Source organism: Scomber japonicus, chromosome 18 (assembly GCF_027409825.1).
Source record: "Scomber japonicus isolate fScoJap1 chromosome 18, fScoJap1.pri, whole genome shotgun sequence".
Taxonomy (NCBI): Eukaryota; Metazoa; Chordata; class Actinopteri; order Scombriformes; family Scombridae; genus Scomber; species Scomber japonicus.
In genome coordinates, this window is record NC_070595.1 from 22,156,803 (window position 1) to 22,296,319 (window position 139,517).

Below are 139,517 nucleotides of genomic sequence, written 5' to 3' on the forward strand. Positions count from 1 at the left end.
ATACATCTCTTGTTCCAGCTTTCTAAATGTGGAACAAAACAAGACATTTTAGGTGGTATTGTGTGCTTTGAGAAATGGTGATCAACATTTTTCACCATTTTATAGACCAAAGGACTAATCTACATAATTAGCTGCAACCATAGTAACCCATGCTGCATGGCTAATCTTCTCGTCCTGCTGGTCAACAGACTACAGACCAATACATTTATTTCATTGCTGACAGGATTTCTGAGTGTAGATAGTGTGCAGCAGCTTTTTAAGTATACTACTAACTTTCAATAAGTTATAAATGCAAAATTTAGACAAACTACTTTTCTTCTTCTCCACTCTGGAAACAGTTTCACATTACTTTCAGTTATTTTATGCGTATCACGTGCAATAGTAGTAACTAGTGAAAGTAAAAACACATTCAGCATTCAGGAACATGTGGTTTGCACGATACAAGTTTCAGTTTTTTCACAGATGAAAAATACTTCAACATTTCCCTCTATATCTACATTTTCTCGTTAAGTAAGCTTCAGTAGCCTTTTATCGAAATTCACATCTGCAAATTCAAGGGTGAAGTATCTTGTACTTTCAGTCCATCGGTACTCTGCATTTTTTGTGGTGTATATCTCAGAGTTGCAGGGTTGTTATGAAACTGTCTGCATATGGCTTCACACTTCCTCCACAAACCTGTTTTTCCACTCGTCTTGCTTCTGTCTCAGACCATGGCTGATTACTGCCTTTATTTTCAATAAGAGATGGTTATTTGGAATTTCCATAGAGTCAGAGTGTAATTGAACTCACATTTCCACATGGTTCAATAATAACTCAGGTGAATCATCTCCTGTCAAGCCAAGTTAATGATATGTTGAGGCCATTAAGCAATAGGGCTACAAATATTACTCAACATACGTGTCTGCTTCTGTGATTAGAGCTCATTGTTGTTGACTCTCTCATGTGACCTCTCACTAAACAACCAACATCTCTGCAGGGGCCTTCGTCATCTGCTGGACGCCCGGCCTCGTGACGCTCTTACTGGATGGGCTGCTGGGTAAAGCCAGCCACGCCAACACCTACGAGAAGTACTGCTTGGTGATAGCCGAGTGCAACTCGATGGTCAATCCCATCATCTACTCCCTGAGAGATGATGAGATGCGGCGGACGTTCAAGTGGATCCTGTGCTGCATATGTCGGAGATGTGGCAGACAGCAGAGAGAGCCCTCACCTGTTAAGATCGACTCACCAGTACCAGAGGTACACTCTGATTTTAAATGTTCTGGTTGATGTGGCAGGTATTTGACGAGGCAGTGCAGGATACAACTTGTCATTATCACAATACCCGTCAGTTACTGTTTGTACCCTTTCATCTTGATTAACAAGAAAAAATATGCAGTTCTGATTCCAGATTACTGCTTGCAACATGCTCCCGCACATATTCCCGCAGTTTTGGTTTCTCACATTCCCTGTCAGTCAGGCAGGTTTATCACTGATGACAGATCAGGAATACTTTTTGTTTTTTTGGTATCTGGCACAAGAAGGAACCAGGAGTGGTGTTCTTCTTGATTTCTGTTTCATTTCATTAATCCTGGAGTTGCCCTGACAGGAATCCATGGCCACCATTCACACTACTTTTCATGTAAAAGTGGCTGAAGAGATATAGAAAGTGATTTTTATTTCATTGTCATTGGTAGAAAATGAGGCTGTAACTGGATTATTTTACAAATGTTCCCTTGTATCCTCTCACATTTCATAAATTATGCTTTTTTTCCCCCCCACAGGAAACTCTTTCTTGTATCCTGAAGTCAGAAGAAAAGGTTGTCCGTAAGCCTCAGGATACAAACGATAAAGAAGACAGTTGGGCAGTGCCAGGGGTGGTATGATGGTTGTTGGCCTCTGACTTTCACAACTGCTTTTTATTGTTAACTAAGCAGGACATGTTAATGTGTGTTAATATTGCTGAACATCATCAACCATCTGCCAAACTACCTCCCCTCCACATTTGCATTTGTAAACTGGATTTAAAACCATATAAAGATGTATGTATTGAGAAAAAAAAAATTGATCCATGTTGGATTATTTCTCAGAATAATGTTTTCCTGCTGAAAGTGTTCTGTATCAAGTTTAATAGAAGATTCACATATTAATCATCAGATGGTGCAATCTCTCCTTTTATTACATTTGACTATCACAAGAGCGTTTGTGACAAATTATAAAATGAAACACTCCTAAAATCTGAAATCAAATACTGAAAAATCACACTAAATCATTTTTATTAATTTTCTAATAAGAACACTACAATTTGTCATATTCTTCCTTTTTGTTTTACTCTTTCTAGAACAATTCTAAAGTTGAGGTATAAAAGGAGTTCATACAGACTCACAAGTCTGAAAACAGTGGGGGTTATATACAAGAGAAATGGAAAGACAGAGGTAGAGAGAGGGGTAAATACAAGGGAAAGAGGGGAGATACAAATATACTAATAAAAACAAAGAAATCAAAAAGGTTTACGAAGCCATTTGATGCTGTGGAAGTCATTTAGTCACTTATGATAAAAGCACATCCTGTGTTTTAGAATTGCAGCTCAGGGTCGACATTACAGATCGAATTTTTTTTAAGGCATGAAAGTATTTGCTGTAGAGTGGGTGACAGCAAAAACTTACACCACAACCCCCTAATGTGAAGCGTGCCTTCCTCCCCGCAGGTCTTCCGTTTTATATTTATATAAGTGTGAGTTTCAACTTTCAAATCTCGACAAAATGCAGAGCTTGCATATTTTAACAGTTTCTGCTTTCAAAATGATCTCTTAAATTCATTTGAAGAGTTCACTGGGATTAAATTACCACAAATAAACATCATATGGGACTGATGAATTTGAAAAAGAGCTTGAATTTAACATAAATGTCCTGATGGAGCAATTTGAGCAAGATTTAAAACAATTGGGGAAAATATTTAGGGAGTGACTGAAAAATGTAGAAACTGAGGTGGGTAAAAAGATGAGAAGGGGTTCCATAAATCAACACAGTGAAATATGCTGAGTAATGTATAACAAAGTCCGTTAGAAATCCTCAATTAATACAGTTTTCTTTCCACAGCACCAAATGTTCCACCTGTAAACCTACATTTCCACCCGGTTATGTAACAAAAGACCTAAATAATATTCAAAGTTGATACAGAGTTATTGTGAATCCTGTGAAACAAAAAGGCCAAATAAAACTGGTATCTCAACCAAACATCAAAATTTATAAAAGAAGAAAAAAAAAAAAAAATACTGAAACATTACACAAACTGTACAGTGACATCCATTACAACAGGTAGAAAAGGGGGGAGGGGCATGATAATTTGGTGTGGCGATAACATTATTCATAAAATACAGTCGTATGAACTGCGATGAGTAACAAAACAAGTAATTAAATGTGGGATATCACATGTGACCAGCTTACAAGCTCAAGTTTTGTTCTGTAACATATGGTTCAACAAAGTCTTGACTGACACGTAAATCTTCATAAGGCTTTACCTTACTATCAAAATGCTTTGTTATTAACATAACAGTTAATGTATAAAATAGTTCCAAAGAAGGAAAATCCCCAAAAAACATTGTAGGTTTGTCTTAAACACATTTTAAGAGTTTTACTACACCCAGTGCTGCCTCTTTTTTTGGTAACAGAGGAGAGAGAGAAGCCCTTGCCCAATTGGCTATAGAACTAAAAACAAAAGTCGTGGGTTTTTTTTCTTACCAGAAGGTATTAAAAGGATGGGTAAAGGGAGGGGGGAGGGAGGGAGGGAGGGGGGCATACGTCCTCATGAAAACAGGTGCTCAACTGCACACAATCAAATTACAGGTGCGATGTGACAGTCCTCACTCCACCCACCCTCCCATAAAGCCCCACAACAAAAATACCCCCCCCCCCAAAAGAAAAAAAAAATTAAATCAACTTGAGGCATGACAACACCACACAGAGAGACACAGATACAAATATAATTCCCTCCTCTCCTCAAACTGAAAAGGTGGCTGTGCACCGACTTTAGAGAGAGACACAGAGTAGCATTATTACATTGCTGAACGTGGTATTTTTGGTTTTTGGTACAACAGAAGGTTGTAGTGTGTTGCCTCGGGCTCACAAGCTTTAATGTTTCAAGATGGTGAGGAGATCTCAGTTGAACCCCACCGAGTGTGTCATCCGCTGGTGGAAGCACCCAGTCTCTATAATGCTTACAAAGGTCAGAGGGGCACCAGCCAGTTTGACTAAGACATCCCAAGAACACTGTACACACGCCCACACAGAGACACACACATCATAGCAATACATGATGCACTTTTTCCTTTTTGGTCTGACTGTAATAATTATACCCTTTTTATTTTTTTTTATTTTTATTTTTTTGTTAATAAAAACAAAGCTAAAAACTTGGAAGGTTAAATGAAAAACAATAATATCACGCCTAGAAGTCCTACATGCATGGAAGACAGTCACGTTTTTTTCTAAATTCATGTCACGTTTGTCCCAACAACACATCAATGCCCCACAATTCTTTCCACCCTTCTCCTAACGTCATTTAGATGCTTTATTGAGCTAATTTTTGGTGGTGGCTGGTGCATTCTTGGTGAAACAGCATTAGAAAATAGCCTACAATCAAATAAACTAGTGGACAGAAAGCAAGAAGTTAAATCTACAAGCCATCTACCAACACCCTCTATTGGTTAGCAACAAAAAGGGCTATTAGTTACATCCACGCAACCAAAGATATTCTCCTCTCTCTGCCCTTTCTTCCTCTTCTCACCAGCCCTATTAGCACCTGTCCTGCCTGGTTTAGAACAGTGATCCCCTTAACTACCCTTTCACAGGTAGAGACACCCATAACAAGGATGCTAACTTTTGTGCTTGACACATCTTTTATGTCAACTCACTATGAAAACGACTGAAAAGTTGCGAGGTGTGTGTGTGTGTGCGTGTGTGTGTTGTGGAAGGGAGGGGTGGGGGCGGAGGGGGGGGAGGAGGGGGCTGCGTGCATGCACATGTGTGCATTTCTCATTTCACTTTGAAATCTCCAACAGAATGAAACATCAAGCTATAAAGGACTGGAAGATACAACAGTGTCTTGTGTTGAGCTGGCAGAGGGTGATCTCAGAGGAACAGATGTGTTGACAACTACTGGGGCAGCACTTTGGTACGAGCAAGGTGAGCGGAGCTCCCTGGTGATCCGTATCAACAGTTTGGCTGTCAAATGCCAAGGCTTCAAGAGATACAGGCAATCACACACAGTTTTCCAAAGCAAAGGGTCGAGTGCAGAGGTCAACAGCACGTGGACAAGCTGTGTGAGTACTGTGTGAAGTTAACGTGCATATACACATAATGTACAGACATCATCTACACAGCTGGGTCAGTGGTTTTCAAAAAGTCCTTGATAGTAAAGATGTTTCCTATCTGTCTCAGCATCAGTAAGCTCCATCTCTCTTTTATTCTGAGTTACGGAGCTTCTAAGCGTTGAAGTGGAGCTGTGGGGTGGAGGAGGAATTCCTCCTAACTACTGTTCGGCTGTCCTGTGTTCCAGCACAGTGTGTGTGTTTATGAAATGTGAGGGCAGCCTTGCGTGGCTGTTAAGTCGCGTGACGAGGGAATAGTGAAAATGGGGACAGAGGATGGTAGTCAGAGAAGACCACAATGGGAATGAAGAGATGGCGGGGGAGAGCCACCGGATCAGTTGGAGGTGTCGGAGTGGACGCTGCCAGGAGGACCGGGAGGGGAGGTGACCGAGGGGGGGTTGGTGGTGTCCTGCCAGCTGTTAGCCTGCAAACAGTCATAGAGAGAGAGGGTATCCTGCATGAAAAGGGAGTTTTAGAATTAAATGATAGCGCTTCAAACGAGATATCCTTCTTATCCTTCCAAACTCATTATCAGACAATAACATCTGTTGGATTATTGTTATATTCCAGTGAGTTCTTATTTGGTGATTTTCAGGTAAGATATATCAGCATGTTGAGGATAAAACCAGTCTGAATATGAGCGGAGAACACACTGTGCAGATATCCTAACTAACTGGGGGTAAGTCAGTAGCTACACCATAAAAAAGGGGATTTTAGCTGGTACTCACATCCAGGCGATGAGGGGTGTAGAGGCCACTACCTGACAGCTCCTCATAGCCGCCCGTCAGGTGTGTAGCACGGTGCAGGGTATCCACCTGTTGAAGACAAACACACCCACGACATTCAGCACAAACGTCAGTAAAACATTCAGACAGCTAAACCAGTCATTACGCTGCCACATACTGGGTGCAAACTAAACCACAGGCTGAAGTGCAGAGCGAGGGCGAACCACAGACCTTTACTGCATGCTTAAGAGTCATCTCACGTTACTCATATCCGTTTCCTTTCTTTTTGTGCTCAAGTATAATCTGCCATATGCATTTACAGTTGTTGTCTTTTAGGTCAGAGCAACCACTAAATATTATAGCTCACCCATCAACTTAATGACTCTCCATTAAACTACTTCTGCCCTCATTCCCAAGTAATGAAAAACTGCAACTGAAGCCAAAAGCCAATCTTATGCCTTTGTCATTTGTCTCACTGACTTTAGTCTATTATTAAATTATTAGACTATGTACCACTTAAACAGCAGAGATCTGTGGTTGCCTCCAGAGCAACAACAACCGTCTACGAACAAACAACAATCACGGGGACAGTTGAGTTTTAGGAAATCTCTATTTTGTCTACGAAGGAGAGGGGATGAACACATGGAGAGATGGGACGGAGGGATGTTTGGAAGCAGGGAAAAAAAACAAAAAGGCGTCGGTTGAAGGATTGGAGGTGCAGGACGACCTAGAGGTATCCATAAAACAGCGGGGTTGCCGGTTCAATCCCCTGCACAGACAGGTGGCTATATTCCAGCTGTAAGCCGACAATTACGTCTTGAGGAGGGCACTGAAGACCCAGTAATGTTCTATATTTAGGATAACCCTGTGCTCTATTAAGGACTATATGCACAAGTTACTATAGAGGGATATGCAATAATACAAATTTAAACAGCCTTTAAGACACTGGGGTGATATTTTCCCCAGAGCTCCCCTGTATGGAGCACAGGAGGGTCACCTTGTGTGTGTTTGTGTTGGGGAGGGAGTTGGGAGTTGTTGGGGTCAAAGGTAAAGCCAGGACAGGATCTGAGGAGAGGTCGAGGACAAAAGGAGCTAGGCTAAAAAGGTAGTTATCCCGGGATGCTAGGTGGCTGGGTTGATGGCATTGAGGTCAACTCTGCAGCTGTCCTCAGTGCATACCTGCGGCTGTAGAGAGGGGGCGATGTTGAGACCCTCCCCGTTGAGCAAACGCAGGCCAAGGTAGGCGTCGCCTGTGTGAGACAAACTGTATGACCCTGGTGACCCTGTAGGCAATATATATAGCCAATAGCCAATCAGGTCCACAGCACAGTGCCTTGGGTCAAAAAAGGTTGCCAATGGTCATGTACACTGACAGAGGTAGGTAGGTTCCTATCTAATAACTAGCTTCAATATGAGGGTCACTGTTCTCAGCCAGCTAATTCTTAATAGTCATCTTTATGGTATATTGATATGAACATTACAACTAGAGACACAAACAGCTAAAATGTGTACCAGCTAATATACATTTTACCGATGCAAAAACATTGAGCTAAAAGTAATCCAGATTTCTTTGGCTGGGTAGATGGTTATTGGTTTTCTAAAAAACATTACGAGAACTGAATGTGTCTGACATTTCAGTTCCCAAAAGTTGTTGCTGTTTGTCGGCCGCTGTAGGCACAGGTGGAACTCAGCGGTCAGACAGTAGCATAAGGAGTAACCCTAACCCTAGCTTCCATGAGGCTACGATACGCTTCTAACTAAATGGTGTTCAGAGTGCTTGATAGTGACGAGAAGCACTTCTCTTGAAAGAAGGATTCATTGCTCATGTTTAACTTCACTTTAACCACATTTGAATACCTAACCACTTCTTTTATAAGGAAGATAAAAACAAACCAAAAAACAGCTCACACAACAGGAAACCCTTACTGAAAAACGGGAAACGGAAACCTAAATGTTCCCCTTTGACAAACCATTGTCCCAGCTGTATTTTTGCTTTAATACTTTCTAGAGACAATGTTTAAAGTCAAAAGGATTGTGATTATTTACCATTTTATGTTCTTTTGTTCAACTTTGACTTATAATTCCTCATTGAATGGAGAGTTTACAGCAGTTTCCCCCACTCCATCTACTTGTATTTGTTGAAAGCCAGACAGTCGGATATTTGTCACTTTTTAAAATCAGACTCATAATTTTGCAGTGACACATGAGATAACTGCAGCAATGCCACTGTTTTTTCTTATAAATTTGATTGATAGCAAATGACAAATCTCTCTCTCTCTCTCTGAGACAAACCTGTCCCACCTTAAAGTTTGGACTCTTGGAAAAGACTTTAACAACCTGGCTGTCCAATGTAGTCATCATTCATTTGGAGTATATGTCGGCCTTCAGAGGGGAATTGACTAAATGAATCAAAATATCTGAATGATTACCTACCTGGTCCATTCAGCCTCCTTAGCAAATAGGGCTCACTATATTATGTATTATGAACTATGTGCTATGTGTGTTGAGTAACTGTTTGAAAATAAGACAATGTGCTTCACAGATAGATGCAAAGATCTAAGTAAGATACACAAAACCCAAATAAACAAGCAGATAAATAAAATAATGGGAATGATTTGTAGAAATAAAATATGAGATATGACAGGAAGCACTCAAAGCAGACATTAAGTCAGTCTTGCTGACTGATATCAACAAGCATCAGAACAGTCCCAAGTGGTATTAAAGTGTTTTGAAAAAACAGCATGTTAGAAAAGCACCCGACAGAAGAAAAGGCACAAAAGATGCAAATCTCGGCAGCCCACACTGCACAATACTCAGCTTTGAAATGACAGAAAACCAAACAATCACCACATTTAAGAAAATTAAAATGTAAAATCAAATGCTTTCATGGGACATAATGGACATTTAGAGAAACACTGTTGAAAATACTGCATGTCCACATTTTGTAATAGGTACTTTCCTTCATTATAAGATTTAGAGTCCCTTATTTGATATCATAATTAAAAAGGACAGCTTATGCAACCATAATGTAAATGTGAGCAAATCCCCTGACAAAACCAGCTGTTTTCCAGAAGTACAAAATGAGAAAACATTCTGTTGAGGTCTCAAATTATACACAGATATGTTGTGCACTGCACTGGCTGATGGAAACAAATTTGTACCAATTTGTTAATACAAAATATATACAATAATAGAAAATTTCATAGAACACAGTGTGAAAGCTGGATGAAAGCCCTTTTCTTGTGCAGTGTGGGTTTTCCTAATAACTATCACATCAGTACACTGTACAGTCATTGTGTTATTCAGCTCAGTAAGAACCAAACTGTATGTAGTGGCAGTGTTTAGGGGCAGATGAGATGGAGCACATGGTACCTGAGTTTGGCGTTGCCGGAGAGTTAGCCTGGCTAGCCTGCGCCGACACATTGGCAGCATCCACCGCTGTTTTAACTGCGTAGAGGTTCGCTTCCTCCTGGAACTTACCAATGTTCTTCTTGTAACGTATTCTCTTGTTGCCAAACCAATTAGAGACCTGAGGGACAGATGGATGTCAGATATTTGAATGTTGGATTGCATTCATTCTTTTTTTATGTTAAACTGAAACAGACTTCCACACAAACAACTACAGTGTGCTATTGTAAAGCTCTCCTGGATAAGAGCAGTTTTAGTGCCACTTACCTGAGACACAGTGATCCCACACTTTTTGGCCAGCTCCTCCTTTGCTTCCTCACTTGGGTAAGGGTTAGACAGGTGGGAGTAAAAATACTCGTTCAGCACCTCCGTAGCTTGCTTGTTGAAGTTGCGTCTCTTGCGTCTAACACACAGATAGAAGAGATATGACCATGAACACGCTTGGAATGAACATCTGATACGACAGCATCAATGACACACACACAAACACACACACACAGACCTGGCATCGAGGAAGCGTGAGCGCAGGATCATGACGGCCTCGCAGGTGCTCTGTTTGAGCTGCATCTGAATGGAGCTGAACTTGCGGTGGATGATGGCCACCATGCGCTCAATCTCCTTGGGAGAGATGGGCCGTGTGCGAGACTGCTCTCTCAGCAGGTTCATTACATGGTTGGTGAACTCACTGCATGCCTGGACAAGGGAGAGAGAGAAAGGAGTTGAATACTATTGTAGAAAAAATACACCAAGTACAGTTTCTATCCAGTGTTTTTATGTCGATGTAAAGTAATCCACAGCTTTTTGACTGCTGATCAATAACTCTTGCTTTCTATCTAAGAGGAATTTAGTAATATTAGCTTATTTTGTTTGCTAATTACAGCTGCATGTCAACCATAAAACAGTTGTGGTTCTCATATCGGTATCAGTGGTCAGCCTGGTGGCACGAAGAGTGTACAGAGCAAAACACCAAAAGAAAAGAATGCAGGCTTGATACGAGATGTCCATCAATGTGGTTGTGGAGAGAACATCATGTTAGATCTGCAAATGTCTGTTCCTACTAATTATGGACATTATTTGTGTCTCATAACATATATCTCAATGTCAGAATAAATAATCATGCTTTGTAAGCAAGCCATCATTCATTAGATCTTCAGTATCCTTCTCCATTGCTTTTGTTTTAAATGATCATTTTGGCAGTTAAAGTTCAACAGTGAAGCTTTTAGAGTACACAACAATAGTGAGGAAAACCCAGATTTTAATTTTCAGTCCAATTAGACTACAGCAGATGATTTCACAGATTATGTGCTGACTGGTTAAAGCTAGATCTGGCAGTCTTTATTTGAATGATACCTTTCTCTCTGCTGCCTTAGCCATGTGGTTGCCAACCAACCAACAAACAAACAAACACTTCACTGTCTACGCTACCTATCACTATCTCCAAACATAGAAACACGTCTTGTACTGTTGCATTGGTAAATTACATCATCTGTATTACATTTGAACAATTAGTCATCTTATACAGATATGGCCAAAATTGTTAGTAGTCTCGAATTTTATTGATAATACACCATTATCAATGCATCATTGCTTTGCAGTGGAACAAAATTATTGGTACCCTTTAGAAGTTGTAAGAAATAACTGATTTGTAGTAATACTTTAAGCAAACTATTCTGTTTCAATATAGTGTTTTCAATCCTATAAATCGCTCATGCAGCCAGTTTAAAAAGGAGAAAACTACTCTCTGCTGTTTTGTGTGTGCATCACAACATGGATAACAGAAGGAAAACTAGAGTGGTCTACAGGGATCAGAAAAAAGTTAATAGCCAAGTATGTTTAAGGTTACAAGACCATCTTCAAAGGGCTTGATGTTCCTGTGACAACTGCTGCCAATATTACTAAGAAGTTTAAGGCCTACTGTAGCTAACCTCTCAGGACACGGTCGCAAAAGGAAAATTGGCACGATAATGAACAGAAGGATTGCTTGAATGGTTCAGAAAGAACTGAGTACAGATCCGAGCTGATCTTCAAGTTCAAAGTACAAAGTTTTAAGTTGCACCATCCAATGCTGTCTGAATGAAAATGGCTCCATGGTCCACTTCTAAGAGGGAGACACAAAAAAACGACTGGACTTTGCCACAATGCAAGCCGCAGTCCTTCTGGGAGAATGGGTTTTGGACAGATGAAACAAAATTGGAGCTTTTTGGTAAAAAAACAAGTAAAATGAAGTAATAATGAAGCCTTCAAAGCAAAGACCATCATGTCTACTGTGACACATGGAGGAGGTTCAGTCAGTGATGTTTTGGGGTTGCTCTACTGCCTTAGGCACTGGGTGCCTTGAATCTGTGCAGGGTACAATGAAAATGGAAGACTAACAAGACCTTTTGGAATTAAATATACAGCCCCATGTTAGAAAGCTGTGTATAGTTGCAGGCCATCCGTCTTCTAGTAGAATAATGACCCCAAACATACATACAAAACACACTCAAGAGCAGATGATAAGAAAACATTGAACTGTTCTGAGGTGCCCTGCTATGAGTCCTGATCTGAATCCCATTGAACATCTGTGGAAAGAGCTGAAACTTGCAGTCGGGAGATGCCACCCCTCAAACCTGAGAGATTTACAGCATCAAGACGAGTGGGTCAAGCTACCAGTGGAGAAGTATAGAAACTTTATTCTGAAAGTGCTTGACTGCAGTCATTGCCTCCAGAAGCTGTGCTACAAAATATTAAGTTAAGGGTACAAAGATTTTTGGCCATGCCATTTTCATTTTTTTAAGTTAAAGTTTTTGAGTTTCAGTTACTTCTGTGAATTTCAATTTAACACAAAGAACATTGAGGATTTTTTTTTTGTTTTTTAAAAAGGTGGAAGGGCATTTTCAGCCACATCTCTATTTCCTTTTATTTAACACATGTCTGTAACCCTAACCAACTAACCTAAATGTATATCTACAACATATTAATATATGCGGATAAAAGCCTATGATGCATTTAAGTCAGTTTGTTCATACCTGCTCATACTTCTCCAGCTCAGAGTGATATATCTGGCGGATTTGGGCGAGCTTCGCTCTGTAGTCGGAGTGTTCGATGCTGCTGTCGGTGGGCGAGCCCCCTGCTGCTGCTGCAGCTGCAGCAGCTGCAGCCGATCCTCCACCTTTCTCTGGTCCTGACACACCCTCTGCTAGCAGCATGTTGTCCAACCTCATGATCTGGGGATCTGGGGGGTCCTCCTCCTGTACACCTCGTATACTCAGCACTGGACAGAAGAGAAGAGAGAAAGCAAAAGAGTTAGACAGGAAAGGTGCAGTATTACCCGTTTTAGAAAAATCCTCATTCCTTTTTACAGGGTGCACAAGGCAGTACACATCATTTCCATTTACCAAGTCAAAAACATGTTGGTTAAAAAGTTTTTGAAAAGTAACAGACCACACATTTCCCCTTGAAGTAGAGGGCTAACACTGCAGGTTCTAGGGGTGCATAGGAAGACGCTTTAACACTGCTAAAAGTCAAAGAAGTGCAGCCCTGTCAAACCCGGTCAAGTTTCTCCCCTGAGTCATTGCTATGAGTGCCTGGCTGAATTCTCAATGAGCCTGAACTTCCTCTAAATCAACAGCAGAGGGCAGTGTGGTCCCTTGGTGGCAGGCTGCCAGAGATAAAGGCATGAGGCATGGAACCAGTAATGGGAGTGCATGTGCTGTCACTATGAGCCCCAGTGGCCATAAGTATAGTTATCAGTCGCTGCTCTCCACCACTGTATTATACCAGGACCTCTGTCAGCCTGCAGCCATGCTCTCATCTCTCTTTCACACTCACACACACACACACAGTTACTGAAAAGTTTGTCATACAGACAACTATCCTTTCTTCAGAGCCTCAAGCATTTAATACTTCACTACATTTTCTCTTCATTCAACTTCAGAAAGTAAGAAGAAACTTGTTATCTTGAGCACATTATTTACTAATTGTTTGTTTATTCTGTAAGTGGTAATAATGAAATATGAAACCACAAAACACCACATGGTAATTAAAGTACCAATATATTTTTAATTAAAGTAATTGTACAGGAACCATTTACTTGTATTGCATTTTTTTCTTTTTGATGCTAACTTTAAACAAGGCTAAACTGCAACATGTTAGGCTGGAATAATTAGTTGTAGTTTTAAAAAGGAAAAAACCCAAACACTGGTTCCAGTTTCTTAAATATGACATTTTCCAGCTGTTCTGTTTATTCCACTGTAAACTAAATATCTTTGGGGTTTGGGCTATTAGTCACACTAAGATGTCACTTTGGGGCTTTGAAGAGCTGTGATGGGCTTTTTAAAAACATTTTGTAGACTAAACAATTAATCCATTCATTTAGAAATTAATAATAATGACCATTGGTTGTAGCCCTAAAGTAATGTTCCTAGAATTATATTGCCAAGCTTTAAGTGTTTGTAATAGTAAAATGAATGCATTTAGTGTGTATCTGTTGTAAGGGAGTTTGTAAACTAATATGGAGACTAATGAGCAAAAATGTTCAAATGTGTCATATAGCACATACAAGTACAGTAGAACATCCATATTTATGTTGATCTTTATAACCGGGGACTCAATTAACGAGGTAAAAGCCAAATTAAATGGTGGTGAAACCAGACATTATGGTGAAGGAGACAGACACTGACAATATGGATGACAAGATTAATCCCAGTGGAAACTGGGTGGCGTTAGGCGCTTGTCCTCCTTAAGGATTACGCTAGTTAGTCAAAGCTTGTCATCAAAGGTTAGGGGAGGGCATGAACTCACTCATTCAGTGCTTCTCTCACAACTGTAACAATCTCAAGTCTTTATGTGGATGTCAAAGTTTCACCATCGAGAGTTATGCTGAAAAACAAGTTTTCAGCCACGGGGCAGTCAGCGCTAACAAATGAGTGAGGGTGTACTGTGTACGGCTAACAGATGTGAAAGAAATGAGGACAAAAACAGTTTTGCTTAAAAGTTTCCAAGTGCCACGGAGCAGAGGAGCTTTTGCTTCTTTTTTTTTAAACTTCATTTGATAAATGAGTCTGTTCCACCATTTAAGGCCTCTTGTAGCAAAGCGTCCAACTCCCCCCCCCCCCTCCTCTTCTTCTTTTTTTTCTTGTTCCTTCTTGCCTGTTTCTTTCCCTCTGCTTAGGTCTCTTCTCTTTCCAAGGCACATTCCTGCTCTGCTGCTCCCCCATCTTAGGGCTCAGGAATGCAGCAGACCCAGCCGCCTGAACTAATGACCCTGATTCGCCCATCTTTTTCCCTCCTCTTTTTCTTTCCTTTCAGTCATTCACAAACAATTTCTTCACTTCGCCAGATAACCTACACCTAATTTAGCAACCTAGAGCCAGAACTATTTATTGTGTATCTGTTGTACTTCTGGGATCTACACGGTCATCTGGAAACTTTGTCTGCCATTTGACGGTGGTTAGAGATTTGTGTGTGCTAAAAGTTTGCACCGACCCACCAAAGACAGTTTTAAATGTCTGTTGTGGTCTGTGAGGTTGATCTTCACTGCCCATTCACAGAGAAGCACCACTGACCTACAGTAAAGAGGGCAAACTGTGGCTCTTGAAGCGTCTCACCGCTTCCACCACCCCCTCCCTTTTGCCCCCACCTCATTATGGCCCCCAGCTGTAGCCTAATGCCCCTACATTCCCCTAATTACTCCAATTAAGCTGTGATTACCCACAATTGCACTCATACACAGTCTAGTGGTCTAGTGGTATTACAGCAGCTGTTAAGATGAGTTAAGATACTGTACAGAAAAAGACTGGAGGACATGGATGCAGGTTATAAAAAAAAAAAAAAAAAAGGGGGGAAAAAGAAAAAAAATGGGGGTCTGAATGTCTTCTACTCACCATCCAACCATGAATCCCCTGAAAATTACAAATAACTCTGGCTGCTTAGCTCTACAAAATCTAAGCAGCGTCTCCTTTTGATCAGCTCCTGACATCACCGGTAGGCTGTTTCAGTTACTGAGAGACTAAGAACTCCAAGTGCTGTAAGTAATGATACTTAAATTCCTCTTTTTTTTTTTTTTCCTCCTCCCCTCAATAGGACGACAGCTTAAGGCCCACAGCCTGCATCCACGGCTCTTGGAAATCACACCATTATGCACACGTTACCACCCTAGCCGGGCTGTGTGGCATTGAGAGACGAAGCGAGCAACACATACTATGAAATATTCAGGGTATCCAGCTGGGCTTTCACTGCATACATAATCATTCTCATTTCTGCACCGCCAATGTGGAAGCGGTGTGCTGTGCAGACACAACACACAATATATGAAGTGGTGCAGGTAAAGGGTGAACAACCTAACCAATAGCATAGTGCTGTACATTAACTGTAATGCCTTCCACACACATAGGGATAGATAAGACTTAAACGCAGTCAGTATATCATTGCTCAGCTCACAGCACAAGCTTTATCCTTGTCTGTCTTTTCCCTCGCTAGCATCCCCTTTTTCACTCTGCCCCCCCCCCCCCCCCCCCCCACCCCCCAACACACATCCCCTCCCCCCTCTCCCTTTCAGCGCACCACCCACCCCCCCACCGCCCCCCCCCCATCCCCTCCCTCTGTTCTCCATTTCAGTCGAGTTCTCCATGTGAGCCGCAATCCCTCATGCTGTCAGCCCCCCCTCTCCCTCTCTCTGTAGACAGACAGGATTAGCATTTTAATTGCATCAGCTCCCTTGGGTATTCTCAGCCTTTCACTGGGAGAGAGCAAGGGAGCGGGAGAGGGAGAGAAGGATAGAGAAGGGAGAAAGAAAGAAAAAAAAAAGGGGGGGGGGGAAAGGTAAGGAGGGAGAGAGGATAGAAGGAGAACCAAGGAGAATTGAAAAAAGGAGTCACAGGAGAAGATATGTGTGCGAGAGAGAGGAGGAGACAGAGAGCAAGGGAGAGAGAGAGAGCGAAAGAGGGGAGAAGAGAGAGAGAGACAGAGAGAGAGGCTACAGAAATATACAGAATCCAGAGTACAGACATGCCAGAGAGTGAGCGAGCCAGAAAGAGAAAAGATAGGACTGTGAAAACATCAGTTTTTCCTTTCATTACAGACAGAGAATTCAGATAAAGAGAATGGGCCAGAGAAAGACGGTTTCCACAATGAAAAATATGCTACATGAATATGCAAATTTACCTCACAAAAAAAAAACTGCAAAAACAAATCTCAACTGCAGCTCTGGAGATGTGATGGGTAAAGAAGTATGGGATATAAAATAGCATCTGGGCAACACGAACACAACTAGAGGAACATATATACATTTTATTAAAGTACTCTTCCACTGTTTTAACACAGATTTTAAAACACTTAAAACAAATGAAACCTGTTAAAATGCATGCGTAATGTGTGTGTGTGTGTGTATCTATATTAGTAAATCTGAGCGTGAGCCTTGTTGACAGTAGCAGTTTCTTTGCAATATCATATGTTGTAACAATTGATTAATGTCAACTTTTACAAACAAGTTCCTCAGCGCCTACAGCATTTTGATTTACTATGCCATTTTGGAAGAATACGGGTTGCTCAAAAAAAAAAAAAAAAAAAGGGCTTTGGGTGAATAAAATGTTGCCTTGGGCTAGGTGTTGAGTCTGACATTAAAACTAAAGAGGCAGCATTAAAAATGAATAGTTTCCCTGATGGGCTTTTTGCCAAATGGATTTTGGGAAAAGGTGTATTTGAACTGCGAATTCAACCTAAAAAGTGTGTACCCCATTTTTTTTTTTTTTAAATCAAAAGGTGTTTTATATGTGTGTGTGAGGGTGGGTGTGGAGTACAGTCAACTTAATTAGCCCAATCCATATGTCCATTCCTACTTTAAGCAGCTCACGCTAATCAGCATCTGTTTGGGTAGTTCACCGGAGTCCTGTTGCACGCAGCCCCCCCCATTCACACACTCACACACACCAACACACACCAACACACACACACACACACGAGAGGTAAGCATTCAGAGTAAACACAGTGTGGTCTGATTACGGTGTGAATTGGAGAACTCACACCTTTGGCAAACACAACACTTCAGTCCAACACATCATTAATCAGCCCTTAATTAACTAAAGAGAGAGAATTGGACACCAGAGCGATGATTACGTGTAACCCCCCCCCCCCCCCAACCCACCCCACCCCCCTCGAATGGTCATACACAAACACAGTGTCACACACACAAAAAAAACACACACAAATCACTAATGAGGGATAGATCAATTTGTGTTGTCACTTAATCTGCACGAATTTAAGGAGATAGAGGACCTTCTCAGCCTTTTATCTATCATTTGTTTACAGAGTTTTGGCAAATTACTGACTGCATTTGTCCAGACAGCAATTGTGATCTTGAATCTACAAATACTGACAATGCTAAATTACAAAAAAAATAGTTAGTAATCGCAAAAGTAACTGAATTAAAAAGAACCCACAGGATTCACATTATAAGCATCCGCAATCAGTAAACTGGTGCATATGTGGTTTGACTAATTTAACACTTAAACAACTACTGGCCCTCACATATACATTACAAATATATAGTTTAATGATAAGTGAAAATAAAAAATGTGTGAACCAAGTCACTTAAAATAAAAAAAATACTAATTACAATCAATTATCCCCTAAAATAAGGTTGACAGGATATTACAAATAAATTCATTTGTGTGTTTGCACTGATAAAATGGACATGTGACAAAAAAGACCCTAACCCTGTATAGTGTGAGCAGACAAACATTTCAGTAGTAGTACACATTTATATTTTTGTAATGTTTTTGAGAAATCTGTATGCTCTGTTTGCTCCTGAGGATGATAACCAGATCTGGAGTCACAGTGAGTCTACTGCTATGTTCTCACTATCTGTGTTCCAACAAAAATCTGAGAAAATTTAATTTATGGCAAACTGTTGGCCTAACCACTAACAGGCCACACATTAATAAATACTGTACGTGACTGAGCAATATTAACATTTTTAATAAGCAACAAACAACATTAAAAAAAAGGAAGTAGACCAAACACTGCTGCGTACATTTGACTCAATCTCTAACATCCAGTCCAACACAATCCTGCGCACATGGAAATATGAAGGCATGGAAGAAAGAATTTCAAATGTCACGAGAGGAAGAGGAGGATGACAAAGAGCACCTAAGCAGGAGGCTTGTTATAGCACTGCTAGGATCTTCCCCCAGTCAACTCTCATCAGGCCAGCTGCCTCCTGTGCTCATTAGCACAGACTCTTAAGGAGCTCCTAAAGACTTTGTGAAAAATGAACGCTCATTTGAGAGGTCGTTAATTTGCACTGTTATGCAAATTAGGTGGCAATTAAGCGATAGATCAGAAGAGCAGTGCCCATTTATAACAAGTGAACAAGCATTATGACACAGTCAGATGGTGCCAGAGAGAGCTGAGGCTACACAGTTATTCTGCACAGGTCTGATTTACCAGCTTAGTGAGGAATAAAATCACTGTGCCAATAATATGTAGGTCTGCTCAGGATAACAACTTACCACTGGTCTTACAGGAGGGTATCCTAATTGGCGTTGCTAACCTGTACATACATACTGTAAATGAGTGCATATACTATATGTATATATATACAAATTGATGGAAACACAAACTAATCATCCTCCCAGAAAATAACCGTCTTCTGGATTAGCCAGCATCAATCCATCCAGACTAATGAAGAGCGCCACAACCTTAAAGCGAGCATGGGCTTCCCAGCATATGTAATAACCCCATACATACTGCTAATCTTGGGTGGCTAGTACATCCCACCCCCCACCCTTCACCAGCCCTGATGTTTCCATCTCTCCCCTGCATTTATGACACGGTGTGAAATATACAAACATACTGTCTGGGACAGCAATGTGCACTACTGCAGAGGGGTGGAAGGCTCCCATCAATTGTAATTAATCCTTAATTAGTCAGGATTAGGAGCTGGGCTCAAACACTCTCCCACCCCACCGCCACCAAACTAATGCAATCCAGCTGAGACCACATTTACATATCTTTAATTAAAGAGACCTTCCTTTAAGAGCAAAGCCTAAAAGCAGTGTGAGAGGCATAGACGTGCTGAGAGGGAGGGCAGATGAAATGAAGAGGTAGGAGTCCACCCTGTTGGTGATGTTGGACCAATAATGATCAGCAGCTCAACACTTCCTGGTTACTTTTTGTTGAGCATAAATGGACAGGTATTTGTGGATCGGAAGTAAGCTGTAAATACATGTTTTACAGTTTCAAGGTTTTTTTTCCTGTCATATCAGTCACCCATAAATTCTCTCTGTCACTAGAACATGAGTGCCCAAGTTTTATCTGCTGCCCTTTATTATTTAGTGAGTAACAACGAAATCTGGAGTAAATTAATTTAAATGTCATTTGCTGGTTAGCTTCACCTTTCTCTCTCTCTCTCCCTCTCTCTCTCTCTCTCAAACTCCATCAACATGTCAGGTGAGAAAGGAAGACAGAAGATCATACCCTGAACCAAATTATACAACGTTTCTGTACTATGCATGTTTAATAACTTTGTCTTATAATGCCCCCTACTGTGTTTTTAAACTCCTCTTCTACTGTTCTGGTAAAAAGGTATACATTTAAATCAGTTAATACTGTTGTAATGTTTGTCAACTATTAAAAAGAGAGAGTGAGAGAGATAGTGTGTGAGTTATTATTAGGACTCATTGCATAATACTGTCATATATGTGTATGTCAGCCAACCAGAAAGTGAAGTACAGAAATGCCAGAGTGTCATTATTCTATAGTTTGTCCACCAGAGAGTAGTGACAAGCTTATTTCTCAACTGTAACTGGTTATTTATTGTAAAAAAAAAAAAAGACAAATTTAAGAAACCTTGTCAAAAAACATTATGCAATGAGTTGAGTAAAGGACATAAATATTGACTGATGTGTCATTTTCTGATTTAAAAAAAATCATTAATATCAATAATGGTATTGGCCATAAACATACTGTATTGATTGGGCTATAATTAGGCGGGTGACGGCTGTTTTTTTTGTTCTTTTTGTTACTAAGTGAGATGGGTGTTATTGCTGTTGTATACATAAGAGTAACTCAGGCGCTTGTTAAATGTTAAATGGCCATCAGATTAATGTAAAAGGGAGTGTATTGTCTAAAAAGAGGCTTGTGATCCTGCTACAAATACTGAGTGACCAAACCGCCAAATCACTACCCTTGTTGAATCATGGCCAAAAAAAAAAAAAAAAAAAAAAATCACACTGCAGCAGATCTTAAAAGGTGAACTATTCCACTGAGCTTTTCTCATCGTACAAGACATCCCAGACAGCAGTTCCCCTTGTCAATATACAAGAAGCCCAGTTCCTACAGGAATAATAACACATGGGGAAAATCAGCTGGCCCACACACCATTAGGCCTAGGCTGAAGGTTGGGGTGCTCTGCCTCCCCAGTTTGAGTTTGGCAAGGGGTGGGGGGGTGTAGGGTGGAGACTGGGGGGGCGGTTGGCTGTCAGGGCCAGGGGTCTGTGTGATATTAGCCGTCTGCCAATCTGGCTTGGGGAATGGACACCGAGTAATTACTCCTGCTCTTACTGCCTCATCAATCTCCTTGTATCACTCCTGCAGCCCCCCCCCCCTCCCTCCTCCACCCCCCTCACCATCACCATTCCGCCCCCCCCCCCCCCACACACACACACACACACACTATCTTTTTTCATTCTCTTCTGCAAAAGGAGCAGGGGAGAGAAAAAAAACGATTGAGTGGCAGGAATTGAGTGGCAGGAGCAAAATACAACAGAGATTCCTGAAAAGCCAATGAGATAATCCTGCACCACTGCATACCCAGTGTAAACATAAAAAACTGACTCTTTTTAATAAAAATAATAATGAAGGGAAGTGAGAAACTTGGTCAAATTAGACCTCAGTGTAGAGTTAAACTGAAACCATGGGTTTGGTAGCTTCACACAGTTAATGCTACTGCTTTTACTTTGAAAAGAAAAAAAAAAAAAAAAAAAAAAAAAGGTTTCTGTATGTTTCCCTTCATAAAAACATAACATCCCACGGGTTCCCAACAATAACATTTTATAGCTCTCTTCCAAATTGGGCTCTTTTGAAAACTAATAATAATTAAGTTGCTTTAATGAGGCATGTGATTCAATAACATTCATGCACTCGACTGTCAAAGTTGGTGGAATACAAACATCTAAGTCAATCATGTGATGCTGAAAAGGATTTTTTTTTTTTTCCTCCCCTCCAAACTAAAATTGAGTTTTACCAACTGGATAATCTCTGATGTGTGATGTTTTGCTGTCAACTTTCATGCATGGCCTCCAAGATAAAAAAGATTTCTAAAGGCTCCAAGTGTCTATTCTGGCTGTGAATAAACACATAGCAACTAGGAGTGACTTAACAGTGTTTTGCTTTGGTGTTTTTACAACTAAAAGCATGCTGTAATTCAATTAACATGTAATTGGTTGGCCATTTGGTTGCTGAAATGTTATGGTAATGCATGCAAAACAACTTGAGTGCTGTGAATTTAGTTTGGTCACTGTCTGAAAAGGGCGTGTGGTAGGCTACAGGCTAACAGGAAATAATACAAGGATCCATTTAGATAAACCTGCCACTACCAAACACAAAAGGGTTGCTCTAGTGTGGGTGTGTTGCTACAGGTTACAGGCAGAAGATAAAATATGAATCACTCTAAAGGCTGCACACTGCTTTACACTTCTGTGAGGTTGGATTGTACTACTCTGGAAAGTTTACAAAGCATCCATCATTTTTTTCCCCCTTAATTATATCAGCTAAATTTAAATGATTAATTATGACAATGTAAAATAAAGAGAACATTTTTTGTGTTAATTGATAAGACATCATAACCAAACAGGAAGTTTGTTTTTCTACCTTTTGTGACCAGAAATAGCACTGAAAAACAAAACCAGAGGGTGAGTTCATTGAGTCTGCTAAATCTCACCATTCATCCATCTTGTCAAAATATTAATAGGATGTGATGATAGGTTGTCATCCAGCCGCTTTGCCAACATACTAGGTAAGCACAGCTGGTTCTTGGCATGAGCTCCCGACTGAGATTTTGGCGCTTCTAGGCTTTTAATAAATATTTTTAAAAGTGAGACACTTCTTTTCAGTATAGTAAGACATCAAAGTCAAATTAAAAACATTACGGGACTGATCTTATTCTTATCCCAACAATTACCTCATTATACCAACAATGAGGCCAGTAAGAAAATGTAAAGAGAGAAGAAGCAGGCCACTGGCAAAGGCAGGCAGCTCATAAACAGTTCCCAAAACACATTGTTAGGACGCTGGCACAACTGGGCACCGAGCAGAGCAGGTTAACATCACAATGGATGGACTTTTTGTGGGGCAGCAACTAACGATTATTTCTTCTTCTTTACCCTATGAAAAGTGCACAAAGCTGTGAAAAATGTGATGGGGGGGGGGGGGGGGGTGTCTTCAAATGTCTTGTTTTTGTCTCTTATGTCTTGAAATGATAAATACTGAAAATACAAAAAATAAATAAAAGCCAGAGCTTGGAACCAGCAAATATTTGCACATTTTTGCTTGATAAAATTAATGAAACAATTAATTGATCATTAAAATTGTTGCAGATTACTTGTCTGTTGACCAATTCATCAAATAATCGTTAGTTCCACCTTTTTGTTAAACTCACACTGTAGCTGCTGGCCCACATGTACGGTGACTGACACATTGACTTTTGATAAAAAGGAGACACAGGGACGGCATTTCCACGGTGTGTGTGAAAAGGCATAAGACACAAATGTTCCTGAATGTAGCAGCATGTGTGAATAGTGAAAATTACTAGCACTGCCTCAAAGATTATCCCAGCAATTTACTGGGAACTATGTGTGAAATAAGCTTAAGACTGAAATGGCAACACTTGTGGATGCCAACCACCATAAAACTCAACAGAAGCAGAAGATGGGATGAGGTCAGATGTCTCTCAATAATTTCTGGAAAAATGGCAAGCGAGGAGCTCTTTTTGTCCGGTGTCCGACCATTCTTAAAAAAAAAAAAAAAAAGAAGCTTCCTTTCAAACAAGAGAACTTGTTTTGCTCATTAAATCACATGTTAAAGTATTCGCAAGGTGACTGTAAACAAGTTGCAGATTCAAATACATCATCAGCAGGGTCTTGTGAGGAGTTCAGCCCCTCCATCATAATGTTACTGTTTTCACTGACAACACCACCATACCGGCATTTTCCCTGAAATGTTACTAGCTCTAAGGGTGAGAAATTGGCTTTAGAGTTTTATAATATTGATCCCTGCTCCCATTCACACATGATCCCATGCAGGAAATGTTCCTGAGCATTCCAGGGATGGAACGCATGTGTGAAAGGAGCTTTAGGCAGGTAGGATACTAGCCAGTTTGCCACTATTTCTACACAGCCAACTAGTGGCATTATCCCACAGGGTTCCAGACAGCTTATCTAGATGAGTGGTAAGTGTTGGGGTGTGAACTCACCCATGTGGGGGGAGGAGGAAGAAAAAGAAGAGAGGAACTCATAATATACTTTGCTGTCTCTGAGGTACAAAACGGCATATTGTAGCTTTAATTCCACTTGAAAGACCATTTTCATTTTTATTTAAAACCTGTCCAAAAATAAACAACTGGGAATGTTCAAGCTTGACAAAAAGAAAAAAAGGGGGGACTTGAGCTTGGTGACAGAACAGAGTGAGTGACAGATTCATTGTTGTCATGTGCGAGCATAAGGAACGCATAAAAGTAAAAGAGAAACACCTCAAACATGCCCAAACTAAATGAAAAACTTCTGAGAGTAACTGCAGTGGCTTGCGAGAGATTTTGGCATAAGCTGTCCCATTGCACCAAGAGCTATTTTTACAGCAAATACCCATGAGAGCAAGAGAGAACAGAACTGAGTTGAAGCAAACCACTGGCTCTCAACTTTGATCATTTCCCGCCTCTCTGAGTGCTTTAATTTCTTTTTTGGAGAGTATCTTTAATAAAGTATTAACAAGAATCAAATTTCACGCAGATGGAGGTCATGTTTAATGTGAGAGCTCAGGACAACGCAGGCACTGTTGTAAAAGTAAAATAAGAGGGGGGTGGAGGGGCTGTTTTGGGGAGGTGACGATGGAAGAAAAAAAAAAAAAGGAGAGGGGGGGGGGGGGCACTGGCATTTGCGCAGAACATTTCCTTTACAATGAAAACAATCTAACCAACTGCAGCACTCAGAGGAATTCACCTCCCATCCCCCACACCCCACCTCCCCCTCCTCCACCACCACCATTACATTACCATATCAAAGCCCCGAGTTCAGAGCAAGTCTTCTCTTTCAAGAATGGGAGCGAGGCAGAGCGAGGGAGAGAGAGAGAGAGAGAGAGAGAGAGAGGGAGGCAGAGGGGGAGAGGACAAGACCGAAGCAGTAGGAGTAGACCCAAGACCGAGTTCGCTTTCATCCCTGTTCAGTGTGTGTGTGTGCGCGTACGTGTGCGAGAGAGAGAGACTGAGTGTGTATGTGGGTGTGCTGACACAAGTGTATGTTTGTTAGTGAAAAAGAAAAAGACTGCAGAAAATCTGTGGAGATACTAGAGGACTACTGATTGGGTCTTCCACAAGCTGCACTGAAGAGAAGTCAATTCACATTCCAGGGGCACATAATGGGGCCTGCAGGGGGTCTGATGGAGAAGCAGAGAAATGCCAAAGCAGGTATACACAGTGCAGTTAGGAGGGCACTACAAGGCAGATGGCCAGCAGAGTACAGGCGAAGCTGAAGATCTCTATATCTCATGGCTGGCACATTCACTTCAGGCATGAATGTATTGTTAAACCACCTCCACGCCTTGTCTGTTTTTCTGCTCAGCTTACTGTATGAGCACTCGCAGACCCTTCGCTCCCTCTCTCTCTCTCCCCCCCCTCTCTCTCTAGTTTGCTGGGAGACTAAATGTGAAAATCAAAGTGTATGGCATTAGGGTAAATAAGACCACTGGTTGCCTGGGAAACAGTGTACCCTGCCCCACTCACTCAAGCCTAGCCTTTACTTTTCTCCAATCACTGGAGAGCAATAATACATTATTGACAGAGGGCCACAACAGGCAGCAGTGCAGCATTTTCAAATTGTATTTGAACAAGAGAGGGTTTTTCTGTTAAAAAGATACACAAGGCGAGTGAGAGAGCGCATAGAAAGAGAAGAAGGGAAAGAGACTGGCAGAGGGAGAGGATTCAAAAACCCGCCCCATTCACAGTACCATAACCATCAATCTGCCATCCATCCCAGGCCTCCTCCTTTGAACCACACTAGAATCTGTCAGAAAGCTGACTTGAATAGCTAACAAGATGGGAATAAGCAGCTTGTTTACTTTGAATAATATTATGAATAAGAGATATTTACGTAAGCCATAATTTCCATCAGTGTGTTTTTTGAAATCCAGCGTTATTTGTTAAGACAGAATCTGAATTGTCTCTTGTTCATGTTGCTTTGCATGAAGGTACTGAATTTATATGCATAACAATTCATTACTGATATATAATAACCCCACACTGTGTAGTGTAGATGTGTTAACAGTGTGGGAGAAAAGAGCATCTCTTTGTACTGAAATGCAAAACATTTTGACTTTAAAGCAATAACCCTTGTGGAGTTTTTCCATATAAGCCTGCTGTCAACTAGCTGTGCATGAACTTACTGTTGGGATTAAGTTAGATTTTTTTTGATCTAATTATTTGAATATGGTAATTTGTAGTAGTGGCAGAGGTAGTTGTAGCAGTAGGTCGTTATTTCTCTGCCTCAATATAGTAATTGCTGCTGTGGAATTCATCCAACTGTCAGGGCTTGCAGGTTTTGCACCATCCATACATTTTGTCACAATACTGTTATATTGTTGACCAGAATTCAAAAATGTTAAAATAAGCTGAATATATTTCTGCATTTGGATACTCCAGGTTAGAAAGGAAGACACAACTGCAATCGTATTAATAGGAATAGGTACTTTAAGTGTGGGTAAATGAGTGGTTCGTATGTTCAGCAGCAAGTTCTGCTGCCGACTCAAATTTCAAAGGGCACAGACCCACTAAGATCAGTTTCAGCTGGTCAGTATGAAGGCTGCACAGAGGCCAAAAATAGGTTAAGTTTCAATATATTACTAGGCCAAAATAACAAATAGTAATGCATATTTAGAATGAGCTTGAACCAAAGCAATCAGTTCTACAACAAATACAATCAATATTCAATCAATGGAGTTCTTTGTGAGGTCAATAAAAGAATGACTTCGTGCCAGAGAAACAATTACTGGAGAAAAAGGTGCACTATATCTCAAGACTAGGCTCCAACCTGTGCATAGTGGAGAATACAAAGAAACTGAGTGAAGTAGAAACTCACCCGTCTTCTCTTTGATCTCACAGAGAACGCTGAAGAGGGCTGGCTTCATTCTGTGACAGTTCAGGGCATGCTTCCTGTAAGAGAGAAGAGGGAATAAGAGGGGGAGAGAGAGAGCGAGGAGGATTACGATAAACAGACCTCCATCTCAAGTCGTTCCATGTACTCCCCCATAAAAAAAACAGGTAGTAGGAGCTGTATGTGTTATACGTACAGCATTTCAAGAGTGTGAAGCAACCCAGCAGGTCAGAGTCATGTTGTTTAAAAAGACACTTTTAATAGGCAAATGCCTTTTTCGTCAATTCAGAAACATCCCTGATGCGTCAATCTGAACTAAGAAGAGTAATGTTGTCATTTGGATGCTTTGCACTGTGGGACAGGTAATGATGCCAAACCTCAAGGTCATCATTACTGAGCACCAGATTCCACAGTTAATACACAGTAATCTAATTTCTACCTCTTTCAGAAATACTTGTTCCATCCAAGTAGATGGCGAGTTGATAGTGAGGATTAGGGTTAAGCTGCAATTTTAATTTAATCAGAGACATTATCTTTATTGCCAGGCTAATAGCAATTAAAAAGGAGAAAAGGCTAAACTTCTACATTTGACAGTAATCAAATCACAACACCTTGGCAACAAAATGTCCTGCTAATACACATCCATGAAGCCATACAGCTTACTTTTAAGACTGCAATCTTGTACAGAATCCTAATACGACTCTGAATGACGTGACTCTATTGTGTATACTGTTAACTACTGTACTGACGGTGCACCCTCATTACATAAGACAGAGGGAGCACATTTGTACATATGGTATGGCACATATGGTACTGCATTTCAAAAGTAAGTCATTTTTTTCCCACATTGAAAAACATGTGAAAGGCGCACACATAACAAAAGACATGTAACTAAGCATGCAATACATGATGCTACCCCTGTGTAGTTGAAAATGTCAGAGGTGGCGATCAACTCTCTGGTAACTGTGTGGCCATAGTTTGCAGTGCTGTTGTAATACTGCATTATCTGTCATTTTGTGCACCCTCTGTATTTTTAATGACCTTTAGATAAAAATAAAAACACAAGCAGATGGGTTTTTTTTTTTTTTACAAATCACAACAGGCATCATTTATATAACATGTTTCAGTGGTGACAACTTTAATATGTAATTCAAGAAGAAGTGCAACATAGGGTTAATATTTATGTGACACCAAAACAAAACCAGCATGAGGCCTCTGTTTCTGATGAGCATGAATTGGAGAAGATGACACGAAACAAACCTGAAGATCGCCTCTCAAATAAAGCATTCCTCTTTCCAAAAAAACATAACCAACAGCACATTGAAAAACAACCACAGATGAACATGATTTGGCTACACCTGACCTCAACACCAATTCCAGTTGTGAATGTCCACTACAGTATTAATGAAGGGACTATGGGGACTAGCAAATAGTACGCCTGAAGTATTATGCCACGAAAGGCTGCCTCTCTGTGAGAATACTGAGGCAGTATGATGTAAGGAGTTATGTGTCTGGCATTAAATGTACCATTTTGTCCACCAATTCTGTCACTGCTGGATTTGAGTTGGGGGGAGGGCTGCCTTCAGCATGGACGGTATGAGCAGGAGGGGGAGAAGGAGGTGCTCATGCGGTCCTGTACTGACCTGTGCTGGAAGTTGAGTGGCAGGCCACCCCCTGCCATGCCCCCCCCTGCTCTCCCTCCCTCTGTGGGGTCGTCTGATCCACCCCAATGCGCCGGCGAATCCTCTGGCCAGCATCTAAACATATGGCGACAGAGTGAGAGGATGAGGGCGGATGGTGTGCAGGAAGTGTACTCTGCAACACCGAGTTCTTGCGCGGCCCTGACCACTCCCCATCCCAACACACTGCCACCCTGCACAACAAGGGCGTCACGCTCACATGTGAGCCACCTCACACATTAATTTGTAGATCATGACTGAGGGAATGACTGATGTGTGCTTGACAAACTTGATCGCAGTAAGATATGATGTTGATAAGGACTGTACATTTCATGTCATACGAACTGCTGTATATTAGCAAATAAATCTGTAACAACAGGCTGCGTGTAGCCCTGACGTCTGGTTATGTTTTGGCCTTTTTTTTCCTCCCTGAAGTGAAGACGAGAGGCAAATCTGCTAACAGCCGCACAGTTAGTGCAAGCTAGTCTACCAGCTAAACAAACGCCTGCTATTCAGTGGATGAATATTTTATCATCAGAAACAGCACCTCTGTCTCAGTGCCTTGAACCTCCACCAGTGTTTCATGAGCAGGCCCATGTTAATGCTCAGCAGCTTCTTGCCAACATCAAATACCATTCAGTAGCTTTATAGTTGTGGACAGTTTTTGTATTCTATTTTTCCTTCTTAGGAAAACTCTGCAAAGGTGAACTCAAACTTAACAACAGCCTGTTGATGAATGGTGAAGCCAATGCAGCATAGGACACTGTTGGTTTAACATTTTAATGTGTTAGTATGCTGAACCTGATGATTGTTCTCATGCCATTATTGATTGTGTAGCACATGACAGCCTCAAGGATATGAGCTGTACATGCCACACAATTAGCATCAAGTGCTCTGAAGTACAGTAGGCTGCATTCTTCTACATATTAATCCTGCACACATATGGCATAAAGAGGACATGCTCTGTGGGAGTTCAGATCAATAATAGCATAGAGCAAGGACACCTCTGGCACTTCCGAAGCAGCCACACCTTTAATTAGTTTTTTCCCCCCTTTTTCAGAATAGCTTGTTAACATCTAATAATAGGCCTGCAACATGATTTGTGACACTATAAATGCCCCTTTAAATTATTCTAAATCATAAACACGAATCAAGAGGTCAAGGGAGAAAAAAAAACACTGGGAGAAGAAAGATTTTTGGACTACAAGAAATATTCCAAAGCAAAAAAATATCTGCAGTTGTCCGTGAAATAAGGCCTGATTAAGTCCTCAAACTTGCACTGAAAAAAAAAGGTAATATCCCAGTGTAGGCTGGCGGTATAGCATCATCCCTCCCCCTCACCACCATCTCATTAATAGAAACTCGATTTGCGGACAGCTGCACTCGCGTACACATTATAGGAGAATTGATTGCACCCAGCACACAATGAAAAGGATGAACACCAGGGAGGGAGGGAGTGAAAGAGGAGTGAATTAATTAAGAGAACCAGGTGGTCAAATGTTGGGTGGAAAATCACTAGCTAATGACACATCACACTGTGGCCACAGTCTTTGCAGTGGAAGGTTTTCTATTGTTGAAATACTGACGCTTCATCTGAAACTGACCTTATGCTCCTTTAAGCCACATGGCAAATGAGTGCGGGGCCACTCGCTCACTGCGGTGCATACTCCCCCTTTTCAATAATGATATGTAGAAATACCTCAAACTCAAGCATTAAGTGGCGACTCCTATGAATGAATGATTGCTGTCATCACAAAACAGCCCTGGACTGATACGCGGGGCAATTGAGTAGTCCCTTCCGTAATTTATCCACTCATTTGCATTTCAGTGACTAACGTTATCGACACTGCTTTGATATAGAGCGGTATCTCAGATACATTTTGTATAATTAGGCAAATCTAATTCAGCCTGGTCTGACATTAGAAATAAAAAGGAAAGCTTTGGCAACAGGACCACAAGACGTGATTTTACTCAGATTGGCTCTGACTAGAAGAAAAAAAAACATCCACTTGGCAAACATCTGAATAGTTTGGAAAATGTGTTTAAAACAGGCATTTGCGTTACTAACTTTATAAAAAATAGTCCTGTACACCAATGAGAAGATATAGCTAACTAGTCTCTTGAAATTAATGTAAGATGTGGTGGTGGTTGTTTTTTTTCTTCTTCTCTAAATGCAAAAGGTTAGTGAAAGGCCTGAAAATATAACTCCTGCTGTAAGCCTGATGAAACAAATGTGTTAAAACCAGAGGAGTACAGCTAAAGTGTTGAGCAAGTAGGTCTGCATATATTTTACACGGCTAACCATTGTCACATTCACAGTACAAGGAGTTAAAACTTCACTGTAATTCAACACTTCATTGTTAAGACAATTAAGATCATCTCCGTATTTAAAACCCCGAGTGAGTGTTTACCAAGTAGTTGGCAGTAACACACAAAGAGCCTCCTCTCTTTTCTTTACAACAGCACTGTAATGTGGGTGTTCAAGTTGTTTTTTTGTAACTAAACGTACTGATTTACTGAGCTAATTACCATGTAACGTGAAGTTACATTATAATGTTGCAAAATACGCCTTATCTAACATGATCGTTTCACGGTAAAAGGTTCAAAAAAACAAGCTGGAGTCCATAAGCAGAAAAAATAAGACACACACAGCGTACTTTAGCTTAGCCATCATCTGTGGAAAATGGCTCTTCGCCTCTCTTACCTGGCCTGTGCTTCGTCCAGGCTTTCGTCGGTGATGGCCATTATTTGCTGTAGGATATCCCCTATGTCTTGTTGAGGCTGACCGAGGGACTGCTGTTTCCTGACCGAGTCTGGGTCTCCTACATCGGCTTGTTGTAGTCCACCGAGTCCGGTGAGACCCGTCATCATCCTGGTCTGGTCATCCATACTTTCAAAGAAAACTCGCCGTTTTCCTTACTCGAAGAATACACACAAATAGCTAGCCAGTTAGCTAGCCAAGCAAACTACTCTCTACGACAAAATCATACAACACTTCGTCTTATATATCCCGACAGCGACGATTAAGTTGAGAGCTGTTGTCATTAAAAAAATAAAGGGAAAGCAGATCGCACAAACACGCTTTACATTCGCTTGTTTTTCCCCCCTCTCTTGTACTTCAAGTCAATAAACGCGGCCAGGCTAATGTTAGCTAAGCACCGAGTGAAAAGCAGCTAGGTTTAGTAGCTGTAGCCCAGCAGAGAAGCAGCAGGGACACACATGCATAGACTGTGGGAGCTTGCCAACAGCGCCTCGCACATTTTTGGAGAAGAGGAGGAAAAAAAATGTTTAAAAAAATAAAAATAAAATAAAAATAACAATAAATAAAACACTCTTGACGTCAAAAAATGTTTCTTAAAAATAAAAAATCGCCTATTATTAAAAGAAATAAGACGCTGACACCTTGACTGAGGTGGTTTCGGACCGTCTAGCTCCAATCAGAGATCTGCGACCAAAACAGACGACGGGTTGCATTGTTGTTGATGTCGCGGGAGGATGTGGGATGTTATAGGCTGCGAGAGCGAGGGTGCGTAGCGTTGACCATTGAACTCATAGCACCGCACGACGAGAGCATGCGGGTGTGTTAATCAGCTAGACTATTATAGAAAAAACAAATAAACAGATACGTCTCTGTATTAGCCGATCTAATGTAGTCAAGTGTGTATAAAAATATCATCATCATGCTTATAACATTTTATCCCTCTCTCCAGGTGATACCACTTCTACAGATGGATAGCCCCTTACGTCATCAGCATTTCTTGTCCTATCATAATTGGTTAATTGGGTTTCTTATTAATAGCTATAAGGTTTAGAAAACTATTTGAAGTGATAGCTTTTAAAAGACGTGGGATGCTGTGCTCTTACAAGGACAGTAAAAAAAAAAGTCAGTTGTGAACATACCAACTTCAATTCACCCTCCATATCTCTAACTAATTCATATTGTGTATAGCCCAATGTATCTTTGTCTGTTCTGCTATGTGTAGATGTATATATTTTTTAAATGGTTAACTGTACATATATAGTAACTATATATCACCATCAGACTGTATTGTGGACAATGCTTTTACTCACTTTTTGTATTAATGACTGAATGTTATTTATAGTTCATCATATTATGTTAATTTTAATATTATTTCTTTGTCTGTTTCCACTTTTATATTGTGCTTGGCTAAGTTGTTGAACTGCCCGGGGACAACACAGGAAAACTATCCTCTTGGCCAGTGGTGGGGAGTAACTAGTCACATGTAATGGTGTAATTTAATTACAAAATAAATGTAACTGTAATCCATTACAGTTGCTGAGTAAAAGTGTGTAATACAGTACAGTTACTCATGAAAATGTTTCATGATTACAAAGGGGGTTAGATCTGAAGTCAGACCTTTAAGATTTTGCTCAGGGGGAGGGTTTTTTCCTCATTTTTAAAATATTTATTATGTTACCGAATATATATATTGCTGTTTTTAATTCTTTGAAATCAATGTTTTAATATATTTTGTAAATAAACCAGGACATGGACCTTATTTGGAACACACATGGGCTTAAATGGTGTCACAGTACCAATAAAGTTCATGCCCCACTTTTGACATTTTTCATAAGATATCTTTATTTTATATTCTAAATCTACTCAAACTAATAAATACATTTTCAAATGAGAGATAAATCTTGCTTTATAAGAAATTATCTCCCTTATATGTCATGTCAGTATCCATGAAAAACACCTGAACTTAGATTTCGGTGGACTTAGTGGGTACACTTACCCTAACAGTTGAAAACATTTGTTAGGAAATGAGAAAAGTAATGCAAATGTAATAAGTTACATTACTTTGATTAAGTAATTGAAATACTAACATTACTTATTACATTTAAATAGAGTAACTAGTGATCTGTAACCTATTACATTTCCAGTAACCTTCCCAACCCTGATAAAATATGTTTGTGACACAGCGTCCTGCACTTTATCCCTCCAGGTGACACAACTCTCACAGTATAGGACTTCAACAGATGGAAAGCCTCTTACGTCATCAGCATTTCTTGTCCTATCTTAATTGGTTAAACCCTAATTTTCTTGTTTATGTAAGGTTAGAAATTGCCTTCCAAACAGAGTGAGTGCCGTACAAAACTTTGAAGTGAATACTTTTAAAATACAGGGTTGGTGTGCTCTTCAACGAGGACAGTAAAAGTCTGTAAATATACCAACTTCACTTCACCTCCATATCTTATATTGTGTATACTGTATCTTTGTCTGTTCTGCAATGTGTAGATGTATATATTTTTTAAATCGTTAACTATACATATCCTGTTAATACACACATAGTGTATTTATGTACTTGGTATTCATGCTCATATTTATATTCTGCTTTTTTTGCACACACATTGTTTTTATGTCAATATGCATCCACACAGCCTTCATACTTCTATTTATATTCTGTTTTTTTGCACACGCATAGTTTTTACTATGTCAATATGCAAGCACATACACCCCCCTACACAGAAATGTAAATGACTGTCCCTTTCTTACACTAGTTTGATTGTGTTTATGTTTATTGTACTGTGTCTGTTGACATCTGGACCACACTGAAATCCTTGTACTTGCTACTTGGAGAATAAATCTGGTTCTGATTTTTATCTGAGCTCATGACGAGTTAGCTGTAAACATTATAAAACATAGCTAATTGTGAAATAATAACTAATGTGTTGGAGCCAAAAGGCTTGCAGACAAGAAGAGACCACTTCAAGCCTCTGTGATTGCACAGACTTTCTTAAAACATGTTTTTGAACAACAGCAGGATTAAATTATACTACTCACTTTTAAATATACATTTACCTTGCTATGTCACTGCTGTTTATACTGCTGTGTAGTACCCTGTGTACTGGTACACTCAGCCTTCTTGCTACTGATGCTATGACTCTCTCTTTCTTTAAAAATGTATACTTTTAATGATAGTATTCATTGTTATTAGCTGGTATTTTCTATATGTATCCTTGTGCAATTTTAATGTGTTGTTTCTTGTTTTCATCTTATTGCACTGGGACGCGAGCAATCTTAATTTCATTCCTTTGCATGTACGTGTCGGAATGATGATAAAATGAAATGTGTAAACCACAGTAATCTACCCCTGCTCATAAGTGTGTTGAATAGAGAAAAAAAAGAATATTGAAAGGAGCACTGAACTGCTTTTTGCAAGTCACTTCATAAGTTGTGCCCTAATGTGAATGTGATAGCCATCTGTGTGGGTAAAATTTGTAAATTCCAAGTGCAATATACAATCTCAAAGCAAAACAGTCCAACCTAAGAATATCATTCTGTCCTAAAACCCCTCGATGAATGAAACATCCCATCAGTTTTCAGTATGAAAATGTTGACAGCACAGATTGAAAACAAGTGTCCTTGTTTTTTGCAAACTGGGCAATTCTGCTGTAGTTTATCACTCAGATCAGAGAGACAGCTTTCCAAGACGAATGGCTGGCTGAATGGATGTGGAGGAGAGCTGCAGCAAGCCTTGCTGTACTGAGAAGAGATGATGGGTGTGCATGAGGTAGTAGGACCAAACTGGCAGTGGTTTATGCTGACTCTCCACACATCCATCTACTACAATCTGTAGCTAATCAATCTAAAGTTAGAGACAACTAGAATAGAAAATACAGTAAACCTAAACAGTAATTGTTCTTTGCATGTGCATATAGTACAAGTCACAATTCAGGTTTCTTAGTACTAGTTTCAGCCATTGTAAAGAGAGTAATTACTAATACAAACAAACTTACAATCCTTTACACTTCACGGTTTAAATGATATATATATATATACACATATGTAATAACAAAAGATACCCTCCCTTTCTTTTATTTAAATAATATTCTACAAACAAGAAACCAGGAGAACCTGGTCACACCCAAGCACCTTTATCCAAATTTGCAAACCAAACACTTGAAAAATAACTTCAAACATGCCATTTACTGTGGTCACTGAGGTTGTTTTAAGTAGGTTTTATCATACAGTTTTAAGTGAAAGCTGCAGGGGTTAACTATCTAATCCCAAAGTAATTGTCACTGTTAAGAGAAGCCTTCCTCAAAAGTAAAATGGCAATGACAGTGGCTTTGTAAACTTCTTTGTGTTTTATTGTTGGTGATTCATTTAAGGATCATTTCTGTGAAACTTCTATTCATTTGGATGCTAAGGCTGCCCTCCTCTCACCCCACAAGCATCAAGCCTCATTTTCATCTAAATAAGAATCGATCTCTCCTGCTGTGCACCATCCTCCCTTACTCACAACTCTCACGGTCACAACCCCACTTGTCTTCTCTTTGCTTGTCCCTTATGCTCTCCAATCACTCCCTTGAATACAACCCTAAGGAAATTTCTCCATACTCCATGTTGGAGATCATAACAGCAGATCACATAAAGCCATTCACACTCATTTTCTGTTGACAGTGAAAGTGGTTTCTTTTTGCTGTAATCATCAAATAAATTAGGTGGCAACATTAATGAGTGAATGGTTCCAGGAGATAGGAGTGATAGCGGACAAAGCTTTGACTGACTGGTACAATGTCAAAGCTTCGTTCTGCATCAGTGACCCAGCCAAATGCAAGAGATGGGGGTGAGTCACTGTGGGGGGAGGGGCCTCCTCCTGAATGGTCAGGGGACACTGATGAAGTGAAATAGATGCAGCACCAAAAAGAGCATAAACGTGACTGAGGATGAGCACAGAAAAGGAAAGCTCATAAACTAAAGACTACAGGCAAAGTAAAGAGCACGATCCTCCTGGAGTCAAACTGTTTTATGGTTAGCATGTATCTTAATCTTTATATTTAGACATTTCATGTTGTAGAAGTCCATTTGAAAGAACAAGTGGTAATTCATGCAAAACTACATTGTCACTTTTGATTAGTTTTAAATTACACCTAACATGTTTACAGGGTTCTAATATTTTTTAGGACATTTATGAAGACAATACTAATCACACTCAAAGATATAATTTCAAATGTCATAACATCACATTTTAAACAATCTATTTTATAAAAACAAAATCACTTTTGTTTTCCAACAGTCAATATATTTGAATGCGTAAGGACAACAGATCACTTTGTACAGATTATTAGTTTCCAAAAGGCATATTTTATTTTTTTCTTAAATGAAGACTGACCATTTACCTTGTTTTGCAAGATGTTGGCAGCTATCAAATGTTTCTCTTGACAGTTTCAGTATACACAGCTGAGAATGCTTTTAATTAAGGCATAACAGAAAAATCCACTCCTGTCATTCACTAAGCATGTTACAATTTTATATAAACAGCCACTGCCGCCTGCTGGTTAAAAGCATGAATTACCTCAACTAGCTCTAATATGAGTCCTGCTGCTGCGGATCAAAAGAGAAGAAACTAGTACACATATATGAGCTTCATATACAAGTCATAAAAAAAACATGGTCCAGTAGAGGGTTGGTTGCTCGCTCTTGCCTCCAGCCAGAATGACTATGTAGTTGCAGATGATAGAGGTGCAGCCATTAAGTTCCTGATGGGGTCAGGTGAAAGAGTCTGGAATCCCGCCTCTGCAGCTGGTGGGAAAAAAAGTAACAAAAATGAATTTAGACTGTAAATCATTGGTTACAAGACCAAAATAATTTCATACAAAAGGATTACAAATAAAGAAAATCATTACCCAATCGGCCACTGGTCTTTTTCACCAATAACTGTGACTGCTCCTTGATAGACAGAAGTTCTCTGACCATCTTACATTGATGGTCCATCTACAGATAAAAAGATCAAGCACACACATACACAAATCAGATTTACAATGTTTTTGAAAAGGTCAGGTATCTTCATATTTAAGGAATAGTTTAATCCTCCTGAAATCTTGAAATTAAACTTAAGTATTTTTTTCTGTAGCATTAAATATTCATGAATAAATAATCAACAATAAAAGTTATAGTTAGAAAATGAATTCTTATTTATCCAGAGTCCCACACTCAATAACTCTGCGGTTTGATCAGATATGATAAGCATATAGCTCCACAACTGTCATCACATTTGAAACCCTGCAGCTTTTTCAACTAAGCCACACAAAGGCCAAAAACACATCTGTTCCAACTACAGGAGATAATTGTTCTTGTTGTAACTTATTATCATAGTAATAAGATTATAAACAGGGTTTCAGGACCTTTAATCTATGCAAGATTTGTTGGTATTTCATCACTCTCACAGCCAAATAGTTCTTCCTCTATTGTTTTTTTTTTGCTAGCTTTAATGTTTTACCATACAGATGGCATATTAGAACATTTGATTTTATTTTTAGTAGTAATATAAAAATGTAATTTCAAACGTACAATCATCTCCATAGTGTGAAGCATGGGCTGTTGTCTACTTAGGACAGCGCAGTAATCAGGTTTGCTCTGGATGAATTGGTACTGTGAGGACTGGGCCACAGATGTAGGGTCTAATGATACACCTCTCTCTTGGCCCTGCTCAACTTTGCTGTAACAAATAGAGAACACATTGTTGGCACAACTTTGAGAAGACAATATAAACACACTTTGTATTCCTCAATGACGGCAAACATTTTCACCTTTCCAATTCTTCTGCCTTACTCTGGTGTTTGTTCAGTAGTGCTTCCCAAGCCTCACATTCAGCCTGAAGCCTAAAACACAGCACAGATTAGTAAAGGAGCCTTGTGTGGTGAATCACACTATGTTTGCATGAACACTCTGTGCCTGGTAACTAATCTTTGAAAATAAAACTTGATAAGTTATATTAGAAAATAGCAATATACCTGTTGGTGGCTTTCTGGATTTTTTCCACAGCTCTCTGCGCTTCGGGATCACTAGAACTGACATCAAATAACATAGGTAGAAATGCAGTTTTAAATACAAATACAAAATAACAATAAATATAAGCCCAACAGAGTGTAAAATAAATCAAACAGCTTTCAATACCTAGCCACACTGGCAGGAAGTTGATGACTCTGTGGTTCACTGCGTATGCTTTTGGCCAAACAACCCCACTCCTTCTGCATGTGCTCAACTACACCAAAGAAGAGAGTACAGAGATTACTAAAATAAATATTTATATGACAGACATTTAGCTGAAATAAAAAAGCTCTCTGAAATATGTACAAAATTAAGCAGTGCAAACACTAACCTTGTTTTTTAAAAGACTCCAGTGACGAATTTGGTACCGACTGGATCAAATTTTGAGTTCTTTCTATTGCCAGCTTGAGACAAAGCAGAGAGGTGATTAGACATAGATCCATTAGAAATTTGAGTTATGACCATTGTCAATTAAGTGCATGTGGCCCTATAGACTACTGTAACCACTAACCTCACAGCTAAATCATTATGGCTACATCATTATGTTTTGTTAAGCACCAACTAGTTCATCATTCAATTCCCTTTCCAATGAAATTCAGCTAAGTGAAAAAAGAAATTTATCACAGCCAATCACACTTAGATGAAAGCAACTTATAAGCAGATTGCTACTTTTTTCACATCTTCTGTTAAGTTTATCCCAGTGAAGTTAATACTATACACTCACCGGCCACTTCATTAGGTACATCCGTGCAATCTAATGCAATCCAATGCAACAGCTCCATAAATGAAGCAAAAATATTTCCAGTTTTTGCTGATATTGGTGATAATTACTGAGGCCGTACCTGGTGCTGGTGGTGCTGTACTATGGTGCATTATATTCATTGGTGTTCCTAATACTGTATCCACTCCATTAAAATACTTGAGGGGGGCAAAATATTAGGAGGTTGCACAGGTGTACCTAATGAAGTGGCTGGTGAGTGTAAACATGATCTTTTGAACTCACCTTCATCGCAGCCTCCATCAATTTTTCCAGCCTCTCTTGCTGTGACAAGGATGTACTTATGCTCCTGCACAAAACTACACAAAACACACAAATATAGATATTTAAACAGATGAAAACAAATGCTCATTTAGTGTATTTGTACCTACTACAAATGGGTGAGAAAGCCATACTCTCAACTCACCCTGATATGGGTTTGGGAGGGCAGGGAGACTGCGTCGGGTTAAAGTAGCTCTCCTCCAGGATTTCCTCCTTGCAGTGGGGCTACCAGGTGGACTTGTTGGTCCCTCCGTGGTTTCTGTCTGCATTTCTTGTTTGTCTGTCTCTGGGTGTCCATCTCCTGTCTCCGGTGCCTGTGTGGTGGTGGGTGACTGGACGTCGGTGCGGGGAGATTTGTGCGGAGGGGCTGAGTCGGGGCTTGTGGATGAGCATCTTTTGGGTGTCTGATTCACCGAGTTCACCTTGTAATACACACACAGATTACCCAAAAGAGCTAACTAAGCAGCAGTGACTCGTTTGCAATGATTAGCAAGCTGTTAGCTCATGGATGTAGGTAGGATTAGCTGGGCTGCTGTTTTCCAGCTAATGTCAAGTTTGCATGTCAGTAAAAATGTCTTACCTCATTCTGAGTATCAGCAACAGCCACATTTCCGCAACTGCAAGATATATATTTTTTAATTAGCTTCTTCATAACTTAACTTTAGACACAGAGAAAACATGTAAGTTTCGTTGTTGTTCGCTGACAACATTAGACGTATAAGCACAGAGGCTCAATTTGCTTTAAGCGAAATTCAGACAAAAAAAAACAACAATTTAGATTAAAAAAGCGTTCATGTATTTTCTCAACATTGTCGTCTCGCTTGTAACAACGGTTGGAAAAAAGATAAGATACAAACCCATTTTGTTCAGTCTCCGGTTGTTTTTCCGCCATTTTTTCTTTCAAATAGTTTTCTTCACCCGCGTTCAACAAGCCACACCCCTTTACGGAACAATGCATTATGGGAAATGTAGTGTGACGGCAATTTAAGCTCCATTTACATTGTCCAAAACCCCCCACAATTATTACATTTGATTACTTTATGATTTTCTAACAAATGTTTTCAACTATTGGGGTAAGTGTACCAATTAAGTCCACAAAAATCTAAGTTAAGGTGTTTTTCATGGATACTGACATGATTTATAAGCGAGATAATTCCTTATAAAGGAAGATTTATCTCTCATTTGAAAATGTATTCATTAGTTCATGTAGATTTTAAAATAAAGCTATTTTATGAAAAAAGTCAAAAGTCTGGCATGGGCTTAATTTGTACTGTGACACCATATAAGCCCATGTGTGCTCACAATAAGCCCACCACATGATTTATTTAAAACATAAAAATAAAAAAAAACATGTTTTAAAATAATTTTCAAACAAAATACAGTATATGTATTCAGTAACATGTTTTATATTTAAAAATGAGGAAAAACCCTCCTCCTGAGCAAAATCTTGAAGGTCTGACTTCAGATGTAACCCCCTTTATAATCATCAACATTTTTATAAGTAACTGTAATTTAACTAAACATTTTTTTCTTAGTAACAGATTGCAGTTACATTTATTTTGTAATTAAATAACATAATGCCGTTTCAAATTACTCCCTAATACTGATTTTGACCAAAGTCAAAGCTCATGGTTGTTGAGTGCCTACAAAAGTTTTCCTCGAGTTTAATCTTTTACACTTTGTGAAAGCAGTATGATGCTGAGGAATAGGACATTGAAATCCACTAGAAACAATAATTTAGTAATTGAGTACTTTATGATACTGAATGAGCTGTAATAACACGTTTCTGTAAAGACGTGACCTTTGATGGTAGAGGATCCCCCTGGATCAAGTTAAGACCCAGTGTTGACCTATAAGTTCAAAGGGGCACCTGGGGCCCTGACCGTCTTTGTTCTTATTAGTTGGATTTCTGGTATCTAGCAAAATATTGCTCTAATGCCTTGGCCTCCAGAAGTCAAGAGCTTGTGCTCAATAGCTTTGACCCTTTTATGGCATTTCCCAAGCACTGGTTATTTGTGTTTGTTATATATATATATATTTTTTTTTTTGTTGGCAATAAAGCAGTGGTATCTGACAAAAACATAACTGAGTAAAACTCATTCACGTCTTTAACTAGTTTTCATTTATACATAACCCTTATCTAGTCATAGTTTACAAACACCTGAGCTTTTCATGAAACCACACTCACCTATAATGATATGTGTCATTTTCTCATTTCTTGTGTTTCTATCATTTCAGTTTATGGGCTGACCTTTTACACATCGATACACTCATTATCTCCAATTTAACAGCCTCATAAAAGAGATGTATTGGAAATTGCATAGTTTATAGTAAAGTAAATGGACATAATACCACATTAATAAGTACATTTTTACAATTGCCTCTTAGATGGAAATACAGGTTTCTGCGTATCCAGATGCCTGCTTTTTGCTATTCTGATTTTGTATGTTTGTTTTAATGTTGTTTAAATGGTCAATCTGGTCATGTGCATTGTCCTTGTTAAAATAATGACAGGGCATGTTTCATTTTGGCCTGTGTCATGCACCTGATGAGACAAAAGGTTTCATTGGATACATTTCTTCAAATATTTTACCCCATCGCTCCTTACTTACCGATTTCTGTAAACATAATAATTCATGCTCAGCGTTTCCATGTGCAGACACATCAGTACTTGTAAGATGACAAAACACTTGACAGACTTCATGATTTGTATTTGTAAGTCTTTTTATAAGTCTGTTAGAGATGTTTTTCACTTTTTACAAAATCAAGGAGAGGAATCAAAAAAACCAAAACACTTTGCAATTCTCTTGGAGAATGCCTCTTTTGTGTGCCTGTATGTTTCACTCTGGCTGGCACACAGTCTTGCACTCCACTCAATACTGCTGTCTTCATGGCCTTGTATAGCAGCGGGGAGGGAGGGAGGGGAGGGAGGGAGGGGAGGGAGGGAGGGTGGGGAAGGGAGGGAGGTCGGTGAACAAAAGGACTTAAGTGTAGAAAAAGGGAAGAACTTATGAAGATAACAGGAAAAAGAATTCAAACACAGAGCAGAAACAGAGATAGGTAGGAAGGGGCAGAGTAAGACGAGGGAAGGGATACACGGAGTGTACAGTACTGCACGCCATGACTGTCTCAGCTGTCTTGTGCTTGTCACAACAGCTTTAATTCTCTTCATTCTCCAATGTCTTCTCTCCCTTTACAGTTTGGTTGATAAGGGAAGCGGTCACTGTTGGCACTGAGCTCAAGAAGGCAGCCTGAGAGTTCCTTTGCCGAGCAGGAACTGCAGGACACGGTCCACCAGCAGAGCGATGACAAAGTCCACCACCAGAACCTGGGCAATGATTAATTTGAACTGCAAGGAAGTAAATAGGAAGCAGGTTACCTCATTGGGTACAGCATTGTTACAAGGCTATAGCAGCAAAACAATATATTGTAAAATAAGTCAAAAGACTCATTATGTCTGCTCACCTCAGTTGGAATATCTACAAGGGCAAACTGTTCGTTGAATTCTGGTGAGGAACCAGTAAGAAGTCCCACAATCGCTAAACCAGACAGAGCGATACTCCATAATAGTGGTCGATTCTCGCTGAGAGACTCCATGAAAGGATGACCCTATTCAACACAACAAGAAATGTATTGAGTACATAAAATGTAAGAATAATATATATTTACTTGGTCAATACTCAACTAGCCACTACATTATTGATCATCAAATAGTCTATTATACTGTAGAGAATACAGGAACAAATAACAACAGCAATGAGAACAAGTACCTTGTAGTTAATGGCAAAGGTGGCCATCTGCATGGCCATTGACATTATATACACGGTGCTGTTGATTAAGCTGGGTTCAAACTCTTTGTATAGGTCTACAAATCGATCCTCCCTGCAGAGAAAGGACAAAAGAAATGTCAAGTTTTATTTTGTAAAAACAGAGCTGCTGTTCACTTGTTTCCTCTCTTTGCGTGTCTTACCTGGGAGGACTTCTGCTCTGTGCCTCTCTGTAAAGGAACACCAGACTACAGAAGTGAACAGCAAACTGCAGCAGCACAGTCAACACCGTATAGAGATTGAAGATGTTTGGTAAGGGCCGCTCTCTAGACAACGTTTTCAGTGGCTGCATAAACAGGAGGAAAAAAAATATTAATTTGATTTATATCATATACAATAAACATGTGTCAGTTAAGATGAACTTGGCTAAATCACATGCATGCAGTATCTGTATATCCTTATATAAATTCTCACCTTTGACCTAGAGATGAAGAGGAAGCATCCGGCCAGCAGCAGGCCCTGCAGGGTTGCTTGGAAATCACTGAATTTGACCCCCTCGAGGTAGAGTACAGACTGGCTGTAGGCCAGCACCAGGGCGTTGAGAGCAAGGATCTTAAACATCTGTAGTGTTGTCACCAGAGTACAGCGGCCTTGCTTTATTACATGACAGACTGTGGAAAAAGATTACGTGACAAGTTTCAGATGTTGGGGGCAGTTTTATGTTTGAATCTTTGCCAACTGTGTCAAAGGCTGAAATAACAAACGTGTTACTCACTGCACTGTATGGAGGAGAGTTTGGAGGTGAAGGGGGCAGCGATGGAGGCATCACCCAGTTTTACTATTTGTACCTGGTCCTCTTCAAGTTCCCGTAAGACTTGACTGATCCTCTCCTGTTAAAGAACACACCCTGATATTTAGACTAGAGCACTGCAAGTTTATTATTATTTATTATCAAAGGCAAGTGTAATCTCCTTTTTTTTTACCTACAATTCGGACTGCATGCCTAGAATCAGAATGCAGGCGCTTGTACTTTCAGTAAATTACAAAGACACACACCTTTTGTGCCGCAAGCTGCTCTTCTCTCTGAGCCATCACTCTTTGTCTGGCTGCCCTGGAGCTTATTTTCCCTCCTGAACTGACAGGTGGTGAAGGTCTGGATTCTGTTATGGGGGCTTCCTTCTCTCTCCCCCGTTTCTTTCTTTCAGGCATGCGCTCAGGGGCGTTGGCTAACAGTGCAACACCTGAGGAAAAACAAAATTGTCATACCTAAATCATACAGTATAGTGAGACATAGAAATGTAGTCATGTGATTAGCAAATCTTACCTATGTGGGCATGCTTGAGAGCTCCAACATCATTTGTACCATCACCACACATCAGTGTCACATAACCCAGCCCCTTAAGACTGGTGATGACAAATTCCTGAAACACAGTAGACAAACAGCTTTATAATTCCAAAACACTGTTAAAGTCCTTTTTTATACACCATCAATCTGTCATACTAAAAATAATGATTCCCTACATTTCCCAAAATGCCCCTGAACAACCCCAAAGACATACACTTAAATGTTTCCAGTTCCCATTAGGAAAAAATGAGTAATGTCCCTTACTTAAAATAAATATTTTAGGTTGCAATTGTATTACAATCTTCTTCCTTAATTCTACTTCCCTTATGAAGTATCTGAATGTATTATTGGTGAACTTCGCTACAAAATCCAAATGACCAATAAAGCATTTTCTGCAATATAAGTCCATTATAGGTATTGTTTAAAACATCTACATAATGTCATGTTGTCTATGTATGGACAACAGCTGTAGTGAAAATACACACCACTACACATCGAATGGGACCCAGAAATATGTTTCTAATGTTTTCTTTTTTAGCAGTGTTTTATAGTGGGCTTTTTCTTAAAAAGTGACCTACCTTCTGCTTTGGACTGACACGGGCAAACACTACAATGTGAGGCAAGAGGGTGTGGAGTAGCCGAGGATCACAGCACAGTCTTGCCAGCCCCTCCCCTGTTACACACAGGTCAAACTGATGCACGAATGAGGAAACAGAGGGAGGGGGCAGTGGTACCTGCACAGTACCATCAATGGATTCCCACTGCCACGTACCTGGAAAAAAAAAAAAAACATCAGTCGTACATAATTTTGCACTATATGTGTAAGTCCTTGATCATATTACCTACTGCAAATATATCACTACAAAAATCCTTGTGCTGTTTCGCTCAAATTTTAATATTGACACTGTTAAATCAAGTAATAATTGTGATTCTGTAAATTGATGACGTACCCTGATTGGGGCCTGGCTGCAATATAAGTGTGTGCTCTTTCTGGATGAAGTGGAGCTCTCTTGCTACATGGCATGCTGTTAGAGGGTTGTCGCCTGTGATCATCACCACCTGACAGCAGAAGAAGAGGAATCATCAATCTTAAATATCAAGCAGTTTCAGTTTGTGTGTGTGTGTATGTGTGCATTAGCAGCTTATTTACATGATGAGATGCTTCCTGGATCTCTTTGATGACAGCCTTGCTGTCACTCTTGAGGGGGCAGGATACAACCATGAATCCGGCGAAAGTCAAGTCGCATTCCAGAGTATTGCGACTCATCTCCCGGACCTGTGTGACACAACAACATCCATATCAGTTTCAAGTAAAATCTATTCTCATCAATTTAAAGAAATCTATTCAGAGAGATCAGACCATCTCTGACAGTTTTGAGTAAAATTAATTAAGCACCTGTTGATGACTGAGGTGTCCCATCTCTTTGTAACCCAATGCCAGTACTCTAGCCCCTTCTCGTGACATTTCCTTGTGGACTTCATCATAATTCGCCGGACACTCTGAAAACTACAATCACAGCCACGTTAGAACAAAGGGTATGAAGGCATGTATTGGATAAACCATGGCTGAGTATGTATTGAGGATGTTATACATATGTACCATTTCTCTGAGTGTCTCTGGTGCTCCTTTGACTGTTGATATGTAGCAGAGTTCAGTGGATCCCAATTTCTCATAGGAGGCCAGGACTGACATCCTCTTCAGAGCGCTCGCAAAGTGGAAACGCTGGTGGATCTTAAGTCCCTGGGTTTTGATGCCACGTGCGAATACCTTTTCATCTGATCAAAGACATAAGAGTCAGTGAGGCACACACAGATATGCCTTGTGACATTAAGAGCAAAGGTATTCAAATGGATAATCATCTTTTTCTTTTTTTAAGTGAGACCACTAACATGTCATTTACTGTGTAACATATACAGTTATAATGAGGAAATATTTCCCTGCCATTGATGACAAGCATTACTTTAAGGTGCACTGGTTGCATTAGACAAAAAAGCAAAACAGCTTTGGTGCAACCACAATGACTGAACTGCAATCAGAAAAACATGCACATTTGAGAGGGACATGTGACGATGGCGCCCAACACATCAATGAGTGTGTTCTCTCACACACAGCTGCCACTGATTTGAACTTTACTTTTCATGAAGGTAATTTCCTTGTACCTTTAGTGAGGGTCCAGTCAGCAGCAGTTAGCATGGCCTTCTCCAGTGGATCTCCGACCAGCTGTCCATCATCCAGAGTGACCAGTGAGTGACAGGTGGCCACCACCCGATGTGTCTCAACTGGGATCTCAGACACCGGCATCACCTCCTTCCCCTCTCTGTCATTAATGCAAATGTCAGTTGACATTCTCCACATGAAGTGCATGAAAATTGTAACTAACTTAAAATTTGTACATCACAAATTAGGCTGGATTGGTATCCACTAAGAATGGAGGACAGTGTTTACCTGAGGCCTGCTACTCCCCGTACCACCAGACTGTCACTAGTCAGTGTTCCCGTTTTGTCAAAACAGCAAACCTCCACTTTCCCTGCAAATGGTATCCTAAAGGGCTCTGTACAGAATACATCTGAGCAAGAGGAGGAAAAGAAGACTCAAATGAATCACCGCTGTTGCAAGGTTATGTTATAGGTTGCTTCATGCAGCTCTCTACAGATATGCAGAACAGAAACACACAGAGACTTACAAAGTTTAGCTAGAGCGATAAGAGATGTGTTAACTGCCAGAGAAAGCTCTATGGGGAGTTCTGGTGGAACCACTGAGGTGAGGATAAGCGTACACTCCAGAAACAGCTTGTAGCGGTTCCTGCTGACATCCTTGGTCCCTGAGGGAGTAAGAAGAAGAAGTAAGAACAAAGATAGTCCTAATTAGATATTACTTATGCCCTCACCTCCAGCTATTAGCTGTCACTTTGACTATGATTATGTCTATGTTAGATTACAGTTACATCAGAATGTGTCCACCCTGTGCTCCTCACCTTCTACCCACACATAGACGGCTGCAGCGATTGCAAACACAAGGAGGAAGAGGATGAAGATGAATGTCTCTAGGTTGTTTGCTGTCACTCTCTTCACACCAAAGAGGATGGTCCGCAATAGTTTACCCTGGAAGCAAGTTTGTCCACACAGTAAGCAGACATTCACAGCTGGTTCATGTCCTTCAGTGACGTGATGTCTGATTCAAATATAGAAATATAGCTAAATATAAAATAAAGACACACTACAGCAGTTCCTCACCTGAGAGGTGTAGAATCCTGTTCTCAGCACATAGGCCACACAGCCGTTGTCTACAGCTGCACACAACATAAAGGAAATAATGAGCTGGCAACTCGTTTTAAAAAGATGGAAGACAGACCTACTGTTGAATTACTGATTCACCAAAATATGTTGTTGTTAACACATAAATCATAAGAGGAATATTCACTTACGTTTGAGTCCAGCGCTGGCCTTTAAAGGAGGGCTATGTTGGACCACTTTCGTCCCGCCAGAGATGATGTGGAGTCGAGAATCTGTCTGAAGATCCAGGATCCTCTCTGGGTCCAAGTCCTCCACTGGCTCCTACATACCCCATAATATCAGCAGTTATTATGATTACTATGTTATTATTATGACACGTAACACATTTGTAATTATAGTTATCATGACCCCACAATAAGCGCATTGCCAGTTACAATAATTGCAGTTTGCACTCAAAAGTCTTTGCCCTCAGCATTGGTGTTATTATATATGTAAGTTTGCTTCTAACCTTCATCTGAGGCACTGACTCTCCGGTCAGCATGGCCTCATCCACAATGCATCGGCCCCTGAGTAGCAGCACATCACAGGGTACCAAGTTGTCCTGAGGCGAACGTCCTGTGAAGTGGAGAATACACATGTGAAACACCCACAGCATCACGTAGTGTCGAGAGAAGTAATAAAATGTTGACAGGGCACTTACCTATTGAGACGATGTCACCAGGGACAAGATCATCACTTGATATTGGTCTCCACTTGCGGTTACGGTACACCTGTCAGAAAATACACTCAATTTAAGTGCGATACTTTAAAAGACGTGAGAAATATACTGTCGATAGAGTTTTTGTGGTGCAAAAGAAAATGTTTGTTTATCATTTGTGTCAAAGCTTACCTGGATCATGTAGGGCTTGTTCCCCATGCGGCGGATCTCAGACATATTCCTCATTTGCTGCTGAACCAGGGAGGCCTCAAATGCCACCAGCATGAACAGTGTAAAAACACTATAGTACCAGTACTCATCCAAACACCACAGCCCCACACAGAACACCTGTTGAATGGCAGAGGACAGCTGACTTCACATGTGTAGGTCAACAATTGAATCATCAAAGTATTCATCACTATGTTATGACCCACAAGGAGGGTATGATGGTGAATTTATCGCTTCTGGGCATCAACCTTTGGGCAGTGGATTTGTAGCCCCCAGCCAACCACAACGCACAGGGTGTATGTTTGGGACTCTGTGTGTCATGGATGAATAAAGAGCAGCAGGTCTGTGTGTCTGCTTGTGTCTGAATTGAATGTATCTGATTCATGGATTTGTTCTCAACAATGCTGCTCAGTCTCTTCATTCACTCTCTAGCTTTCTCAACGACGGCTGCTATCTCTCACTTACTTGTTGTTGTAATTTTTACAATTACACATGTGAAATTATACAGAAACTTTCCCTAGCTTACATACCTGGAAAACAAAAAAGGGAGCTGTGGCCCTCTCTTTAAATAGCTCGAGGAAATCTGGCACCATCATCTCAGCACGGTTGGTGCCGTAGCGCTTTTCTGCCGCTCTGAGTTCAGTCTCCTCCTGGTAGCCACGCCAAGACTGAAAGTGGCCCATTGGGTGGTTGATGGGAAATGCTATTGGAAGGAAACATTTCTTTTCTTTGTGGTCAAAGGTGTAGCAAATCTTTTGAAACTCAAAAGATAAAATCCCCTCTCCATTTTCATCCTGTTGATCAGTAGAAGAGAAAGAGAGAAAATGTAAATGCCAGCCTTCATTCAAGAAAGGTGTAGTAGTATTTTCTAAGATGTCTTGAATGTTACTCACTGAGACATCCTGGAGCATGCTCAGAAAAAAAAAGAACTCACTTGGTCCCTCTGTAGTGCTACGAGCTCAGCAGATCCGTTATTGGGGGTGGGTATAACCTTCGCCAGCGTAGCCTTGTTTGGATCTGGTTCCTGTGTATACAAATGAACAGGTGACAAACTCACACACTATGGCACGTCACTGTTATTTTTGGTAGAGCTGTGTGCCTCTGCAGCTTAGCTTATCTTATATCAGACATATAACCCTGACATACAGTTGCTTGATCAATATGAAAATCAAGCTCAGTCATAGCGTTTTTATTTGACCATTGAAACTTCATGTAAGCTTGATGAGATGAGAGTGTCATACAGGTTTTTAAACCTCTGTGGCAAAATGAAAACATAGCATATCCAATCTTTGATAAAAGTGTTATAAAAATACATGTATCCAGGATATTAGGTCCACAAGTCCCAGATAATCTTTATACATGGTATGTAACAGTAACACAACTTGTATTATTGTTTTTATTATTAATGGTTGCACACTGCATATACTCACCGGCTACTTTATTAGGTACACCTGTGTAATCGTATTCAATCCAATACAAAAGCTCTGCTATAAATTAAACTTTAAGTATATACATTTTCAGTTTTTGTTAACATTATCCAAAAAAGCAACTGAAAATGTATAGGCTTCTTAAATGCTGAATTTATAGCAGAGCTGTTGTATTGGATTGAATTAGATTGCACAGGTGTAGGCTACCTAATGAAGTTGCCGGTGAGTGCATACTGTTTATTCCAGCATTTTATACATTTAATCTCATCCTCATTCATTTCAAATCTAATCTGTAACTTGTATGTTGTAAATTCCTTGTATGTGCAAACCTACTCAGCAATAAACCAAATTCTGACACATTTTCTGAACTAAAACGAAAATAAAAATGTGGAAATGAAAGCTCTGTCAGTGCAATGGTTACACACACACATCCCTCAATGCAATTAAATGGTGTTGTTGGAGGTCTCACACCTCACACCTGTCCTTCTGTGGTGGCTTTAAGCAAGACATAAACACCTGGATTCACGCTGATCCTGGCCTTTGACCTCTACCTACAAGGATGCTGATCTAAATAGGGACTCAGTCATGCACATCAGTACACTTCAGTTGTGTTATTGTTGTTATAACTCATGTTTACCTTGGAACAAGTGAGCCAACAGTGCGCATGGACAGACCAATAACCGGAGAGCGCCGTGAGGACGTGCGCGATCCCGATAGCTGCCAGAGCCAGGAGGCCTGCCTCCGGGTACTCCGAGGCTCCGTACACCCCTAACCACACGTACAGCCAGCCGGGGTAGAGGACAGCTAGGAACGGGAGGACAGTGCCGTGCAGCAGCCGAGGCCTCCGCCTGTACAGCGTCACCGAGCTCACCAGCTCGTCGCCGGTGCCGCTGTCATGCTGGTTGTGGTTCACAGAGGGGGCCATTTGCGTCTCATCCGGTCCATACATCCCGTCTGCAGCCACTCTCCCCTCTTTCTTGGCGTCGTTCATTTTACTTTGCTCGCCCCTCTGCCCCCCGCTATCATCTACCGCCACCCCGTCGTGCTGTAGTCGGTAAAAATAACGATTCAACACACGGAGCGGGTCTCGGTGAAGCCTCCACAGCCCGTTTACTGAATCGTTAGTTCTCTGACCGTTGCTTCCGCATACGTAAACACGCAAAGACACGTAACGCTCTCTCAGTACAGCGCGGCTAAACGTGGAAAATCAAAAAGTAATAATCTTTTACACACGTATATTGCGTTTTTTAGGTTAAACGTCACACTACTTCTCTATAAGAAAGTTTATCTGATCAAATATAAACGTCATTTGTTCTTCAATGCTGTAATTATGTGATTAAGCTGCTATCTCTTTAATAGCTGTGTCGTCATTGTAGGGGCGTGACCAAAGCGTATGATTGACGCAAGCCTTAACCAATAAAATTATAGTACTGTTTCATAATTTCCTATCAGATGTTAAAAGGGTGTGTGCGGCAGTGGATGCAGAACAGACATGGCACCACATGTACCAGTGCTCGTACTATAACCTTGATTGATCAGCTTCATCGTGTGAGACGAACCTTAAAGAGCAACATGTAAGACATTTAAATACCGCACATTTCAACACATTCTCTGTAATCAATGGATTAGATTAGATTAATGCTGCAAATAAAGGCGTTTGCTATTTGAATCATGTATGAATGCTGAATAAATCTACGAAGTTTAATTTGCTTTTTTGCTGCTCGTGAAGTTTATAAAGCTGACGATGGGTTGTTGGACATATACACTCACTGGCCTCTATTATACAGTTTGTATTTGTTGGTATTGTCAGGAAGGTGATAATTCTGCTTTGTGTTTAATATTGAGGTCATAGTGGGTGATGGTGATGTATTAGGGTGAATTATATTGAATGGTGTTCCTAATATTGTGTCTACTCCATTATATTATATTATGGAACACCAGTCAATATAATGCAACCCAGCACCACCACTTACTACGACCTCAGTAATACAAGTAAAGTAGAATTATGACCTTTTTATGACAATTTTAACAAAAACTGAAAATGTTTAAACTACAATAAAGTAGAATTTATGGAAGAAGTTTTGCAGTGGATTTAAGTAGATTACACAGGTCTACCTAATGAAATGGGCTATATATATATATATATATATATATATATATATATATATATATATAATATATATATATATATATATATATATTATATATATATATATATATATATATATATATATATATATTATATATATATATATATATATATATATATATGTGTGTATGTGTATGTATGTATGTATGTATGTATGACAGTGCTTGCATCTGTTACCTCTCAGGCAGGCTGCTATGGACATCACGGCAAAGTACTGCCACAAAGAAATGGAAGCTTATGGTTCATGCGTGGCCTCCAACCCATCAACATGGCAGCACAAGTGTTATGAACTGAAGATGAAGGTTGCACAATGCACATCATCACAGTAAGGCTGCAACATGCTTGTGCACTCACTCATATGTGACCCTGTATACCCTCACACCCACATTGAAAGATAATTGGGTGGCAAAAAATGCATATTTGTATGTAACTCCTACGTTTGTTTTGATAGCCCAGTGATCCAGAAGATCAGACAGGACTGTTCTAAGGAGTTTGTGGAGTTTGAGCGCTGTCTCAGGGAAAACCAGGAGCAACCTTCCTCCTGCTCACCACATGTGGCTCGCTTTCTGGGCTGTGCAGAGACAGTAGACCTCAGTGAAGTGGGTAAGTCCTGGCTGGAATTAGCTGTACACAACTCAAAGTCTCGTATAAACAGCTGAAAATGGAAGTGAGTAAAACACAAGAGATAAGAATGTGAACAGTGTGCAGGATATTAGCTTCTTGCTTGTCTCTTGAAGAAGCAGAGGTGTATTTTAATCACATCGCATGGTTTGTGCATGCTGGAAGATTTCAGACATGCAGTGGTAAAATTTCGCACCAATAACCCTAATTTGGTTATTATGTCAGCAAAATGGTACCAATACTGCACCATTTTACATGGTATCACATTAATGGTCAACATAACAATATTTTCCATTTCTTTTTTCAGCTGCGAATCCAGTACCTCAGCCGTCGTAGCACTCCTGCATCTTCCATCACCTTCAGATTACATTTGTCTCCACAGCAGCACAGATGGGTTTATAATGCGTTCCTGCCATGTTATGTACAGTACAGTACAGTGACTCTTATGTCAGCTCTAATATAAGCAATGAATGCAGTATCACTGTGAGTTAGCCAGGTTGTCTATTTAATTAATGTATTATTCTTTTACCTTTCATGTAAGTGTAAATGTGAAAATGACATTAATACTTTCCTGTAAGCACAGGATATTTGTACCAGTCTTTTTTGAATTATTTAATTAAAAATGACATCAGAACTGTATTACTCATTTGGTGCAGTCATCCTCTGTTGTTTTCTGTTGTTCATATAGTACTACTCCCATCCTTTTCATCCCTGAGTCAGAGTCAAATATTAAACTGGAATGTTTCGCTCCCACACAAACTCTCCTGACTACTCAGTGACTGAGAAATGAGAAATAGGGAGTCTGGGAAGAAAGGCGAAGGAGGAGGCTGTCCACCTCTAATCAGTGGGACAACTGAGAGAGACGGCGGGAGGGTGTTGAGTTATGAGCCCTGTGACCACCAAGCAGAACAGACATTTTCTGGTTGAATTATTAAAACTTTGAAGGGGGTAATAGAGGGGAAAAGGAATCCTTCCTTTCAAGTGTAATATATTCTATTTACACCAGATGAGGAAGTGATCAGTGCATCATCATTTATCATATTTAGCACAAATGAGGCAGGCATACTTCAAAGATGAAACCGCAGATTGTATTGAAGATACGGCAACATTACATTCAAAGCACATCACCTGGCAGTCACTGAACATAAATGTAAGATAGAAACTCGCCTAATACCACACAAATAAGTTACATTCACAAAAATATCACTGTAAAAATACGATGAGTCAGTAATCAGAGTCAAAACAAATTGCCATGAAAGAATGTCACAAGCTGTAGCCGACCACTGGCACCTAAATGAAACAAGTATCATCCTAATCCTATTTTTATTCTGCACCACGTTGTGAGATTGATCCTGATGCTTTCTGCAAGACTTGCTGTCAAACTGGAGGCTATTTATTTAAACCTACTTTGTGACACATAAATATCATGCTACAGTTTAAATATTTGCTGATTATCACAGAAGAAGGTACAAAATATCTACCTAGCGACATCTAATTTGAGATGTTTGAGAAAGAAATTTTTACAGAAAGTGACTACAACAATTAATTGTAACACAGTCATACTCACATTTACATTTGGAGCACATCATAATGTGCCCAGTGTCCTAAGTGTTGGGCAATATAGATCCATTGGTTGTTGTTTGCTGTTAGTGCTGCTTCTTGGTGATTACATTATAAAAGAAAAGGGAAAGCTAAAGCAGTAATCCTTTGTACAACCCTGTTTCCGTATAAGGCTCTTCTTATGACCCTGTAGTGTTGTCTAAAAAATGTGATTACTCTTTTGGTCCGCATTATACCTGTCATGCATTGCATTACTAAAAACTAAGTATGTAGTAATAATATCATTCTATGTGAAGGTTCACTTCAAATTTGTCTTCCCAGTCAACGTTCTTGAAATCATTGGGCAAGTTAAAATGTAATCCTATCCAGTACAATATCCTGAGTTACGGCTCAGGTTACATAAACATACACACTAACCTGAGAGCAAAATTGTACTCCAATCCATATACAGTATTGTATACGCTGCAGTCTTTCACACACAATAACTAAGCACTGTTCCTGTCAAAAGTGTTATGTAATATACTCATTTAATTTAGATCCTCAGCTGCTCATAAGATGTGCCAAGGCTCCTAGCACGTAACTTGATTGATGAATTCACTTTCAACAACCAATTATCAGCTGTAATTCATGATATACATATCAATATGTGTCTTTTGTTTTGTTTTTTTTGTTTAAAAGTGCCATGTAACTCATTCATTTCATTGAACATTACATAAATACAACAGGAGAAACTTAAGTCCTTTTACATATCTTGGACATTTACAGTGTCTGTATTTCCAGCATGTGATTCTTATCTAAGAAAGATGATGGGAACATTATGCTAATCTGCTGCAAAGTGGTATTATTTGTATGATTGACTTGTGATGATTTTTGTCTGTGATAAGGGGGTGTTTGGGTGTAGGCTGTTTCATGGAGAGTGGTCCCACAGGCATGTTGATGGACAGACTCCATTAGCTGCATCTCTGAGGTGAGAGGTGGGAGAGGAGGGGGAGGGTGAGAGTTTATAAGGGTCAGGAGGTGAAGTAGGAGTTCTGCATGGAGTAGAGACGGTCAATGGGGTTTCCCACTCGCCCTGGCAGGAGGCCACCTTCCCCTGTTGCTAGGAGGCAGTCGCCAAGGTGACCAAGGCTTCCATCGCTGTCTAGGTCATGAAACACTGTCTCTGAGTCTGCAATGAAAAAGAGTGAGAGCGTGCACAGCTGAAGTGGAGGGGTCTTTACTTAGTACACTCTACCAACCTCTACCAAACAGACAGTGAGTCAGCCCCATAATTTAATCTCAGCCTTTTCCTTACATCCCTACATCTGTTTTACAATTGGAAACAAGCAAAAGTAATTGTAATTCAATCTTCCCAGCACCTAATGCAGAATAATCCAACTGTTCTGAGTTGAAAATGCACAAGTTTTGGCTCTCACTGCACATTTTCCAAGGAAATAATGAAGAAAATATTGAGTATTGAGTGCAATTGTTTGACTATAGTGTACAAAGCCCCATTAAACTCAGTGGTTTGGCAGAAGGCTCAAACTTGAATACACAGGCTAACTTCCCATGACCTTGATTTGCAGTTTCCCCCTTTATGAGCATTAAGAGATGTTCGCAACATTTTTATTATGAAGTGACTGTTTCCTTTAAGCTTGCAGCTTTGACCTTCTGTCTTACCATAAGAGTGGATCTGCTCGTTGCTCAGCTGAGGCGGTGTAAGCCCATGTCGAAAAGGCTCCCCACCATAGATGTTGGGATCCAGAGTGAGTAGTTGCTGCCGTGGCAGCGAGGGATATCCCAGGATCCCATCCATGCCATGGGTACTAGAGCCATCTGTGTGGAGATGTGAATCACTTTAGACATACCATTTTGTAATCTGTTCTTCTAAAAGCTGCCAATTCTTCTTCTTTAATCCTTCATTTGTGTTGAAGTTCTTACCCTCACTGTCATCGTTGCTCTGGCGGCCCCCTCTACTTGGTCCTCTCCTGGTCCCTCCAAGCTGTTCTTGCTCCTGCTGCTGCTGCTGCTGTTGCTGTTGTCGCCGAGCTATCTTCTTCATCTGAGGCATAACAAGATATGAAAGTCAGTATGAAATTTCTCTGTGTTTTATCTGTGAGATTGAACATATCTTCAAGAAGTATGTGAAGTCTAACCTTGGCCCTCTGGTTTTGAAACCACACCTGCACGACTCGCACTGTCAGCCCAGTCTCAGCAGCCAGTGTCTCTCTCACCTACAGGTTAGAGTTTGATTTTTTTTTTTTAATGACCTTTATGTATCAAACATGGGTATATACTACTAGACCAACAAAGAACAATGAACTTTGTAAGGCAAGGGAGTATTTCCTGGCAGGCATTCCTATGGACAAGATCCACCCACCTTACGGCAAGGCTTAGCAGACACTTCAAAGGAGGCCTTGAACGCACGGCGCTGCTGTGTAGTCAAGATAGTGCGTGGTCGTTTTGAGCGCTTGTGCTCCTTGCCTTCGTCACCACCCTTCCCCCCACCAGAGCCCCCTCCACCGTCCTCATCCTCACTTTTCACTGAGCAAGGTAAGCAGACAAGAACAGCCAGAAGAGCCCATATGAGAAAGTACATCTAAATTCTGGGCAACAGAAGAGGAAGTATTTAACACTCATGTGGCTTCAGTTCAGTAAGTAGTGAAGCGCTGAAGAAGTAAAACATTTTCAGTATTGTGCCAGTGTGATTAAGGTTGATGAATGCATGAATGTAAAAGAAAGAAAGAAAAAACAACAACTTTTGAACTCAGGTCTAGTCAGTATGTAACAAACACACTACTTTACCTGATTCAGTTGGTGTGGGACTGATGGCAGCGAGCATTTCCCTCTCCTTCTCATAGTCCATGCGACAGAGCAGCTGGCCTTCTTTCAGCACAAACTCATCACCTCTCTGGAGCCGGCGTTCACACTCACAGCAGCTGAAGCAGCCCAGGTGGTACACCTGGCCTAGCACACGCATGATCAGTTCTGAACGTCCAATCACCTGCAGACAGGCGCTGCACTTCCTTACAAACAGCCTGGAGGTGCACAGAGAGACAGGTGGGCTTATTTGTGAGAGACACCTACATAAACTGTAAAACACGGCAATGATGGGAGTCAAGGAGTGCAACTATAAAGAAGGTAAGGTAATTAAAGATGGAGGCACAAACCATGAGCGCAGACACGTTTACCCTCAGCTCCAATGATTGTGGAGATTAGCATAGTCTCTTAATTAAAGGTCGTATAAACATTACCCAATTCACAGAGCAACAAGGTGAACATCTGCTGAGAGGAAGTAACAGTAGTCTACATTTTTACATTGTATTCTCTTTTCTCCCTCATGTCAGTAGGTGGCAGTAGTTAGCTTATGATAAGAGAGCTGCCTGTTGTGAGTCTTTCCCTTTTAATTCCATATGTGTTGAGATCTGTTTGATGGAGTGAACACCAGTCTATCCATATCCCACCCGCAATCTTAAAGCACTGATTTAGCATTATGAATAAAGCTTAATGCAAAGTCTTTCTCAGGTCCATTGCTTTTCCCCATGACCACTTTCCTCCTTTTGTCCCTCCGTCTCTCCTCCTGTGAGATCTTATAACCCTTCAGTTTCTCTTTCTGCCTTTACCGTCACTTCACATCCCTATTTTCATTCACAGACTCTAAGTCTCTACCATTAAATTCCTCTCAAATCCCTGCTCTCGCACTTGGTTTCCTCCCCCTCCCTCCCCAGCACTTTCTGCCAGCATTCCCAGTTCTCCCTCACGCCCTCCCAGCCTGCCTCCCCAGTTCACTGAAACTAATAAAGACAGGATTAATTAGATTGTTGTTTAAACAGTGCGATGGCCAGACAGACGCTGTAAACTCATAACCAGGGATTGGGGATAGCATGGGGTTAATCTCTCTCCTCTCACTTATGCACACTAAAACACACATAGACACACAAACATAGAAACTCTCTCTCACACACACATACACACATATAGACATACATGCACGCACACATGCAGGCATACACGCACAGACATTTGCACACACCCACACATCAAGTATCAGTATACCTAGTCTGATACTGGCTAGTTACCAATGTTCACCATACCAGAACCCATCATCATACTGGTGGCGCAACACACCTACAAGTATGCAGTATAGTTAAGTAGTATAGATAAATTGGATCATCAGAGTATCACTTCAACAGGAATATTCGCTAGGTAGTCAGAGCATATGGAAGAGAAAGATCTGTGGATAGAAATACAATATGGCACCAGAACAAAAACACAAAACCTGAAGAAGGAGAGAGGGAACATGGGAGGGGAGAGAACAGGGGGAGGAAGGGATGAAGACAGAAGTGTTGTCGCTCCCTGACTGAGTGATAGGAAGGTGTTGCTGCCCAAATCTGGAGTGTAAAGAAGGAGCCAGGTCTGCACATTAGAGCTCCTAATCTGTGATTCTGTCCCAAACGCAGCTGCTACGGCTAATCTTTCTCAATCCATCTGCCAAACGCTCCCCAAACTCCCCAAATGACAGTGTCGCTAACTTAACTTCATAACGCAAACACCAGTGTGCCTATAAGCAGCACTACATAGGTCTATTGTGACAGGCCCTTGTGTTCAAGCACATGTCGCTCAACCCATTTTCTTATAGTAATATTGCATAGCATTTTCAAGAGTCTTCCTCTGTAAACATTTCTTCAAGTATCCACATGTCAATCATGATATCTGGCATCTAACATGTATTTCATTTAAGACGACAATCCTCACACTTGCAGCCTCACCCTCCATCCAAATACACACTTCAACACCAAGTGTTTCCTTTCACTGGCTGTGAACAAAATACAACAGAATTGTCATAGGATTGCTTGACATAAGAGTGATGATGTTGGTGGTTAAGTCCCACAGTCCCTAATCGGGGTGTACACAGCACGGTAGGAATTTACTCAACATGGCAAATGAAGGCAACTTGGGGCAACTGCCACAGAGGGGGGTCTGTAAGTAGATCAGTCTAATCCCTCTAATAGAAGTATCATTCACACTGGCCCTGACCAGGGTGTAGCCTTCAATAAATCACTATGGACATAATGGTTAAAGAGAAGCCACATGAATGAGGCAGACCAAATTTATCTGGTCAAACACACCATTGCTCTCAGTATTCATGTTACAGAAGTTATAACTATCCCAGTATATCTAAATACATAATATTTGCACAATTACCCCAAAGAAATATCATATGCAGAGATGTTTGGATAATGATAATTTCTCATCAAGTTCAGTTTGTATAAGAGGCCATGGGTCTAAAACACAGATGTTCTTCCAAGTTCCAGTCGCCACTTGTAAATGAAAGAAGAAGCTTGTGTTTTTGATTATATTTTATGTTTGGTAAAAATACAGAACAAGGAAGACAACAATCAGTTTTATTACATTATGGCATGACCACAAAATATGTTTTTTTCACTAATACAGCAGCCATAATTTTGCTTGCATCAGGAATTCGTGGAGGAAAAGATTTTTGCATTACATTGACCTTTCTATTGCATTTAAATTTCCACAATTAAAAAAAGTAGAAATGAAATTAGAACCTAAACATTTGAAGTGTGAAGAAAAAGCCAAGCTGTGTACAAAGAAATTTTGAAGATGACTTAACTCTGGATCTACAAGGCTTTTTTATAATGACATGATGGAAGTAACAGTCGGTATGTGATACATACAGCATTATGATGAATTGACATGTAAGTGCAGACAGAAGTTAAGTTAGGCCTGAAGACAAAATCTTAGGGCCCTTGGCCGTGAGCTACTTCACGTTCATTGCCTGTGGATTTTGGAGGGGTTACGGGGCACGGCTAATTCCAAGCTCACTGATTATGAGATCAAATGTATACAAGCAGAAAAAGGTGATGTATTGTAAGTGGGGTGGTTAAAATCATTTCTTGCTTGCAGTATTTTATATCCTAGGCATACAAACAGAATAACAGAATCTTCATCATCTCCTTAAGCTGTGTCATGTGGCATTGTTTTGCCTGTGAGCTCTGACAAGCACGACATTGTCTGGACTGCAACACAATCATTTCATAAATATGAATGTGTCTCAGAGCGATTACAGTTGTTGTGCTTGCTTTTATAATTGATGAATATTTATGCAGGTACGTGTTTGCTTATACTGACTCTAGATTTCAATCTTCTCCCTTCATCAAGCTCAAATTTGAGCTTGGTCCTGCAACCAGAGCTTTCCAATTTTGATTACTTCCCCAAGATGCATTTCTCTCTTGAAACATGTAATATGCTGGGATATTCATGGTCTAACTTGTGATTGCCACATAGGTTATGTGTCCAGGATGACCATAATGTATATCATGCAAATGGGTGTTTACCCCTGCCCTGAGAATGAAAGTATATTCAAAGAACCATGTAATGGATGCAAAAACAGCCAATGATATGCAACAATCTTACTTTTAAGTTGTATTGTGTTTAGTATCCATTTCTCAGATGTGTGTGTAAGGGTGTGTGCATGAGTGTGTGCGCACTTTCAGCGGATATTGCTCTGTGAAGCAAAATGGCTCAGAGCCAAGGTTCAGTAATCACATCATCTCCTTTTATTAAATCTCCCTGCACTGCTTCTGTGTTATTAAAATCTCCCAGCATTCCCCACGATACTTGCTACCCCTGCCACCGCTCACTCACACACAGACACACACAGACACACACACACACACACACACACACACACACACACACACACACATATATATATAAATACATATATATAGTGCAGTCACACACATATGCACATGTGGGTATATATATAGTCACATAAACACAAATACGCACAGTTTGTGTAAACACAGATAAGGTGCCCGGGTACAAACATCAATAAAACACTGACAGATGCTGTCATTTGCGTGCCATATCATGCATCAATAAACTATACATCATAAACAGTCCTGCTCCCCAAAATTAGTAAATACCATGTAATCATTGTTATCTAATGTTCATAAGGGCCTTCATTGTATGGAACACATCTTCAGAGGCATTTCTGCACAAACCATCAGCCGATCTCACAGTTATACAGTTACATGTCATGACTCTCACTGTAAATGGTTCACACTGGTAATAACACCAGCTCTACATGAGAGCAGCACTGAAGCCTGAAATATTTAAAACTAAATTTAAAGTACCTGTGTAAAGTAACATTTAAAAGGCTGCATGATGTGCAATGTCTGCATGATATGTGTCTGTGGGTGTGTGCGATGTACACCTGATGCTACCAAGAATGAATGCTATGTGTGAGGATATAGCCTAGATGTGTGTTTGTGTGTGCATGAGGGAGTGGGTGTGTGTGTGTGTGTGTTAGTTTAGATAATCCCCAGGCCACCAGAACGCAATATCCTGTCTGCCCGTTTCTCATTTCCTGTCTGTCTCTGGCGGAGCGGGAAGCAGTGGGGAGGGGAAGACGGGGGACAGCGGGACCCGTTGCCCCAGAAACAGGAGATACAGCCGGTCGATTTGAGAAAAGTCTACGCCGATCTCCCTATCTCTCCCTCTCTAGTGCGACCCCCTATTCTCTCTCTCTCTCTCTCTCTCTCTCCCTCTTTTTTCCCTCTTCCTCTCTGCTTTTATTATCTCAGATTTAATAAAGCCAAGGCGAGCAGCTTGTTCTGCCATGAAACATTTATTAGCTGTCTGTTATAAAATTGTTGTGGGGGAGGAAAGATGATGGGGTCTCATCTCACATTATGCAAAAACAGTGGCAATATCACCCCCCCCCCTCCAACCCCCCCCCCCCCCCCCCCCCCCCACCACACACACACACACACCTAGACGAACCTCAACCCCCCCAACCCCGGGGCTGTTCCCTCCCTAAAACTCTTGGGCACCTTATCCTTACCTTCTTTATCCCATCTCTAGCACTTTCTCTATCACTGAGATTTTCCCCTGATGTTCTTTCATTTATACCTTGAAATCTTACTGTTCTTCAACAGCACACCATCACAACACAACACTCCCACATCCCCACTTTTCTTTCCTCTGGCACACCTCCACACATCATCTGTTGAGCTAATGTATGACTCCTGGGTAAGGGAGGAGTGTTAGAACATTTCAGAACTGCATTGGGATTTATGTATATAGCACAATCCTGAGCTGTCAGTGCAGCCATGGTTCACCTAAACTCACACTGAGCTAGGGCTGCAACTTATGATTATTATCATTATCAATTAATCTTTTTCCCAATTAATTGATTACTTGGTTGGTCCAGTGTCAGAAAATGGTGACAACTGTCAGTCAATGTTTCCCAGTGCCTACGATGTCCTCAGATGTCTTGTCCCAACAAACAATCCACAAATCTAAGATATTTAGTTAAATATCATACAGGACTAAAAAAACAAACAAACAAACAAAACCCAGAAATATTCACATTGGAGAATCTCTAATCATTTGGAAATGTACTTTTAAAAATTGAATAAAAAATGAATTGAATATAAAATAATTGGTGCAGTTCTACACTGAAACACAAACTTTACTTTTACTTGTTGACTCATTATATAGGCAGAAATGTTATTTCAAGATAGGCTTACTAAAATTAATTTAGAAATAAAAGAAAAAAACATGTTTTCTTACTTATCACTGATGGTTTCTTCTTGCTACGCATATGGTAAATAGATCTCAGTTTCTCAGATTTCTGCTGCCATCCCAATGATATTGTGTCTCAGGACACATTGCTGCTAATTTAAATTAAAAAGTTATGTAATTTGTAAATGTACTTTTTCATTGCTGTGAGCATCACAAACAAAATTACACTTGCCTACGCCTCCTGTACAATCACACAGGCAAATAAAACCTGCAAGAGACACCAGTAACTATAAATACTATAAGTTCTTGTTTTAAGTTTCATTTCAAAAGCTGACATACCTTTTAAATCAATGGTAGCATCAGTATCCAGACTTACTGCATTAAAGATAATTTGTATGACATTCATTCGTCACTCAGAGTTTAGGTGCTAGCTGACAGGGACGAGAGCTTGTTGTCCCTCTGATGTGTCATTGCGTAATTCTTTCTAACAGTATTTCCCTACAGCCCAGTGTCAGGCCTGTCATCACAGGACAGCCAGAGAACGCCGGGTAATTAGCACTGTACCCAATCAGCCTCCCCCTCTCCCCCTCCTCCTCCCATTCCCATCCCGAGACACAAAGAGGCACTGAGGGTGGTGGTAGTGTTGGGGGGGTGGGGGTGGGCGATTAAGAGAAAACAAGGGATAATCGGGGAGATAAACTGTTTGGTGTCATCGCTGCTATCAATCTCAACGAAAAGGAAATGAGGTTTGGAATAGAGAAATATTATTACAAAGCAGACAGTGATGAATGAGGTAACGGATAGAGAGACAGCGAGAGGGATGGTGGGTAAGGTGGGGGTATGGAGGGGAAAAGGATGCATGTATCTATCCTTGGTCTCAGTGTTTTAGAGCAGTAAGACTCAGAAGTTATCTCACATAAATGCACAGTAACCTGATGAGAGACTATGCCAGGATGTTGCTGTTAGACTCACATAAAGCCACTCAGTCAGCAGAGGGAGATTCCATAACTATGGCGGCAGGGTCTCCCTCTCTCTCCGTATGGAGAGACCGAGTTTGTAAACCTAGATGTAGTCTTCATGCCCTCCACCCCACAGAGTGAGGTATTAAAGCCAAGGTTTAGTGAATATCCACCCCGGTGACCTGTTTTTCACACTGCTGAAGCTGCCTTTATGGAGCTTACAAGGGAGCTTGCAGGCTCCGCACAGCCAGGCTACCCTTCATTCTGTCTGGGCTCAGCACTATTGACCAGGGAACACTGGCCTTATACTGCTCAGTTTGGCAAGGAACCATAATGTTGACCCAGTGTGTGAAAGACTACGACTATGTGTAAAAAGTGCATGTAGAGTACTGAAGGTTGTAGAAATTACTCATGCATGTCCATCTGCTAATCAGCCGCTTATGTTTTCAAGCAGAATGATATTTAATAATCTAAACTTTTTTATTTAAAATAAATGTTTTTAATTTACAGTTTAATACTTGTGCTTGGTGCTTTGCTTTTGATTGCTTTGTCTAAAAATCGTAAATTTCCTCCATGGTTAATTTAAACATTAACAACACTGTTGCTCATTAATACCCGGCTAATGTTGCTGGTTCATTAAATATTTTCCATCCACACTCTTATTATTCTGCCCGGCTTGTTGTTAAGAGTGATGCATTGTCCTTAAAAACATACTGATGGCACTTCAGAGTGTAGAGAGAGGTCTTGCCTCAAAATTATTCTAAAGCTTCTTGCTGAACATCTGGTCCATTACATGATCAAGTTCCAGAGAATTTCTTGAGAATTCAAAACAAAAATAAATCCACAAGATGCACTTGAGTTTATGGCGTCTAAATCCCCTCATTTCCATAACAGATTGAGACAAAAAACTCAAGACTGGCGGCATACCTCCTGTTTTTATATGGATAATGCATGACTTGATATTAGCAGAATAGTAGTATAGATATGAGAGAGAGATGATCAATTATTAATTACTTGAAGACTAAAAAAATCACAGCAGTCCATTTAAAGTATATTTAAAGCAACATTTTCTTCAAAATCTTGAAACATCCAAAATCTTAAATGTACTTAAGCCCCAAGGCTATATAGCTCAGATAACTAAAGGTGGGGGATGGGTCACATTTAAAAATTAGATTAGGTTTCTCATTTTAAGTGATGCTTTTCTTTTTATCCCCGCCTTTACAGAATATATTAGATCTAAAAGAAGTCTGCGATTTTTATCCTCCTAAACACATCTTGCATTTATTTTCTAATTCAGGATTATCTTTGGAGATGGAAAACTACAGAAAAGGACTTTGAACAGATGAGCAGAGTAGCTGCACTGTAAAATTAGTACAGTGTGGCCTTTAGCTCATACTGAGGGAGAGTCAGGGAGGAGAGGTCTGCCTGTCTGTGTGTGCTGGGTGATGTAATCAAAGCAAGGGATAAATTAAAAAATATTTGGACAAGCCACAGATACCACATGGGGGAGACGTGGAAAATAACTCGACATGAGTTAGAAAAGCCTAGAAGATGCTATTTTACCATCCATGTATACATTTCATCTACACATGCATACAAATACAAAAGTAATTTGATTAATTGAATACCTGGAAAATATAAATCTGTGTAAATTGGCACCATGCAGTTTATCTACCTCTGCCTCTTTCAACCAACTAAAATGGCACCAGGCTTCAAGTAGATAATAGATACACAAATGGCCCTGAAATTCTTATGCATGAATTAAATTCTTTGACTTGGTTATCTGTTACAATGCACACACCTGCTCTAGATGAGGGAGGAGTGTGTAGTGTAAGGCGCTGATGGACAGACTGCAGGGAAAACAGGGAGACATTGTTGCTGATCCGCTGAAGGTCACAAGCAGTACAGTGTGCCAAGTCTGGCATCGACTCACACAACAAGGCAACTATCCATATGCAATGTATAGGGGACTAAATCAACACCACAGTGAATGAGCCTCTGACTATTAATTTGGATCTGCAATGACGGTCATTACACGAGGAGAGCAAATACGCTTTTTCATTCCATCATCGAAAATGAACCGGGTGTTTCATTTATGATAAGCTATTGCCTCAATGATTACCACTCATTTTTTTCAGATAAACGTCACAATGGGACTTTCAGCAAGCCTCTGTGTGTTTGTGTGTGTGTCTGTCTGTGTGTGTGCGTGTGTGTGTGTGTGTGTGTGCATGCTCATGTGTCTTTCACTCTCTCTCTCCTCCAGATGTCAGGTACAGTGGGAGCTGCTGGATGCCGTCTGACACTTTTCAAAACAATGATAACAAGCTGCAGGCTCGTCCTTCAGCCTTCTACTCCTGGAGCTCCCACTGCAGGCATACCTGCTGACTACCACACACTCAACACACACACACCCAAACACACACATGATACAGCCTAAAAAATGACCACAGAGGTGAATCATCAAACAATGTTGTATGTGTAATGTTTTGTATGCTGTATAATGCATTACTATTAACCATGAAATAGCAGTATTAAGTGTTAGATTGTGAGTATAGACACAATTGGAATGGTCTTATGAATGAATTTATGAGTGGACAAACACATTTTAAAACAATCAACTACAAACAGCTGTCACTGACAAAAAATCTTGTTACAAATCTCAGAGAGGGAAAGGGGCTCCCAGGTGTCTCCATATGAGCCGCAATGTTCAATGAACCATTTGAAACTGACAACTCTATATATTCTATATGTTACAAAACTTAATTTAAGCAGTGTCACACTCACATTGAGTCAAATCTTCACATCCAATATTGATGTTTGGTGTTGAGAAATAAAACTATTTATATTAAGGAAAAGAGTTTCCACAAAAACCTCTTATTTGTTATGATGAACTTTTGGGGTTGACCTTGAATTGAAAGCATTTATTAAGTTACACTGAAAGCATTTTTTGGTTACATATGGGGGGTCAGGGAATGTGGGGGAGATTGACGTCAGCTGTAACTTTTATTTTAAATTATCTCAAGATTTCACTAAACATCTGTAAAGCTCGTATTCAGTACTTTTGAATTTGCAACTATGTTAATCTTCATCGCAAAACTTAGCAATGCTACAACTGATTCATATGAAAGTCATTTGTAGCATTGCAAAAAAAACTTGACACCTATTAATTTGCTCATTAACTGTCAATGTTGATTCAGTCTGAATAATATTGCACACTGCATAAATAAGGTGTCATCAGAAGTGGTTTAGTCTAGATTTTTACTAATTTATGCTCTTAGTAAGATAAACAAGCACAATTTTTGACATGTTTATTCATCAGTTTATCACATATTAAACCTCTAACTCTGACTTCCTAATTTTCTATTAAGTACTTTCTTTGACAAAGTCTTAATTGATTGACAAAGAAGGAAGTGGGTTCAGCGTATAACGTGTGTCACAGTTGACTGCAAAGTATCAGCTATGACAAATCACACATCCCCCTATACACCCCCTGACCACATTAGTATACAATGTTGAAAATGTCATATCAATTTCAAATTACTGTCATAAAAATTTGCCAGCTAACCAAAAAACACAGAGAGGATGAAGATGACTGCATTATGAGGCGCGCCTTGAAAACACAACTTAGTCTTTAAAATCTATGTGTGACTGATTGCTTCTTCTTGGCTTGAAAATGAAGTGTGAGGAGTGATGTCAGGAAATTATGGTTTTACAGCTGGAACAGCACCAATCCTGACACTGTTAATTGTGGATTGATTAGTTATAGTTATTAGTTATATTAGTCAAATGATCCAGAAGAGGTGGATGGGAAGGGAAGAAGGGGATTTGTTGAGGTCTACAGATTTATAGTTAAAAAAAAAAAAAAAAAGTTTTATTTTTTTCTCATGAGTTTGTAAATGGATTTGTGTTCATGTAGAAGTTGTGAATCAGGGTTAATTATCTTGTAGTATTATCTTTGGCTTGTATATGCTTATCAGTATGTTGTTGTATGTATGTATATATATATATATTTATGTATGGTTATAACTCAGTACATATATGTATCTCTTCTGTATTTGGATACATTTATACTGTATACTGCTAAAGTTGATCACACAAAAAAGATTGATTTGGGAAGTAAATGCATTTAACACATAAGGAAATATTCTGTGTGTTTTTTTTATTCCACTGCATTTATCTGATGGTTGTAGTTACTTTACAAAATGAAGATTTTAGAGATAATCCAAGACTGTGTCAGTGAGGGTGGACAAAAATCATGCGTGACTAAAATGATTGAACTTTTTGCAGATCGATGGTGCAGACATGCTTTCTTTTAAATTACTGGTACATTTTGATCAACCTATAGACGAGATTTAACTGATTTGAGAACAGAGTAAGTCTTCTTTGATTACATTATTCTATTATTTTAAGAGCAATTGAGTGCTTCTTCCATCGCTGCCCTGCTCTCATTGGAAGAACAACAAACAATGATTCGGACTTCAGTGTGTGTGTATGTGTGTGTATGTGTGTGTGTGTGTGTGTGTGTGTGTGTGTGTGTGTGTATTTTGCTCTTACTTCTCATAGTCGAGCTTGCAGTAGAGCAGGCGGTCCCTGCAGTAACAGGTCCCGGTGAGCGCGCTCAAACACACGGTGCACTTGACGCAGGTCTCGTGCCAGGAGCGCTCGTTCACGCGCAGCAGGAAGCGGTCGGCGATGGGAGAGTCGCACCCCGCACACACTTCACCCCCTCCCGTGTACTCCGGACCTGGAGGGGAGCAGGGCCCAAGCCAAGGTAATTAAAAGTACAAGGGGTCATGAGTCCAAGTCCCAGCGATGCAGCCCCCTTTCCCAAAATACAATTATGACTGAGTCTTTATTCCCCTTCACTGGTGTAAAAATACTGGGGGAGCACTATTCATTACTTTTCTTCAATATTTTTTCAGTATTTGGCACAGAACTGTTCCCTTCAACATGGCGGAAAAATGAAAGGCATCGTAACAGCACAATCTGCTGGGTGTTCAGTAAGTATAAATCCTCTTTTAGATACTTTAAATAAATTAGAAATGTTCTTGGAATATAAGCATAAATGTACTTTTGTGGAGCGTAAAGAGAGCATTGACAATTATTATTATTTTTTTTTATCATACTGACTTGAAAAACGTCTTACAACTATTATAATGTTGTTTTAAATCTTCTTCTTTAATATAATTCATCTTTACGTTATGTTTATTTATGTTGTGGTTTTATTTTCTTGTATGGTGTCTCTAACATTCAAATAATATTTTCTAGGTTGCTAATTTTGTCACAGACCAACGTGATTGTGTATTGCTGTAGGGATTCATTTATTTTATAATATTTAGCGAGGTTACAGTGCTGATCTACTCATATGATATTTCTTCTTCATAGTATAATATTAGCGCTCTTGTTTGATTTGTAGTTATTTTTTCTTCTTTTGGTGTCCTGATATTTCTGCACAGGTAGGTATAGGCTATAGAAAGGCCCACATTTTTGATGGAGAGTTTATTTCCTCTGAGGCCTCGTGCAACAAATAGTGCGTTTCACTCACCAAAAGGCGTTGAGGATGGAGGCTGCTGCAGACAGGACTGCTGGCTCTCCTCCGTTTTCATCCCTTCTCTCCTTCCCTCAGTGTGGCCGCTACACAGAGAAACAATTCAAATGTGTTTCTGTCAAAGAAATCAGATGAACCACTGCAGCATTTGAACATGAGGAAATGTATAAGACAAAGTAAATATTGATACACAGGAAGAGGAAGAGGAAGACCAGTCACATTTCTGCAACATTTAAAATTATAACAATATAGATAGCCTACAAAACTAGACTGAATTTTCTCTCTCTCTCTCTCTCTCTCTCTCTCTCTCTCTCTCTCTCTCTCTCTCTCTCTCTCTCTCTCTCTCTCTCTCTCTCTCTCTCTCTCTCTCACACACACACACACACAGTTTGGACTTAATTAATTCAAGTTCATAAAAGCAGAAATCACAAGGATAAAAAAGAAAAACGACGCACATCTGAGAATTTAATGCAAATCCAAATTAAAGGTATTATATATGATCATCAAACATCAATTACGCCAATTATTTAAACTTTGATTTAGGTTCAAATTAGGCTACAGTAATTGACAACAAATCTAATCAGCTAATATTTTACTTATTTTATGTCTGACCTTAAATATCTCTCACATAGTAGAATGAATAAATAACTAACTAAATAAACACACGTTTTTAAGTAAATGATATAAAAATGCCCCAAATGACTTAGGCCTATTTTCTCATACAAACAGATATTTATATATATTTGTGATCATTTCAGTGTATTTTTAAACATTTTTGTGTTGGAATAAATATGAAAATATATACATATGTCTTCTAAGAATTGCATTGAGTAATTGAATTATATTAATTAGTTGTTCTGATTTGTACGATTGTTCCATTGGAGTAAAACAAGTTATGATGGAAGAAGCATAAAAAGACGTTTACAGAATTTTAGATCATACAAAATGAATTTTAAAGATGGACAAATGCAGAGAAAAATAAAAAAGGAAATGAGAAAATGTTCACGAATAATCTTTTTTTTTTTTTTTTGGTTGCAAGCATCTTAAATTGTGTAGATTGTTTACAGTTGCCTTTAGATAATGTGGCATTTTAGGCTCTCCATATTAATATTATAATATTTATAGCTTATATTCCAATTAGATGTTAAATTTGATTTAGATTTTTTTTATTATGATATTGAAGGAGATGTGAAGAGGATACTCTAATTTTTACAATAGCTTTTTACTACAGAGAGGCCTGCACGGTGATTTGTAGTAAATATAAATAGGTTATTGAATATTGGCGCACAGCTACAGAAAATGAAGTAATGAAATAAAACAAATGAATTATGTAAATACAACTAATCTGATTTGGTGTTTTGCCTAACTGCAGGCTGAATACATTACGGACACATTTGTGTAATGCATCGATAATTACATGTTGATACTAACAGCCTGACACTCACACAATGAATACAAAAATAGTTTTATTTATGTATTTATTTATTTTTTTAAATCATTAACTTTCCCACTGTTCACCTGGAGCTACAATTGGGCTAAAGAAATATCATTGTTTCATTAAATGAAGATCAATATTGTTTAATGATTGACGTTTAATGACGTTGATGCCAAAACACAGCGCAAAGGTAAAACATGGACATTCAGGGAAGAAGATCTTTCTTAATATAGTCCAGTTAAAAGCTTAGTTCAAAAACCTGTTAAATGACTAGGATTTCCCAGGATTGTGTTTGAAAAGTATGAAAAGAAGCCCCAAACAACAAAATCATGACAAACTTGAGTACCTCACTGTTTGGATGTCATTACTTCACTTATAAAACAGCTGTAACCTATTGATAATTAGTTAGTTTTTATTATTATTATCATTATTATTATTATTATTATTTATTTATTTATTTATTTTTTAATTATTATTATCCACGGTAAGCAGATGCTTATCCTCCACCCAAAGCAATATATTTAATAGTGAACCACCGACTCAAACCTGACCTGTTAGAAATTGGCTCTATATGATCTTTCTAGTTGGATGAACATAACAAGTCAAAGACCATAACTTATCAGATAGCAAGGTCACTGTGACTCCATGGTTTTACCTGCGCATTTCTAACTAAACGTGCCAAATAACATTAGAGCTAACTAGGTGCCACTGTAGGAATAAGAAACACAATTCAAGAAGAAAGAATCATTCATTTTCATGCAGAAAAATAATATTTGGAAATAATGTATCTGACAACCTGTTCCTGAGTTGCGGAGTCTTACCTTGAGGTGAAACACACTCCTCCTGAAATCTCGGTTGGCAACATTAAAAACTGGAGAAACTTTCGGATAGCAAAACGAACAGAGGCGTTTTTGCAGACTTGTTCACCTGTACCTCACAGTCCGGCGCGCATGTTGCCTACGGTAAAAATCCAAATACCATGATGACCCAAAACTATTGTCTATTGTCTCCTCCTGTTTTCACCGCCAGCCGTGTGTGCGCTCTGACTTGTTTTGTGCGTAAAAAGGCGCAGAGGGAGGAGATGGACAGACAGAGAGGGAGGGAGAAGGTGCGGGAGATGATGAGGGGAAGATGAGCGATGATGCAGCCTATTGATAATTCAGATGAGGATGATTTTTTTTTTTGCATTCGTGTTCGAGGTTAGACGGAGACTTTAATGGCGCAGTTCATATGTGAAAGGACATGGGGTGAGACATTGTTTACTTGGAGTTCGGCCTACATGGGCATTATTATCTTATTATATGCGTAAATTGCCTGATTCTGGAGCGATATTATCAAAAGAACAAAGGCAAATGAATATGTTAGCAGCTGCATTCAACATAACTCCATCTTGACACTAGGCAATGCTGTCTCGATGTATTTGCCATCACACTGCAAACCAACACAAGTCTAAAGATAAGTAGAAGTAGAAAGAAGTGGGTGCAGAAAAGGTGACATCTCAAAACACAGTTCTTGTAATTAGAAATAAATGGTTTATTGCCCTTTTACTTTTGTGTCTGGCATATTTTCCCATAACAGTGAGAGAAGATCGCCCCCTTGTGTTAAAATAGGAAAAGTGCAAGAAAAAAAATTAACATAACTATGACACCAATTAAGGCATATCTTTGTTTTTCCATGTACTACAAAATCTTATATTCATTACAGTTTGTTTACAACAAAAACTGCAGTCTTGAAACACCAGCTCTCACATTCTTATACACTAAAAATATCATACAGATAAATAGGCTACAATGACCTCTCTTGTCTGATCTGAGTGATAGCTGGATGATCAACAGGGCAAAATTTACATGAAACTTAGTGGTAATAAAGCTGTGGCATCCTAGTAAGAATCAAGTCTGAACTTTTGAACTGCATTTCCTTACAGAGTGACTCAAATGTTGTATGTGTTGTTTGTGAAGTGAATCTTTATCAAACTACTTCTTTTTAAAGACAAATTTTGTGTTGCAGGTGAAATGCAAAAATGTATTAGCATTTCATCATGGATTCTTGATAGTAGGAGTCCTTACAGTCAGTCAATAATATGAATTATTTTACATCCTCCACTCTGAGTCTTGATTGTCGGCCGATCTCTATTGCCTCATACGAAGAGCTGCTCATCCTTCCCTGACTGGCTGCGTTTAAGCTTCAGACCAGACAGGATCTTCTGGGCAGGTGAGGTCAGTTTGTGCTCAATAGGAAGTGACTTTGGTGACTGGCACAGAGCCCTACTGTGGCCAGCACCCTGTCTGTTATTGGATTGTTTTATGTTCACATCAGAATGACACCAAACCACCGCCTCCTGTGAGAACTCCTGTGTTGTACCAGAGGGTGTCGCAGTTGCAATTGATGTAACTGCTGAATCAAGTCCCAGCATGTACTGCGCAACCTTGGCAGGGCTTAGTGGGAGGTCCACTTTATTCTCTGCCACAGTGATGGCCTGATGTGGCTGGCAGGTGTTCTCACAGGAGACGTCTAAGTTTTGTGAAAGTCTCTGTGCTCCTGACTCTGGAGAGGAGCTGCGGCTGCTGTCTGCACTCCCCGGATGGCTCCGCGCTAAGGCTGCAGGCTGTCTGGCTGCCCGACCTAGGTTGGAGAGTCGGGTTCCTTGGTTATGGCGATAATATTTCACAGGCTGTCTGGTGAAGCGATAGTGTGGCTGGGTCACCAAAACAGAGTCTGGTTTCCTCACCGGCTCACCCTGAATATTACTTGATTCCCCTCTCATAGCCAGGACTGGGGCAGAAGAGGGAGAACAAGTGTGTGAATCATAAAAGTAATACAAATACAGGTTATTGATTAAAATAAACTCCTCTTTTCCGGTGGTTTAAGCAAAATGTGCAGACTGGAACAACATCCTACACTGTGTTGAAAGTGATTAATAGAAGTTTAAAACTGTTCCTCTGTAATGCCTTTGAGATTGATACATTCATGCAGCTGGCTGAAATTAGAAACTTTGAAGCTGTGTGCTGTTGTAGCCTCAGAGGGAAGAGCAAGAGTAAAGCAAAGGAAATGGATAAGAAATGATACCAAGATAGCAAAAAAAACCCCAACTTACATCATTGTGATGCATCGTCACCATGTAACCAAGATTCAAAAGTAAAGGAAATTATGATAATCTTTATCAGTGAGTAATTCAATTGACTGAACCCTAAACAACGGCTGAGTGATCTGACTCTGACTTACCCTGTTTTACAGATGATCACATCAGCAAAATAGACAAAAAAAGGAAGTCCTATATCTTAAAATAACTAGAGGAAATGTATAATGACAGAAGAAAATCGGAACTACGACATACCCTTGAGACACTCTGCACCCACATTATCTGGTGTTCAGGATACTGAGTTATACTGGCATGAACCACCTGTCTATGAGACCATTTTGCATGTCTTCTACCGACACAATCTCATATAGGATTAATTAAAACATGTCAGAGGTACAAGCTGCAACTATAATTTTTAACTCATTAACAACAACATCTATAAACCATATGAGACATCACTGCTGTTGATTATCTCTATCATTATGTACACATTTTCATCAGGAGTAACTATCTATCACTCTACCACTACATACCGCCTACCTGCTCTCTCATTGGCTTCAGGACTGAGCTGGTCCACTGCTTCATTGGATGAAGACTTGTCAGATATATAACCCTCGCTTGACTCTCTCTTGATTGTTCGAGTCTGTTGGAATGATACAAGTTGAGTGGTGGATTTCAGATCATGTCTAAACCTGAAATACTACAGCACTTCAGTATATGATACATTAATTAATACTGGGAAGGCCATGTATCACTACTTGGGATGATTCTGACCATTTCACAATAGCTAGCTAAAAATGTCAAATTGCAGGAGATTTTAAACTGTGAGATAACTACCATTATTGTATTAACTCTCCTTCATAGCCCTGAAGGACAGGTACTTTTGTGCTTTTGGTAAACTCTACTTTGATTTTAAGCATCAGCAGTGAAACATCTACATAGGAAAGCTTGGAAGAAGGTCAGAGTTCATGCAAGCAGAGCAGTGGAAAATCAGCAGGTGTACAGCATGTTAATCCTGACAGAATAAAGGTGAAGTTAAGGTGCCAGGTACTAAGGCTCTTAAAACAACAGTTAAATTAATCAGGAAGAGTAGCTAAGGTGCACATGTACTGTCATACATGTGCCAAACTACTGTTACTGATCCTTTCTAATCTCAAGCAGCAGTCATATGAAGGATACCATTCAAAACCCTTGAAATTAGTTAACAATCTAGCTGTGTTGGGGTTGAATGTTTTGTCACCTAAGAACTTACTGTTAGAGACTGTGGACGCTCTTTGGAGGGGGTTTCATGTTCAGGGCCAGAATTAGTCTCCCCATCCAGAGGGCAGGAGGCTCTGGGAGGGGTTTCTGGAAGAGGGGCATTGGGGACTGGTGGAGGGGGTGTACTGGGTCTCTGCAGCAGACAAAAAATCTTGTCATAGTGTGCGATGAGGAACTGCACAAGTAGAGCCTGGTAGCTGTTCTCTAGCAGAGCAATCATTGATACGTCTGTAGACACTAGAGGGCGCAAGAGTGTTGGGCCAAACACAATGCCCAAATTGCTGGGGGACATCTTGTTCTCTTCGTTCAATGAAACCCTGTGAAGACAAAAATAGATAAATTCATTGACAGCTTGGGCAAGGTGTGATATAGAAGCCAAAGGGAAGTTCATGTAATGGTGGAGAGTACTCAGTCTGTAACTCAGCTGCATGCTCACTTTTGCAGGTGACACATCATGTACTTCAAAGTGTTATAGCAATATGGAGGGAGTTTGTGTAGTATCCCTTGCAGGTCGTGAACGATTTCCATTATGTCGTTAGTGTCTGGTGCTGTCTCCCTGTCATTCAGGTGTTGAATGGCCTTTCCCATCATGATGAAATCACTATACAGGTCAAAGGTTAAAAGGGGCTCTGGAAGCTGGCAGAGATAAAAGCGGGGTCAGAGAGAAAAGATCTTTAATCTGAAACCTTCTCTTCTATTCATAATAATATAATAATCCTATAATTCAGTTAAGGTCATTTGGTTCCTGTACCTCCTTGAAGAAGTGTTTAATGATAGAGGTGATGTCATGTGGTGAGTGATCGGAGAGGTCCACCTGCTCCTTTTGTGTCTCAAAGGCCTGACAGAGCTTCTGGATGCGAGGCTTGGAACCACTCACACGATACACCCCCTCAGAGGAAAACAAAAACAGGAAATAGTTATTAAATCAAACTTATTAGACTTAACAATCTTTTATCTATATTTCAGTCAATGGGTTTGTAAGTAGTACTTGAACAGAGAGGGCGCGGCTCTCTATCTCAGATGTGCAGTGTAACACCACAAAGGGCACCAGGTCTTGCTTGTCACGTAGTAGCAGAGACAGATCAACTCCGAACATAGTCCCCTTTCTGTTCTCACACTCTAGCTGACACACCTCCAGACACTTCCTGTGCAAAGCCAGCCCGCACTAAAATGGGACAGAAACAGGACATGAACAGTCTTTCTTAAACCACTCATGCTCTTCTGTTCTTCTTAAAACGTCATGTTACAATACAGTATATGTCTCCCATACCTCCTCACATTCAACCCCATTAACAACAATGTAGTTTTCACACTGCTTGCATTTGCCCATTTTGCTCTTCATCTTCCTGAGTCGGTGTGTCAGTACAGCAAAATTGCGCACTTTGACTGGCTGACTATCAAAGTAATCTGCAGGGAGAGGATAGATTCATGAAGTTTAATGCACACGGTTGGGCAAGGTTAAGAAAGGTTGCAAAATGTATACAGGGGCATAAAAAGGAAGTAACAAACCTGATTCTGATGCCAGGTCACGTTCGTCCAGGTCGTCTGATGACACTGTCAAAGTGGATGAGGTTTTGGGCAGCCTCCTCTGAGTGTGAGCTTCAATTATGCGTCCCCACAGAACAGAAACATACAAAATTAAGTGGCACACTTTAATCTTTGTAGGATTTCCAATGAATGTGAAGGAAAAGTTGCAGTAACAAATGTTAGATTCTAACCTACCAGGACTAGATAGAGACTCCAAACTGCCTCCAAAACTGTCATTGTCACCATATCCTGTTTTCCCTAAAGTGCATCAAAACACATTAGAAAGAGCAATACAACCATCTTTTGATATGATTATATTGTTGTCATGGGGAGTTCTTACTGCCATCACTGGATGATTTGCTTGGACTGTCATCTGTCATAGATGAGGCATCATACACAAAGCTGTGAGGGTTGCTGGTTTTTCGTTTCCTTTGAAATCCAGGATTGGGACAAACATTTTAGTGAAGTTGTATATTTACTGGACATTCACTGGGTATTCATATAGTTACTAGCCTTGAACAGGCACATTATTTTAAAGAGCTGTGTACCCTTTGGCTTGAGAGAAATACTCCTGGAAGGCGAAGACTTGGGGAGGCTGCTCGGGGCGGCGTCTGCTGAGAACGTAGAGCAGGTAGGACTCGCCTGGCTCTAGAGACCTGCATGTCATCTCCAGGTTGTGATAGCCGAGGGGGACAGGCTCTGTCTGCTGCCGCTGGTAGTAAAACATGTTGACTGTGGCCTGATGCACAGAGGAGAGAGTATCAACACACAGTAAGATGAGTGTCATATACAATATCAGAATACTGCACAGCTGATTTCCTGTTAACGCCCCTATCGTTGCTATAAGTGTTAATCGTATCACAAAGGATATGTACAAAATGCTGTTTTTAATGTAGTAAAAATGATTGTGATGAACTTATGAGAGCAATTCTTTTAATTTATTCAATTATTGATGGAAAAGTGTCAAACCATAAAAAACGTATTTTATTGAATCATATACTGGAATTCATCAATATGTGTAAATATTTTGTTATAAACATAAGTTGACATGTTTTAGTAATTGTAATTTCCCTCTCTGAAAAAGGCAATAGCTGTTAGTCAGATAGTTGGACCTGGTAACTAAAATAAATGCATGATGTTACTACCATACATTTTAGATTTATACCACAACCCAGTTTGACCATGTATGCTTCAAGACAGCTGCACTTAACAATTTGTCTAGATATATAGTACCAGTTAGAAGTTTTCATTTAAGGGAATGGGAAGGTGTATTCAAAGTTTTGACATATGTTTAGTTCCTTGATCATACCAACCTCCTTCAGCACTGTGTCTCCCTGACAGATGAGCTTCCGAATGTGAGAAATAATCCTCTCTTTGACCTTCACTAACTCCTCCCAGTGAGTGGTGGCGTCACTTGCACTCTGTCTGTACTGAAGTTCTGCCTCAATCATCTGGAGGAAACAGGTTCATTATTGTTATTTTATTATACTGTGAAACATCATAAAGACACTATGAAACAATATTTTTCAGCTCTTTCACTAGATCAATATAAGGAAAATCACATGTACTGCAATAGGTAATGGCAGATCTTTTAAAATCAGAATCTTTTCTGGATTTTGTGAACATACAACAAGTAATGCAAAAGTGGCTATAGGTGGCAGATCAGCTCTCTCAAAGTTATTTACCAGTTTTAAATCACAACTCAGATCACGACTGAAATAAAACCACTTATATGATCACCAATTGCTTTATTCCATCAAGCATGGGTCAAGGAAGGAAAACAGACAGTACTGCCTCAATACCTAATCCACTAAAACACAGTAAAACTGTGAAAAAATGAATGAAAAAAAGCACCTTAGTGTGGGCTTCATCCTTGGACTTCTTCCTCTTATCCAGTGTTTTGATTCCAGCTATGTCATCGACAGCTTTAGCTGTGACAGCTTTAGCTTTCTCGAGCTCATCACAGCGCTGGAAGTATTGATGGCGAGCCTTTTTAAAAGCTACCACTGCCTCATTCTGAAAACACACAAGTGAGATACATAGGGTGTAAACATCATGGGTGACTTTGTTTTACCGTGTGCCATAAGTGGTCTTAACATAGATTCAACTAGATCTTGTATCAAATAGGTCAAAAGAGAAATATTACTATGTCATACAGTAATATATTTAGCATTAAATCCTCATTCAAGTATCCAGTCAATTACAGTATCTCAAATCTGAGAAAATAGCCTTTGACAGTGCAATAAACTGAGCTTGGCTACAGTCCTAAACAAGAATCCTAATTCACTTACCATCTTCCTTTGTTCCCTTGCCCACTGGTCCTTGAATTCTCTGCGCCACTTGTCAATCTCGTTTTTCTTGGCAGTCAAAGACTTTGGGACAGAAACACTGGATTAAACATGAGGCTACATACTAATGTCCACAAGACAGAGAAGATTTGCTAAAACTTAAAAAAAAATGTTTGTATGTGTGGGTGAACCGTACTTGGTAACAGCGATGTTGCATCATTTCATAAATCTTTTTTGAATTCAAACTGTTCTTGACGTCTTGCTCTAGCGCCATGGTGTAGAGGTACTGCAGGGGCATCATTTCCTACAGCGGGGAAAGAACAGCTTTTTCTATAGTAAATACAGCTGAGAGAGGTAAACTGTTATGAACACAACTCTACTGTAAGAATCAATAACACACATAGTAATAACGAGCTGTACCTGCTGCGTCATATTGGCTTTCGCTCCTTCAGCTGTCTTCATCACATTTTTGGCGAATTCTTGTTCTATCAACAAAAATCCAGATTCAGTCATTTTTCTTCATCGTATGATTATTCACAACTTGCTGTACATCAAGACAAGACAAACAAAGCATCACAGAAAATCAGTTTGACTGTGAGATTAAACTGGGATCTTAATACTGATAATTGTTGGCATTGAGTCCTGTTAATATGATATATACAATACCTGGAGCTCCATTTTGGATCAAATGGGTGATACAGACTCTACATCCCTTCAGATAATCCTGCCCATTTCTAAAAAGCTCATCAAACCTCCAGGAGCTCAGGTATGACTGGACTGTCAGTCAGATTGAGACCTTTGTAGTGAAACTCATCTGTTTGGAATTGCATTGCGTTGCTATGCATTTTGCAGCAACTGTTCACAGGAAATGACCTCAGATGTTTTCATCTTCAGTGCGTTTTGTCTAAATTTGGGAAATGGTTGGTAGATAATCTATTAGACTGCTATTTTCCAACTTGATACTAGGAGTACTGGACAGTGGCTCTTGAACTGCTTTGCTCCTTTGAAAAACTGACTGCGCACTATTGTTGCTAGTGTTTTTTGCTGCTCAGTGTCAACTTTGCGGCTGGTCTCCACCCAGATTTACTCATTTGTTGCTATTTCCTAACACTGCTCTTAACACAGATGACACAGACTTTCCTGTTGCCTGCTACCAACAAACTTGCGTGCTTGGCATCCCAGTCAGGGCACTGGGCACCTGTGCAGGCTGATACCAGGATAATCACTGTCTATATACTCCAAAGGCACCCTGTCTCCCCCTTTTTACCCTGCTCTAGCTTGCTAATCTGCCCTCTAATCCTTTCTCTGTACGCGTGTGTGCAATGTGTAGCTCACTGGGGTAACTGCACCATCCACAGACATCCTCACAATAAAAAAATATAGACAATTCATGTTATGGCAGGTTACAACATTGTGCTCCACCACTGGTCAACCCTCAAAACATGTACTAGTTCTTTGTTGATGGATGCAATAGGGCGGGACCTGAAGTCAGATGATCTTGTTACAAATTGTGTACTGTAGTCATGTGTATGTGCCTTACTTAATACATGTGTACCATGTCTGTATGCCTAATTACAGTTCCAAATTCACAAATCCTCATTCACAAATTCGCAACTAACATCTGGTCTAACTATTTAAGACACGTCATGTAAAGACAGCACATTTGCATTTTTTAATCCTCCCATCTATTTCTGGATTCTGTGCAGTCTACCTTTAAATGAATCAACAAAACAAGCACAGATTTCTTGATAAAGACACTACAGATGAAAATAGGGATGTCGTACTTCTATTTCCTTTTTTCAGCTGCATTTGCACTTACCCAAGTTAATTCTCTTCTCCATCCAGCCCAGGAGGTCTTTCGAGTAACGGCACCACATCTTGGCGTAGTGCAGCGCTGTCTCCACTCCATCCTCGCAGCGACAGAGGGCCAGGTCTGCATCCTGGGCTGAGAGGGAGTACATCAGTATCACTATAGGCTCCACACACTAGGAGCTACACCCTGGGATCACAGTGTGTCCATTGCGCTACACCCCATAGTTCTCCTCCAGGATTCAAACAGCCTCCAGCCTCAAAGAAACACCTATCTACTCTGGAGTGGAAATCCCCTCCTCCTGAACTTTATCAGACAAGATAATGAAGATCAAAAATCAAACAATACTTTTAAAAAGGTATGCACAAACCCAAAACAGGAAGTAGTGACTGCATATGGCAAGTAATATGCTCCTCAGAATAAATGCCCTGCAGTTTCCAGCAAATCTCTCAACACTGTTCTTATCACTTGCATGTGCGGATAATGAATATATACTAGAGTATATACTATGGTTGGCTGGACCAAAAAATCATCATTCAATAAATCTACCAGTTCACACAAATGGGGATGTGACCTGAGAGACATGGGTTTCAATGAATCACAAACAGATTTAGCTATCTAGCTTCCCTCCTCCCCTCTTCCTCTCTTTCCACATGGCCCCTCCCTCTCACACCTGCTCACTTCTAGTCCGCTAGAATGAGACAAGAAGTGCAATGAGAGTCTCTAACACCACTCAGTGCCATGGTGCAGTATCAGAAACCGCCATGTCACAGCTCTATTGTGGTCAGGCAGGGCGTTGATATGACAACCGCTCTGGTTCTTCCTCTGTGACTCACCCCAACTCACGGTGGATGATGTATGCATGACAATCACATGGTCTCTCAAATGCTCTCCATGCCGCTTTCTCTTTTCCTCTTTTTCTCTGAACTCCACTTCCAGCACAAACTTTGCGAATTAATGTCACAATTTAAACATGTTAAAACAATTCTTCATTGTCTCCTTAGCCAAAGGTTAGAGCAGAGATGCACTTCAAGAACTTTCACTTCTTCTATCGGTGTGCAGAGCAGTTGCAAGTTGTCAACTGTTTCTGACAGAACAAGCACTCATTTCCAGAGAGAGAGCACCAACTTCTTTCTTTTTAGTTCCTCACTTAGACATGCAGATTTTATTCTGCTGTAATCTTTTTTATTTATTTAAGTAGACACCAGATCCAGTTAGATTGGTAAAAGATCCAAGCAGGGTGATCTTTTGAACTGTATCTTCAAGGTAAATCCACAAAAAAAAAAAAAAGAATCAATAAAATAAAATAAAAGGAACAGGCAATTCCAGAAGAGTGACGGATTTGTGACCAGATTGCGTTCCAAGTACGACCTCTGTTAGCCTTTCCTCTGTTTCCTCATAAGGAGATCTCTCGGCATTTGCAGAAATCAACCTTCAAGAAGATTCTGTGCCTCCATGTGGACATTGTCTCCTGTGTTACGATTTAGGATTAGCTCAGCCGAGCACAGATTGCGAAGTGACAGGATTTAGAGGAGCATCGAGTGAGGTTTACCTCCTGGTGTGTGACTGTACGAAGGGGGTTAAAGGGTTGATGAGTATCCAATCCCAACCAACTGAAACCCATGAAACAAGACTGCTAAAGAGCATGTTCTAGTATGTGCCTGGTGCCTAGTTAGCAGATTATAAATTACCTACAAGATATCGAATATACCCAAACACTTATTAACTTTATTTAAAATGAAAGCAGGAATTACATTAAATGAGCTACAGTGTCAGTGAGTGCTGTTCAACTGGTGCAGATAAATTGAAGACATATTTACAGTCCAAAATAAGAAGATACTGCAAGAATATGTTGGCAGTTGGCTATCTCTTTCCACCCTTGTATTTCCACAGTGTTCTTTAAACACTATCTATAATTGCTAATCTCCTACTGTGTGCTGTGACCTACAGTTTCAGTCAAACTGAAGTTGGAGTACGTGGCAAGCCTGTTTGGACTGTAAGTGTAGTCATTTTTTTTGTCTCCCATGTATTTACTACCATAGCCTGTATAACACTGAAACCGCCTCGCTCTTCCCCTTATGTCTGAGGTAAAAACTGAGTGCAGCTGTCTCCTGCTTTAATCCTCTCCCTTTATCCTAATCTTGTTACAACATGGCAATTACAACTCACGGCTAATTATATGAAAAGAAGTAAAGATTGAAGAAGATACAATAATAAGCACAATAGACTGAAGGCAGCTCCTGTACATCATCACTGCTGACGTGCAGGAGATGATGATAATTCACAGACTAGGGGTTAGCATATAGAGGAGCTTATTCCCAGTTGGCAGAGCTTAACTGTTGATATCATCTGATCAACACACATGAACATACAAGAATCCCTTGGTTTCAATCACACACACACCCTCACACAAACACACAAATAATACCTGTTGAGTTTCCATCTACTTCATTGGCTTCTGAATGAATCTGTTGATAAAACATAGTTTTATACTGTTGAAAGAAATAATATAGAAGTATTTATTTGATCAATTTTAGGTGTTGATCCCTTACAGATACATCATGTTGCGCTGCACTTTCTGCAGAGGTGGATTCTGAGCAGGTGGAGTCTGCCAAGAGATCATCCCCTTCACTGAAAACAGAAATGGATATGTATGGTATAGGGAGAGAAACACACAGTCAAATAGCAATACCTAAAAGGGCTTAGGGCTTGTTGAGGAACATACTGTATACAGACAGTCAATTTACCTGCAGCTATGTATCTATGTACAAGTCTGCCACACAACAACACATGGACTACAGATGTTGTTGGAATGGTCAATATTGGACACAAATTCCTAAAGCACATTTTAAATTGCAGTACGTTTATTTATACACTTAAATTTAAATTAATGTAACTGTACCTCTTCTTATTGTATAATAATAATCACACATTATGTTTGTTTGGTGGGAATGTTACTTCAAAGTAATATTTGGGCAGATGTGCTTCCACAAAAGGAGAGCTTTTCAGTGGCTACAGGGGTTTTCATAAAATTAGAGTAGATACACAGAGAAATACACTGTTCCTGCAAAGAGCATTGATCTTCTAAGCATTGATCTTTCTAAGAACCCATTTTGTGATATGTGCCAAATGAAATATTCTATACTGAAAGCATTCTTGGCTGAGGTCCTGTTGATGGATAACAGCTTTGAAAATGTAAAATACTTACCAAGAAAGAATAGATAAATCAAGCTTATCAAAGTCTCTGAAGATTTCACTGTAACGCTTTGGTTTAGGTTCATGTTGCTCTTTCTTCACGTCTGAAATGGGAAAAGGAAAAGCTAAGCCTCATAATGAATGAAGGTGGTTTGACTATTTCATTCTTAACACCATTGCACACGGTGCAAGGTCCTGAAGGTTGACCCTCACCACCAAGTGCACACCACATATACACACTGTCTCAAAACAACACACAGATTTTTCTTCTATAAACAGAAATGCGTCACCTTTCAGGCCAAACCAAAAGTTGTGGTGAAGAAATAAAAAATCTTACATGCTATCAGACTGACTTAGAATGTAATTACATTTTTTTTATAATGCCAAAAGGCAAGCAGAAATGTAATTGGGATAGGGAGCAGCTCTGACCTCTGTCCTGCTTAGTTTCTAGTGATCACTTCAAATGTTGGTTATTCTACCCATCGTCTATTTCTGATCTTCTCTACAGTAGGCATCAACTTAATGCCTAAAATGTACAATATCAATCAATCTTTATTTATTTGTATAGCGCCAAATCACAACAGAGTTATCTCAAGGCACTTTACACATAGAGTAGGTTCTAAACCGAACTCTTCAGGTTTTAACTTTAAAGAGAACCAACATTCCCACATGAGCAACAGTGGCAAGAAAAAAAAACTCTCTTTTAACAGGAAGAAACCTCAGGCAGATATAAAAATATACTTCTGGAGAAAACTGCATTAAGATAAATGATTCTGCTAAAAGACACATCAGAAATCACACTCAAGTTCCTCTGCTGAAGTCATGTTTTAACAGCATTTCCGTTCCATTTCTGACCTAAATAAAATTATGCTTTTTGATAACAATAGCTCAACCTATCCTGCTCTAAAGTTCTAAATGACTTTTACTTTGTAGGTTAGGGTTATGTACACCAAAAGATTAAAAACTGATGATTTACAACTGGTGCAACAAATGAGAAAATACATTCTCTCAGTAAGATACGTCTCCATTTTGGTCAACCACATCCTGCTTGCAATTTGAGTCACGTCCCATAGTGCACACCGAGTCCTTGTTTTTCACACCAATGATGGTTTACTGTGACGGTTGATGATTGAAGCCAGGTAAGATACTTCAGCAAGTTAGAATTACAGAACAGCATCCTCCATTTAAATTCCTTATAGTCACCGTTTTCACAGCAGCAACATTATCATTTATTCCAATTACTTTTAAATTTGTGAATTAAAGACATTACAACAAATCAGATAAATAAAAAATAAGAGGCATCTTTCAAAAAAAGTTCTGGTTAGATGTTATGTTTGTCAAGCTGAATGATGTCTTAATAATCTCAGCTTTTTGCAGAGCTTGAAGAAAAGTATATCTAAATAGTAAATGAAAATAGGCCAGTAAAAGGGCATGCAAGAAAATGAAGAAAGACTTGAGGAAGTTCACCAATCCTGCTTTGACTATAATGATGCAGCTGAGCACCAGAAACTGAAAGATACGTTAACAAAGAACATCCAGGCATATTTGCGATGTACAAATGCACCGACATGCAGTACCTATGTCATAATGGTAATATCAGCACACAGCAAGAGACTATTTATCCATTTAAAACCATCTTAACTAAAACATGTGTATCTCAAAAATCTTTATAAAGACAAAGGAGCAAAAAAAACCCTACACATAAACATGAGGTGCAACATATCCTGTTGATGAAGTGAAAGGTGGAACTTCCTAAAAGTAACCTCAGTACATTGCAATACTTCTTTGTACTCACCTTTGGGTTGAGAGACATCTTTGTTTGGCACTTGATCTTCTTCCATTTCTATACTATCACCACAGCAGACAGATCCTACCAATACCACACACTCATCATCTGTCCTCAGGGTCGCACTTCAATACACATGAATAAACAATAAAGTATATGGGACAGGAAACCTGAACTGCAATGTGTGCTCACACTGCCACTCTTTTGGTAACTTATTAGCATGCAGCTCTAAGGCTTCTTCCGTTTGTGCTTTCAGAATGATCTTCCTCTGGTTGGCCAGTGTTTTCACCACCATAGGAAGAGGAAGTGTATCTTGCTGTCACTGTAGGCCCCACCTACACTATCATACCCTACATAGTGAGAAGGTGCCACCGTGTTTAGATTGTGTTGCCTTTTTAGAAAAAATACTTCCGATCACAGTTGCTTGTTGTGGCAAATGGTGAAGTGCATACAGTTTGGACAGTTTTAAGAGATACGTTACCATGGCAGTATATGACAAAAAATCAAGCTCTATACTTGATGAACACACCAATTCATACTCCCTGAAACTAACTTTGCAGTATGTGTTCCATTTTTGCTGTGAATACTAAGAGTTTACTTAAAAGGAGTTATTGAAGTGTAAAACTGAAGTTTCATCTCAGTCATTTGGCCTCACTGAGCATCCTAGGACCCTTTCTATTACACCCAATGGAGCATGGACCCCTCTTGAGGTGCGTTAATGTTATTGAGTGACCAAACATATCTCAAAATGTCCTCCATGTAGTTGTACTGAACAGTTTGGCTCCTAATTCACAGTTGAAGATCAGACAAATGATGACACCTTGAGGGTAATCTAGATACAACAAGTGAACACAAGCTCAGTGCTGCAGTGCTTTTGCTCCTAGGAAGTTAACTGTTTCTCATACCTACTTGTCATCACAGTATACTATAATTGTCAACAGCATTCCCCTGTCATAAGTTAAATGGACACAACCTACATTAACAGAGAACAATTGCTTAGTAATGATAGTGCACATCCAATCACAGTATTCACATATTCAACTTTTTTAAAAATATAACATTTTATTATTTGTTGTTGGCACAATGGACCACAAACATGATTGTAAATGATCTGTGGGTGAACATACATTAACCAGCTGAAATCAATTTCTTGGGTGCATTAGTGTAGCCATGCGAGTGAAAACCAGGACAGAACAAATAAGCTGCAAAAAACAAGATGATCCAAACTTTACATCTTATCTCCTTGCAGAAGCCATTTATCAAGTCTTACTCACCCAAGTTGCCCAAATTTAGATTAAATAGTGGGGTGTGATTAAGAGGTGGAGTGACTGACTGATATGTGTTTAGCTGTGCCTGTGTGAAGTCTTTCTGAGGGACCACGAAGGGCATTTGTAACCATGTTCCTCCAAAACCGCCAAGTCTGAGGCGTGTACAATGGTTTGCCTCGCCTATAATCCTGTCAACACAGCTGGTTGGTGGTATTGGTCTGGATACAATACAGAAGTAGTACCAAGGGACACAGGAATAACAGACACAGGAATAACTGTGGAGTACAAACTAAAAGTTTATAATCTACAGTAGCACTGTAAATCGATGATTAGGGGTTACACAAACAGTTTTCTTTGGGTTCTGTAAAGCTAAGCTGTAAGTACTTGGTAGGTACCGTGTTGGTAGGTGACTATTCAAATGACAAGGGTGTTTAGAAAGAGAAAACACTAAAGATCAAAACAAAGTACATGCAGATGTTTCTCCTCCTGCAGTTTTCATAACAGAAACCAATGAGCTTAGACTAACTGCTGGTTAGATGGAAGACATAAATGCCAGTTTAAGTCTGGATTTTGTTCAGTGACATATTGTAGCCTAATTCATTTGTAGGATATGAATCCCATTTCACAGTGTAATGCCAAATTATGACAAAAAGCTAACTGTCCAAAGACTGAAATATAACAGTCCAATTAAGTTCTTTTCTAATACATAGGTTCATTTCTGTATGACAGACAGGAGTTGGGTACTGCAAATGCCATTCCATATGGCAAGTCTAGTGCCTTTATAAGGTAAAAAGTAAAAATGGATGTGATAGAAAACACACCTGATCCCTTTTTAACTTGTCACATCCCTGCTGTGATGCAAGAAAATCAAGTGTACCAAAATGAAATGTAATTTAAAAACTAATGTGATTAGCCCTGTGCGCCTCCTCTGTTGCTTTCATAGCTCCTCCCGTGCTGTGCTGTCCAAAGGAGACTGGAGCACATCTGAGTTCTGTGCCTCGGTGCTGATCTTAGCTTGCTCCCGAGTTTTTCCTGAGCGTGCTCTGTCCCAGTCTGTACGAACCTTATCATTGTCCCACACTGTGGAAGTTTCTGTGTCGCTGATGTAACCTGAATCACCGGTGTAGTGAGTTGGATACACTAGAAGGGGCTCTGCTGAAAATGCCAGCAGGTCCCTGGTCTCAAACTGGTCCATGTAGTCAGACCTGTGAAAGAGACGGAAATGTAAAGAAATCAATAAAACAGGCAAAAGTCAGCAGAAGTGTAACTAATGTATATTTACACTGCAGTGCAAACACTTACACAGGGTGTTTATCATACATGATGGGAAGAAACTCATCAACTGGTAAAACTCTCTTTAATGGTTCTGCTTTCATGAGCTTCTCTGCACCTTGTAATGACATCATATAGCCTAATGTCCAATATGAATAGTCAGCTTCCACTAAGTTGTGTATATTAGGAACAGCTTTCTCTGGGTGGTCCACTTGCATTCTTTTCCGACCAATATAACTGGAAGAAAAAAAAAGAGAAAGGAGAGGTGAGAAGCAATTGCGTACTTATGATAAACGAGCTATAATTAAAAGACATAAACTTACATGAGATCCCAGTCCAGTCCCTCTTCCTCTATTTCACTCATCAAGTTCATCAAGCGACGTTTGAAAAAGATCTCAAAACGCAGGTCATCTTCAATCACCAGAGATGTTTTCAAGCCTCGCTCTACAATCTTAAGAAAAAAACCCCCACATTTTTCAATGAGTTAGGCATCTGTCTGGTTCACAAATGTTTGGATTGATTTCATTATCTGCTGAAAACCAAGTGTTGGCTTCTGGAGTTCACCTCTTTCCAGATGTTATAGTGGGAAAGGAAGCAACCCAGCTCTCCCTTTGTTAGTGGGCGCTCGTGATAAGGATCACTGTATCCAGGAAGCATATGAATGCCCATATCATGAATTTCACTGACATTCATCGCTCTGACATAGAGAAGAAGAAATGTAACAAAAGAGTAATGAGAAGGGGCAGATATTAGTGGTTACTAGGTACTAAATCAATCTTAAGTATTCATTTAACTTTGAGTAACTGAACTTACTTTCCATCTACAGCTGCAGTGACCTTACAAGTGATGCCCTGCTCGTGCAATGCTCTCATCATACGTTCTCTGCGGTCAGTCCGCCTCTGCAGGTTTATCATGAACACCTGCAGGTGGAGCAACATGTGGAGCCAGTCAATGTAACTGCATATTTCTGACAGCAGAGGGAAATATTTAGGACAGAAGTGGAAGGACAGCCATTTTTGCAGATACCATCTTCACATCACTCGTCACTCACCTCATCAAAGCCCAGTTTGTCAGGTTGTTTGCTAGGAACATGTATGTATTGGGAAGGCATCACTGGGGGATTTCGCACTACACAATGAGAGGGAAGATGGATGCAGAAATGGAATAAAATTATATATAGAAACCCATGCTGAAAGTTATGAGTTGAAGCAGAAGATAGTAGAATAACGATGTCAAGCCAATCGAAAAAATAGGAGATGGACACAAAAAAAGAAAGTCCTCATTATAAATGTAAGTGACTCACCATTCACCTCCAGCACGGTGTGCAAGAAGCTATCAGCTTCATCTTGCAAAGTATTGTGGGATCGCAGTGGTACAGGGAAGTAACCATAGATCTCTTTGTTACATACAAACATTTGAACATCTGTAAAAAGCAGAAGATGGAAATGTTTTCACACTCTCAAGTTGCGCAATTTCAGATAAAACGGTTGATGTGAAATGTGTCCCTTCTTATACCTGCCATCCGAGCAGAGAAAGCAAACACAATGATGTCATCGAAAGCCCAGTTGTATTTTGGGTGCGGGGGGTGAAAGACCAGGTCCCTGGACGCCTCTTTCCTGAGGTCTACCAGGAAGGTGGAGTGGACCATGGGAACTGCAAAACAACCCTTCCGTGCACGCTTCCTCATGGGCAAGTAAGCAGGGGTGCGCCTATAGTAACCCTGAAGAACAGGATTCAATTAACAGTTGAGGTCAAGAAAGGAACAAAGCTTTTTGAAAACACTTGACATACATAAGCATGGACACCCACAAAACAGTACCTCTGAGGTCATTGCACACCAGAAGTTTGAGTAAGCTGCACGGGATTCGAGCATTGGAGCGATAATGGTCTTATTCTCTTTCATGAGCTTCCACAGCACATCTGGATTGGTGAGGAGGTTATCGCAGTCCACCAACTACACAAGGAAGAGAGGAAAAACAGTGAACTGTGTTTGCCAAGGAAACATGTAATTAACACATCTTCGGAGAAAGTGCTGAACAAGTCATGAAGGTTAAATGAGGGAAATTAGGTAGTTAGAAAAATACACAGACTATTCATTTACATAACATAAAGTCTGTTTTTCAAGGGATAAGGCAAAGAGCATTTTCAAAGATTTGTAGTGCAAAATTATTGCAATTTTGGATGTACTCTGCTTCGAAATTATACAGCACTTAAGCTGACAATGTGGGTTGTGCTGGAGAATATAAATAGTAATGTGCACAGAGCTGCATTTTAAAATAAAGTTTGTGTTGAGTCAATCTTTGTGCTGGATGAGATAAATTTTAACCATAATGGCCAGAAAAATATATAACTGGGTCAATTTTCAACACCCTTCTCAGTGCTTAAACTGCAATTGCCATTGTGCTTTGGATATGACCCTGTACTTATCCTTCTGCTTCTATTATTGACCAATAAAACCCAGTGTTTTATTGTTTAATCTCTAGGCTGGAGTGTTGGCTCAGTGTTTATGATGGAAGGGATTTCAGTGTTATTGTTGTTTCTTATATGCTTGTAAAGTGTAGTTATGTTAGCCTACCATAAAGTAGTCCGCCCACATCTCACGAGCTGACTCAAGCGCTACTTGACGAAGCTTCATAACATGCTCATAACGGGAATCTGTCCACTGTTTTGGACCGTCTTCATCCTCATAGTTTCTGCAGGAGACATTTTTTACAGACTGTTTATTTGCTCTGTTCGCCTTTTCACCACCTATACAACATTTCACCGATAACATTAGACACCCACCTGGGAATCAGTTTTGGCCGCCACTCCACATAATGGTACAAGCTTTGCACCTTGACAAGCCAGTTGCGCAGAATACTTGTGGTGTTGTCCTCGTTATGATCAGTTGCTACCCTGTTAAATCACAACAAATGGCAATGATCACAACAAACTGTATTCGACCTCAAATTGAACATTATGAATAAATAAGGCCAATAAATGGAAAACAGTAATAATGGTTGAATGTAGAGCCCCACCGATATAACGGCCAACTGATATTGGCCTATTAAATATATCAGAAACATATTGACAGATATTTTCTTTAAATATATTTAGTCACTTTAGTCATTTCATGTATATTTTGTTCATTTTTCTTAATTCAAGTTTAATATATATGTTCTTGTTAATATACTTTTATTTAAAGTTATTTATAATTATTCGAATCCCAGTGAAGTGTACTGTTTCAATGCACTGATGTAATTTTATACAAATATCATGCCTCCATTACATATATGTACTTTCCTTCTTGTCTTTTTTTCCTTCCTTACTTCTGTCCTTCCTCCCTTTCTTTCTTTCTTTCTTTTTTCCTTCCCGTCTTCTTTTCCTTCCTTCCTGCCTTCCTTCCTTCCTTCCTTCCATCTTTTTAATAATCCGGCCCACATTAGATCAAATTGGACTGTATGTGGCCCTTGAATGAAAATGAGTTTGACACCCCTGGTCTAAGATATCAATATCAGAATTCTTTTACTAGTATCAGCCCCAAAAAAGCCTGTATTGGTCAGGCCCTAGTTGAATGTAGTGCTAATGCTGCACTGGATTCAAGCAAAAGCAACACCACTACTCAAGTAACAATGACACAACGTTCACTTTCTGTGGGCTCATTGTCTGCAGCTGTGGGAACTAACACAGGTGTTATTGATACTAACATCACAGAACAAAAACATTGTTCATCCAGCTTATAGCATATCATGTTTTGATCATCAACATAACAGAGGCGAAACGTTTGCCTGAAATAGCTCAGAAGAAAAGGAAATGATCTGATCTGGCTAAAGCCATGTGTGAGACAAATGAAAAAGTTGGATAGCTTGCATGTTTGATGTACTTATTCCGAGGAATGAAAACAAGCCACGAGTCCTCCCATCTGTCTGAAACTCACAACCAAGAAAGCGGGGAATGACACAACACAACACCCACAGCCTTTCGCTCTGTAGCCAGGTTGTGTTGAAGGTCAGAAGTCTTTTCTGTGGAAGACTATCTTGACTATCTGAATTTGATGTTTTTTTACTAAGACAGATTTCCCATGAATTTTGGGAGAACACTGCAGCTTCTTGCTAAACCATTTTTCCCTCACTCCTGTTGTCCAACCTTTCAAATCCTCAAATGATAAATTGCAATGACTCATCCTCCTCATGTTCAGCTCAGATAATTAGTTCAAAGCATAGTTTTGAGTTCTGTACATTGAAAAGAGGGTTTAGGTCTATTTTAATGTTGTTCCAGTGGTGAAAACATTCAAGACTAATTGCAGAGAGGAAAGATTTAAATTACACTTGAAAGTAATTTAGATTCTGAGGCTTTGGTGTACTTACAGGCAGCTGCAAAAAGCTTCAGTGTATCTCATACAGTGTAGATTGTTTACAACATCCAACAGCTGTTTGCATTTTCCCAGATGTGGCTTAATGTGTTTGCAGTTGATGTCAAAATGAGATTTTCCCTTAAATTAACATTTACAGAAGTGTCTTATGACAACTAAACAAAAAAAAAAGGAGCCAAGAGGTTCACTCACATTACACTAGTGAATAAAATGATACGTCTCCAGTAAGCTGGTGAGTGAGGAGCAGACCTCTGTGAGCCTTGAAAGCACTCATGCAAATTGCTCAGAGCTCTGCGGCTATGAGCACGGGTGGGCTGTTAGTTAGGAGCATGTGGTTCAGTTATTATGTGCCAAACACCTTTCTTTCATTCCCTCAGTTTGTGTCTAAGCATGTTATATAGCCTATATGTTTAAAAGGTCTGTAACAGTCTATAAAAGTTTAGGGTGAAGACAGATAGGGTGCATTAAATCTGGAGGAGTGTGGCCTGCAGAAACAAGCAGCTGAGGGAGCAATAAAACTGCATAATACAACTAGCTTTTAGTTTCCATGATCATTGTAATCATGTAAGGTGAATATTCAAGGTTGCTCTGTCAAGTTCCACATATAGTGATGGCATCAAATATCTTCACAGAAGGGTCAATCACTCAACTATATATTGGTCTAACTGGTAGTCAGGAGGTAATGCTAACTGGAGGCAACTGGAGGTAACCTGAATGTGTGTTAATGGACTGTAGACACAACAATAATTCACTTTGTTAGGATTTGTATGTTAAACCATGTAGCTCCCCTCGTGGCCAAAGCAATACGTCCCCTCCCCTCCACGTATACAGATCAATCTACGCTTCCCAGTGCAGATGTTCTCACCTCTGTCCAAAATAAAGTGATACTTTATTCGTGATGTGAACTCAGAAGTAGCTCTTCGTTGGTTTGCTGCTTGTTGGTAACTTTTGTGAACTTCTGACTATTTTTGGCTACATAATCACCATTTACCTTGACATACTCTGAAGTCCACCCCTTTCTTTAAAAAAAAAAAAAAAAAAAAAAACTCTGCCCCAAATTCCAAATCTCAGCTGCACAACCAGAAGTGCAGCTATGTAAAAATAGTTATAGAGTAAAACTTTTTGGGATGCTATTTAAAAACTCCTACCTCCTCCAGGAAGGACTTACCACAAAGCCATGCGATCCTTTGGATAGTTGAGGCGCTCAATAGTACCGAGGAAATGCGGCAAAGAATGCTCGGAGTTCCGGCAGATGAGGGCGACGAGGACCCGGGGAGCAAGCAGCGGAGACTCCGGGCTCCAGCGCTCCTCTGCAAAATATCCCCCGACTGGTCTGCAGCTGGACAGGAGCAAGAGGACCAGGGTGGCCGGGAGGCAGGCGAACCCAGCCAGACCGTGCATTGCAACAGTAAATTAAGAAATGTAAAAATAAAACAACTTAAAAAAAGGGTTGTGGCTATAGAAAAACTGTGTCTTTAATATGCACGGTCATCACAGAAAAACTAAATCAGCACCATCGACTCCTGATGTGACTACACAGCGATTTAAAGGGGTTGGGCGGTCTTAAAGGGGATGGACTAAGCGTGACCGCGCAGTAAAGCAGTAAACACATAAGCCAATAGAGTTCAATTAACATTTTATTTTTTACTTTATAATGAAAATAAGTGCCATGGATGGTTAATGAACAGAAGTCAATTTCTAAATGATTTCTAGTGTTAACAGTGTGAAAGGGTGTCAACCACAAGAGCTACTTTTATTTTTTCCCCCCTTACTTTTATCTTTTCTTATCTAAATTCCATCACAGTATTTTATTAAACCTCCCTTGGATACGACTAGAACCACACGCACCAAGCTCCAATACCTGGAAAATCCTCCTACATGTTTTTATGTTTACACCGAATCCTATCTCACTCCATCATCAACATAAACTGACATCACTCAGTTGAAAGTAGGAATGTACAGTGTGTTATTTTCCCCAAGTTTCTTCATTCACTTGCCCTCCTGCCTTTATTCAGTAGATAGAAAACTCTACAGTTTGGCCCCTGAGCTCGGCCTCTCCACCTGGATAGTTAAAGAGGCAGCTGCAGGGTCATCAACAAGCCAGAACAGCTCGCCGTTAGTCGGGACAACACGGGCTGCTGGGAATGCTGGACCTTCTCTACCCTCCAGCACCTCCTACAAGAAAACAATCACTATGTTATAACACAATAGCATGTTACATAACTCAGTAGTACACACTCTTTTCTGCTGGGCCAGGGGATTATAAAAAAAAACTGCTGATCTCTTGATTATTTTGTTGTTTTTTTAATTATCTGTGTTGGACTATATGCATACATTTGTACTCATGTTCATCTTTTTTTCATTTTATTTGTTTACATGTTTTTTTGTGTTCCCAGGTCATCTGTCAACTGTAATGTTTGAACCACAGATTGTATAGTGTTGCACCCTGCAATCTGCATTTTAACAATACTGTGCATGTTTTTGTTTTTAGTTTTTTGGGCATTGTTCTGTTTTTTTTTCTCTTTACCCTTTCTTTTAGTCTAAGTGGATTTTTTTGCGCTGTGAAAATGAAACAAAATGTACCTTTAAAACTGGTGCTTTGCTTCCTCCAGTTGACACAAAAGCCACACAGCGTGCAGAGTTCACCACTGGAAAAGTCATGGTTACACGCTGTGGCGGGGGCTTGGGAGAGTCGCTTATGGGAGCAACAATCTTCTTAGTTTCCTGAATACGGGGTACAAATAAACCCAATCATCTATCACTTTTAATGAATACAGGTGCAAAAAGTGAGAATGAGAACCACAACATAGAACTCTACTGGAGCTGTCAAATATTTGATGCAACATGAAGAAGATTGCCTCACAGACATGCACTGAGGAATGATAGTGAAAATCACAAGTTGTGCCTAAATCAAAACCTATCAATGATCCATACATAGTTGAGGGAGTGTCTTGAAAAGAATGGTTCTTTCAGGAGTCAGGAACCACATCAAACCCTGATGTGCTTCCAGATCCTAATTAGTAGGCCTGTTGGATTTAAATGAAATAAAGTGCTTCATATGCCTACAGCAGAAAAATATATATAACTGAGAGATTATATTTACAGACATACAAAACTGCCCAGCAATGTAATGACTAGTTGCAAATATGGAGACATTCCTAAAAAAAGAATAACATTGTCCAACATGGTTGAACATCCACATGCTGGACTGATGGTTCAAAACTGTTTGTAGTTTTGTAGAGTCACAAAGAGGGAAACATGTTTACTTTTACTGAAATATGAAAAATGTGAAGATTGTATGCAAGCCATGACCATGCCTGCTGATTGAATCATAGAGATCAACTAAGCAAATGAGCAAGAACATCTTTTTATCCTCTTTCATAAGTATTCAACAGACATACAGGAAATGTGTCATAGTGCGTCCCTCACCTCTAGCAGAGGGTGGTCCGGGAAGAGGGAACAGGTGTGTCCATCAGGACCCATACCCAGCAGTAACAGGTCAAACATGGGGAACTCATCATCTGGGAATGTCTGTGTGTTTGAAAGTAGTAAAACATTACTGCAAATCTGTATACCATGAAAATCCAACACAGTCGATGCATGTATGACTTTATAACCAGAACGTATAGATAGAAAGTAAAGATATATATATATAATAGATATTGTACCTTCTTCAGTTTGCAGGTATAATCCTCTGCACACTCGTTCACAGGAAGTGAGGGGTCAATGGCTAAGATCCCACTGTCAGGGATGTTAACCTTAGAAAAAAACTGATTCTGGAAAGGAAATCAACAGGTTACATTTTATTAGGCCTACTAAAGCAACTAAAATAAATGTCACCACGATGCATGCAGACAAACAACAGCTACCTTGTACAGCCCATACGTGCTGTCAGGATCATCAAAGGAAACCACTCTCTCGTCACAGAAACCAGCCACCCACTTGCTGCAGTCCAGGTCAGACATGGCCAGTAGCTCTTTACTGAGCATGGACACCAGGCTTCCTCCAGAGAGACCCAGAGTAAACCTGCCACGAGAAGCGATGGCTTTATCCGCCCGAGATGTCACCAGCTGGGCCAGAGCTGGACCGAGCTCCGCTGAAGAGGGGAAGACTACGACTCTTCTGCCAGCCATGATAACGCTCCGTCTGGTCTCAACGCAGGTGTGACTGGCTGAAAGAGAGAAGAAGAAAGGATTTTTTTTGAGCAATGTATAAGGAAGTAAATTACCACACGGTTTTGCAAGTCATGGTGATGTCTGCAAACACTGGATACTCTGAATTACACTGAGGTGGCTTCACTTTAAACACTGCTAAAGTTCATTTAAATTTAAAGTATTGTAGGCTGGCGTAGAAAGAGGTCTGCTTGGGGATTAAAACTACAACCCCCAGCTGATACAACGCGGTATACTATTATCCAACAATGGAAAAACGAGGAAGCAACAATTCACATTTTTTAACATCTAAAACAAACATTTAATCTCTCACAATTTGTTGGGGTGAACAAAAGAGTGTTTACCCACTGAATGAGACCCTCAAGAGGAGACTGTCATGAGGAGGATTTTTAGTCGGCAAACATTAATTGGATGCGATACTTCCTGGAACAAATAGCCAATCCCCGTCTGTGTTTGGATCACACTGCATTGTGGGTGATGAAGTCCACCGACTAGTGGCTGCAACGAAAAGTCACCTTAGTGAGTTGAAAGAGGTGATTCATAAAACTCTAAGGAAGAACTGTGGGGATTTTACACAACAGAGATTGATACTGAAGTCAGTAGAAGTTGTGACAATATAACAGATATAAGTTGTAATTTTGATGTAAAGTTGTAAGGTTTCCTCCCACCCGGTAGATGGACACAGTGTTTCCTCTCTAAACACAGTCACGCGTCCTGTGAGCATGCACACAAGGATCCTGCCGTGCATTATTACATTGTAACTACATCTTTTTATTGTGAAACATTGAGACCTCCTGACTGCAACAACTCATCATCCGGTGTGTTGGGAAGCTACGGAGATCTGGAAAAAAAAACAAAAAACATGTCGACAGTCTTCTCTTTCCAGACACAGCTCGTCTCCATTATGGACGCCTTATCCAAAACAGCTGTAATGGAAATAAGCAAACTGGTGGAGATCGAGTCGAAGATGCTGAAAATAGAGATAACTCGAGGGCGGAATGAAATAGCCTCACTGACAGAGAAACTGCAGCTGATGGAGAAATTGCTTTATATTGCACAGGGGAGCAGACAAGACGCAGCAGCAGCAGCCTGCTCAGTGCTGAGGGACGATTCATCAAACGCTATATTAGAACCTGACAGGACAAGACCTGCCATAAAAAGGTAGGCTTGTTGACTCCCGTGTTTAGCCTTTAGGTAGATCATATGTCTGTGTGGATTTGTGGACTGACACATTAAGAATCATAACCTTTGCTGCCAGCTGCACCCTTATTTATTCTTAGTTTTCTGCATCCTAGTGAGAGTCCATGGGAAAACATAGGTTCCTCCACAGAGACAAGCAGTTTGCATCTCACTGAAGAGCATTCTGCAACTGAAGTAAGTTCTGCACTATAATCATCATACAGTACTATACCATTATATTACTCTTTATCTTTTAATTCCCATGCTGTTTACTCATTAGCTGCCAAATCCACTGAAAGAGCAGCCTGAGCTGATAGTGGTAAAGGAGGAGCCATCAGAGGAGGACAATAGAGTGCCTGAACAAGATAGAACAAGTGAAAACAGTGAGTTTTAATTCAAGTTTGGTTGTGCAGCAATGTGTAAAATGTAAATGTAAGGGTACGAATAATAATAATAGTATCTTAAAATGTGCTGCAAGTTGATAATTTTGTCAAACTACTGCCACCAGGGTTGAAAATTAACTTTCATGCTCTTCATAAAATGTGTTTTAGATATATCGTTCTGAAAGAGTCCAAATTGCAGCAGCAGACACATGTTTTACCAGTTTTTCCCCCAAATTTTTAACAAGCTTCTATTCTGTCAACAGGAAGGGAAACACTCACAGACACCCAGAAGTGTCCAGATGTGATCCAACGTCTCAAACCCGTCTCAGAGCATCAGCAGCCAATGTTTACTGACAGTTTTGTGGCTCTGAGTACCCAGTCGTCTTTCATCGGATCAGGAAGGAGAGACACCCAATGGAATCCACAGCTCACACCCGCACACACAAACCTAGAGACTGGGAAAAGCTTACCTCCTAATGTTGCCTCCCAAAGTGTGAGCGTGCTCAGGAATATGAAGATACACAATCTGAGGAACTCTGCCGCCAAGAGGTTTGGCTGCTTGCAGTGTGGCAAGAGTTTCAGATGCTTTAGCCAGCTCGAAATACACCAGAGAAGTCACACGGGAGAGAAACCATTCAGGTGCACACTGTGCGGAAAGAGATATGCTCAAAAAGGGCATTTGTACACACACCAGCGCACACACACTGGTGAGAAGCCGTACCGCTGTCCTATTTGTGGAAAGGGCTTTATTCAAAAATGCACTCTCGATATGCATCAACGTACACACACCGGAGAAAAACCTTTTGTTTGTATCAAATGCGGCAAGGGTTTCACAAAGAACTGTAATCTGAAAAAACACCTCGCAGTACATCTTGATCCTAATTTGCATGTGTATGGTGGTGAATCAGGTGCGCCGACATTTAGTGGGACATTCATAAATGGAACCACTTAAAACACTGTAGCTGCTCAGATGTAACTTCTTCAGCTGTGTGATCAAAATATTTTGTGCATAATAAGATATAATAAGCTCCAGATTTTGTCTTTGATCTGTTCTGTTGTGATAAAAAAATATGTCAATACATGTCTTCTCTGCTGCTCACTTTTCACATCTCATTTTCAACCGATCCCCTCAAACTGACCGAAACAGGATATACTATAAATTTAGTTACAGTATGAAAACACAACTTATCAATATATCACTCTCTTGTTTTATTCATAGCTGTCACTGCTTCATAAATTAAAAGCAGGCAAAATTGCAGCAATCTAGTGGCTAGGAAAAAATATAACACTCTCTCTCTCTCCTATACAGTTACAGTTAAAATGCCAATGAGGAAGGCAGTGAGTTAGTGAAGCTGCTCAGGAATCAATAGAAAATGCCTCACATGGCTACACATGAAGGAGAAATCTTCCACATTCACTTATTAATAAATAGGAGTCAATCTCAGGCAAATGTATTGTTGATTAAGATGGTGCAAAGCTTTGTGCTCAAAGTTTAGCAGTGGAGATCTGACTTTAGACTCAAGTTGAATCGTGCCTTGTAAAGCAACACTTCAGACTTGCAAAACAAAATGATTTGGTCCCATACCCATAAATGTATTAACTTCTATTTCATTCAACTATCAAAGTTTTCACGAGAAGAGTAAGTATCATACCTCATCTGTATTGTTGCATTGTATGCACATCATTAGTAGGGGAGTGTTGTCTGCACATAGCTATAATAATAATAACATTTACGATAATCTGTTACTCCTCCTGAATAATGTCAAGTTGCAGACACTCGCCTTGCTACTTGAAAACAACAAGTGTGATAATTTCATTCATTTGCACTGTGCAATTTTCTTTTAAAGTGATGATTTCTGACATAGATTATGGGACATTATTAAATGATGGGGGCCAAAAACCACAGGGTGTCCACACAGTAATTTTGTGCAAAAATGCATTAAAACAAAATCTGAAGTTGATATGAGGCATCAGCAGTCAGTCACATAAAGTAGTTTCCTGCCACGTTTACAATATTTTTAACCGTCAAGTTCCCTCTTTGTGTTTCCCTGTGGAGCTGCAGTGGATGTACAGTAACAAAAAGAGGAACTTTGACACTAAAAAAGTTGAGCGATATCTACTTCATTGCACTCATTTGGACAGCTGAAGCTTCATATTAACTTCAGATAAACTTTTACATACATTTTTGCAAAAAGGAGGACTGTTGGCCCCCCATCACTGACTTTGTAAGTGCATGATGAAGGGGTCTTCTAATGACCACTATGAACAAGAGGAATTATTATGGCAAGAAAAAACCTTATTCAATGTGCATTTGGGCACCTGGCTGTTGTTTAAGACTAGAAAACAGTTGAACCTGTCCATCTAACTTTTTTATTTTAATTAATTGCGTTGCAGTTTTTAATATGACCACTAGATGGCAGTGAAAACTCAGATTTTAAACCACGTCTGGTAAATACTCACCAATAATGACTTGCAGAAATTGATCATATTGATATTAACACTGTGTCAGTCATGGATAAAAGCATCAAGTCTGGCACAATTATACAGTTGCATTTCCAAAAAAAGGGAAAAAAAAAACTAAATACATTTCTTAAAGATATGCAAGTAAAACATTAAAGTTATCAGTAAGACAGATAAGATAAGATAAGATAAGATAAGACAAGATAAGATAAGATGAAATAAGATGTATCTTTATTGACCTCTCTTGGGAGAAATTCAAATTGATACAAGCGGCACAGTGAAAAAAACTTAGCAGAGTAAGGGTGAAAGGGTACTAAAAGCAGAATCAACAATAAGTTAGACAAAATAGGATAAAATAAATGAAATACTTTATGTAAATACATCTGCAATATTGCATATTTAATGTGCAATATGCTGAAGTTCCTGATATTATATACATGTGAATGTCCCTGAGATTTACATACAGAATATACCCTCATACAGATAAAAATGAACGTGCAATGTGCAGAAAATCTGAAATATTACTACTGGATAGTTAAAAGTGGATTAAACAAAACATTATTCATAAGATACATTAAATGTGCTTATAAAATAAATGCAGAAAATATGAAAGGCAAAGAGGGAAATGAAAAAGGAATATAGAAAAGGCCTGTTAAACCACAGCAGTGACCATTCCAGACCACGAGGGGGCCCTAATGCACTAACATAGTCTATTACCGACCGTATAAACACTAAGAAGAAGAAGAAGAGGAGGCTCCCACAATCCCTTTTTGCACAGCTGAACCAGATATTTTATTCGGTACCAGCTTCGTGAATACATACATGGTCGTTAGGCAGACTATTTTAACCAAAATATCGAAACACTCAGCCTTCCTGTCGAGATGATGTGCGACACGACAAACCGAAGTTTCCGGACGCAGTTGGCCGCTATACTGGAAAAGCTAACGAAGGCGGCTTTGGTGGAAATAGGAAACCTTGCAGACGAGTGCTCCTCCGTCCTTCACACCGAGATCTCCCTGCACAAGACGGAGAACGAGGCCCTGAAGAAGAGGTGTTACTCCTTGGAGGTCCAGCTGAGAGCGGCGAGGGAGGCGCAGACCTACCCGGCACATGTCAACAGTGTCAGCCGCCGACACCCTGCAGGTCAGGAGGACGAGATGATGTCTGGACTGATGGTCTTTGTTGACTTGTTTACAGCTGGAGAGGTTTAGCTTTAGTCTGTGTGCACAAATACTGATCTGCAACATTCAGAAAAGCAGCTGGTGCAACTAAGTAAATATACTCATCTACAGTACTTCATTAGTATTTAATGCTACTTTATACTTCACACTACATTTCAAAGGGAAATGTACTTTCTACTCCACCACATTCATCTGACAGCTTTAGTTTCAGATTTAAGATTTGACACAATGGAGAATATAACCTTTTAAAAATACAACACAATATTAAAGGTGAAACCAGTGATTTCCAACTTATTCCAAAAAGCAGTATGTAGTTGGGGGCACATTTCAGATGTCAGTGAGTTGTTAACAGCTCCACCAAATAGTGAATTTTCCTTCTGAACTTCTCACATGGTTTAATTTCATTGAATGTTAAAATGAGCTAATTATTCACAAAATAAAATCAAAAGATTAGGAATAAAAGTCCAAAAACCTGAAAATATATCAGAGCACCTTTCTTCTCTTTCATTTACCATCTCACGACCCCTCAAATTTATCTGGTGACCCCTTTGACTGGCCTGACCCCTAGGTTGGGAACCACTGGACTAAACTATGCTAACTATATATAAAGAAGTTCAAACTGGCTCCACCTCCTGCAGCTATAACAGTAACATGTTGCTTACACTCTGATGCTGCAGTATTAATAAACTAGTGATGTCATATATAATAATAATATAATATATAAGTTAAAGGGGCCAATCAAGTACTTTTTAGTTGAATACTTTAACTGCATTTAGTTACTTGTAATGGATTATTCTTACATTGTTGTATTGTATCTGAATGCTTCTTCCACCACCACATGAAACATGAATTATATTATGGAGTTGTATTTTATCTTGGTGGATATTTCCCTGTAATAACCATGTAGAGCAGGTCACAGTTTCATATCTATTTGTCCCTCCAGAACAGCAGCAGTCTCCTCCAGCCATTGATGGAGTGTTTGGAAAGGACTGGTGCATGGACCTGTGGAGAGAAGACAAAGCTCTCTCTCAAAGGAAAGAGCCAGACCCTGCAATGACAAGCATGGGACCCCAGGTCAGTGAATCATTTGCCATTGTCTTCACAGGAACTGAAAAACCCCCCTACTGAGGATACTACTTTCACTTATAGTATTAGCATTACACAGTATATTACCTAAAGTTAATTATCAGTTATAATTTGAGGGTTATTTTGATGAGCACAGTTGTAAATTCTTGAAAGAAAGAATGAAATGCCAAGAAAAAAAACCTATATAAACTTTGATGATATTATGTATGCTTTTGTCCAAAGTGAATTAACTTGCAGCCGGAAACTGAACACAGGGTTTATTTTTGCAGGTCTCTTACTTTATTTCAGTTAGGCAGTGAAACCGTTGTGGTTGCTCATGCAGTTATAAATAATCAGTTTCTTTAGTGAGCTTAGATGTCTGAATGATTGTTGTGTCACTTCCTGTTTGGTAGGGATTAGACTTGATGGAGAGAGAACCCGATCTCATCTTTGTGAAGGAGGAAATATATGACGAGCATCCCATCGGGCAGCACATGAGACTCAATGATAACAGAAAAAGTAAGTTTGTGATAGAAAGTTAAAAAGCATAAGCATAATGATCCTGATTTAGTTTTTGTGATTTAACCGTGTACTCTCATATGTAACAGGTATTGGACTTTTTGAGGAGGAGAGCATGCTTCACAGATCTGTCAATGAGCTGCAGCTGCACCCAGGGGAATTAAACAGCTTCTCCATGACGACCGACAGCCAAATGCAACAACGCACACAGCCGTCAATTATGGACAAGTTAATAGAGGATGCCACAATGAGCAACATGGTCGACAACACAAACCCTCCTCCAGACGCCGGCGAATACTTTGACTATACGAACAATATCCACATGAACGCAACCAAAGACCTCACCAGTGAGCCCAAACCTGCGAAGCCGACAAAACAGTTTGAGTGCTTATTCTGCGGGAAGATATTCAACTATTTGAGCAGTTTAAAAGTCCACATCAGACGCCACTCTGGAGAGAAGCCGTTCAGCTGCACGGTGTGCGGGAAGCGTTTCGCTCAGAAGACGTACCTGAAGCTGCACCAGCGCGTGCACTCGGGGGAGAAGCCGTACAGCTGTCACGACTGCGGCAAGAGCTTCTCCCAGAAAAGCTCCCTGAACATACATCTCCGGACACACACCGGCGAAAAGCCTTACAGCTGTGTCGATTGCGGGAAATGTTATGCATACAAGTATGGTTTAAATCACCACCAGTGTTTCCACATGCCTGGTGAAGCCTCATGAATATTTCTACTTAAGTGCTCTCAGTGTTGCTCAGAATAGTTAAAATATGTGCCAGCATCTCTACATGAAGCTCAAATATGGAAGAAAAATGTAATAAAAAAAAAATTAAAAAAAAAGAAATTCCAGCTATGTCAAAGAAAAGCAGCAGTGATAACAGGACTGCTGCAAAATCTTAGCTGGTTCGGTTTGTTTTTAGTTACACTGCAGGAAAAATGCTCCAGCAAGCCAACTGACTGGGTCGGATTTGTTTTATCTGATTGGTCTGATGCTCACTGCCAAATTTTGTGGTTTCCTCAGCAAGCCTTTAAGTCAGTTTCACATTATGATTGATAAGGAAAGTATCACAGCCGACGTGATACATTTTCTTACATTTAAAGAGAGCTCATCAAAACTACGACAACAAAACTTCCTCACTCGCATTTCATCCGTCGCATGTTGTCGTGGTTGGTGTGACATGTTCTACATACCTCAGTATCATGTTTCAGGTCAGAAAAAAAAGTCTGTGTTAAATAATGATGAAATAATTTCTTTGGACAAGTGCTCTAATGTTTTGCACACATGTAGCATAAACCTTCAAAACTACCTCTTCACAACAAAACTGAAGTAAAACTAGTCTCACCGTTTGCTTCATCACCGTCGCCTCTCTGCCGTTTTCTATTACCCATATGCCACACCTCATTTCTCGGCATTAAACTGGGTGGAGTGAGGAAGCCATGACTGTTATAAAGAATAATGTTGATGTGAATTATTAACATAATGTTTAAATGAGTTTAAGATGTTTTTTTTGTTTTTTTCTGGTGTAGGTGGTGTTACTGTTCTCAATGAATGCATTTGTATTGCTGCTCTATTATTGTTGAAAATCATGTTGTCAATATGCAGTAAAACCAAACTTAGTTTTTTGTGTTAATAATTTTTGTTCATGAAACCAAATTTGAATATTTTTATTCTTTCCTTTTGAGAAAATCTTTGTCATTGTGCAAAGGTATAAGCAATTATCTGTACTGAGTTCTGATTTTGTCTGTAACATGATGCCCCTGAACGCACCACACTGACCCAAGTGAGTGAAACCCATTGATGAAATCCTGTGCCGCTAATTATTCCCCCTCTTCTCACTCCTGCATGCCTTCTTCAAATTCAAGGGATGTTGAGTTTAGACAAGAAAAAAAAGATACTTCAAAAAGTAAAGTTTTATTCAATAAATTTTAAATCTCCATTGTGAACATTCGTAACTGTGTTTAATTGTAAAGGCAGAAACAGAAACTCAAACAGATGAGCATGAATTAAATCACAGCTAACAAAAACAGAACATTTTGCATTTTGCAAGTACCCTCCTAAGGATTACAAGACATTACATCTACCTTTTAATGTGAGTAGGAGCACAAGATGCATTTAGAAATAAAATAAAGACAGCTACTGATCTTGCACCAGAAACAGTCACTCACAAGTCTTCTAGCTATGCTACCACGTCACGATTTCTGTGTGCCATTAGATGATGGTTGAGATTCACCTTTTGTGTGAAGGTCTTTCCACATTTACCACAGTGGAACGGTCTCTCACCAGTATGGATGCGTAGGTGACATTTCAGATTGCCTTTCTGGGTGAACCGTTTCCCACATAAACTGCACCAGTAAGGTTTCTCTCCGGTGTGAACGACGTAGTGAATCCTCAGAGCCGATGGGTTAGCAAAGATCTTCCCACACAGCTCACATGATTTAGTGACTCTTTGAGAGAGGACTGGAGGCACGCATGTGTGTTTGTGTAACTTGCTCTTGTGTGGGAAATACTGCTTACAAATGTTGCACAAGTTTGACTTGTGTGATTTCAGGTGGTGCGTCAGAGTGCCCTTGTGAAAGAATGTCCTGTTACATATTTGACATGTGAATTTGTTTGAATCCTTTTTGCTTTTAACCACATTAAAGTTGTTAAATGAGTTTTTATCCAGAACAGTGATGCTTTCAGTGTTTGCTGTTACTGTCTGCTGCTCGTTTTGCGTGGGTTCACTTGCAGCGTTTAACGTTGGCTCCTGATGACTTTCCTCAACAAACTGCACATCATCATCATCGTCCTCCTCTTCGATTGGAATGATGTGGGTGCTGAAGGCCTTTTCTGTGTCATTGACAGATATCAGCTGCATGGATGGTTCTTCAAAACCACCGGCCGACACAGTCTGCTCTTCATCTTGATCGAAAGACAGACTGCAAGCGCTGCCATCAGGCAAGTAACCAACTGACAGCTGCTCTGGCTCCTCAGCCAAGCATTCTCTGTGTTCTGTTGCACAAAGATACAGAGATGAATACTCAAACAGTATCTGAAGCTGCTACATCTGCACAGTGTGTTTCCTAATGCCAGCATTCACTAACCTTCTGTACTGAATGTTCCCTCCTGGCAGCTGCTGACAGCATCCTCCTCATAATCTTCCTCTTTAACATGAGTGACAGTAATTTGGTCGAACTGCAAAAGAAGAAAAAGTCCAAATGTGAAACAAGTTTAACATAGCAGCAAGTGGATAATTGATCCATGATGGAACATTTTTAAATATTCTGTGGTTCCAGCATCTCAAATGTACTTATGTGCTGATACTTTCAAACCCTTGCATACTATTTTTTAAAATGAATTATTAACTTGTTTATACATAATCTATCATCAATCAATCGATAGATAATTAACAATAAAAGTAACAGCTAGTTGTATTATTATTATTAAGTATTATTACTTACCAGTGTGAATAAGCAGGAATGCAGAACATGTATTTTTTTTTATGTATTCTTGAGTTCACATTTTTAATTTTTTTTATTTATTTGTTCTGCTCATGCATAGCTCCAGAAAAACACAACTCTTCTTTATACACTTAATGACTGAAAAGCAGAAGAAAATCTTATTTTGGGCACCTTACTCAAAACATAAATAAACAATAGAAATAGATTGTCTGTTAATTACAGTTACTTAACAACCATTACTTACAGTAACATGAGAAAAAAATCGAAAGCCAGACAATAATTCACCATCATCTAAGGAAAGCCATTACCTATCTATTTCATACAGTCTAATTTTCCTTTCTTTGTACATTTGCTTGAACTGAAAAATATTTGTATAACCATTTAAATCATTCTGTAGAGAATCCCAGTTTGACTGAAATGCACATCTGCTTTAAAGTAGTCAGTGCATACTGATGCTTTCTATGGTCCTCATCCTCTAAACCATAACAATTTTTGTTGTCTTGGCAATGCATGAGTAATAATGCCTGTAATTCTTTACGTTGAATTTTTATTGCTTTTGTAGTTATTATTTTTCTTTGTTATCTTTTATTGACGCTTTTCTATTTTTACTTTCCACTTTGCTGGTGCAATAGTGAAAATTCCCTATCGTGGGACAACTAAAATATTATCTTATCTTATGTACACTTATTTATTGCTCTGGGCCATAAATGTGTCAGTCATTTGCTGCCTCTGTTAACCTTCCTCTCACCTTATCAGAGGGCTGTGGTGAGTCTGTGACTCTCTCCAGACTGTATGGATATCTATCCTTCCACAGATCCATACACCAATCCTTTCCAAAGATCCCCTCTATGGTTGGAGACTTTGAAACTGAGGGAAGGTTAAAAAAAAGAGGTGACTGTACACACTAGTAGGCACAGAAGATATGTCTAAACTATTTTTTTTATTTCCTGTGAAACAAAAACCTAAAGTACCAAGAGCATCATCTCCATCCCTGAGGCAGATAGTTTGCACACCGACGGTGCTATAACTTTTACACAACGTGGGTGTGTCGCTTCTCACGATGGTCAGCTCGCACTCCAGACTCTCCACTTTCTCTGCTAGAGCTGAATTAGCAAACAGTAGCCGAGACAACTCATGCCGGAGCTCAGACGAGTCTTTATCCACCAGAGTGCACACCTGACTCAGGGCAGACCGAGCCATGGTCTCCATGATGGAGGAGAGCTGGTCGTGAAAAGAAGAGCGGCTCGCCATCACGCACACAGTTTGTAAACAACCCTCTCTTCCTAAAGAAAGTGGTGTTAAATTTTAAGAAGCCGGTGCAATGTGAAAACATGCATTAGCGAGTTCCGTAGCTAACGAGGCTAATTTGTGTTAGCAGCAGCAAACAGAGCGGGACCCAAATAAATGTAGCAACCGTGACGTGTTTCCGGCGGATGCTACCGGTCAGCTGCGCTGTATTAGAGAGCTTCCTGGTTCGCCGGTGAAATCGTTTTGTTTTCTCTTAATACAATAATCATAAATGCAGACTGACTTCTCGCACATTAACGCAGACTTCCAGAGGCCGGATTCAGCACGACCGTAACTACCATCATGAACACGGAGAAGGACTTTTCACCCCTGACGCCAAACATTGTCCGGGCTTTGAATGATAAACTGTACGAGAAGAGGAAAGTCGCGGCTCTAGAAATAGAGAAGCTGGTGCGTGAGTTTGTAGCTCAGAACAACTCCACTCAAATTAGGCATGTGATCCAGATCCTGGCCTCGGAGTTTGCGCTCTCCCAGCACCCCCACAGCCGCAAGGGAGGTCTCATTGGGCTGGCAGCTTGCTCTATCGCCCTCGGCAAAGACTCAGGTCTGTATTTGAAGGAGTTAATTGAGCCTGTGCTCACGTGTTTTAATGACTCAGACAGCCGGTTGCGCTATTATGCCTGTGAGGCCCTCTACAATATAGTCAAGGTGGCCAGGGGAGCTGTGCTGCCCCACTTCAATCTACTCTTTGATGGGCTCAGCAAACTTGCAGCAGATCCAGACCCTAATGTGAAAAGTGGATCTGAACTGCTGGACAGACTGTTAAAAGACATAGTGACAGAAAGCAACAAGTTCGACCTAGTGGCTTTTGTCCCCCTGCTGAGAGAGCGCATCTACTCCAATAATCAGTATGCCCGACAGTTCATCATCTCCTGGATCCATGTTCTGGAGTCGGTGCCGGACATCAACCTGTTAGACTACCTCCCTGAGATCCTGGATGGGCTCTTCCAGATCCTGGGAGACAACAGCAAGGAAATCCGCAGGACATGTGAAGTCGTGCTGGGAGAGTTCCTGAAGGAGATTAAAAAGACACCGTCCAGCGTGAAATTTGCTGAGATGGCCAACATCCTGGTCATCCACTGCCAGGTCGCTGACGAGACCAAACTCACAAATGACCTGATCCAGTTGACGGCTATGACCTGGATGAGAGAGTTTATCCAGCTTGCAGGTAGAGCGGTGCTCCCCTACTCCTCTGGTATCCTGACTGCAGTACTGCCTTGTCTCTCCTACGACGACAGAAAGAAAAATACCAAAGAAGCAGCGAGTGCCTGTAATCACAGTCTGATGAAGCTTGTGACTCCTGAGGATGATGAGGAGGAGGAGGATGAGAAAAGCGGAAGCACAGTGTCACCATCCAGGGAAGACGGCCAGCCCAAGACGGAGGCAGACAGCAATGATATGCTGAACGCATCCCAAGAATCTGTTGGTTTCAGTAATATCAGCTTCTTCACTCCGGCGAGTGCTGACAGGCCTCAGGTAACTCTGGACCTGGATGGTATCGTCCAGGTTTTAGACCGCCACCTTCATGATTCCTCCACCGGCATGATGACCCGCATAGCTGTGCTCAAATGGCTATATCACCTTTACATCAAAACCCCACGAAAGATGTTCCGCCACACAGACAGCCTGTTTCCCATGCTGCTGAAAACACTGTCTGATGAGTCTGATGAAGTGATCCTGAAAGATCTGGAGGTTTTAGCTGAGATAGCGTCGTCTCCTGCAGGCCAAACAGACCAAGTTGGCTCCTGCGACGGCACTGACAACAGACTGGAGCTCAAAGTGCCAGACAGTGCCAAGTTAGGACAGCAGCCCAGCACAGGTTCTAAGGCAGTGGATTCATCCCCCTCCACTCCCAGTATGAACTCCTATTTTTACAAGTTCATGATCAATCTGCTGAAACGCTTCAGTCTGGAGAGGAAGCTGCTGGAAAACAGAGGAGCGTTCATCATCAGGCAGCTGTGTCTGTTGCTTCATGCAGAGAACATCTTCCACTCCATGGCTGACATCTTGCTAAAGGAGGAGGACCTCAAATTTGCATCCACCATGGTTCAGACGCTCAACACCATCCTGCTCACCTCTGCTGAGCTGTTCCAGTTGCGTAACCAGTTGAAAGACCTGCGCACTCAGGAGAGCTGTGCTCTGTTCTGCTGCCTGTATCGTTCCTGGTGCCACAACCCCGTGGCCACCGTGTCACTCTGTTTCCTCACACAGAACTACAAACACGCCTATGATCTCATCCAGAAGTTTGGAGATCTGGAGGTGACAGTAGACTTCCTGATGGAGGTCGACAAGCTGGTACAGCTCATAGAAAGCCCCATCTTCACCTACCTACGCTTGCAGCTCCTAGATGTGGAGAACAACCCTTACCTGATAAAGGCACTGTATGGCCTGCTGATGCTTCTGCCACAGAGTCAGGCTTTCCAGCTGCTCTCCCACCGCTTGCGATGCGTCCCTAACCCGGAGCTTATGAGGACTGTGGACGAGTCCAAATACATGGACTCAAAACAGCAAGCAGTCTCCAAACGTGCCTCTCACACTCACATGGATTACAACGAGCTGCTGCAGCATTTTGACCGTGTTCAGAGCAAACACCTGGAGGTCCGACACCAGCGCTCGGGGCGTGCCTCGGATCATCCTGACAGGAAGCTGATCTGAAATCATTGAGCCATCGTGAACGCAGAAAGAAGAGGGGTAAAAGAAAAATGTTATGGACAAAAATTATATGTGAAGTTTTACTGGAAAAGATTATTCAGATGCTATTGAAGCCAAAAAGTATTATAATGTTAGTATGATAAAATTGTCCTATAAGAGAGGCACTGGGTATACATTGTCAAGAAACAGACATTTGTAAATTTCTTTGCTAATAATGATGCAAATACCGTGTGATGTAAGAAATCAAGCATTTTAAAAAAGAATTTAAGAATTTAATACACTTCGGCTATGTCAACACTAATTAATCGTAACAACTTTCCGTGAAAATTTTGATAATGTACATAAAATCTCACACATGTATCATAACTAACAGCGGTGACAGTATCACCATCTATATCCTGAGTTTCCATCATGTCCTGTCAGTGGCTGCACATTTTTCCAGCTAAATGAAATATTCACAGTGTTTTAAGTGGAATGGTCACACATTTCAATGTTAAACAGCACACTTGTGTTATTTAATGTCCGTGTTAGCCACAGTATTTTCATGGTGTATCTTGTAAAGTGTGAACAGAGCATGTGTTCAGGATTGCCTTAATCTCATGTCAGCCAGAGGAAAAAAAAAATCTCACGTGAAGAGTATTGAGCTCAGCTGAGGTTTAAAACTCATGGGTGAACTCTGGCATAAATTGGCGGGGGGGGTATGCCCATGTTGCTACACCTATTGCCATTTTTATTACCTTACACACCCCCAGCTTTTAATTCATTTTCTTTTATTGTGTATTCTTCAGCTAATGTGTATTTCTCTTTGTTTGTACTGTCTGTCTAGCTTTCTTAAGAAGAACTGCACTTTTGTCATTCCTGTGTGAAAATAAATAAAGTGGACCATGTGATTAAAAACACACTCTTCTTTCTTTTCCATATAACAAGAAAAACAAGAAATACTGGTTTGAGGAGGAAAAATGACTAATGGCATGTTCCTGTCTGTTTAATATCCTGAGTAACCTACAGCCCTTTTGAAAATATCCTATGCAACATTTTACTCTGGATTTATTTCTGTGATTAGGCAAATTATACGTCAGGCTCCAGAGGAGACTTTCTTTCTTTTTTATTCTTTCAATGGTACATCTTCAAACTGTGTGGATGTGTTTTGTTAACCCTGTTGGTAGGTTTCTATAGTGATTATTAGCTTGTAATACAGACGGCACTCTATTGGAGAGTATGAATAGCAATTGTATTTTGAATTTTTTTAAATACACTTTTTTTTCTTCTCCTTTTATATTCAGTTTAAATGCTTCTTAAACGTTGAAATGGAACCACTCTGCACTAAAGGTTTACATTTTTAACTGAACTGATTTACATTTACGACTGATTTTACTCAATTGGAAGACCAAGAAAATTGCACTTTCTGGACAAAAAAATTAATTTGAACTCAATTTTACACATATAAATAAAATAATATTACAAGATAACATTTCTTGACATGAAAGTGGTAGAACTTCAAATTATAATTGGTCATCACAGCTCAGACATACAACATACCCAGATGAACATAATTTTTTTTACTGAAGTTTTTATGGCTCATTTCCAGTTTTTCATTAGCATGGTGTGAAACCGAGCTGAACACATTCTTTGATGTCCATGCTGATTGATGGTGCAACCAGAGTAGCAGCTTCTCTCTTGACCTTTCCCCTCTGCTACAGGACTACGCTCGGTTGAACACCCATGATACATACTGTACACACACAGAGAACATATAGGTTCTCTATATGTTCGCTGCCTGGTGAGGACTCATCAGTGCAGCATTAGAATTCATAGATGGAGGTTGACATATCATGTCAGGTTGTGGATGAGTCCTCCTGCACCATATGTGCTGAAATCTTTTTGGATCCAGTAGTCCTCTGCTGCGTTGGCTGTGATCGTAGCTTTTGTAACTCTTGTTTGGAGCAGTTTTGGATACAACATGGATGTAAAGAGTGTCCTCTTTGCTTTAAGGATAACAATGGGCTTCCACATAAATCATGTAAAGTGCATGGAGAGACATTGTCTCTCCTCTGTGTAGCTGATCTAGAGCCTGTCTGCTCTATGTGCTACAGATCTGGCCGACATATGAATCACATAGTGTATCCCATAAGGGAGGCATTCAAGGATCATAAGGTAAGCTGAATTAGTTTTTTTCTTTTTATGAAAAAGCGTGAGCATAAATTTGATCAAATGTTTGTTTTTACAGATTGTTATCCCATACATGGAAAATGTGCTCAGTCTAAATACTGATAGAACATAGAACATTCATAATGTGTCCTTAGCTTATATTTAAACATGATAAAAAATAATCTTTCTAGAGGAGACAACATTTATTCTCAGCCACTATGAACATACATTTCAAATGTTGGAAATTAAAAATTAGAACTAGAAGAAGACTTCCTGCTCCCCCCAATGGGCTCTGTAGGCTATGAACTGTAGTAATATGCCTGTCAGTTTGCTCATTATCTCTGTTTGTCTCTGTATCTGCATCTGATGCCTGCATGCACACACAGATGTGTGGAAACATAATAAACCCACAGAGGAAAGAAATCCATCTGTCCTTTCCCCAATTAATTTAATTCCAACCATTTAGACTAACATTTAAACAAGTTTAGAGAAGATGAAACATTTGACCAAATGAGACTTATTCAATTTTGTTTTGATTCACCTACTTAAGTTAACTTTTCAACAATTACTTTAAAAATATATTTAGAAAATAATGCATATTAAAAGAGTGTGACTGCATGTGTCAGGCATGGCATCTTATCTGGCTGGAGTGTGTGTGTGGTCTATTGTCACTATGATGAATGTCTCTGTACTGCTGCCCTGGCATCAGCATGCAGGACACCAATCAAATTTTCACTTTGGCATCTTAACAAGAACACGACTTATTCGGTCAGGGATTGCCAAGCGTGGGTGAGTGAAAACAAGGTTTCTACTCATTATACTTCACAGAATATATTCAAGACTAAATTACTGTTATTGGGCTACTCATCTTCAGTGTTTATCATGTTGACATCATTATGCTTTGTTGTGATATGTTAGGATGCTTTTAAGGGACTGTAGACAGGAAAAGTCTGTCCTTGTAGTTCACATAGTACCTGGTTAAAGCAGACATGTGAAAAGTAAGAGCAACCATACAGTGTATACACACGTGTTGGAGCAGCAGCGGCCTTCACTGTATTTTCTAAAGGCAGAATATATCACCATGTACATGCTCTTGCCCTATTTTTAGTGTAGCAATGGCTCTAGTAAACCAACTCTCATAACAAAATACTGGATGACAGTACAAACAAGGTCAGATAACTGTTAAATGCTTATCAAATTAGCATGCTGCCTTTAAATAATTTTGTATTTGCTCTTAAAGATGTCAAATCAACTAGAAGTATTAGATTTATGTGAGAATTGTTGGAAGTATTTCATATCAGAATGAGGATCTGACTCTAAAATAACCATGTATCAGTTTAAAAAAAGCTTCTGACTAATGTTGAACTGGACAGTGGAAAAACAGTTTCAGTGGTCAGCAGGAGGATATTTCTTTACCCACATAACTTCAATCCAAATTGGTAACTTCTGTCTATTTATAGCGTCACCCCCGGGTCTTATTTTGGACATTGTTTCTCTGTAAACTCTTCAATTACACTGTGACAGATTGTATAAACACACTTCTCAAATAACAAAGAGGTGATCATTGTGTTGCTGTAATCTAAAAACCACGTTGAGTGCAATCATTTCACCACCATCATGCACTCTGCTCTCATCCCTGGGGTTATATAGGCTCTGATCTGCACAGATACAGGATGTGTGTGAAGTCTATCCACTTCATTCGGAGGTGTGGTGTTTATTTGAGAACGCGCAATGTGCACAGTCAAACAAGACAGCATTACATAGGATATGCCTTTGAGAGCTAAGGGATTAACACTCATTTCTGAGGTTAATATGAGGTAGCTTTCCATAGACATGGGAGGGGCCTCCAGTGCTGCCTTGTCATCAAAGCCCTGCGAAGAAGAATGGCCAGCAGACGTGTTCATTCAGTGGATGACCTTTGCTGTCCAATTTGTGGGCTCATTCTCAAACAGCCAGTCATTCTCACATGTAGACACAGATTCTGTAAAGCCTGTCTAAAAGTCAACTGGGAGACACAAGGTGGTGAGGGTTCACACTACTGTCCTCTGTGCTGGTGTAATTCCTCCATGGATCAAATAGTGGTGAGCAGTGTGCTGGAGAAGGCCTGTGAATCTTTTAAGAAAGACAGAAGCAAAGATGACCCGGGGGCTTGTAATGAGCATGGAGAAGACCTCACATTGTTCTGTTTGGAGGACTTGGAGCCAATCTGTGAAGTGTGTGGGAAAGAGGCTGCACACAAGGGGCACAGGCTCTATCCCCTTGGGGAAGGTGCTCATGACTGTAAGGTAGGCAAGTTACATGCTTGATCACCCTGGTATTTCACACTGGTAGCAAATTTAACCACAAGCTTTTTTTTTTTTTTTTAACTTTTACTTGTTTTCATACTGATCATTACAGTGAAAATGAATTAGAATGAAATGTTTATCATATTATCTGTCACATTTCTTAGGATTACAGTAGATGTCTGTCTTTATAGACTTGTACCTGAGGGCAACAAGTGTGGGTGAAGCATCAGGATTTATATGGGAATATGCTAGAGGAATGTTTTATTCACTACGTTTGACAATCAGAATTGTTTGGCTGGTTATTTTTGCAAAATGAAGTCTCAAAGGTTTTTCATAAGTCCATGAACAGAAAAGGTGTCACATTGTAAGTGGACATCATTTTAATTTACAACTTGTCAACTTGTATATTGTGTGTGTGTTTTTTGTTGTTTTTAAAAAGAAAACCTGTTTTCCTCACTACTTTCATGCTTCACTGTCTAATATGCTGATATGTGTGTAGGTGTTCAGTGGAGTTTATTAACATTCTAATAATAGATTTATATTTTTGGTTTGCCGTTGGCGTTAGCGTCCCGGAGAGGACTGAAACCTGACTCCCACAAGGTTTCTCTGGTACATTCATTCTAGTCCAGCCCTGCTTGGCCTGCTCTCGAGAACTGGAAACATTGAATACTAATGTGAAATGAATTTATTGGTTGCATGAGTTCAGTTTTGCATATGTTACCAGAGTGTTAGATCATTTTCTATAGATCTGTCCCATTCATTTGATACTGCTGTATTGTGCAGTTTTGCATTTACAGAATGCTGCCTGCTACATGCTGACAGATCGGCCACCTGCCGGCCTGACCTTGTTTTAAAGTGTCAATGCCCTGTCCCTGACTTTCTAGGCAGAACTAAAGAATGCACTGCAGCCTTTGAAAGACAAATTGCAGCTGTACAAGAAGGCGAGAATGGTCTGTGAAGAAATGGCAGAGCATGTCAAGGTACCGTCAGTCACATCAGTACCAAATGTTACTTTGAACATACTTAAGTGCCAAGGTGTGGAGGTAGTGATAATCCATCAATCGTGCCTCTTTTCAGAACCAAGCTGAACATACCGAAACACAGATCAAAGAGGAATTTGAAGCCCTTCACAATTTTCTGAAGGAGCAGGAGGCTGCCAGACTTTCTGATTTAAAGGATGAGGAGGATCAGAAGAATCTCATGATAAACCAGAAGATGGAGGACATCAACAATGAAATGGCATCTCTCTCCAACACCATCAGATTAGTGGAACAGGAGATGCAATCTCACGATATCCCATTTCTTAAGGTAGATAAGAAAAACACATTTTAACCTGACATTTTAAAAATAAATCTTCATATGCAAATCACTTGATTAAAGTTGTTCTCAATTTTCCTTTAAGAATTACAAAGAAACAATAAGGAGGTAAGTGCCACAACTAAGATCCAATTGTGTTTGTAGGATTATAGTTTTACAGCAAAATACACAAATGATATCAACTAATTCCTGAAATATCTTTTCAGAACCTGGCAACGTCCCCTTAATCCACAAATGATTTCTGGTGCTCTGATTGACGTGGCCAAGCATTTAGGCTCTCTGAAATACAAAGTGTGGGAGAAGATGAAGAGTATAATTAGATATGGTGAGTTTCTCATACATTAACATCAGCCATGAATTAATCTCATCTCCTTTACTGGCACATTAGTAACTACTTCTTTTTTTTCCCACAAGCTCCAGTGATTCTGGATCCCAACACGGCAGCCAGCTGCTTCATCTTGTCTGAGGATCTCACAGTGGTGCAGAACTCTACCCAGATTTTCAAGGTGCCTGACAACCCAGAACGCTTTGATGTCAGTGCTGAGATGCTGGCTTCAGAGAGCTATTCCTCTGGACGCCACAGCTGGGATGTGGAAGTGAAGGACAACAACTACTGGGTGGTGGGAGTAGCCAGTGAGTCCATCAACAGGAAGGGCAAGCACGTGCTGACACCAGCAGAGGGATTCTGGACTATAAGATTTCGCAATGGAGAACACAAGGCCTGCACCGCACCATGGGAGCCGCTGACCATGACTAAGAAGCCGGATGTGATAAGAGTGGTTTTAGACATGGACCGAGGCAAGGTGACGTTTTATGACCCTAGAGAGAGAACGCCTCTCTACACTTTCAATGAGGTCATCGTACCCACAGCCTTTCCCTACTTTTGCACTGCTTGCAAAGAGCATCCACTGAAAATCCTACCCAATAGGATATTGTTGTCAACAGACTAATTCACCTTGGAGACATACAAAAAATGTCATGAAGCAAACACAGCCATGTTTTAAAATATTTAATTTGAGTTACAATAAAACCGATGTTGTCTGGGAGATCTGAAAATGTAAATTAAATCTAACAGCTATATATATCTATACATATCTCTCTCTCTCTATATATATATATATATATATATATATATATATATATATATATATATATATATATATATATATATATATATATATATATATATATATATATATATATATATATATATATATATATATATATATATATATATATATTACTATACTGATAAGAATTTGTTAAAAATGACAAGTCTCTAATCACTGATTTTCACATTCTGTTGAGCTCCTTTCCAAAAAAATAAAATAATCATCATAAAAACAAAAACATAGATCTGAACTTTCATGTAAGGCACATACAGTAACAACTTTTATTTATTTGCAAGCCTGTGCCAGTGTTCATAGGTTCAAACAAGTGGGATTAATTGGATCCATTGCATTAAAAATAAGACTATGGTTAGTGTTTGATCTAGTAGCCACATGTACTGCATGTTGACATCTTGTCCTAACACACAGTAGTAACTCCACCCTCAAGTATTGCTTAAAGCTGCACAGAGTTAATCTTGCAGGATATTTCATAAACGGGCATAAATATCCCGTAAAAAAAGCCTGACTTCACACCACCCGTTGCCATCCTAACTACAGTATTGTAACATGTATCCTATTTCAAATGGGTTTGTGGGGGCTGCCCACTATATGTGCGGTGATGCTCAAAAGCTTCTGGAAGTGTTTGTTTAATGATAATGGAGTTATAAAAGGGAATACATGCCCTCACATAATGTCCTGGTGTGTTACTCAAACGGTGTTAAAAATATCATCTGTAACAGTACTGCCTATGTAAGTAGTCCTCTCAACTTTTTCCCTGAACGGTTAAAAATCCAGTTGGGTGGTGCAGCAAGACTGACACCAACACCAACATGAACATATTATCTTTTCTCTCTACAGCATCTGTTTCACTGGGGCACCATGACTGCCCTGCTAGGCCCTGCATGTCATAGAGACATTCTTCCCTCCTCTATAGCATTGTATAGCTCCTCATCTACAGCCTCATAACGTGCAGCTCTACTGTTTAAAAAGTAGATTTGGTCAGTTGTGAGACGTGGGTCGTATCCCTCCCTCTGCAGCCTGGTTTTCTGGATTTTAAATGTACCTGTGGAGAAATATGGAGATACACAGAAAAAAATATGAATTGATATGAAATTATAAGTGATGGTTGATATTCTTATGAACTCAGAAAGGATATTCAGATTGTTAACCTGTGGTGTCTACATGTGGGGAGATTCTCAGGAACACTGGGCGAGCATAGGAAGGAAGAGCTCCTTGAACCATCTGCAGGAAACCACTGCTGTCAAAACTCCCTGCAGTGTCTGCAATGGCAGCCATGCCTGCCTTCCCCTCCACGCCTAAGTATGACACGTAATAAAAGATGTTTGTCACATAGGGTAGAAACAGGTGAGGAAAGTCAAAAGCAATATGCAATAAAGGCAAATGACAAGTCCCGATGTGATGCATAAAATATTGAGTATACAAAGTTCACCTGGCACTGCCACACCGTAGACAGCCACATCAGTCTGACCCATGAGACTGCTTAGTATGCCCTCTACCTCCGTAGTGGAAACATTTTCTCCTCGCCAGCGGAACGTGTCCCCGCCGCGATCCCGAAAGTACATGTAGCCCAGGTCATCCATCACCAGCACGTCACCTTGGGTAGACATATATGGAAAGAAAAATAATTGCTAACCTTGCTAACCTTGTTTCAAAAGTTAAATCTCCAGCCAAGAGTGGCACGTATAATAACTAATAAACATCTTGAACATTAACATGACTGGTTTATTTTTAAATTAGCAGCTGTGTTGAGAATCATGATGTAATATATCATGTATCTTGATGAATGAAAAAAGCCTGGTAACCTGATAAATATGCAGAATCATTTTTCTTGAAGACATTATGAGCTATCTTCTTCCTTGTAGCGTCCTGATTTGCATACCCATCAAAGCGCCGTAGTGGGTCCTGCTGGTTGATGCGACCCACCAGAAGCCCTGGCTCTCCTGAAAGACATACAGTAGATGAGTCTAATTAGTACTGTCCTATATACTATACAATGGTAAGTAATTATTGTAGCATTAGTTACCAGGGCGACAAGGCACACAGAGGCCCCGGCTGTCCCGAACCAGCTCCATACTGTCCTCGTCCACCCTCACCAGACGGATGGGGTACACGTTAGGAAGAATGCGACTGTTGAATCCACAAGCTCCCACCTGGCAGGACAGAAGAATTAGTTTAACTCTCATCCAAATCACATTTTATCCATGATGGCACAAGTAACACTGGTCACTGTTATTGCTGACCTTGCCATCCATGTTGGCGATGCTACAATTGCACTCAGTTGCTCCGTAGAACTCCCCAATCTGAGCCACCCGAAAGCGTTCTGTGAAGGCCTCCCAAACACTGGGGCGCAAGCCATTTCCTACTGCCAGCCGAACTTTGTGGCCCTTTTCTGATGGCCGCACTGGCTGAGACAGCAAGTAGCGGCAGATTTCCCCGATATACTGCACCACCTACAAGAAGAGAGGGGAGAGCAGTGTTGCTATTGTAGCAGTTCTAGTTCAAAATTAATCTTTTATAGTTATTGATTTTTTGAGTAAGGCCATTCTCAATATTTTCCAAGCATAAACTCTTACAGTGCAGTTGTACTTAATGCAGTCTTCCCAGAAGCGGCTGGCAGAGAATTTCCTCTTCACTACAACAGTGAGGCCATGGATCAGACACTGACCAACTCCCATGATATTACCTGGCAAGAGGAGAAAGCTCACACTTCAGATATGTAAACCTGGCAGTGAAAACTGAATTCATCATGAGGTGGAGGCTTGTATCACATACCCGCTGAGTGATAGAGAGGGAGACAGTCATAAATGACGTCATCAGAGCGCATGCGAAAGGCATAATAACCAAAAGCGGCAATTCTGTAGTAGCTGTTGTGAGAATACAGAGAAAATGATCATACCTCTATCACAAACTGTGAAGCAACTGTAATGTGATGCTTTTTTGTAAGTAGTTGAAGAAAACATACCGACTGTGTACCACAATGGCAGCCTTAGGCAGTCCTGTGGTGCCAGAGGTGTAAATATAAAATAGACGGTCTGCAGATGAGAATACAAAACATCATTAAAATTGCATTCTTCAATTTTAAAGATACGTGCAGGTGTCTTCATAGCATTTCAGTCACTGCTTTAATACCACCCATGAATACATAAAAAGACAGAACTGATAATATAGTGTGTTCTCATTCAGTTCTGCACAAGCAACTCATTAGACTCGAGGTACATAAGTACTGGGAACCAATTTCAGTTCAGAAACTAAACAGCAGAGTGAGGAAAGGGTTATTTTAAACCAAAATCCTCATTAACATACAGATAGCCTGAAACTCTGAAATGGAGGCAGATTTTAGTGAGAGATAAGTTACTCACCGTTCATGCCTTTGGGGGGGACACAAGCTGAGGGGGGATGTTTAGATGCAGAGGCTAAAATTGGATCCAGAGGTTGAGCACCCAGACATGCCAGACGTTCTGCACTAAGCTCTCCTGTACAAAACCGTACCATGGACTGGCTGCTGGAGGAAGTGACTTCTGACATTGCTGTAATTTAATAAGAAGAACAAGAACAGAGGACAGCAATCAGGTCAGTTCAAGGGCTGTGGTTTGCACAAAAATATCAATACTGTGAGCTACTCAGACGTCATCAGACAAAACAGTGTTGTCAGACAAAAAGTTGTCGATAAGTTAATGAAAACATTCAATATATAGAAGTAAAGTAAGACACATGCAGGGCATTACAGAGGCCACAAGGACAGTGAAGAGAAGAGGAGTGAAGTGTTGGTGACATCACAGACAAACAAAGAGGAGCTAATATAAACTTCACCAAGAGATGGCACAGAAAGAATTCTGTGGTAATGTGATCGCCAACAGCATGTCTTGACCACATGACACATCGGAGCCAGAGCCATGATCACAGTTAATGTTCCACCCACACACACACGCACACACACACAATATTAACAGTGTGACATCAGGACATAAGGTTGACCACCTCACATGATGTCACTTTTGTTTGCAACCACAATGCAATCATAAATGACTATAGAAGGACAGGTTCAGACTTTTTGAAGTATGTCACTTGAGTGTATATATGAAAACTAAAAAAATCTAGTGTCATATTGTGCCAAAATGCATTTAAAAGTTTAGGCTTCAGAGGTCTGAGTTTTTCATATCAAGTGAACATCTGCAACATTTGCATTCTTTTATTTTTAGCATAAGATATCTACTTGACTTGACACATTTAGACAGCTGAGGCATCATATTAGCTTTAGATGAACTTTTAAGAACTTTAGAAATACATTTTTTGCTGTGGGAGGCTTGTGGAATATTATCTTATAATGGCCAGTATGAACAGGAGGAATGATTATGTCAAGAAAAACTATTTCAATATTAAGGTGGGAGCATGATTATTGGTTTTAGGGCAGACTTTAAAAATTGTGAACCTGTTCTTTAATATCTGCATCATCTTTTCCTACTTTGTTTAGCACTTTCTTACCATCAGCAAGCTCAGCTCCAAACACAATAGCCTGGGCCCCTGACACCCCGATACAGTGCAGGAGGGAATCATGGCGGAGGTTGAAATTGATGAGTGCAGCTTCCACCCCAACCTTGGCCAAGCCCAACCAAAGCGCCACCTGTAAGGGCCTGCTTTCCATGAAGAGGGCCACAACGTCCCCGGAGACCCATCCCTGACCTCTTGCCCAATGGGCAACAGCGTTAGACAGCTCATCTAACTGGGTGAAGGTCCATGTTTCCCCTGTTGCTTCATAGATCATGGCGACTTTGTTTGGGTGGAGTTTTACAGTCTGGGCAAAGATGGAAGGAATGTTGCTTCCATTGCGCACATAACGCCATAAAGCCATCTTCACTCTCAACAGCACATAGAGGCCACTGGTGATGGCCACATAAGGTAAAAGAGGAGAAATTAATAGGATGAGTAAACATGAATACCGACAAGCATGAACAAAACTTTTGTTGGGCATATTTTACTCACTTGAGGTCTCTCTTGGCAGTGCGTGCTGCGATGTAGAAGTATTTCCAGGTTCTTGTGCCCAGATAGACCCCGAGGCCTGCTGCCAGACTCCAGGACCAGGACACTCCGAAGAGACGCAGGAGTCCCATCGATCCAAGAGAGGCTGAGACACTTGCCACATTGTGCATTCCTGTCATGGAGGAAATGGAGAGAGATGTGCTTTTAGGACAGAATGGGCATGAGCTAAAGCTTCTAAGGGTTTCACTCAGGAGGCCGGATTACTGCAATATAGGATGGTACACATCAGTAAATACAAGATACTTGTTTTTTTTTGTTTTTTAAAGTGATATCTAAAACAATGTTATAAAAGCCTTGAACAATAAGTTCATCATTTGATGCTATATGAAACTTCCAGTCCACTAAATTTCCGAGATAAATATTGCACTTTCCGCCCCACTACATTTATTTGACAGACAATATAACAAGCTTTGGAAATACACGTCAGACATTGCTAAAGATTAAACCAATGTGTAGTCAGGGTCACATTTCAGATGTCCTTGAGTTAGTGATTTTCTCCACTACATTTCTTGCATGGTTTAATTTCAATAAATGCTCAAATTATCCAATATTTCATCAAAAATAAGAGAAAAAAATCCAAACACTGAAAACACATGTGTCTTTTTTCCTCTCTCACTAATTATCTCATGACCCATAAGATTCATCTGGGGACCCTTGGCAGGGGTCTGACCCCTAGGTTTGGAACCACTAGACTAAATCAGCAAACTATGGGTAAAACCAGCTCCACCTGTAACATGCTGCTCATACACTGATGTATGTGTATGTAATGAGTATTAATAATATTGATAATTTATCAGTCTGAGGGACCAAACAACTACTTTTACTGCAATTTAAGCTACATTGTGTTGTTAATACTTGCAGGACTTTTTACTTATGTAGTAGTTCAACATTTCTGTAGTCTACTGATACTTTAAATTAAAACATCTCCTTACTTTCACCACTGCTGGATATCACTAATATCTCATATCAACCAGCTCACATTAAACAGATCTCACTCAAGGTCACATAAACGTTACAGCGTAAAATTTGCATACATGCTTTAGCTATTCACAACTTACCTACGAGTCAATAGACTGAAGCGATGTCACCTTTCACCCGATAACCCTGCCCCGGTCCTCACCGCTTGTTATCTCGTTACTTTCGTGGAAACTGTCCAGTAAATCCTTGTCCGGATGTTGAGGGTGTTGAGAGGATACACGACACTCCGTTACTATTTATGAGGAAACCACTAGTTTTTTTGTTGCAATAGTTGCAGTAGTTTTTGCAGTTCACAGCCCGTCGGCGCGGTTGTTGTTGAGTAGCGGACTCTCAGTGTTTGAAAGAAAATGTGTCAAACATACGTGAGCGACTCCTGTGTGCTGGTGTTTACTGGGGAGACTTCATAAGACTAACCGAAATATTAAATGAGGGCAATGAAAATGCAGACTGGACCAGACTATTTTCTGTACTCCATATTGAATATAGAGTCATTGCCAAAGAAGCACCGCCCACCCGGGTGTGAGCCCTCTCTTGGAGCTCAGTCATTGACTAAACTAGATGCTTGTCAAGCCCTTTCTCTTTTTTGATAGGATGATATTAACTCCTCCCATTTACCCAACCACTAGATTTGCTGGTTGTTGCTATTGATAGTAGCACCGGTGCAGACTACTAAATAAATGCTGTGAAAGTCTGTCTCCATCCCTGTTTCACACTGCTGCCTTGTAGTCTTTTGGCTTGCTGAATGTGACCCTCACCAACCCCCTGTTTGCAAATAACAAGCTTATTCTCATATGTTTCAACATAACACATCAAATAAATAAATTATTGAAGTCCACAAGAGAAAAGAAAAGCAACATGCTCACTGCAGACTGGTCCTGTGCAGACACAATTCACAGGAGCTATGTGAATGTCTGTGTGTTGAAAGCAAAGAAAACCCTATAAAGTGCTGTTCTCCTCAGTAAGATGTAAACCCATGGGTCGAGGATCTGATTCCAGGAGGCCAAACGTAAACCCACAAGAATGACCTTGTCTGGCTCACCGGGGCTTTTGTTTAACTGCGTCAGAAGAATGCGCATCTATTAATAGAGGAGAGACACATATGAATGTGTATTACAATATTTGATCATTATTCAAAAAAACAAATTCTGCAAATCTGAGAAGGTTGTGAAAGAGTAAGTACTTACAAGGAAGGGACTCCAGCAAACACAGGAAACCACAGTAATCACTGCCAATTGCGCCATCATCTCCACATCCAGTGAAAAAAACAAGGAGGTAGATGATGCTGATGAAGATCGATGGGTGTAGCGAGCTGCTGAATTTGTGTTAATATTCTGGGACTTTATTCTGGCCCGCAGCAATGTCAGACCACTCACGATGTTGCAGAGCAGGGAAAGAATGAGTGCAGTGAGGCCCAGACATGAGAAAGCCAAAGCCAGAGAGGTGTCGGCTGTAGACCTTGGATCATGGATTTGCAAGAAACACCACGTGCCAGGATACTGGGTAGTGTATGTTCCTATACCACAAAAAGGTAGAACTGCCAGTATTAGTGCAAGAGAGGACATAAATAGCACAACTCCCTGCACATGAGACACTGTGACCATTGCAGTGTGGAAAAAGGGCTGGGTGATGGCCACGCAGCGCTCTATTGCCATAGCACAACCCAGCAGCAAAGGGGATAAGCCAAAAAACACCATACTTGCCCCAAATATCTGGCAGAATGCCGTTGCGGGTTTCACAATCTGCATTTCATTCCTGTGATTCATGTGCAGATACAAGGCAAAGGCACCAGGGATCACATGACCTACAAGGTCAGCTAACAGCAAAGCCACTGTTAGGAACAGAAATGAAGCTTTGGATTGGCGGCGGAATCGGGCACGAGATCTGGCCAATATTCCCAGAGCGGTGAGGTTGGAGATGGTGCCAAATATCATAGTGAAACAGGATATGCCTAACCCCAAATTTCTGACAACTGGCCCGGTGGTGGTGCTCAGCCAGGGACCGGGTAGTTCAGAGGAGTTGATCGTCAAGTTCTGGTGGAGGATGGACGACGTCGAGGAGGAAGACAGTGAAGTCATGAGTAAAGACGGTGTCCTCATCTTCAATGTCATCTACAGAGAATTACAGGCAAAGTGAAAATAGTGAGTGAAAAGTGTTTTCTATTATCAGCACATATGCTCTGGGTTAATTATTAGTCTTGGTGCATTAGTCCAAAACCACTGAGAGTTATTTTTTTTTAGCTAACGTCTTTATGTCATCCTGCTCTGCTGTCTAAAAGGTCTTAGGTAATTCATAGACAGGGAGACAAGAGAGGAGTCTTAAATGCAAAATCATGTACCAGTGAATGCTATGATTCATGCTTCACTGCAGCTTGCAGACTGATTACAAGAAATGGTTTGCCAATGACGCTTGGGACTTAGATTTTAATTAGGAGAGCTTCTTTTGCCTAGGCAGTAATGAAGAGGAGTGGGTGAGACCCTGCCAGAGCCATTTTCCTGTGTTATTCATCTCTACCTATTCTTCTCTTCAACACATTTCTTTCTACTCTTCAGATCAGAAATATATGTCACCCTTGCCTGGGAGCTCACCATCCTTGCTCCACAACTCCTCGCTTTCCTGTTACATTAACATACACTCATTAATGCATTTCTGCGAGTATTTTGGCTGCACTGCCATAATGGCAAGAGTGTGCCTCAGTTTGTGTTGTTGTCGGGTGAAAAAGAGAGAGTGATGGAATACATGGTAACTTAAAATCGCTGTCCTTTTCTGGCACAAGCACCATTTCAACTCTGATGCTACAAAAGTTGATAACAAGGCCTAATATTTGGAGTATCCTTCTCCACACTTTAAAGCTTTTCTCTGGAATACAAACATGCACATACCTAAGAAAGTGCTCAGACTTTCTTACCCAAGAAAGTGCTCAGACAGGAAAAAAGATTTTGTTCTTGATATTCCTTTTTTTTTACCTCTTTCTTACTCCATCAATGGCGAATGTACAGAAAGAAAGCAAAGTAATATCCTTGGTTGTGGAGTGTGCGGAAATGATAAAGAAACTGCCTTATTAAAGGGAATCCAGGAAGAATGTGATCATTCACAAAAAGAAAGCTGTCATGTAAACACTGCATACCATATCTTTTTTAGACGTCATAGACATCAAGGCTGTTACTAGTTGTTAATCAAATGTGTAATTCTTCTTTTAGCATTGTGTTCTTAAGACCAAATGAAACATTTCCCAACAACTCTCGACAACTCATCTCATGTTTGTGCTCCCCCTACACTATACATGTTTCAAATACCTCAGTAATCTGGATGTTCATATCTTTTCACATCTCTCTCTTCACAACAAACCTTATATTCATAAAGATTAAATAGATGAATTCAATGGAAGATCCAAGCTGTCTGAGAGACTAACCTCCTTAATCATGTATTTGTTTCATTCCTTTTTCCTTTTTTTACATATATTTCAGGTTTATTTGGACTAATTTGCCACCAGAGATGAATGTGCTATATATGTCATCTACAAAGCAAAAGAAGATGAACATAGTTGTGAATAATGAATTAAACTTACCTTCAGATGATTCGGAGTAAACACTGGACTATTTGGGACGGCTGCGGATAAACGAGAGAGGAACAAGTCTCACCCACCTATTAAATGTGTCTCTCTTGTCGGAGGAGCTGCCTGATTTCACTTATCACTTCTGTCCACATTCATTTCTGCTCTCGTTCTCCTTCTTGTCTTTTCCCCCTGCCTCTGTGACTGTATCTCTCTCCCCCTGGTCAGCCTTTCTCTCTCTTCAGAGGCTTGGCAGCTATTTTGCCTTCCACTTGCTGCACTTGCATTTTCCCACCTCTTTCCCTCCCATGATGAGCCCTTTCCATCTACTCATCCTCTCTGCTGATTGCTGCTGGATTAGAGGCGATCTCACCCATCACTTTCATTTTGTAGTATTGATTCGGTGCCTGATGAATAGTTGAGTAGGTCAAAGTCAAAGTCAGCTTTTACTAATGTTTCATAATTTACTTTCTTAAACTCTTGAGGATAATTCCCTCAAAATAAAAAGAGATTTTAGTCTTTTTTCCAGCTAAGATGATGACAATTATCACCCCAATTATCTCTCACGTAAACAAACGCATGGAGGCTGATATCAAGGCAGCCTGGGGGAGCATGATTATGATTACATGCTTCAAGGGCTTCCGGTATTTTCTGCTCCCTCACATCTCACAGATATTTTAGAATATTTTACATATATCACAAACTCTTCTGTGCAAAAAAAAGGATGTGTGAGTGAATCAAAAGATGCAATGCTCTACCAAGGTTTGTAAATGTTTAAAGAGGGAATACTCCTTTTCATTTGCACTGATATTAAGTAAAACGTGTTTTCGAAGGGTTCTTAAGGTTTGTTTCCTTTTTTGAGACATCTGAGTTGTTTTTCAAAGCATCGTGTTTGTGATCTCACATAAACAGGAAGGAAGAGGAAATCATTCTCCATTTCCTCTGAACGTATAACTGTTTAATCTTGTAAGTCACCCAGCTAGATTCAGTTTCCCAGCACTAAGTAAAGAGTTATGAAACAGTGTGTGACATGTACTGTCGAGGTAAAAAAGAAAACAAAATCATTGTGTGGTTTGACTTTTATTTTTTGAACTAAACTCCTAACATTCTTACTTTATTTTATTAGAGCCCATATTTTCTGCTAAATCTAGCACATTTAAAATCTCTCAAATTAAGAAAAACAGTTTTCTTAAGCTGCCCACAACAAATGTATCACCTGTATTAAATATATTTCAAGGCCAGAGGTGGGAGGATCTTCTCAATAAGCCTTTAAACATGAGGTACATCAGAATATTTATTTTGTTTAAATTTTAAGTAAAAAAAAATAACAACTTGAAAAATACAGTCTGTGCAGAAAAATTCACACCAAAGACAAAAAAATTGTTAACTGTAAAAAAAACAGACATGTGCTTATCAGTGCTTATAACAATACTTAAATGGATAAAAAGTCCAGTTTTGAGACATTTATGATCTGAACTTACAGTACTTCAATAAAAACCCCTCTATATATACACATTTCAAATGTTACAATACAATAAATTGAGCAGAAATGCAGTCACTTATTAATATATATTGAATTGCATAGCAATATATACACAAATATGCATTTAAAATCCGTCTCATAACTGCCCCCTTTTTTGTTGGTTCCGATACTCAGGTTCAGATACTGTTAGGACATGGTGAAAGGTTATACAATAAAAAGTGCTTGCCTCAGACAACTCATCTTTCAGATTGTCTCTGCTGATTGTATAAAGTACCTGGATGACACAACAAGCAATATTAGATTTACCTGATAAAACAGGTCCTCATAATATCATTTATGACTTTCATATTTTTGTCCAAAGTTGGTTAAATTTTAAAATGTTGAAAAAAACAAACATTTGGAGGTTTCTTTTTCCAAAATGAAATAAATAAAAAAATAAAAAAATAATAAAATAAAAAAAGTTATGTTATGTTATGGGTCATGTTACAAGCTTTGCATAATAATAATAATAATAATGACATAATAATCTGTATTATGCTGTCAAATTGCACATCCGATTTTCTTGTTTTAAATGAAATCCTTAAGGTTTTTGAAATTGCAATGAGCAACAGTTTCATTTCAGTAGCTTATATAGGCACAGCAAAGAATGACTATGTTTATAGCATTTAACAGAACAGCAGGACAGCAGTTCACTGTGTGCCTGAAATGGCAGACTTTGCTTACAAGTCGCCGTTTAGCTCCTCAGATACGAGACTCCCCTGTGTCCTGGGAGCTCTTGGATGCCTGAGGACGACAGAAGTGAGAGACAAGCCAATTAGTCATGATAGACACTTTCAGTGCTCTTTCATTAAAGATACAACACGCTTCATTTCACATTGTAAATTATACTTCGACATCAGAAAGAATGATGCTTGATTTTGGAAATTAAACTTCCAATGACTTAACCCCATTAGGTTTCTTTAGCAATCTCACTACAGATCAACTGTTAAACAAGGCTGATTGCATGCATACTGAATGTTAGATTTAATTTCACTGGTGCTTGATAAGCAATGAGGGCATCTTACTTAACAGTGTGTGAATAACATCTTTCTCCAAGTCTGCCAATTTTCTGACTTTGTGAGTGCATAATGAACTAGGCATATTGGCATGTTGAATTCTGAAATTAGTGAATGTGGTAAACATTTCAGGTAACTTACTGAGGAATACGCTTTAAGAAAAATATCATTCCTCCTGAATCAGACTTTGGTTTAAGTATGTAGTTCTTACCGGAGCTTTGCTGGAGTGACTGAACTCTGAATATCTCTTCTTTTGAGGTGTACATAATTTGGACAGGATGTTTCCATACTCATCTCTCACCTGAAATCAGAATACACAATGAGTTTCACATGTAGGGAAAGCTGCAGTGTTTGTACTGTCTTAAGGAGTGTGACTAACCTGTTTACAAAACAGACAGTGCATGACGAAGAGCAGAACCCCCTGAAAACTGCCAAAGATGGTGAACAAGTAAGACATGACTATGGTGCCCTTGTCAAACTGGAAAGAACCAAAGATCCACATGATGCCCAGAACACAGAGCTGAGCCACTGCAGTAATGATGAACGCCCTGCAGGAGGCAACAAAGATGCACACGGGTGAAATCTGAGACTCCAACACCACTTCTTTTGAGTAAATCGATAGCTTGAGGGAAGTTATAAAGAGAGTGCTTAGTTCCACATAGCAAACACAGTTTGTGCTCACACACCGGAGTCAGAGCCATGATCACAGTTAATGTTACACACACACACACACACACACACACACACACACACACACACACACTACATACAACATACAGGTGGTTGATTGTTGGGTTAGGGTTAGACTCACTTTATTTTCTGCAGGCTGTGCAGATCAGGATTTAAACTTGAGAACTTCTGTGCCAACTTCCACACAGTGATGAGAAAGAAGACAATGTTTACCTGAAAGGCAAAAAATACCTGTTTTGTTTTGTTTTGTTTTGTTAAAAGTGCTGAAGTCAGTTTTATGTATATGATTCAACTCAAGAATTATTTTATTACTTACAACAATGATGACACAGACAGGGCCAAAAAAAGCCCAAATTAATGTCAGGTCTAACCAGCAACTGCAATGCATATTGAGAGTTTATTCAGCTGATTATATCAAGCCACTGTAACTTGTGAATGAGGCAATCATTTGAAATAAAACAAACTCATCATCAGTGAGGGGAACTTACTGTTTCTCAGTGCCATATCCTTTGGCATTGGACAACGCAGAGATAGCAACAATAACAGCTGGGACTCCATAGCCACCTGCCATCATATAGAGGGTTTTGAAGTTGGTGTTAAATACCAGGACTACCATCCTGAAGAGTTGTATTCCCTCCAGACACATCCAGCAAAATGCTGCCAGGCAAAAGAAGTGCAGCAGCCCTGCTACCACTGCACAGCCAACCTATAGCAGAAGGGAAGGAGATGACAGGGTGATCCGGATGACAATAGTAGAAACTTTCTGAATTCTTGTTTGTAAATCTTCAGTACACACATGAATCATTCAGTAGTTGTGTCGATATTTTGTATCTATTCCTCTGCTGTATTTGGAGGTGTCAGAAACATTCACTGCTGCCAACTGGACTGCAGGTGTTTTAATGTACAAGCTGTTACCGAAATAGGAGTTGCCACTGTGCTTGAATGTACCTTGTTCTCTGTCTGAGAGATGCCGGCAAGGAAGATGAGGTTGGAAATGAATAGGGTGATGCAGAGGTGCAGGTGGATGGTGGTTCTTGGGCTCTTGATGGAGCGGATGAGTGAGAACGTCAGGATGCAGATGAACAGGCAAACTAGTGAAAGGGACAGACCCACCCAGGTGATCAGCTGCAACTCAAACTTGTTCTGTTGTGAGTGAGAAACAGAGGAGAAAAAAAAGGGGGGGGGGTTACATTAAAATACAATATAATGAATTGACTCTTCAGATTCTTGGTTTGCTCTGATATGTAACAGATATGTAACAGTTTTAACCTCAATCTCATAGAGAGCCATAAGCACGGCAAAGCTGCTCAGATGGTGGCAGGAACACACAGTGTATTCAAGGTTGGATTCCTTCACATAGCAACCTCTATCAGACCATGCGCCTTTATCCAATGAGGAATCCCAGAAAACACAGGTGTGGTTATTTTTATCTGCCTGTAAAACAAAATATAACAACCATGTTATGACCCCAACAACACATAACATTGTGATTGTAATTGTGTGTTATGTGCTTTAACACCCTCTGTGTGAGCTTGTGGACCTCTCTCTCTCTCTTTCTCTTTTGTTTATTTGAGTTAAGAGTCTAATTTTAATGTTGTGCCAGGGTTTCCTATATAACATGCATAACAGACCATTATGAATGTAATATTTTCCTGCAGCGATAGATTAAAAATAGCAGAAACCTTAATGTCAAACTTAATACCTGATTCAGGTGGTGGAAAGTTATTTGGACTGGCTCTTCTAGGTGGCTTGTGTTTGTGTTACTGACAGTGACAGTTATGATTTTGGAGTTGATCTTAAAGTCTTTTATGCCTTTTTCTCGTTTGACCCCTTGAAAAAAGCCATTTGCAGAGTCATTCAGGTTTGCATAGCTCAGCAAGGACACTACTGCAAAGCCTGTAACACCAACAACAGGACAAGACTGAATTAAGTAGACATTCATTACACTTGAATCTCATCTATTGAATGTGGTTACAAATGGGTTAATTAAGTATGATCATTACCTGGGTAACGGGAGGGATCTCCTGCAACTGTCTCCCACTGCATACCCACACGGGTTTGATTAGACGATGATGATAAAGACACTGGTCCCTTGGGTAATGGTAGATTACGTACCAACAGCTCCAGATCTGAACCCAGAAACAAAGATCACCTTTTAACGGACATGCTCGCTTATGACTTATGCAACAAAAAAAAAGTAACACTTGAAGGCATGTAAACATATTTTTCTCTGTAAATGAACAAATACTGTAAAATACTGATTTTATTTAACCTGTGTAATTGGAGAGTCTTGTTTTCCTGGGGGGCTTTATAAAAGGTCCGATCAGTCTTAGAGCACTTTCCACTATGTCCAGAAAAGTAGAGATTTTCTTGTTGTCGTTGAAGGCTCCACCAGACAAGAGGTCGTCGATTGCAGACAACAGTCTCTACAGCCACAAGAGAGGAGGGGGAGAGGGAGCAACATAAGCATGCACAAGGAGAAACAGGAGACAGAGTCAGACAGAGGCAAACTTTCAGACTGCATACCACCTCAGGTCAGCATAAACACTACAAGGTTATGCACAGAGATCTAAACACCATGTGACAAAGCTTGAAGGGCGCATAACTTCCTGTTCAGTGGTGTTTGAGGGGAAATGGGAGCTTTTTGCAGAAATACCTCAAGTAGATCATATCCATCCAAGTGAGATGGTGAATTCTCACTCTCTGTAAGCGCCAGACAGCTGTTTTTCAACTGTATCAGAAGATCACATGCAGTTTGAAATGTCTAGGAGAGAACAATTTAGGGAGAATGAAACCCAAGGAGGAGGTAATAGACATTTTGATATGAAACGTGAAATAGTGATAAAATTATTCGTTGTGTGGTGTTACCTGGAGTTTCACATCATCCATTTCTTTGAATGCATCACACATTAACTCTGGGGAAACAGGAGGTTTGTTTCATTCAATATGCTTGTTGACATACACATCATGAGGAAACCTGTACTCATGAAAATGTTCTGTTTGTATCCATTACATAAGAAACACTGGCTGAATAATGTTGCTGCTGTGCGCTTACTAGTAGGGTACTCCTTTTTGCCATAGTTAGTGAACCCTGCACGGCATTCACAGTAATAGCTGCTGGCTCCACGGTGACAGGTTTCATTTCCACAGATTGTTTTATCAATCATACATATGTCTAAAATGGAAACAAATCAGTGAGAGGAACATGGTTGCACTGTGTGTTTCGGTCATTACTAATGGAACAATAAATATCCTGGTCCAATACACCGTTTGGAGCTTGGTACGTTATTGAAGATAATGCATAGAACAACAACAACCCACCCCCCCCCCACCCCCCCAAAAAAAAGCATAAAAAGGGCTGGGCATAACCAAAACACAGGCCAGTCATTTTAGCCAATCAGCTCTAAACCAGGAATTTATTTTATAATTTTTGAAAACTCTTTGTTATATTAATAACATTAACATTAATATTCATCTTTCTAAGGCTTAATAATCCTTAATAACTTCATCAACCCACTTTTCCCTAGCAATATTGGAAAAAGTCACATAATTGATACTTGATACTTGATACTGAAAATCTAGAAATGTATTAAGCTAATAGAATCAAATGAAACTCCTTACCTATCATGTAAATCAATGCAAGACAAAGTAATAGATTAAGTGACTTGTAGAATTGTTAAATAATAAATAGATCATGGTCCTAACCTTCGCATTGCTCCTGTGTCCCAGTGAAGTTGAGTTTTCCGGATTTCAGTCCAAAGCCGTTATTGCAGACACAGTAATAACTGCCCAGTGTGTTGATGCATTTTGCATTCTGCCCACAATCATTTTCCTCTAGACACTCATCAATATCTACATTGGGAGGATGAAGATAATGAAGAGAAGCTGAGACAGGAAACCACTGCATACAGTCATCAGTGTTTACTCACCTATCTAGTTTTTGCATATGGGGAGATAACTGTTGAGCTTAATCTTACCTTTGCATGTAACGTTGTCACCCTGCCGAAAAGTTTCCACTCCAGTAGAGGAGATAAATCCAGTGTTACAAGAGCAGGAGTAATTTGGAAATGCGTTCGTACATTTAGCATTAGGTCCACAGATGTTGTCTTGGAGACACTCGTTGATATCTTAAAATGAATGATAAGAACAGGACTTTTATATTTGGATGATCACTCCAGCAGTAAAACTTTAATATGAATTGGTGTAAATGCGATTTTATTATGATTCAATATGACGAGAGGACTTACCTTGACATTCCCCTTTGTCAGCGGTGAAATTCACAGTCTTTGTTGTTGACTCGTAACCATCAACACACTGGCAGTAGTAGCTGCCGTATGTGTTGTGACAGGTTGCATTCTTTCCACATATCCCAATTTGACCACTTTCCTCCACACATTCATCATCATCTTAAATCAAAATGAGGGAAAGAAGAATGTGGAAGTTATTGTACCATAAATAAAAATAAACACAGTATCTTTGTGTGGCTAATCTAAAGCTAGTTTTTACAAATCATTTTGCTATGAATATATACATGTATGTATAAAATACATATATACTGTATGTATGTATGTGTATATATATACAGAACCAGTCAAACGTTGGACACACATCTATTTATTTATTTATATACATGGTTTACTGTATGTGTAAAAATTGTTTTTCATACCAACGCATTTTTTATTTCTTTTACTCTCCGTTCTAAATCCCTCGTCACAGGACAGGACCGTGACGAAGGAGAGGTACAGAGCTGAAAAGCAAGCAGGCAACTGTCAGTCAACAGCTCATCACTTTCTGACATTAATCCAACATCTTCTAAACCATGCTTAATTGACACGAACTCCTTTTTCACCCTTCTGAAATATTTCATGTAGCTACAGGGACTTTACAGGAGCAGTTTGACCACATAAATAAGACCAGAAAATGTACTGAGTTGTAATACGCCTCAGACAAAAAGGTAAATGCTCATTTCCTCAAATTGTTCCAACAGCAACTGCGCCGTCATTCAAATTTAACAGTACATGGGTGTCTGGAGAACTCTGCTTCCGATGTGTGAGGAAACATCAGCTGGCACAGTGCAAGCACAAAACAGCATTATATCCTCTGCTGTGCAAGGTCAAACCTCTGTAGTGACCTAAATGACACCAGATGGGTGTAATGTACTGTATATGTGAACAAAGAGAAGTAATCTAGATACATATTTTTGTGACAGTTTATAAAATGAATTAAGCATAATCCTTAAAGGAGACAGCTAATTTATTGTCAATTAGTATAGTTTTATTTATCCCCTGGCTATGTGGATATTTTTGTACTATTTGTTGACATTTTGTGATGTTTTGTAGAAACTCCTTTACATGTCAAACTAACTAAAGGGAGTACTCCATTTTCATCATTATATTGATTGCAATTATTCTTCATACGCGGGGCAAAATAATCCAAATGCACCTCAACATAGAAAAAGTCTTGGTAAAATTGTGATTATGACATTACAGAAGGCTTTAGAGGTTTGTGAAATGAGAAGTGAGAAATGAGTGGTTCTTGGTGTTGTTACTTTGTGGCATGGCAACGTGAACACACATCTGTCCTCAGAGGACAGATGTGTGTGACTGTGGTTGCTATCTGGCGGTAAGTAATGTGAGTGCTGTGTGATGAGCTCATAGTGTATAAATATCACTTTAGAAGCAGAAAGACAGAGATCCTCTGTGCAGTGGGGCCTAGATAGTGGGTTGTTTAAAGAAAAGTTGCTGTGTTCAGCATCATTCTTCCTTTCCTCCTAATTCATTTGGGCTCACTCAGGGCCTTGGGCTTCAACTGCTACAGAAAGACTGTGATTAAAAAACTGGGACAGTTTGAGTTTATCATTGTTTTAATTTAGCCAGTAAGACTTTGGATATGATTTTAAACTAAGTGGAATGCTGCTAAAAAAGTAAGTAAAATGTGTCTTTTTAAAATGCATATACACACTGGTATAGTATGTTTAATACAAATTGTTTTGACCAATCTAATACTTAATAATAGTATTATTTAAATACTAATCTTTTTTGGTGTTAAGTTGTCTCAAATTTCACCCAAGATTTTAACTCACACAGAAAAGAAGTACCATCCAACACACAGAAATCAATTCCTATACTGAAAACTACTGCGGCCAGTTGGTTTCCCTCCACAAAGCACAGAGCAACTTTCTCAAAGCAGATGATTTTCCATCCCAGCTACCGTGCAAATGGATGACAGATGTGACTTACCCAGTAACAGGAGGTTCCACCTGCCCGCCATGGGAAAGAGGAAAACACTGCCCAGATCTGAATAATGAAAGTCAAAACAGCCAAATAGAGATCTTTTCTTTTCTTGTCTTCTCTTCTCTCAAGTTTGCATCCACCAGTGAAGTTTACAGGCGTGGAAAAAGTCTCTCATCTCACACAGAGAGCTCTCTCCTCTCTCTCTCTCTTTCTCTGCCTCCCCTTTGATTTTTCTGCTCTCACTGCTGAAGTGACATACTGAGATGACTAGATTTTTTGGGGGAGGAGTTTTCACTCGCTGTCCTCACGCCTCTGACACAAGGTTTGTAGGTTTGTACAGTCTGTGTAAGAGCTACTTTTCAGGAACCTCTGCCCTTATAGGGGTGTGGTGATAGTGAGGGGAAATGACTATTTTTCCATGACAAAGTGTGACTGAACTGTGTTTTTGCAGCGTCTCTCTCTGTCTCTATCTTTCCCCTCTCTTGGACTCTGTTTTTAGGGAACAGATGGAGGTCAACATGAGTTTAGATGGGTTATTGTTTTACACAGTCCTGCTGGTTGGTACACCCTCCTATCAGCAGTGTTATGGTACATAGACTGCAAACTATGACGATGACATATATATGGTCTTTGCCTCTGACTGAGCCTTTCTGAGACAATGTAACAATGCTTACTATATTGAGCTTGATTTAGGAAGACGTGAACAAAGAAAACCTCCACTGCTCTGTTTCCCCCACAAATGTTGTTCGGAGTTTGTTTTTTTAAACTGAGTTTCTCATTCCCTGAAGGCAAACTGGCTGTAATTGTATTTAACAAAAGATTCATATAACACTTATAGGTCATGAGTTAATGTATGCTGAAGAACAACAGCAAACACTGGAAGTTGCAGCCTAACACCCTGATCTATCACGAGGCTTTACGTATAAAAAAGAAGTGTGAAATGTAATATGAGTCAGGAAATACAGTTCTGAGAAACTGCTGCATGAAGTTACATTTCCTCTTCATCAAGTATTTCTAATGTTAACTATGCCAATGTCACAAAGTGTTACTCCTGCTGAGCGTCTGCAGAAATGCAGTAGACTTTTATGAGTGCAACCTCATGGACCACAACCAAATTTTCAGCGACTTTTCTTGTGTCCAGCTCACAGTGGCAAGGTCATTTCTAGGCCTGGGCACATTGTTTACTGACAGGGCAGGGTGGTGATTGCATTATTTCACACTTCTAAACAATGAGCTAGATTTTGGGCTTTGTGGGTCTGGGAACATGCAGAGGGCAGAGAGCAGGACTTTTGGGGCTAGTGCCACAATGCTCACAGGGGGACCTTCAAATATATTGACATTTGCATGAACTATGAATAGAAAGCCTGTCTGCAAACAGACCTATTTGTGATCAAGGATAATCTATTTTCACAAGAAACATCTAATTTGTTCCACCAGTGAAATAGTCTTCACTAGTTTTCTGGTGTAACTTCAGAGTCAAAGGTCTGACAACAGATCTGGAAAAAATATACAACAGAAACATAAAGCATGCTTGGAATGATAACAAAACGAAGGACAGACTTAATTAAAAAGCTGATTGATTAAACAGGAAACCAGAGCTGCAAAGGATGGGTAATAATAACATAATGAAATATGTTGTACATAGACACAGATTATCGCTTTCATAAAGACTATTTTGAACCACATAAAAGACACACAAAATGGAAACTTTCTCATTGCAAAGGAGCTTTTCATTGACTGCAGGAAAAATAGAGATACAACACGTCTGGTGATCAACGGAGAGGAGGTGGAACAGGTGGGGAGTTTCCAGTATCTTGGTGTTCATCTCTCAAGGGACCAGACATGGAGAGCGAACACCAAGGAGCTGGTAAAAAAGGCCCAGCAGAGATTCTTCTTCCTGCAGACCCTCAGAAAAGCTGGGCTGCCACAGGGACTCCTCACCAACTTCTACCAGTGCAACATATGGTGCTTTTCCACTAAACAGTTCTAGCACTACTCGGCTTGACCCGACACGGTTCCAAGAACGACCTTTTCCATTACAAAAAAGTACCTACTCAACGTGGGCGGGGTCGTCATAGCACGGCTCCGCAAAACTGCCGCAACTTTGTTTTATATGCGACACAAACACATAAATAATGGAGGACTTGGAGGCAGTGGTGTACTTGCTGCTGTATGTTGCCAGTATTTAAAAATGCCGGGTTTGATTCTTGTGTGGGACGGCTCATTACTCGTCCAGCAACAACTCTTCTGACCAATCAGTGGCCGGCAGTCTGTTGACATCACATTTACTGGGGATATCCACCGGGTCTGTCAGTGGCGCGGAACGGCTGCGCCACGGTTTAGCTCACCCAGTGTCAACTCACACTGGGGGCGTTACAACAGCGCAGTGGAGCATGCTCTGGGAGAGAAATCTGCCTTTTAAAATGAAGTTGCACTGTTAATACAGTAATTACGGCAGCCCAATCAAATCCGAACGAGTGCCTTTAGTCTACCATAATTACTGTAGTAGCAGCACAACTAAACGGCCCTATTTTGTTAAGTTGCTCAAATTTAGTTGATTTGGTCATTTTCTTTGATTTTTGT

At 40.0% G+C, this 139,517-nt stretch overlaps 17 protein-coding genes across 21 annotated transcripts in view; 6 read left to right on the top strand and 11 right to left on the bottom strand.

Annotated features, from left to right (window-relative positions):
• Positions 1–1,885, top strand: part of lpar2a (lysophosphatidic acid receptor 2a) — a 3,977-nt gene extending 2,092 nt beyond the window's left edge. The window contains exons 3-4 of the mRNA XM_053339217.1: positions 977–1,239; positions 1,764–1,885. Of these exons, the coding sequence (XP_053195192.1) occupies positions 977–1,239; positions 1,764–1,865 (365 nt within the window). The 3' untranslated portion in view covers positions 1,866–1,885. The remainder of the gene's footprint in view (positions 1–976; positions 1,240–1,763) is intronic.
• Positions 1,886–2,238: 353 nt separating this feature from the next.
• pbx4 (pre-B-cell leukemia transcription factor 4) lies at positions 2,239–31,971 on the bottom strand. Of its 4 annotated transcripts, XM_053339216.1 has the most exons (10): positions 31,197–31,878; positions 26,799–26,872; positions 12,486–12,730; positions 9,980–10,170; positions 9,745–9,880; positions 9,442–9,598; positions 9,127–9,129; positions 7,249–7,352; positions 6,073–6,159; positions 2,239–5,768 (listed from the first exon to the last, which is right to left on the bottom strand). In XM_053339216.1, exons 1-10 carry the CDS (start codon positions 31,379–31,381, stop codon positions 5,679–5,681), a joined length of 1,272 nt encoding a protein of 423 aa, XP_053195191.1. In that variant the 5' UTR covers positions 31,382–31,878; the 3' UTR covers positions 2,239–5,678. The 4 variants fall into 4 exon arrangements, with proteins under 4 accessions (XP_053195191.1, XP_053195189.1, XP_053195190.1 ...); XM_053339214.1 differs by lacking the exons at positions 7,249–7,352; positions 9,127–9,129 and adding an exon at positions 28,457–28,570; XM_053339215.1 differs by lacking the exons at positions 7,249–7,352; positions 9,127–9,129 and having other exon boundaries at positions 31,197–31,877.
• A 4,665-nt stretch (positions 31,972–36,636) lies between these two features.
• On the bottom strand, positions 36,637–40,227 carry LOC128379549 (kinetochore-associated protein DSN1 homolog). The gene is made up of 11 exons (XM_053339223.1): positions 40,188–40,227; positions 39,911–39,947; positions 39,476–39,752; positions 39,295–39,368; positions 38,623–38,695; positions 38,418–38,505; positions 38,255–38,311; positions 38,051–38,122; positions 37,812–37,959; positions 37,148–37,235; positions 36,637–37,043 (listed from the first exon to the last, which is right to left on the bottom strand). Exons 1-11 carry the CDS (start codon positions 40,220–40,222, stop codon positions 36,961–36,963), a joined length of 1,032 nt encoding a protein of 343 aa, XP_053195198.1. The 5' UTR covers positions 40,223–40,227; the 3' UTR covers positions 36,637–36,960.
• Positions 40,228–42,279: 2,052 nt separating this feature from the next.
• Positions 42,280–51,276, bottom strand: atp13a1 (ATPase 13A1). The gene is made up of 25 exons (XM_053339167.1): positions 50,666–51,276; positions 49,536–49,625; positions 49,132–49,395; positions 48,566–48,721; positions 48,377–48,446; positions 48,185–48,291; positions 47,868–47,997; positions 47,677–47,732; positions 47,418–47,544; positions 47,127–47,264; positions 46,889–47,009; positions 46,603–46,760; positions 46,043–46,218; positions 45,839–45,949; positions 45,593–45,718; positions 45,393–45,501; positions 45,021–45,214; positions 44,422–44,518; positions 44,154–44,338; positions 43,873–43,987; positions 43,572–43,768; positions 43,301–43,443; positions 43,101–43,212; positions 42,796–42,939; positions 42,280–42,679 (listed from the first exon to the last, which is right to left on the bottom strand). The coding sequence occupies exons 1-25, from the start codon at positions 51,017–51,019 to the stop codon at positions 42,569–42,571; spliced, it is 3,591 nt and encodes a 1,196-aa protein (XP_053195142.1). The 5' UTR covers positions 51,020–51,276; the 3' UTR covers positions 42,280–42,568.
• Positions 51,277–51,348: 72 nt separating this feature from the next.
• Positions 51,349–53,389, top strand: LOC128379565 (coiled-coil-helix-coiled-coil-helix domain-containing protein 5). The gene is made up of 4 exons (XM_053339240.1): positions 51,349–51,602; positions 52,362–52,502; positions 52,629–52,780; positions 53,106–53,389. Exons 1-4 carry the CDS (start codon positions 51,481–51,483, stop codon positions 53,132–53,134), a joined length of 444 nt encoding a protein of 147 aa, XP_053195215.1. The 5' UTR covers positions 51,349–51,480; the 3' UTR covers positions 53,135–53,389.
• Positions 53,390–55,368: 1,979 nt separating this feature from the next.
• Positions 55,369–71,700, bottom strand: lmx1al (LIM homeobox transcription factor 1, alpha-like). Its single transcript, XM_053339222.1, has 9 exons — positions 71,657–71,700; positions 69,398–69,486; positions 68,407–68,596; positions 57,143–57,375; positions 56,718–56,881; positions 56,494–56,571; positions 56,279–56,399; positions 56,018–56,173; positions 55,369–55,526 (listed from the first exon to the last, which is right to left on the bottom strand). The coding sequence occupies exons 1-9, from the start codon at positions 71,698–71,700 to the stop codon at positions 55,369–55,371; spliced, it is 1,233 nt and encodes a 410-aa protein (XP_053195197.1).
• A 653-nt stretch (positions 71,701–72,353) lies between these two features.
• Positions 72,354–86,007, bottom strand: gmip (GEM interacting protein). Its single transcript, XM_053339246.1, has 21 exons — positions 85,790–86,007; positions 84,008–84,098; positions 83,352–83,430; positions 83,228–83,267; positions 80,809–80,934; positions 79,410–79,474; positions 79,186–79,293; positions 78,993–79,073; positions 78,556–78,717; positions 78,015–78,152; positions 77,250–77,440; positions 77,042–77,130; positions 76,897–76,959; positions 76,684–76,773; positions 76,445–76,581; positions 76,163–76,339; positions 75,926–76,063; positions 75,611–75,810; positions 75,167–75,491; positions 74,455–74,557; positions 72,354–73,607 (listed from the first exon to the last, which is right to left on the bottom strand). Exons 1-21 carry the CDS (start codon positions 85,833–85,835, stop codon positions 72,973–72,975), a joined length of 3,084 nt encoding a protein of 1,027 aa, XP_053195221.1. The 5' UTR covers positions 85,836–86,007; the 3' UTR covers positions 72,354–72,972.
• An 821-nt stretch (positions 86,008–86,828) lies between these two features.
• colgalt1a (collagen beta(1-O)galactosyltransferase 1a) lies at positions 86,829–94,537 on the bottom strand. The gene is made up of 12 exons (XM_053339183.1): positions 93,840–94,537; positions 91,105–91,215; positions 90,896–91,013; positions 90,140–90,274; positions 89,836–90,040; positions 89,624–89,743; positions 89,372–89,448; positions 89,134–89,240; positions 88,885–89,017; positions 88,644–88,771; positions 88,351–88,557; positions 86,829–88,253 (listed from the first exon to the last, which is right to left on the bottom strand). Exons 1-12 carry the CDS (start codon positions 94,070–94,072, stop codon positions 87,986–87,988), a joined length of 1,842 nt encoding a protein of 613 aa, XP_053195158.1. The 5' UTR covers positions 94,073–94,537; the 3' UTR covers positions 86,829–87,985.
• A 109-nt stretch (positions 94,538–94,646) lies between these two features.
• On the bottom strand, positions 94,647–97,268 carry pgls (6-phosphogluconolactonase). 2 transcript variants are annotated; one of them, XM_053339231.1, is made up of 6 exons: positions 97,192–97,268; positions 96,541–96,842; positions 96,340–96,447; positions 96,101–96,202; positions 95,255–95,395; positions 94,647–94,846 (listed from the first exon to the last, which is right to left on the bottom strand). In XM_053339231.1, the coding sequence occupies exons 2-6, from the start codon at positions 96,802–96,804 to the stop codon at positions 94,700–94,702; spliced, it is 762 nt and encodes a 253-aa protein (XP_053195206.1). In that variant the 5' UTR covers positions 96,805–96,842; positions 97,192–97,268; the 3' UTR covers positions 94,647–94,699. The 2 variants fall into 2 exon arrangements, with proteins under 2 accessions (XP_053195206.1, XP_053195205.1); XM_053339230.1 differs by having other exon boundaries at positions 97,188–97,241.
• Positions 97,269–97,627: 359 nt separating this feature from the next.
• On the top strand, positions 97,628–99,439 carry LOC128379542 (zinc finger and SCAN domain-containing protein 2-like). The gene is made up of 4 exons (XM_053339212.1): positions 97,628–98,004; positions 98,139–98,217; positions 98,303–98,405; positions 98,669–99,439. The coding sequence occupies exons 1-4, from the start codon at positions 97,706–97,708 to the stop codon at positions 99,355–99,357; spliced, it is 1,170 nt and encodes a 389-aa protein (XP_053195187.1). The 5' UTR covers positions 97,628–97,705; the 3' UTR covers positions 99,358–99,439.
• A 2,234-nt stretch (positions 99,440–101,673) lies between these two features.
• LOC128379547 (zinc finger protein 510-like) lies at positions 101,674–104,621 on the top strand. The gene is made up of 4 exons (XM_053339221.1): positions 101,674–102,008; positions 102,990–103,120; positions 103,525–103,630; positions 103,720–104,621. The coding sequence occupies exons 1-4, from the start codon at positions 101,747–101,749 to the stop codon at positions 104,349–104,351; spliced, it is 1,131 nt and encodes a 376-aa protein (XP_053195196.1). The 5' UTR covers positions 101,674–101,746; the 3' UTR covers positions 104,352–104,621.
• A 1,183-nt stretch (positions 104,622–105,804) lies between these two features.
• Positions 105,805–108,319, bottom strand: LOC128379284 (zinc finger protein 717-like). The gene is made up of 4 exons (XM_053338908.1): positions 108,040–108,319; positions 107,817–107,935; positions 106,712–106,802; positions 105,805–106,619 (listed from the first exon to the last, which is right to left on the bottom strand). The coding sequence occupies exons 1-4, from the start codon at positions 108,317–108,319 to the stop codon at positions 105,805–105,807; spliced, it is 1,305 nt and encodes a 434-aa protein (XP_053194883.1).
• Positions 108,320–108,554: 235 nt separating this feature from the next.
• On the top strand, positions 108,555–111,918 carry vac14 (vac14 homolog (S. cerevisiae)). The gene has a single exon (XM_053339174.1). The coding sequence runs from the start codon at positions 108,659–108,661 to the stop codon at positions 111,029–111,031; it is 2,373 nt and encodes a 790-aa protein (XP_053195149.1). The 5' UTR covers positions 108,555–108,658; the 3' UTR covers positions 111,032–111,918.
• Positions 111,919–115,050: 3,132 nt separating this feature from the next.
• On the top strand, positions 115,051–117,735 carry trim35-13 (tripartite motif containing 35-13). Its single transcript, XM_053339192.1, has 6 exons — positions 115,051–115,461; positions 116,346–116,441; positions 116,539–116,769; positions 116,864–116,886; positions 116,985–117,103; positions 117,193–117,735. The coding sequence occupies exons 1-6, from the start codon at positions 115,060–115,062 to the stop codon at positions 117,726–117,728; spliced, it is 1,407 nt and encodes a 468-aa protein (XP_053195167.1). The 5' UTR covers positions 115,051–115,059; the 3' UTR covers positions 117,729–117,735.
• A 336-nt stretch (positions 117,736–118,071) lies between these two features.
• Positions 118,072–124,382, bottom strand: slc27a1a (solute carrier family 27 member 1a). Its single transcript, XM_053339182.1, has 13 exons — positions 124,004–124,382; positions 122,889–123,057; positions 122,391–122,785; positions 121,268–121,435; positions 120,871–120,940; positions 120,681–120,772; positions 120,482–120,591; positions 120,149–120,358; positions 119,932–120,058; positions 119,711–119,848; positions 119,338–119,502; positions 119,057–119,203; positions 118,072–118,950 (listed from the first exon to the last, which is right to left on the bottom strand). Exons 2-13 carry the CDS (start codon positions 123,053–123,055, stop codon positions 118,793–118,795), a joined length of 1,947 nt encoding a protein of 648 aa, XP_053195157.1. The 5' UTR covers positions 123,056–123,057; positions 124,004–124,382; the 3' UTR covers positions 118,072–118,792.
• A 440-nt stretch (positions 124,383–124,822) lies between these two features.
• Positions 124,823–126,511, bottom strand: ptger1c (prostaglandin E receptor 1c (subtype EP1)). Its single transcript, XM_053338909.1, has 3 exons — positions 126,491–126,511; positions 125,108–126,031; positions 124,823–124,999 (listed from the first exon to the last, which is right to left on the bottom strand). Exons 1-3 carry the CDS (start codon positions 126,509–126,511, stop codon positions 124,823–124,825), a joined length of 1,122 nt encoding a protein of 373 aa, XP_053194884.1.
• A 2,391-nt stretch (positions 126,512–128,902) lies between these two features.
• On the bottom strand, positions 128,903–135,214 carry LOC128379287 (adhesion G protein-coupled receptor E2). The gene is made up of 18 exons (XM_053338910.1): positions 135,208–135,214; positions 134,949–135,107; positions 134,679–134,828; positions 134,407–134,553; positions 133,757–133,876; positions 133,570–133,616; positions 133,358–133,465; positions 132,974–133,127; positions 132,705–132,830; positions 132,404–132,597; positions 131,971–132,135; positions 131,650–131,844; positions 131,190–131,407; positions 131,018–131,078; positions 130,823–130,914; positions 130,391–130,559; positions 130,223–130,312; positions 128,903–129,739 (listed from the first exon to the last, which is right to left on the bottom strand). The coding sequence occupies exons 1-18, from the start codon at positions 135,212–135,214 to the stop codon at positions 129,698–129,700; spliced, it is 2,244 nt and encodes a 747-aa protein (XP_053194885.1). The 3' UTR covers positions 128,903–129,697.
• Between the last annotated feature and the right edge of the window lie 4,303 nt (positions 135,215–139,517).

Bases quoted from the DNA above. Each gene is read 5' to 3' on its own strand.
- LOC128379287 (XM_053338910.1), bottom strand. The intron at 133,877-134,406 runs GTTAGGACCATG...TTTCCATTTTAG, and splicing joins GACACAGGAGCAATGCGAAG to ACATATGTATGATTGATAAA. The intron at 131,845-131,970 runs GTTAAAACTGTT...CACTCACAACAG, and splicing joins TGGCTCTCTATGAGATTGAG to AACAAGTTTGAGTTGCAGCT.
- atp13a1 (XM_053339167.1), bottom strand. From the start codon at position 51,019: ATGAACGACGCCAAGAAAGAGGGGAGAGTGGCTGCAGACGGGATGTAT. The intron at 44,519-45,020 runs GTAGGTCACTTT...ACTGTGTTTCAG, and splicing joins GTGTCAGTCCAAAGCAGAAG to GAATTTGTCATCACCAGTCT. The intron at 43,988-44,153 runs GTGTGTGTCTTT...GTTCTTTAACAG, and splicing joins AGCAGCTTGCGGCACAAAAG to GAGAGGATCAGTCAAGTCTT.
- LOC128379542 (XM_053339212.1), top strand. From the start codon at position 97,706: ATGTCGACAGTCTTCTCTTTCCAGACACAGCTCGTCTCCATTATGGAC. The intron at 98,005-98,138 runs GTAGGCTTGTTG...TCTGCATCCTAG, and splicing joins ACAAGACCTGCCATAAAAAG to TGAGAGTCCATGGGAAAACA. The intron at 98,218-98,302 runs GTAAGTTCTGCA...TTTACTCATTAG, and splicing joins AAGAGCATTCTGCAACTGAA to CTGCCAAATCCACTGAAAGA.
- lmx1al (XM_053339222.1), bottom strand. From the start codon at position 71,700: ATGTTGCCAACCGAGATTTCAGGAGGAGTGTGTTTCACCTCAAG. The intron at 69,487-71,656 runs GTAAGACTCCGC...TTCTCTGTGTAG, and splicing joins GGAGTGTGTTTCACCTCAAG to CGGCCACACTGAGGGAAGGA. The intron at 56,572-56,717 runs GTGGGTGGATCT...TCTAACCTGTAG, and splicing joins CTGCTAAGCCTTGCCGTAAG to GTGAGAGAGACACTGGCTGC.
- LOC128379284 (XM_053338908.1), bottom strand. From the start codon at position 108,319: ATGGCGAGCCGCTCTTCTTTTCACGACCAGCTCTCCTCCATCATGGAG. The intron at 107,936-108,039 runs GTACTTTAGGTT...ACCTTCCCTCAG, and splicing joins GGATGGAGATGATGCTCTTG to TTTCAAAGTCTCCAACCATA. The intron at 106,803-107,816 runs GTGAGAGGAAGG...CTTCTTTTGCAG, and splicing joins CACCACAGCCCTCTGATAAG to TTCGACCAAATTACTGTCAC.
- LOC128379565 (XM_053339240.1), top strand. From the start codon at position 51,481: ATGTTAAAAGGGTGTGTGCGGCAGTGGATGCAGAACAGACATGGCACC. The intron at 52,503-52,628 runs GTAAGGCTGCAA...TTGTTTTGATAG, and splicing joins GCACAATGCACATCATCACA to CCCAGTGATCCAGAAGATCA. The intron at 52,781-53,105 runs GTAAGTCCTGGC...TTCTTTTTTCAG, and splicing joins AGTAGACCTCAGTGAAGTGG to CTGCGAATCCAGTACCTCAG.
- LOC128379549 (XM_053339223.1), bottom strand. From the start codon at position 40,222: ATGGCGGAAAAACAACCGGAGACTGAACAAAATGG. The intron at 39,753-39,910 runs GTAAGACATTTT...GTGTATTACAAG, and splicing joins TTGCTGATACTCAGAATGAG to GTGAACTCGGTGAATCAGAC. The intron at 39,369-39,475 runs GTGAGTTGAGAG...TGTTTTGTGTAG, and splicing joins CCTCCCAAACCCATATCAGG to TTTTGTGCAGGAGCATAAGT.
- gmip (XM_053339246.1), bottom strand. From the start codon at position 85,835: ATGGAAGAAGATCAAGTGCCAAACAAAGATGTCTCTCAACCCAAAG. The intron at 79,294-79,409 runs GTACAGCTCGTT...TCCCCGCTGTAG, and splicing joins AAGCCAATATGACGCAGCAG to GAAATGATGCCCCTGCAGTA. The intron at 76,340-76,444 runs GTATGGGAGACA...GTCCCATTTTAG, and splicing joins ATGGGGTTGAATGTGAGGAG to TGCGGGCTGGCTTTGCACAG.
- trim35-13 (XM_053339192.1), top strand. From the start codon at position 115,060: ATGGCCAGCAGACGTGTTCATTCAGTGGATGACCTTTGCTGTCCAATT. The intron at 115,462-116,345 runs GTAGGCAAGTTA...CTGACTTTCTAG, and splicing joins AAGGTGCTCATGACTGTAAG to GCAGAACTAAAGAATGCACT. The intron at 116,887-116,984 runs GTAAGTGCCACA...ATATCTTTTCAG, and splicing joins TACAAAGAAACAATAAGGAG to AACCTGGCAACGTCCCCTTA.
- slc27a1a (XM_053339182.1), bottom strand. From the start codon at position 123,055: ATGCACAATGTGGCAAGTGTCTCAGCCTCTCTTGGATCGATGGGACTC. The intron at 122,786-122,888 runs GTGAGTAAAATA...GGCCATCACCAG, and splicing joins ACTGCCAAGAGAGACCTCAA to TGGCCTCTATGTGCTGTTGA. The intron at 120,592-120,680 runs GTATGTGATACA...TCCTCTTGCCAG, and splicing joins CCCTCTCTATCACTCAGCGG to GTAATATCATGGGAGTTGGT.
- ptger1c (XM_053338909.1), bottom strand. From the start codon at position 126,511: ATGGTGAGCTCCCAGGCAAGG. The intron at 126,032-126,490 runs GTGACATATATT...AATTCTCTGTAG, and splicing joins TGGTGAGCTCCCAGGCAAGG to ATGACATTGAAGATGAGGAC. The intron at 125,000-125,107 runs GTAAGTACTTAC...CTCTATTAATAG, and splicing joins TTTGCTGGAGTCCCTTCCTT to ATGCGCATTCTTCTGACGCA.
- colgalt1a (XM_053339183.1), bottom strand. From the start codon at position 94,072: ATGCACGGTCTGGCTGGGTTCGCCTGCCTCCCGGCCACCCTGGTCCTC. The intron at 91,216-93,839 runs GTAAGTCCTTCC...GTGATTTAACAG, and splicing joins AAGGATCGCATGGCTTTGTG to GGTAGCAACTGATCATAACG. The intron at 88,772-88,884 runs GTGAACTCCAGA...TTTTTTCTTAAG, and splicing joins ACTATAACATCTGGAAAGAG to ATTGTAGAGCGAGGCTTGAA.
- pbx4 (XM_053339216.1), bottom strand. From the start codon at position 31,381: ATGGATGACCAGACCAGGATGATGACGGGTCTCACCGGACTCGGTGGA. The intron at 12,731-26,798 runs GTGAGTTTCTAC...TCTTCTGTCCAG, and splicing joins TGAGATCAAAGAGAAGACGG to TGCTGAGTATACGAGGTGTA. The intron at 6,160-7,248 runs GTATGCACTGAG...TGTCTTCAACAG, and splicing joins CCCCCTCTCTACAGCCGCAG to GTGGATACCCTGCACCGTGC.
- pgls (XM_053339231.1), bottom strand. From the start codon at position 96,804: ATGGCTGGCAGAAGAGTCGTAGTCTTCCCCTCTTCAGCGGAGCTCGGT. The intron at 96,448-96,540 runs GTAGCTGTTGTT...TTTCCTTTCCAG, and splicing joins GCACGTATGGGCTGTACAAG to AATCAGTTTTTTTCTAAGGT. The intron at 94,847-95,254 runs GTACATTTTGTT...GTTTTCTTGTAG, and splicing joins GCAAAGCACCAGTTTTAAAG to GAGGTGCTGGAGGGTAGAGA.
- vac14 (XM_053339174.1), top strand. From the start codon at position 108,659: ATGAACACGGAGAAGGACTTTTCACCCCTGACGCCAAACATTGTCCGG.
- LOC128379547 (XM_053339221.1), top strand. From the start codon at position 101,747: ATGATGTGCGACACGACAAACCGAAGTTTCCGGACGCAGTTGGCCGCT. The intron at 102,009-102,989 runs GTCAGGAGGACG...TTGTCCCTCCAG, and splicing joins CAGCCGCCGACACCCTGCAG to AACAGCAGCAGTCTCCTCCA. The intron at 103,631-103,719 runs GTAAGTTTGTGA...CATATGTAACAG, and splicing joins ACTCAATGATAACAGAAAAA to GTATTGGACTTTTTGAGGAG.